Source organism: Budorcas taxicolor, chromosome 9, assembly GCF_023091745.1.
Source record: "Budorcas taxicolor isolate Tak-1 chromosome 9, Takin1.1, whole genome shotgun sequence".
Taxonomy (NCBI): Eukaryota; Metazoa; Chordata; class Mammalia; order Artiodactyla; family Bovidae; genus Budorcas; species Budorcas taxicolor.
This window is the reverse complement of record NC_068918.1, coordinates 94,672,424-94,814,925: the sequence shown is the minus strand read 5'-3', so window position 1 is coordinate 94,814,925 and position 142,502 is coordinate 94,672,424. Positions and strand designations below refer to the sequence as shown.

The window sequence follows — 142,502 nt, the reverse complement described above, 5'->3', positions numbered from 1 at the left end:
GCCCCTCACTGGCCTACAGGCCTGTGTGTCGAGAGAGGTCAGCCCAGTGCAGCCACACACTGAGGCCCCTCAGGTCCCACCTGGTTAAGCCACGAGCTCCTGGCCAAGTGGTCGTGGCCCAGACCTCTGGTCAGCGGGTCACTGGTGCAGTTGCTCAAGTCCTACGGGCATCCTGCCCCCTTGCTGGGCGTCTCCCTTCCTCCCTTCCAGGGGATTGCCGCCAGCTCCCAGGTCTGCAAGCACACTGGAGTGTTCGAGGGGCCCTTATTTCATTCAGAGTAGAAGACAAAGCCCAAGAGGATCGGAGGAGGCATGGAGTGGGAGTCGAGAACCTCCCCAGTCCTGCAGCCCCCGCTGCCCTCGCCTGCCCGACTACACAAACCAGGCCTAATTCCAAGGAGCACCAGAGCCCCAGTGCCTCTGGCACCTTAGAGGAATGAGGTGCTGCCGTGGCTGGAGGAAGCAGGGCAGGCCGGGGTTCCATCCCAGAGTCAGCGGAACGGCCTGGCTGCTCACTCACTCACTCAGGGCCTTCCAGAGAGTGTTTGAGAAAACACCCGTGTGGCCTGGGGCCACCTCTGCTGGGGTATTTGGCATTCTGCACAGGCTCTTCAGCTGCCTTTCTGCATCTCACACAGGCTGATTTTGGAGTAAACTTCCAAAATTATGGCACAGGAAACTCCGGCATGAAGGGGGACGTCCATTTGGACACTACCATCTTCCTGCGCCGTAAAATCTCAGCCCCGAAAACAAGTAAGAGCGGCTGCTGCAGAGCTGCTGGCTTGTCTCAGCTCTGGTTAGATTTGCAAGTTTCCTTTACTCAGTGTTTGAAGCACCCAAGGAAATCAGATGTGTCAGATTTATAATAATGGTTTGAAATGTGACATCTGAAGACATTTAGTCAACCAACTAACAGAATATTTATTTAAATTTAATTTGCAAATTTTATAGCTGAGTATTACACAAAAACCAGACAAAAGGGGTACTATTAACCCTGAAAAAGTGCTACATCCATAAATAAAATGAAATGTATGAGTCACGCTTTTAAGGTTTCAACCCGCACTGTTGACTGGCTAGTGTTTGGCCATTAGCAGAAGGCAGAGCTGCCTGGGCAGGAGGATGAGCAGCTTCCCAGGGAGTCAGGGCCTCTGACAACCCTGCGGCTGTTCATAGTGTGTCCGGGGCAGGGGCCCAGCAACCGGATTGGCTGCAGTCCTGGGTTTGGGGGCCATGGGAACAGTGGCCTTAGCAAACACAGAGGCTGGGCAGCGATGCCCACTGGGAATGCAGGCAGGGGTCCTGGGGGTGAGCAGGGTATGAAGTCCGTGTTCACCCTGGTCCTGTGACTGCCAGTCACACCCAGACTGGGGCTCCTCACTTGCTGCACCCCAACACCAGGCTTCTTTGTCCAACTCCAGCGTTAGGACATGCAGGCCCACAGACCTCACCCAAGACCATCAGCTGTTGGAGGTAGTTAGCTACAAAGGCAGGTCTGGCTCCACTCCAGAATTCCATGCCCCTGCCAGGCTTTTCTCTGAGCCTTAGGTTGGATGTCAGTGGCCTCTACTGACCATCGTCCTCATTATAGACCATCCATCCTCAGTATGGACCATCCGTCCTCACTACAGACCATCCGTCCTCACTATGGACCATCCATCCTCACTATGGACCATCCATCCTCACTATTGACCATCCAGCCTCACTATGGACCATCCATCCTCACTATGGACCATCCAGCCTCACTATGGACCATCCATCCTCACTATGGACCATCCATCCTCAGTACGGACCACCTGTCCTCACTATTGACCATCCGTCCTCACTATTGACCATCCAGCCTCATTACAGACCATCCATCCTCACTATTGACCATCCGTCCTCACTATGGACCATCCATCCTAACTACTGACCATCCGGCCTCACTATTGACCATCCGTCCTCACTATGCACCATCCATCCTCACTATGCACTATCCATCCTCACTATGGACCATCCGTCCTCACTATTGACCATCCATCCTCAATACAGACCATCCATCCTCACTATTGACCATCTGTCCTCACTATGCACCATCCATCCTCAAAATGCACCATCCATCCTCACTATGGACCATCCGTCCTCACTATTGACCATCCAGTCTCACTATGGACCATCCATCCTAACTACTGACCATCCGGCCTCACTATTGACCATCTAGCCTCACTATGGACCATCTGTCCTCACTATGCACCATTGATCCTCACTATGGACCATCCATCCTCACTATTGACCATCTGGCCTCACTACAGACCATCCATCCTCACTATGGACCATCCGTCCTCACTCTTGAACATCCGGCCTCACTATGGGCCATCCAGCCTCACTATTGACCATTTGTCCTCACTGTTGACCATCCGGCCTCACTATGGCCCATCTGTCCTCATTACAGACCATCCGTCCTCACTATGGACCATCCCTCCTCACTATGGACTATCCATCCTCACTATTGACCATCCCTCCTCACTATTGACCATCTGTCCTCACTATGGGCCATCCAGCCTCACTATGGACCATCCATCCTCACTATTGACCATCCAGCCTCACTATGGACCATCCATCCTCACTACGGACCATCCATCCTCACTCTGGACCATCCATCCTCACTACGGACCATCCATCCTCACTATGGACCATCCATCCTCAGTATGGACCATCTGTCCTCACTATTGACCATCCGTCCTCAATACAGACCATCCATCCTCACTATTGACCATCCATCCTCACTATGGACCATCTATCTTTACTATCGACCATCTGGCCTCACTATGCACCATCCATCCTCACTATAGACCATCCGTCCTCACTATTGACCATCTGGCCTCACTATGGGCCATTCATCCTCACCATGGACCATCCAGCCTCGCTATTGACCATTTGTCCTCAGTTTTGTCCATCCGGCCTCACTATGGACCATCCATCCTCATTACAGACCATCCATCCTCACTCTGGACCATCCATCCTCACTCTGGACCATCCATCCTCACTCTGGACCATCCATCCTCAGTACGGACCATCTGTCCTCACTATTGACCATCTGTCCTCAATACAGACTATCCATCCTCACTATTGACCATCTGTCCTAACTACTGACCATCCGTCCTCACTATGCACCATCCATCCTCACTATGCACCATTCATCCTCACTATGGACCATCCGTCCTCACTATTGAACATCCGGCCTCACTATGGGCCATCCAGCCTCACTATTGACCATTTGTCCTCACTGTTGACCGTCCGTCCTCATTACAGACCATCCATCCTCACTATGGACCATCTGTCCTCACTATGGACCATCCATCCTCACTACGGACCATCCGGCCTCACTATGGACCATCCGGCCTCTCTATTGACCATCTGTCCTCACTATTGACCATCCGGCCTCACTATGCACCATCCATCCTCACTATGGACCATCCGTCCTCACTATTGAACATCCGGCCTCACTATGGGCCATCCAGCCTCACTATTGACCATTTGTCCTCACTGTTGACCATCCGTCCTCACTACGGACCATCCGGCCTCTCTATTGACCATCTGTCCTCACTATTGACCATCCGGCCTCACTATGCACCATCCATCCTCACTATGGACCATCCGTCCTCACTATTGAACATCCGGCCTCACTATGGGCCATCCAGCCTCACTATTGACCATTTGTCCTCACTGTTGACCATCCGTCCTCACTACGGACCATCCGGCCTCTCTATTGACCATCTGTCCTCACTATTGACCATCCGGCCTCACTATGCACCATCCATCCTCACTATGGACCATCCGTCCTCACTATTGAACATCCGGCCTCACTATGGGCCATCCAGCCTCACTATTGACCATTTGTCCTCACTGTTGACAGTCCGTCCTCATTACAGACCATCCATCCTCACTATGGACCATCTGTCCTCACAGTGGACCATCTGGCCTCATTATGGACCATCCATCCTCACTATTGACTATCTGTCCTCACTGTTGACCATCCATCCTCACTATGGACCATCCGTCCTCACTACGGACCATCCGGCCTCACTGTTGACCATCCGTCCTCACTACGGGCCAGCCCAGCCCCTGCTTCCTCATGCGAGCCCTCGTATGTGTGCTCTCTCAGTCACCATCACCATCACCACCCATCCCCGAGCTCATCTCTGAGATCAGTAGTGCCAGCCTCCAATGCTCAGTCCCACCCGGGTGTCCTCAGCTCCCTCCTCGGTCAGTCACTCTGGTAGGAGAGGACAGAACTGGACGAGGGCAGAGCCGGGGGACTCTGGGTGGAGAGGGGGCCTCACAGGGCTGAGCGCAGAGCAGGGCAGAGGCAGCAGAGAGAATACGGGTGGGGTCCATGCCAGCACCCCCCGAGGGGCAGGTACCCACACCCAGGGCAGAGCTGACCTCCCCGTGCCCTGCTAGGCACCCTTTCCCCTCTGAACTCTTCACTGCGGCAGGCCTGAACAGGCACGGGCTTGGGGGTGCCTTCCTCCCCTGCAGAGACATTGCTGGCAGGTCCACTCATGACCGCAGCCCACTGGGCAGTCGTCCGATCCTGAGGGTCACTCACGGAGGAGGGTTCAGTGGCCCGGGTTTGCAGGCAGCACTGAGGAGGCACGTGGGAGCCTGGGACTTTCCAGTGCACGTCGCTGCTGCTGGCTGTCACGAATAAACACTGTCACCATCACGGAGACAGCCCAGTAGCGGCACTCATCTCAGTCAAGGCGGCTCTAACCAGAGTGCAAGTTACCGGGGAGCCGGGCACTCAGCCACGCCTGAGACCACAGGGACAGGCCCCGGCGTGTTTGAGATGCCGCCCTGATGCCTGCGACTGCAGCCTCCTCCCTGCCGCACCGCAGTGAGGGCCCGGCGGGCTGGTGCTGCGATGAGCAGGAGTGAAGAACTCCCCCAGAGACGCCCCAGAAGGGGGACCCCCTGCCCTCAGTGCTGACAGCAGATGCAGCTCCGGCCCCACGGCCGGCCCTGGAGCTGCCCTCAATGCCCCGCCTCACCTCTCGTCACTTCCTAATGACGCGTCTTTGAAGCGGGTGTCCTTAGTCCCCATGACAGGCCAAGAGTAAAGGAAACCACGCACACAGGAGATAGGGGCATTTAGATGCGGAGGGAACTGTCCCCTCGGCCCGCTGGCGTCTGGACCCCCAGACTGGGCGCTCACCTCTGACTTGCGTGCGGCCGGTACGATCTGGCAGGAAGGATGAGGGCGACTGCCTGCCACGCCACACGAGCTTGGCCCGCCGTGGAATGTGGCCGCAGAGAAGGGTGTGCGTTTCTCTCGTCCCGTTGCATAAGCCCTGATGTCTGTCCTGCTAAGATGCTCTCTTCTTGGCTGGTTTTGACGAGGAAGCCAAGACCAGAATGCCCAGGGGCAAGGAGCCAAGGGCAGCCGCTGGCCAAAACCAGCCAGGGTCTGTGGCCCTCGAGGATCTGCATCCCGCCAAAGCTCTGCGAGCTGCCAGGCTAGGGCCCAGGTCTGGCTGACCCCGGAGGCAGTCTGTGGGTGACCCATCGGGCCCTTGCAGGTCGCTGGGCAGCGAGCCTGGGAGACAGTGCTGTGGGCGCAGGAAGCCTCGCCGTGGGCCGCTGTGGACAACCCCGCATTCCTTTCCTCGGCCTCCCAGCACTGTGGCACCTTCTCTGGTTTTCTAGCACCTTCAGTCACTGAGAACCAGAGACAGTCAGAGCCACCGCTTTGCGGATGGACACCCAGGCTCTGCGTCCATGAGACCATGAGGCTGACGTGAGACCAGGGCCCTAGAACCAAATCTGCGCGGCGAGGGCAACAGCGGGCACAGGAAGCAGAGGCTCTGGAGACCCCCCGGCAGGGAGAGGCCTGCTGACCGTTTCTGAGCCTCTGACACGTCAGTCAAATCCTGGGCACACTGCCACACTGATCAGAGAGTCTCACCAGGGTTTGACTGCCAATGGACCGAAGAAAGGACTTTCCAAATAGTATTTTGAAAGATGCTTATTTGAATGTTTAACTTTATAAATGCTTATTTAAGATAATCTCCTGATCTTAGTCACTTCAGCTGAACAATGACCTGCGAAACAACTGCAACTTGCCTGGAATTGGGCCTCTGTCTGGGGTTAGGAGAAGGCTAAGAGGAGCTACATTCCTGTTCAGAGAGTGAGTTCTAGGGCAGAGGTGTGCGGGGGTGTGAACACGTGTGCGAGCCTGTCGGCGTGTGCGTGTGCTTCCTGGGTGAGTTTGCACAGGAGTGTGAGCGTGTGCAGGCAGGACCAGGTGGGGTGGGCCTGGGGATGAGGTGCCGACTGGCCTGTGTGGCTGCGTCCGGTTCTGCCAGGCTGCTGGGAGAGGGTCGTGTAGCCACAGGTGGGCAGGAGGATGATGGGTGGAGAGTAAGTCCAGTGTCTGGAGGGCAGTGATTGCAAGGGGCTGAGGGCTCTGCTGTCTTCCCAGCAAATGTCAGGCGGTGGCAGCTGAAGGGTGCGGGAGCAGGGCCCGGTGTGGGGGCCGGGCAGGCACCAGGCATTAGGTCCCAGACAGGCTGCACTCAAGCTTTGCCTCAATGTTTCAGTCTCTTGGTCAGACAGAGGAGACCCACAGGCGTCCTCTGCAGAGTGAGCCAGGACAGTGGCGGTTAGACGCGTCCAGCTCATTTGCTATGGAAGCACAGCCTTATCCTCGACACCTCGCACGGGGAAATTAGAAACCTGGTCCAGACCTGCCTCCTCCCTCCTGTGAGGGGCTTCCACATAGCAGCTGGCTTCTGGAGGGCCCTGCGGTGGTCCCTGCCGGGGGTTGGGTCGCAGAACCAACAGCTGAAACTCAGGTGCTGAAACCAGAGAGCTCCGCTATGGGGTGACTTTCCTCTCTCCTTCCTCATGTCTAGAATTAAAATCTGCCTTCAAGGAGAAGGACATTTGGTGAGTAATAGGTGTCACCATGTGACTACAGAGCCAGGCTCACCGATCCCCGAGGGTGGCTGTCACCAGCACCGCCCCTGCGTCCTCCAGAACCTCGGTGCCACCCCAGTCATTTCCACATCGGGCAGCTCAGGCTCTGACTCTGAGCTGAATCAGAGTCAGGCAGGCGTGAGCTGGGGAGGGGCAGCGCTCACAGGAGCCACTAAGAGGAGGATGGGCTCTCCAGGGGCTCAGGGCTTGAGAATCCCTTCAACTCAGGGAGCCACATGAGCTGGGGGCCAGGTGGAGAGCTAGTGTGTGCTGAGGTCAGACCAGGCTGCCCCCCAGCCCAGCTCCCTCACTGCAGAGCTGGGCAACCAGGCTGGCAAAGTGCCTGGCTTCCTTGATTCAGTCCCTCAAAGCTCACATGTGGCAACAGCACTCAGGAGAGGCTGCACCACACAGGGCCACTCCGCTTCAGTTCCACTCCTCGCCTGCTATGCTTGCTTGTGGGTGGGCTTATCTGAAGTCGACTTTCACCTCTGAAATGGAAGCTATAAGCATGATCTATGCCATAGGGTTAGAGGAGGATTTGAGGAGATAGTTTCTGTAATGTGTTTAAGAAAGAACCTAACATAAATGTTCAACATGTTGATGATGGCAGTGATGGTGATGGTGGTGATGGTGGTGATGGTGCTGATGGTGGTGATGGTGATGGTGGTGGTGGTGGTGGTGGTGGTGATGGTGGTGATGGTAATGGTGATGGTGGTGATGGTGGTGCTGATGGTGATGGTGATGGTGGTGCTGATGGTGCTGATGGTGGTGATGGTGATGGTGATGGTGATGATGTTGGGGTGATGGTGATGATGGTGGTGGTGAGGATGGTGATGATGGTGGTGATGGTGATGGTGGTGATGGTGGTGATGGTGGTGGTGGTGATGGTGGTGATGGTGGTGGTGGTGGTGGTGGTGGTGCTGATGGTGGTGATGGTGGTGATGGTGATGGTGGTGATGGTGGTGGTGGTGGTGCTGATGGTGGTGATGGTGATGATGCTGATGGTGATGGTGATGGTGGTGCTGATGGTGCTGATGGTGGTGATGGTGATGGTGATGGTGATGATGTTGGGGTGATGGTGATGATGGTGGTGATGGTGATGGTGGTGATGGTGGTGCTGATGGTGGTGATGGTGGTGATGGTAATGGTGATGGTGGTGCTGATGGTGGTGATGGTGATGGTGGTGATGGTAATGGTGATGGTGATGGTGATGGTGGTGATGGTAATGGTGATGGTGATGGTGATGGTGGTGATGGTGATGGTGATGGTGGTGATGGTGGTGCTGATGGTGCTGATGGTGCTGATGGTGGTGATGGTGCTGATGGTGGTGATGGTGGTGATGGTAATGGTGATGGTGGTGATGGTGATGGTGGTGATGGTGCTGATGGTGGTGATGGTGGTGATGGTAATGGTGATGGTGGTGATGGTGATGGTGGTGATGGTGCTGATGGTGGTGATGGTGATGATGTTGGGGTGATGGTGATGGTGGTGATGGTGGTGATGGTGGTGGTGGTGGTGCTGATGGTGGTGATGGTGGTGATGGTAATGGTGATGGTGGTGATGGTGGTGCTGATGGTGCTGGTGATGGTGGTGCTGATGGTGCTGATGGTGGTGATGGTGATGGTGATGGTGATGATGTTGGGGTGATGGTGATGATGGTGATGGTGATGGTGGTGATGGTGGTGATGGTGGTGATGGTGATGGTGGTGATGGTGGTGATGGTGATGGTGGTGATGGTGGTGATGGTGCTGATGGTGGTGATGGTGGTGATGGTGATGATGTTGGGGTGATGGTGATGGTGGTGATGGTGATGGTGGTGATGGTGGTGATGGTGATGGTGATGGTGGTGATGGTGGTGATGGTGATGGTGGTGATGGTGGTGATGGTGGTGATGGTGATGATGTTGGGGTGATGGTGATGGTGGTGATGGTGATGGTGCTGATGGTGGTGATGGTGATGGTGATGGTGGTGATGGTGGTGATGGTGATGGTGGTGATGGTGGTGATGGTGGTGGTGATGGTGGTGATGGTGGTGATGGTGATGGTGGTGATGGTGGTGATGGTGGTGGTGATGGTGGTGATGGTGGTGATGGTGATGGTGGTGATGGTGGTGATGGTGATGGTGGTGCTGATGGTGCTGATGGTGGTGATGGTGCTGATGGTGGTGATGGTGATGATGTTGGGGTGATGGTGATGATGGTGATGGTGATGGTGGTGTTGGTGATGGTGATGATGGTGGTGGTGAGGATGGTGATGATGGTGGTGATGGTCACGGTTATGATGACAATGTATAGGTCTTTAACTTTTGTCCCCTAGCTTGCTCCTTTCATGTGTTCTCTCTGACTCCTCTATGAGGTCCAGAACCCCCTGCTGGAGGTCTTCAGGGACCCTCACCTGGACATTCCTCTAGCATCCTGTGTGCCACGTGAAGTTGTATTCACTGAGTTGTGTGTGTTTGTCCATCCGAAGCTAGTCTATGCCTACTGTAACTATGTAAGTTAACCATTATGTGTCAGACAGTTACTAAGTTGCTTCAGTCATGTCTGACTCTTTGCAACCCAGTGGACTGTATCCTGCCAGGCTCCTCTGTCCATAGAATTTTCCAGGCAAGAACACTGGAGGGGCTTGCCATGCCCTTCTCCAGGGGATGTTCCTGATTCAGAGATTAAGCCCTGTTCTGTCTCCTGCATTAGTGAGTGGGTTCTTTACCACTGGCACCACCCGCAGTTCAGTTCAGTTCAGTCGCTCAGTCGTGTCCGACTCTTTGTGACCCCATGAACAGCAGCACACCAGGCCTCCCTGTCCGACACCAACTCCTGGAGTTCACCCAAACTCATGTCCATTGAGTTGGTGATGCCATCCAGCCATCTCATCCTCTGCGGTTGCCTTCTCCTCCCACCTTCGGTCTTTCAAATCCCAAAGATCCACCTTAGGAGGCACTAGATATATTTTTTAATTAAAACAAATTATACAAAATGTTGCTTTACATATTAGTGTAAAAAGAAAAAAGAATTGTTTCTGCAAAAGATAATAGGAATAACCCTTTAAAAGTGAGTATGGGAAAAAAAGTTGCCAAGTCAGATGTGGACGAGACTCCATAAGCCAGGAGCTCCCAGCTCTGGTGGTTTCTGGAGGGGCCACATCCCCCTCATTGAAGAAGACGCCAGGTACCACCCCCATGGCTACGGTGGTTTCTGCATCAAAGAGACTTGGGGCTCCAATAACACCGGGGCTGACCCTCCCTTGAAAAGTTTGGAAATCAGCATTTCGGTTTGGGAAAAATTAAAATGTTACATGATGTGTGTCAAAGTTTTCTTAAACCTTAAACTGACTTTTTCAACTAAGAGGACACCTCTCACCCCTGTCGCACAAACGGCCTTCCCTCCGGTTAACTGACTAGAGTCAAGAGGAGGCGTTGCTGCAGGTGGCAGGGCGCTGCCAGGACCGCTCCGGGGGCCCAGCCGGCCAGTGACGCGGCCGCCGGAGCAGAACCGCCCCGGGGAGAGTCATTTCCTGGCCCCTGACCGCGGGGCGGACGGTGAGCCTGGGAACACCTCCAGCCGTGTGTGCGGCGCTTCCTCCCCACCGAGTCTCTGCAAGTGTCTTCCTCCTCCTTCCCAGGCACCTTCCTGGGAACGGCCGCTGGAGAGGAGCCGCCGCCCGGCCAGTGACCCCTGGTGACAGATTAGACAGATTCGGAGGAATGAGCCGGAAGCGACCTTCCCGGGCCGGGCCCAGCCTCCCACGCCTCCCTTCCCCCGTGCCCAGCGCTCAGCACGCCCCTGTCCATGAGGGCCCGGGAGGACCCACAGCGCTGCTCCCCGCGAGGCCCCGGGCTCCATGCCGCCCTCAGACCTGCCTCCGCCCCGTGGGACGCCCCCAGGAGCTGGGCCCGCTCAGCCTCATCCCCACGTGCTGGCGGGGCTGCGGGCCCTCCCCCCGAGGGACACGGGGCACCAGCCGCTGAGCACGACTCCCTCGGCCACAGCTCGGCCACACCGTCCCGTGTGCACCATCACCAGCTTGGAGACCATGGAGGCCGCGTTCTTCTGTGAAAACCTCCCTGCACCCCCCTTCCTGTACCTCCAAGGTTAACTCTCACAAGTGGCCTCAGAGAGACGCGGCCTCATGGCCCCAGACCAGACAGACGGTGGGTCCAAGGCTGGGGCGCAGGTCCAGCTTCAGGCATCTCTGTAGCCATCAGCAACTGAAGCAAGGGCAGAGGCAAGCCCACCTTTCATTTGTGCTCATGAATTTTCATCTAGCGTAATAGTTTCAACTGTACAGCGTAACGACGGCGTGTACTGGGGAGTAGTCACCACGGTCCATCTCCCAGCGTGAGCCTCCCATCTCTAAGCTCTGGTGAAGCCCCAGCATTCTCGGGGTCCGAGGCCCCCAGGCCCCCGTGGGCTGAGTCAGGCAGGACCCCTAGCTCCTCTGAGGGGCCACCCCACGGACAGTGGGTTGTCCTGCCTGTACTGGCCACCCTGCCCCACAGGGCCTTTCCGGTCAGGCGGGGTGGTCTGTCCCCCGTTCTCTATGCTGAGGGAGCATTCCCAGGAGGGGGAGTGGTCTGCGGGGCTATAAATTTGATGTTGCAACAGAAAGTCCGAGCTGGAGGCCATGACCCATGAAATGAGAGCCTCTTGTCTGAGCGCCCGCTGCCCTGACTTGGCGCTGGGACGGCTCTTCCCAGGGCCTAAGGGGATGCAGCCGCGAGCACCAGGCTTTTCCCTTTGGTTTTCCAGCCAGATGCTCCCCCACCCCCACCCCCTCCCCGTGTGTCGTGGTCGTGACGGATGGCATCAGGTCCCCGGCGTCCATCCCTGAGTCCAGGCCCATGCAGGTCACATGTGCCCTGAACATGCACCCGTGAAACCCCGGAATCTGCAGGCAACATAGAGCTCCTGTGATGGGAACGGCTCCTCACCCCCAGTGAGGTGACCCCAGGCACACCTGATGAGACGCCATGCTCACCCAGCCGCCCCAGGGATGCGCACGGTGGGCGATGCTCACGTGCAGAGCTCACAGGCACGGTGCCTGCCCGGCAGCCACTTAGTATCCTCGATTGTCAACTTCCCCTGCCTGCCGTGTGCAGGTAGCAGCGCGGAGCTGACTCGGCGGGGATTTCTTGTTTCCCTTCTTGTTAGGAGTTTGTGTTTTTGTTTGTGCCATTTGTCTGTGCACATAGTTTGTCTATTTTTTTCTTTTTCTTAAGTTGAAGCACAGCTGATTCACAATAGCACATTAGTTTCACGTGTACAGCGAAGCAATTCAGACGTACATACGTGTATGCACGTATGTATGCCTCTCCAGTTTCTTTTCCAAAACAAGTTATTACAAGATATTGACTGTAGTGCCCTGTGCTGTGCAGTGGGAACTTGTTGTTTATTTATACGGGGTCGTGTGTACACCTACCAAATTCTTCATATACCCCCTTCTTCCTCTTTGGGAATCATAAGCTTGTGTTCTATGTCTGCGAGTCTATCTTGTCAATTCCTATGTGTCACTTTTTTAGGCTGCACATATAAGCTATATCGTATGATATTTATCTTTCTCTGTCTGACTTACCTCGCTTGGTATGACAATCTCCAGGCCCATCCATGTGGCTGCAAACGGCATACTTTTTATGGCTGGGAGTAGTATTCCATTTTATTCTCCTTTTTATCCATTCATCTGTCAATGGACAGTTAGGTTACTTCCGTGTCTTAGCTTTTGACTTGACTTGCTTTTCAGCCAGCCAGGACCTCAGTGCACAGCCCTCAGTGCAGGGACGTGCTCCTTCTTAAAATGCTGGGAAGAGCTGTGTGCCAGAAAAGCACGCAAAGATCGGCTGATTAGCACGCAAAGGTCGGCTGATTCGAGGACATGAGCCGGCAAACCATTGCCAAGAACATCTGTTGTCACGCTCTGCATATATGAGCGTCTGAGTGATGGGCAGAGGCTTGCAGTGTTCACCCAGACATGTGTCTTTCTCTGGACCAGGTCAAAGGTTTTTGATGAAAGCTACCAACTCTGATAACAAAGCTAGAAACCTATGGCAGAAAAAATATGAAAACTTTATCCAACCCATGCAAGTTTATTTCCAGAAGGATCTAACTTCACGTCTGCCCACATATTCTGGCATTCCTGCTTAACCTCATGGGGAATGGCTCCTTTTCGGGATCTGTGTGTGAAGGAAAATGTCGATGACTTTTTTTAAAGTGTTTTGTTGGCATTGTTCTCGTTCTGGTAGTCGGGGAATTCCAACATCGAGCACAAAATGTTTGCCTGTGTTTAATCACCAAAGCTGAACTTACAATTTAAAATCCCAAGTTAATTTCCTTAAACCAGGAGATGATGTCATTCAGTCTAAACAAGAAGTACTCAGCTTGCCCTATCTTCCGGCACTGTGGCGTGGCATGGTGGATAAGAAACGAGCTCTTAAGACACCGAGCTTAGAATTTAACAGGAGGATGGGAACAGGACACTCACGCTCAGAGACACCAGCACACACCTGGAAAGCTGGGACCGACCTCGCGAAAACGGCAGGTGACATCTGCGTGAGGGAGGGATCATAATCCACTGCCTCCCTGCCTCTGGCCCTTCCAAAGAAGAACCATCGGGATGACAGGCGCTGAGCAGAGCAAGAGGAGCATGGCCTTGAGAGGACTCTAGGCTGAGGACGTACCCCCCGAAAGCGTGTGTTGCACAAACACATTCAACCGCCAGGAGAGCCCGAGCACCAGACAGAGGAGACAGACCAGAACATCCTCAGAGGTTCGCTTCCTAAACCGGGTCAAACGTCCAAAGAGTTCCCTTGCAGAACATAGACCTACACACACACGTCCACACAGGCCCAGGCCTCTCTCAGCCATGTGGCTCCCTCCCCTGCTCCCCGGCATCACAGGCAGTCACACTCGGCGTCTCGAGCCTCCTCTGCGCACACCTCCCTGGTGCTAACTCCACTTTCCTGCAGACCCTGTGGGCTCCGACTCAACAGCTCGTGGCGGGCGTGTGGTCCCCACGTGGCTGTGGCCACGCCCGTGTCTCCACCCCTGCCTGCAGCCGCCAGCCCAGTTCAGAGGCTAGGGCTCCATCTGAGCCCACAGCACCAAGCTCGTGCTTGTTCCAACTAAGTGTCCAACGAGGAAATGTGAGCGGCTGGGCCCTTGCCCTGTTACTTACTGGCCAAGTGACAAGGGGTTAGTGACCATCCAGGGTCAGACTCTGACCACAGAATCCTCTGGAATCTGTTCCCAGCCAGCCAGGTAGACCTCACCTCTCAGGTCCAGCGAGTTTAGGCCACCCCCAGATTGGGTCCCCTCCATGTAGCACTCTGTGTCCCCTAAAGACTGAGCCCCATGGAGTCATGTCTGCATCATGGTGACAAGAAGATAAGACGCATGCATGAAATTTCTTTATAAACTACAAACCACAACCACGTGCCCGCTGGTCCGCTGTTCATAGGCACAGAGCGTCTGCTCTGCAGAGTGACCGCCCAGGGCCTGTGTTTGCTGGCTGGCCCTGGGGCTCCTAGCACCCGGGAACCCCGAGTCTGTCCTGGCACATCATCGGGACACAGTGAGCACTGCGGCCACCACCAGCCATTTTCCCTATCCGGTCCCCCAGCAGGACAACCCTTGCTGGCCTGTGCAGAGAGGTGGGAATGCAACGCTCCCCTTCGGCGTGTGTGCACACACGTGCACACGCATGCACACAAGTGTCCACACACCTGTGCCCTCTCTTCCTCCTGACTGGCCTGTTACCGCCTCTCATCAGCTGCTCAGTGTTTTCTCCAGTGTTGGAGTTTAAGACACCATGACTGGCTTGTTGCGACTTGGAGAGCATGTTATGTGGGGGGCCTCCCCAGAGAGCAGTTGTGAAACATGGGCTGTGCCACAGAGGTGGGCACCAGCCACCTCATTCCGTTGCCGTTGCTAAGTCCTGGGTTTCACGCTTTCATTTGTTTTCTGAGAATCTTTTCTTTCCTGTCCATTCTGAAGAGTGGTGAGAAGCGGGTGATTCTCATGGGTTGAGAGTTGGTTCCTATTATAATTTCAAGTGTCCACACCCGGGCTTTGGAAAGCGATAATGAGCAGTGAACAGCCGCCGGTTCCTGGACATCCTCCAGCCGCTCAGGGTCTTGTTGTGATCCATGGACCCCCCCAGTGTCAGGCAGACCCATTCTCCCAGACTGCTATTATCTGCAGCCCTCACTCTGGACAAGGCAGAGGCTTTATCTCAACTTGCAGAGACTGACCTGGCTGACTTCTGCTGGAACAAACTGTGGTTACTTTCCAAACTCAGCATAAATACTCAGATGTGAGGCAAGGAAGGAACCTGTGTCCACGCCAGAACTTCACGACGGCCTGGGCCCTACATGCTGGCACGGAAGGCCCTGGGTTGACCAGCAAGCTCGCATCTGAAGAGGCTGACACCCTCTACAGGCAGCTCACCCTCTGGGCCTCTTTTGTGAGTCAGGGTTGCTGGCAGCTTGCTCAGGCTGATGTCTGGGAGACAAGATTTAGTTGCGATTAACATTTGACCACAGAAAGAAAAAATGAGAAGGCCAGGAAGGAAGGAAGGGCCTCTGACTGAATTCCAGAGTATCCACTTTCCGGACTGTCCACAGTCGTGGATTGAGATGAGCTCAAACCAAAGCTTTTCTGTTGATTAAATGCAAAACTTCTATTTTTTGGAGCCAACCCTGGATGTTTACATGAAAGGGTTTCCACTGACCCAGCTCTGCTCCTTATTAGCCGCGCCCCTCCGGTGTGTCATTCAATCCCCCTGAACCAGGTTGCTGTGTTTAAAGAGTGCAGACGCGCCTCACCTACTTAACCATCAGCCGCTGCGGGCACCAGATGGCCTCACGCCGGGGCGGGCGGCTCCGCCCAATGGGCTCACTGGGAATCGATCAGTGGAATCCTGCACACCACGGGCAACAGATCAGCCAAACCGCGGCTCAGAGGTCGATACTGAGCAGACACCTCCCGCTGGTTAGCATCACTCCTTGTTCGGTTGAGCCCATTGGAAGAAAAAGGAATACAACTGGCATTCTTAATTATCATCTGGGTTAAATAATCCTCAGTTTTGTTAAGTGTTCAATGGTGGTTTTCAACACTAATAAGTTAATAATGTACAGCAAATAGAATTTTAAAAATTTACAACACCTGGAAAGATCTAATAAAACACGGAAGCAGCTTCCCTTTTCACACAAGAAGCATTCACATAACTGTGCTGAGCCAGGGGTATGGGAGTGGCTGAAAGGTCCCCAGGAGCTCCTGAGAGGAGACAGACGGTCTCCACACAAAGGCCGCTCTTCTCGAGCCTGAGAACACGCAAAGCCCCCTCTCGGTGCCTGCCCCTCAGCCAGGTGGGAGAGAAGCAAGAGGGCAGGGAGTGCCCACACAGGAAGAGTGGGCATCCTTGTCCTGTCTTGTGTTTGCTCCAAGATGAGTCAAGAGAAGCTTCCTGCGACATTTCAGGCTCGCCCCGCTGACGGCAAGCTGTGTAGACGCACAAAACCCCTTCCGCCCCTGCCCCACCGCCCAAGGCTGGGTCCTTTCTGGGGCCCACAGCCCCCCCATCCCAGCCCCACCACGAGGCGGGTCAGGGACGGGCTGGGCCAGCCCCTGGCGGGCCTCTCGCTGTGGGTTTCTCTTTCTCCCCACAGCAAAGTAGCCTCACTGCTGTTTTCCTGGTTAGAGATTTTTTAAAAACAGGGCTTCCCTGATGCCTCAGCAGGAAAGAATCCACCTGCAATGCAGGAGACCTGGGTTTGATCCCTGGGTCAGGAAGATCCCCTGGAGAAGGAAATGGCAACCCACTCCAGTGTTCTTGCCTGGAGAACCCCATGGACAGAGGAGCCTGGCGGGATACAGACCATGGGGTTGCAACAGAGTCAGATACTACTTAGCGACTAAACATCACCAGCAACAATGAAAAAAATACTTTCGTATAAAAACTTACAAAGCTGTAAGGTCTTAAAAAGAAGGAAATCACCAGAAGCCTGTAGTCCTGTGGTCACCACAGTCGGCATGTGAGTGAACATCATCCAACCACCTGTACACACGCAGACTTTCACATAAACGGATAGTACCACACGAGAGTTCCCAACTAGCCAGAGTCTTGTTTCAAGAAGCCAGTTTTTGGCTTCTTTCCTTCCTCCTCCAGCCTCCCCACCACCATGCCAGACTGCCAACACGAGCCTGGGGGCGTGTCCTACGCATCTTCCCCTCATCCCAGTGAATCACGTGCAATTACACGTATGCACGTGCATGCAGGCAATTGCGAGCGAATCACTGTTGAGAAGATTGAGTCACGTTATATGATCTTACCTCGTCTTGGTTCTTCTCACTTTAGAACGTGTCCAAGTCAACCAGCACCAACCTCGCTGTTGTCACGACAGCTGTGAGACAGCCCACAGCACGAGCACGGCCCGAGACACCCGCTCTGACTGTCTCCCCTGTGGGGCGCCCACTGCAGAGACCACTGCTGGAAGCGTCCACCTGCTTGGGGTCCGCACTCGTGCGCACCCTTCCCGAGCACTGCTGTGCTCCGTGTGGAACACAGCCCGTGGGTTCCTGGGTGGGGGTGACTGTCCCCCAGCAGCAGATGGTACCGGATTCCTTCCCCAGGGGCTGCAGCTGTTCACACTCCCACCTCCTCCCAGCAGTGACTACCATTTTCTGTTTGTAACTGACTCTGCAGGTTGATGTCGCTGTTCCCTTAATCAGCATTTTCTGAGTTTCATCAGTGTTCCTCTGGACTTGCCTTTCTGTTAATCACTATTCGAATCTCTGTCCATTTTTCTTTCTATTGGGTTATCTTTAGCTAATCAGTTTGTGAAATCTCTCTAGAGAGTGTAGCTTATTAGATGTTAGCTTTCTTCTCTTGTAACTTTGCAAATATCTTCTCATGTTTGTCAAAGAACTTGTCTTAAGGTGTCTTCATCTCTTTACCGTAAGAAGTTTTCATCTGATGCTGAAACTCTCCCAACCCTGGGTGATATCACTGCAGGGGGTCAGCTGACCCTCCGCACGGGTGTGAGCAAACCTGCTCCTGGGCAGGAACCCGTGCGTGAGGCGGTTGAGATAAAGGTGTCCGGAGCCCGCCAACGCCTCGACCTTCCTGCTGTCTCCCGAACATGCCACCGGCCCTTTGAGAGGCTGAGACAACTCATAACCCGGCAGGCGCCCCTCTGGCTGGGGGTTCATTCAGGCCTGCTCCTGGCTCGTTTCCTCAGAGCCCCACTGCAGGTGGCCGCAAGTCACCGCTCTCGGGCCCCGCTTCTCTTTGTCAAGGGAGACGAGTCCGGTCACTAACAAACACTGAATTGTGCATCACGTCCCCAGGCCACTCCCCGAGCCCGGCCAAGAATTTCCCGGCATAGGTTGCTCTGGGTACACTGGGGTCTCATGTGTCTCCCCCGCTGGACTTCACCCTCAGGAAGGAGGGTCTGTCTCTCTGACTACCTTCCCCACACCTGGGAAGTCCTGGCACCTGGCAAGGCCGAGGGTCTGAGTCCGGGGCTGAGTCCAGGAACGCAGGACGGCGGGCGGCCCCTGGTGAGGGGCGGCCCCTGGTGGGGGCGTCCCGGCGGCCGCGCCTCTCTCTGCTTCTGAACGTGGCTTCCCGGGAGCGGGTTTCCCGGGCTGCGGTGGGAAACAAGGCTTCTTTCCCGTCCAATCGCCCCAGACAGTGGGGTCAGCAAAAGGAGAGGGCGCAGATGGAGGGGGCCTCCCTGTGGGTCCCAGGCGCCCCCCACAGGCTTTGGGTTCCCACTTGCTTAGTCTCAGCAGGAAACGCAACATCTCCTCACCGAGAAAAAGTCCCTCAGAGGGGCTCCAGCCCTTGTCCAGGGCAGAGGGACAGGCTCCCAGACGCGGAGTCTCCCGAGATCACAGGTGACAGGGAGGCGGGGGGCACCACCCTCAAGTCCGAGGGCTCCTGGCATCGCTGTGACTTCTCAGTGCCCCTCCTGCCAGCCAGTGTGATATTCTGGATTGAGGGGTGGGCGACCTCCTGATGCTGAATGGCCAGCACAGAGGACCCTTGATGGGCTGCCCAGGCCCTGAGCGGCCAGCATGGACCTCCCCTTGAAGGGCCCTCCTGGGCCCTGGGTGACCAGCACAGACGTCCCCCAGCAGGCTGCTCTGGGCCCCCAGTGACCAACCGGATGTCCCCTGGGCTGCCCTGGACACTGAGCCTGGACAGGGTAGTGGAGACCACTGGTCTCCCTTCAGCTGCAGACACACACTTTCCACTGGCAACTTTTCAAGGCCTCTTTTTGTTTCCTCTCCACAGGAACCATCGTGCAGGGGACCTGAGTCATACGCTGATTACATCAAAGGGCGTTTGTCTTGGCTTGCAGCCCGCTGGGTAAGAACCAAGATAAATCACAAGTTGGCTAAAGGAGCCCACAAACACGCAGGTTTGGGTCGCTTTTGCTGGGGAACGTGTGGTGAGTTCAAGCTGGTGCTCCACCCCACCCTGTCCTTATTCAGCAGATTGCTGAAGGAAAAAACAAACGGTGCGGCGCTGGGCACTGGCCTCCGAGCGTTCTCACGGTGGGCGTCCCCACGCCAGTGAGCTCAGCACGGCCGCAGTGATGGCCATGCAGCCTGTCCACAGCTCTGAGGTGTGCTCCTCCTGGTCAGCGGGGGATCTCAGATCCCCCCACAGCCTCCAGCCATGGGGACTCTGCTCTTGGATGTCTGGGGAGGGATCAGACATGCCCACTAGGGAGGGGTCAGGCGTGCCCACTGGGGAGGGGTCAGGCGTGCCCACTGCGGAGGGGTCAGGTGTGCCCACTGGGGAGGGGTCAGGCGTGCCCATTTCAGGCCCACTGGCTGGGCCCTTAGTCACCTGCAATCCATTCCCAACAGCACCTGAACAGTGCGTGAACCTCAGGCCATCAGAACTCCTCTCACATGTGATTTAAGAAGCATTTTCAGAAGCATATGCACCACTGTGTCCCTAGTAACTTTTGGGGATACAGGAACCACCCACTGGAAGCGTAGGCCCAACAGGGAGAAGTGAGGCATTGAGCACCCCCCACGGGGACAGGATCTGGGGTCACACGTTCCTCCCAGCTCCTCCCACACCCGCGGCCCCATGTCCTGGCTTTTCATTGACACGTGCCCTTCACCTGGCCAGTTGTTACGCAGCAGTAAGTCACGGGGGTCCCTCAGGCCAGGAACTGCTCAGATGTCCTTGCCGGAAGGGCCTGTTTTCTCCAGGGGACTCAGACTTGGGACAAACTGGAGACACGTGTAGCCTGAGGGGGCAAGAGCTGGGGACGTGGAGGAGCCGGAGTGGCAACAGGAACGTGTGGCCTCGACTCTGATGAGATGGGTGCCGTTGACGCCCATCTGAGCTCCCGGCATCAGGAGTTCAGTGCTGGGGCAGCTGGGGCAATCCTGCGGGCTCGGGCACATGGGAGCTGGGACTGTGCAGCCTGCTGGGCGGCAGGAGGTTGGCTTGCATGTAAGGCCCACGGCCACCCGGAGCCAGGTGACCCTGCAGGTGCCTGCGCTCCCCGGTGGGGATGTTCCGAGTGTGTGAAGACTGGAGCTGCTAGGAACAGCTCTAACGGAACGCAGAAGGCGGAGGGTCCGTCAAGTCCAGAGAAGCCCCTGCATCCCCAGCAGCACCCCCACGCACCTCCACCCCAGCAGCGCCGCCACCTCCCGTTCCAAATGCGCCAGAGAGCGGCTCTCCACGCCAGGGAGTGACACGCTCATCCCTGGGGGAGGTTTCCAGGTCAAGTGCCCCTCCCTCCACCAAGGTGTCCACTTTCTGCCTCGACCCCACCGTCCTAAAGAAGATCCCTCCCTCTCTGGAGACTCTGACAGCTCGTGGTTTCTGTCTGCCGATCCTGGTGGAACCTCCTGGAATCATACAAAACAAATAGAATTCCTCTCTCACAGAGGAGCCTTCAAACAGGAGAATCGCTAGTGCTGAACATCACAGATGAGCGAGTATCCACTGAGTTCTTGATTTGTGCAGATGCTGGAGGGTCCAGAATGAGTAGGATGCCACCCCTGCAGTTCCTGAACTCCTTGAGAAGAGCCCGTGGGCTTCAGGTGCATTAACGACTGATGGCTATAACAAGAAGGGCCATGCTGGATAGATAAGTCATTGATAGATGGGCAAACAGATGCATGGGCGATAGATGCGTAAGTAGGTAACTAGTTTGTAGATGATAGAGAGAGAGCTAGCTGCATACAGAGAGCATGGATGGATGGGTGATGGGGAGACAAGTCCACAAGCAGATGGCAGGTGGTGAATGGATAAACGGATGGATAAGCAGAAAACTATGATTGACAGATGGCAGGCAGATATAGACAGATGACGGCTAGATAGAGGGATAACAGATAAAATGTGTGTTTCAAAATAGCCCTTGGGGTTGGGGGAGGTCAGTGTCAGGCTTATAAGGCGCCCGTTTGTGCCTCTGGCAGCAGTGTCGGTAGAGATTCTCTTGGCTCCCTCCAGGCGTCAGGCCTGGGGAACAGGCTCCTTGGATGGGTCCCAGGCATCTCTCCTCCCCTTACATCCCCCCTCCTCATCATCTCCCCTCCCCGTCATCCTCCTCCGCATCATCTCCCCTCCTCCATCCCCCTCCCCCACCATCTCCCCTCCCCATCATCCCCCTCCCCCACCACCCCCCTCCCCCACCATCTCCCCTCCATCACCCCTCCCTCATCACCCCTCTGCATCGTTTCCCCTCCCCATTACCTCCCCTCCACCATCCCCCTCCCCCACCATCTCCCCTCCCCCATCATCCCTCCATCATCCTCCTCCCCCACCATCTCCCCTCCATCATCCCCTCCTCATCATCCCCCTCCCCCCATCTCCCCTCCATCATCCCCTCCCCCATCATCCCCCCCATCTCCCCTCCATCATCCCCTCCCCCATCACCCCCATCCCCCATCATCCCCCTCCCACCACCATCCCCCATCATCCCCCTCCCCCATCTCCCCTCCATCATCCCCTCCCCATCATCCCCCTCCCCCATCTCCCCTCCATCATCCTCTCCCCCATCATCCCCCTCCCCCCATCTCCCCTCCATCATCCCCTCCTCATCATCCCCCTCCCCCATCTCCCCTCCATCATCCCCTCCCCCATCATCCCCCTCCCCCCATCTCCCCTCCATCATCCCCTCCCCCATCACCCCCCTCCCCCATCATCCCCCTCCCACCACCATCCCCCTTCCTGCAAGGTGAGTGTACTGTCCATCTCCAGATCTCCAGTGCACACCTATTCCCCAGGCTCCACCAGCACAGCCCAGGAGGTGCTGGCCTACGATCAGGCCTGTTCGAGGTTGGGGCGAGATAAAGGCGGGGCAGAGGGGTCCTCTGTGCTGAGTATCCACTGTACGCTCATTTCCTGACCCTGCCCTCACCACCAAGTCTTGGTCTTCATGCCAGGCCATAGCAGACATCACTGTCCCCTTCGTGTGGCCCTAAGAGATCAGCGATAATAAGGCAACATGCGACGCGCAGCTGAGCAGCCTCTGGAAACGCCAGGAGGTCGGCTGGCCTGGAGGAGGAAGGCCCTGGGTCTTCGCACCTGCCAGGGACATAGAGACCGGCCAGGGGTAGCAGCTGCTCTGTCTCAGCAACAGTGGCACTGAGGGGACAAAAAACACTTCCAAGAAGGCCAGCAGGCCAGGGGACGGACCAGCAGGCCAGGGGACGGACCAGCAGGCCAGGGGACGGGCCAGCAGTTCAAGGGACAGGCCAGCAGGACAGGGGACGGACCAGCAGGCCAGGGGACGGGCCAGCAGGCCAGGGGACAGGCCAGCAGGACAGGGGACAGACCAGCAGGCCAGGGGACGGGCCAGCAGTTCAAGGGACAGGCCAGCAGGACAGGGGACGGACCAGCAGGCCAGGGGACAGGCCAGCAGGACAAGGGACAGGCCAGCAGTTCAAGGGACAGGCCTGCCGACAGGGGACGGACCAGCAGGCCAGGGGACGGGCCAGCAGTTCAAGGGACAGGCCAACAAGCCAGGGGACAGGCCAGCAGGCCAGGGGACAGGCCAGCAGGACAGGAGATGGACCAGCAGGCCAGGGGACGGCCAGCAGGCCAGGGGACGGACCAGCAGGCCAGGGGACAGACCAGCAGGCCAGGGGACGGATCAGCAGGCCAGGGGACAGGCCAGCAGGACAGGGGATGGACCAGCAGGCCAGGGGACAGCCAGCAGGCCAGGGGACGGATCAGCAGGCCAGGGGACAGACCAGCAGGCCAGGGGACGGATCAGCAGGCCAGGGGACAGGCCAGCAGGACAGGGGATGGACCAGCAGGCCAGGGGACGGATCAGCAGGCCAGGGGACAGGCCAGCAGGACAGGGGATGGACCAGCAGGCCAGGGGACGGGCCAGCAGTTCAAGGGACAGGCCAACAAGCCAGGGGACAGGCCAGCAGGCCATGGGATGGGCCAGCAGGACAGGGGATGGACCAGCAGGCCAGGGGACAGGCCAGCAGGCCAGGGGACAGGCCAGCAGGACAGGGGATGGACCAGCAGGCCAGGGGACGGGCCAGCAGTTCAAGGGACAGGCCAGCAGGACAGGGGACGGACCAGCAGGCCAGGGGACAGGCCAGCAGGACAAGGGACAGGCCAGCAGTTCAAGGGACAGGCCAACAAGCCAGGGGACAGGCCAGCAGGCCATGGGACAGGCCAGCAGGACAGGAGATGGACCAGCAGGCCAGGGGACAGGCCAGCAGGACAAGGGACAGGCCAGCAGTTCAAGGGACAGGCCTGCCGACAGGGGACGGACCAGCAGGCCAGGGGGCGGGCCAGCAGGACGTCCGAATCCTGGCGGTGAGGTCAAGAGGAACTGGCAGAGGGCAGGACCTCCCTGCTTCCTGCAGGCCCTCTGTCCACCCCCCGTGCCCCCGGAAAGGCCATGATTGGCAGGCCCAGCTGGGGTGGCCGCTGCGGGTCTGGCCCTCCAGGCTGTCCTGACAGATGTTTTAATCTACTGTTTGAAGAATGACTTCTGCACAGCTCTGCGGCGCAAACATCTGTTTCTGTTTAGAACGACGGAGGGTTTCAAACAGCGCTGGCTGTGCGGCGGGGACTGCTTACGGGTGACCTCGCTGCTCACTTTGCATCACACCCAGGGGAGGATGTCCTGCTGGCGGCTGGACATTCTCTGAAGCTCCGTGAAATGGATCCTTCATTTCAAAAAGGCGCCAATAGTTCAGCTTCCTAAACACATCTTTTTTGAAAGGCATCCAGGGAGCATGAAGCTTTCAGAACTGTTCACGCCTAACTCTCCCAGCCCTGGTGAAGGAGCCACTCTGGGTTTACCTTGTGGCCCTTTTACCCTTGTCGGCTCCCCACCCCGACTCGAGCTCACCCATCACTCCCCGAGCTCAGAGGGGCTGGTGCACAATGAGCTCACAGCACTGTGGCCTGAGAGGCTGGGGGTGTGGGGGTGTTGGGGAGGGGCCAGGAGGGGAGGGGCCAGGAGGGGGGCCAGGAGGGAAGGGGGGAGGGGGAGGGGCCAGGAGGGGAGGGGCCAGGAGGGGGAGGGGCCAGGAGGGGAGGGGCTAAGAGGGCGAGGGGAGGGACCAGGAGAGGAGGGGAAGGGCCCGGGAGGACTGCATCAGCAAAGGGTCCTGGGGGGCAAGGGCCGAACCCCAGTAATGATCCCCCATTGGGAAATTGGCTGGAGTTTGCAGGGCCTTCCTGCTTGACAAGCACTGAGGGTCCAGGAACCCACGAGTCTCCCCACAATCTGGGGCCTGGCCTGGAGGCAGCTCATGGGGCGGCCAAGCAGTGAGCTGGCAGCATCTCCCCCAGGACCCCTGAGGGGCCATTTGGGTCCAGCTGTATCGGTCAGAGACGTTCAGTGACAAGGACTCCAACGCGTTCAGTTCACATGAGGAAAAAACGAAGCTCTTAGCGACAAAGGGGCTGCCAGTGCCGGCGTGGAATGGGACACACCAAGCTCAGACTGGCTCTGGACACGGCGTGGTGGAGCAGGCACTGATTCTCTACTCCGGCCACTGCGTGAACAACTTCAGATGATTTTATTTTTACAGAACGTTGAGTAAGAGCCAGTTAAGTTTTTTGAAAATTAAAGATGTAAGCTATGTTTGCTCACTCATACATGAACATAATCGACTATTAAACATTAAAGTGTTAGTCACTTAGTCCTGGCCAAATCTTTGTGACCCCATGGACTGTAGCTCACCAGGCTCTTCTGTCCATGGGATTTCCCGGGCAAGAATACTGGAGTGGGGTTCCACTTCCTTCACAGGGAATCTTCCCAACTCAGAGATCAAACTCAGGTCTCCTGCATTGCAGGCAGGTTCTTTACCATTTGAGGCACTAGGAAAGCCCTAAATATTAACTATTATTAATTAATAAATAACATTAATTGGCAATTAAATTGATATTAATTATCAAAAAGATATGACACTGAAAAATGAACACCCCAGGTCAGTAGGTGCACAATAAGGTACCGGAGAAGAGTTGAGAAATAACTCCAGAAGGAATAAAAAGGCTGAGCCAAAATGGAAGCAACGCCCAGTCATGGATGTGACTGGTGCTGGAAGTAAAGTCCAAGACTGTAAAGAACAATGTTGTATAGGAACCTGAAATGTTAGACTCATGAATCAAGTTAAATCCATAGTGGTCAAACAGGAGATGGCAAGAGTGAACATCGACATTTTAGGAATCAGTGAACTAAAATGGACCAGAACGGGCAAATTTAATTCAGATGACCGTTATATCTACTACTGTGGGCAAGAATCCCTTAAAAGAAATAGAATAGCCTTCATAGTCAATAAGAGTCCAAAGTGAAGTACTCAAAAATGACAGAATGATCTCTGTTTGTTTCCAAGGCAAACCTTTCAATATCACGGTGATCCAAATCTACGCCCTGGCCAATAATGCTGAAGAAGCTGAAGCTGAACGGTTCTATGAAGACCTACAAACTCTTCTAGAACTAACACCAAAAAAGATGTCCTTTCATCATAGGGGACTGGAATGCAAAAGTAGGATGTCAAGAGATACCTGGAGTAACAGGCAAATTTGGCCCTGGAGTACAAAATGAAGCAGGGCAAAGGCTAACAGAGTTTTACCAAGAGAACGCACTGGTCAGAGCAAACCCCCTCTTCCAGCAACACAAGAGACAACTCTACACATGGACATCACAAGATGGCCAATATCAAAATCAGACTGACGGTATTCTTTGCAGTCTAAGATGGAGACATTCTCTACAGTCAGCAAAAACAAGACTGGGAGCTGACTGTGGCTCAGATCATGAACTCCTTATTGCCAAATTCAGACTTGAAGAAAGTAGGGAAAACCACTAGACCATTCAGGTATGACTTAAATCAAATCCCTTACAATTACATAGTAGAAGTGACGAACAGATTCAAGGGACTAGATCTGATAGATAGAGTGCCTGAAGAAACATGGATGGAGGTTCATGACATTGTACAGGAGGTGGTGATCAGGACCATCCCCGAGAAAAAGAAACGCAAAAAGGCAAAATGTTTGGCTACGAGAAGCAAAAGGCAAAAGAGAAAAGGAAAGATATAAGCATCTGAATGCAGAGTTCCAAAGAATAGCAAGGAGAGATAAGGAAGCCTTCCTCAGTGATCAATGCAAAGAAACAGAGGAAAACAACAGAATGGGAAAGACGAGAGATCTCTTCAAGAAAATTACAGATACCAAGGGAACATTTCATGCAAGGATGGGCACAATAAAGGACAGAAGTGGCATGGACCTAACAGAAGCAGAAGATATTTAAAAGAAGTGATAATACACAGAAGAACTACATTAAAAAATTCTTCAGTTCAGTTGCTCAGTCATGTCCAACTCTTTGTGACCCCATGAATTGCAGCACGCCAGGCCTCCCTGTCCATCACCAACTCCCGGAGGTCACTCAGACTCACGTCCATCGAATCAGTGATGCCATGCAGCCATCTCATCCTCGGTCATCCCCTTCTCTTCCTGCCCCCAATCCCTCCCAGCATCAGAGTCTTTTCCAATGAGTCAACTCTTCGCATGAGGTGGCCAAAGTACTGGAGCTTCAGCTTTAGCATCATCCCTTCCAAAGAAATCCCAGGGTTGATCTCCTTTAGAATGGACTGGTTGGATCTCCTTGCAGTCCAAGGGACTCTCAGGAGCCTTCTCCAACACCACAGTTCAAAAGCATCAATTCTTCGGTGCTCAGCCTTCTTCACAGTCCAACTCTCACATCCATACATGACCACTGGAAAAACCATAGCCTTGACTAGACGGACCTTTGTTGGCAAAGTAATGTCTCTGCTTCTGAATATGCTATAATGACCCAAGTAACCACGGTGGTGTGGTCACTCACCTAGAGCCAGACATCCCGGAATGGGAAGTCAAGAGGGCCTTCAGAAGTATCACTATGAACAAAGCTAGTGGAGGTGATGGAATTCCAGCTGAGCTATTCCAAATCCTAAAAGATGATGCTGTGAAAGTGCTGCATTCAATATGCCACCAAATTTGGAAAACTCAGCAGTGGCCACAGGACTGGAAAAAGTCCATTTTCATTCCAATCCCAAAGAAAGGCAATGCCAAAGAATGCTCAAACTGCCGCTCAATTGCACTCATCTCACACGCTAGTAAAGTAATGCTCAAAATTCTCCAAGCCAGGCTTCCACAGTACAGGAACCGAGAACTTTCAGATGTTCAAGTTGGATTTAGAAAAGGCAGAGGAACCAGAGATCAAATTGCCAATATCCATTGGATCACAGAAAAAGCAAGAGAGTTCCAGAAAAACACCTATTTCTGCTTTATTAACTATGCTAAAGCCTTTGACTGTGTGGATCACAATAAACTGGAAAATTCTTAAAGAGATGGGAATACCAGACCACCTTCCCTGCCTCCTGAGAAACCTGGAAGCAATACTTAGACCTGGACATGGAACAACAGAATGGTTCCAAATTGGGAAAGAAGTGTGTCCTTGGCAGGGCTGATGCTGAAGCTGAAGCCCCAGTACTGTGGTCACCAGAGGTAAAGAGCTGACTCACTGGAAAAAACCCTGATGCTGGGAAAGACTTGAAGGCAGGAGGAGAAGGGGAGGACAGAGGATGAGATGGTTGGATGGCATCACCGACTCGATGGACATGAGTTTGAACAAGCTCCGGGAGTTGGTGATGGACAGGGAGGCCTGGCATGCTGCAGTGACTGAACAACAACGAAATTATTAATAATACGGTTAATTTTCATTTCTTCTCTTTGTTGCTGTGTCAGTTTGATTTTGAAGCAAAATAATTTTTTAACTATTTTGGTTCTTTATATTTAACTTTTATGTATTCAAATTTGAACATTTAAAATACTATTACATTTTTAATTCTAACGTAGATTATTAATGTCAATAGAACATAAATAACATGAAATCTTGATTTTTCAGCCGCATAGTTTTTGTAAATTATGCAAGTTTGTGAATCTCGTGTGCCTTTGGTTTGTATCACCCAGCGTTACTAGCCCACGGACAGAACTGGAAAATGCACAATAGTCACAGAACTCAGCCGTCTCTGCTAGCTTGCCAGCTTTCGTGGTGTGCGCCGAGTAAATCATTCTCTCTGTGCATCTCCGGTTCTCCGTGTAGGACCGCTTGTTGACCCACTTTATGATCCTCCAGTCCACGTGCCCCTCGCCCCCCACTCTGCTCTGGGCCTGCACGCAGAACACTGGAATAAATAGACTAGAAACTTCGCTTTTCCTTCTGGTATTTTTCAACAGCTTAAGAGTCCAAGGGCCTCTCCATCTCCCCCAGGGGAGCCTGGGGGGCGCCTCATCTGGGGAAAGGCCTTTGGTGGATGGGACACTCTTTCTAAAGCTGGGAGGCTCCCAGCACCGCCCTGCGCTCCCGTCAAGGTCTGTAGAAATCAGGAGGCTGGGGGACCGGGGCCCAGCGGAGGTGTGGCTCCCCCAGAGCCGGGGTGGGGGAGGAAATGAGCCGGCGACAAGCAGCCCAGGGCGTCCCAGCGCCCCCTCCTGGCACGTGCCCATGTCCACGCCAGCAGCGTGTACACGGCGAGGGCAAGGCTCGTTTCTGATTCCTCCGTTCAGTTAGAAACGCCTCACTCTGATGGAGTCTGTAGCTGGAAGCACAGAGGCACATGAACCTCTTTTCTTTGAAAAGACCCAGAGAGAAAAGTCAGGAAACTTCCCGGCTGTGCCGGCGCGGGTGCGACGGCCGTGGGCACGACTGCTGTGGGCACGTGGAGCAGGGCATGGTCACAGAGCCGGGGTCTGCGTGCCGGCGCGGGTGCGACGGCTGTGGGCACACGGAGCAGGGCACGGTCACAGAGCCCTGGTGTCAGGGGTGCTGCGAAGGCCAGGAGCTGGGGGCCGCGTGTGCCTGAGGGGGCGGCCGCTGAGCCCCCGTGGTCAGTGCGGCGACGGCCAGGAGTGGACGCCCGCTCCGGGGGCCCCCGGGTGGCCGCGGGCAACAGCTGACAGAAGCCGCGGCCGCCTCGCCAGAGCCCGGGCCCACGGGCCTCCCGGCTGGCGGGGCCGGGCCCGCCCTCCCGCGAGTCGCGTGTCCGGGGGGCCACAGGCCGTCCGGCCCGGGCTCTGTGTCCGCGCCCCGCTCGCTCGTTCCCCAGGCCTCCCGCGTCCCCTCCTCCGGCCCCACAAGGAAACGCACAGGTCGGGTCTGCCGGAGGCTGAGCCCCGCAGGCGCCGTGCAGCAGGCAGGCCACTTGGGTTGAGCCCCAGACGTTGCGTTTCTGTTTTTCTCTGGGCTTGCTGGGGGTTATTCTTGAGTCCCAGAGATAAAGGGCGTGGAAACGAAACTCGGACTTGAGAAACGTCCCCGATGTTTTAGGCTGGCTCCGTTCGCTTCCTCGCGTTCTTGCAGGAACTCGGAAGGGGAAGCTGTGAAGGCGCAGAGCCGGCAGTGGGAGCGGAGAGGCGGAGAGGACTCCGTCCCGGCCACTCCTCTCCCGTGAGGGTCTGGAGAGTGACCGCGACGTGGGGAGCTGGCCACGGGCTGGGCCCAGGGGGGCCTCGGGCCCCGCGGCGACCCAGCCTTTTGGTGTCAAGGGCGCGCACGAGGCTGAGCCGCCCCGGGAGGCCCTGCAGCCTGAGGCCTGCGCGTCTGTGGCCCCGGGGGGCGCAGAGCAGGGAGTCCTCGGACACGCGGCCGAGCCCGAGGCGCGCTGTGCAGACTGCCCCCAGCCCGCAGGCTGGCCCTGAGTCCCGGCTGTGATCACTAACGTGTCACATGTCACCAAGACAAACGCGCAGAATGGCCCCATGTTTACGAAGCCGATATATGGATGGTAGGGAACTCCTGGGCGTTGTTTGTGTGCCGTGTAAATATTTTAAGATTGCACCAGCAACAGGGGTCTCTGTGTATATTACACAGAGTTCTCTTTTATCCGGTTTGGAGAAGTGGTTCGAAGGAGCGGATGCAAATTGTCCAAACAATCATCTGTTCCCTCCTCCAGCCGGGTGGGCGGACCGCCCTCCCCTCCCCACAAGCTCCCGGGGGCCAGGCCAGAGTGGCGTCTGTTCACAGGTTGGGACTCGCTGGGTTGACGTGGGGGGGTGTGTGTGCTGCGTGTGTGCTGTGCGTGTGGTGTGGTATGTGGTGTGTGGTGTGTGGTGTGGTGTGTGTGTGGTGTGTGGTGTGTGTGTGTGTGGTGTGTGTGTGGTGTGTGTGTGGTGTGTGTGTGGTGTGTGGTGTGGTGTGTGTGGTGTGTGTGTGTGGTGTGTGTGGTGTGTGTGTGTGTGGTGTGTGTGTGGTGTGTGTGTGGTGTGGTGTGTGGTGTGTGTGTGGTGTGTGGTCTGTGTGTGGTGTGTGGTGTGTGTGTGGTGTGTGGTGTGTGTGTGCTGTGTGGTGTGTGTGTGGTGTGTGGTGTGGTGTGTGGTGTGGTGTGTGTGTGCTGTGTGGTGTGTGTGTGCTGTGTGGTGTGGTGTGTGTGTGGTGTGTATGTGTGGTGTGTGGTTATGTGTGTGTGTGTGTGTGTGGTGTGTGTGATGTGTGTATGTGGTATGTGTGTGTGTGGTGTGTGGTGTGTGTGTGTGCTGTGTGTGTGCTGTGTGTGTGCTGTGCGCTGTGTGTGTGCTTTGGTGTGTGGTGTGTGTGTGTGGTGTGTGTGTGTGTGGTGTGTGGTGGGTATGTGTGTGCTGTGTGGTGTGTGTGTGAGGTGTGTGTGCGTGTGGTGTGTGGTATGTGTGTGTGTGTAGTGTGTGTGTGCTGTGTGTGTGTAGTGTGTTTGTGTGGCGTGTGTGGTGTGTGGTGTGTGTCTGCTGTGTGTGTGTGCTGTGTGTGTGGTGTGGTATGTGGTGTGTGGTGTGTGGTATGTGGTGTGTGTAGTGTGTGGTGTGTGGTGTGTGTGCGATGTGTGGTGTGTGGTGTGGTGTGTGTAGTGTGTGTGTGCTGTGTGTGTGTGCTGTGTGTGTGCTGTGCGTGTGCTGTGCGCTGTGTGTGTGGTTTGGTGTGTGGTGTGTGTGTGTGGTGTGTGTGTGTGTGTGTGCTGTGTGTGTGCTGTGTGGTGTGTGTGTGTGGTGTGTGTGCGTGTGGTGCGTGGTATGTGTGTGTGTGTAGTGTGTGTGTGCTGTGTGTGTGCAGTGTGTTTGTGTGGTGTGTGTGGTGTGTGGTGTGTGTGCGATGTGTGGTGTGTGGTGTGGTGTGTGTGTGGTGTGTGTGTGGTGTGTGTGTGGTGTGTGTGTGGTGTGTGGTGTGGTGTGTGTGTGTGGTGTGTGTGGTGTGTGTGTGTGGTGTGTGTGTGGTGTGTGTGTGGTGTGGTGTGTGGTGTGTGTGTGGTGTGTGGTCTGTGTGTGGTGTGTGGTGTGTGTGTGGTGTGTGGTGTGTGTGTGGTGTGTGGTATGTGTGTGGTGTGTGGTGTGTGTGTGGTGTGTGTGTGCTGTGTGGTGTGTGTGTGGTGTGTGGTGTGGTGTGTGGTGTGGTGTGTGTGTGCTGTGTGGTGTGTGTGTGCTGTGTGGTGTGGTGTGTGTGTGGTGTGTATGTGTGGTGTGTGGTTATGTGTGTGTGTGTGTGTGTGTGGTGTGTGTGATGTGTGTATGTGGTATGTGTGTGTGTGGTGTGTGGTGTGTGTGTGTGCTGTGTGTGTGCTGTGTGTGTGCTGTGCGCTGTGTGTGTGCTTTGGTGTGTGGTGTGTGTGTGTGGTGTGTGTGTGTGTGGTGTGTGGTGGGTATGTGTGTGCTGTGTGGTGTGTGTGTGAGGTGTGTGTGCGTGTGGTGTGTGGTATGTGTGTGTGTGTAGTGTGTGTGTGCTGTGTGTGTGTAGTGTGTTTGTGTGGCGTGTGTGGTGTGTGGTGTGTGTCTGCTGTGTGTGTGTGCTGTGTGTGTGGTGTGGTATGTGGTGTGTGGTGTGTGGTATGTGGTGTGTGTAGTGTGTGGTGTGTGGTGTGTGTGCGATGTGTGGTGTGTGGTGTGGTGTGTGTAGTGTGTGTGTGCTGTGTGTGTGTGCTGTGTGTGTGCTGTGCGTGTGCTGTGCGCTGTGTGTGTGGTTTGGTGTGTGGTGTGTGTGTGTGGTGTGTGTGTGTGTGTGCTGTGTGTGTGCTGTGTGGTGTGTGTGTGTGGTGTGTGTGCGTGTGGTGCGTGGTATGTGTGTGTGTGTAGTGTGTGTGTGCTGTGTGTGTGTAGTGTGTTTGTGTGGTGTGTGTGGTGTGTGGTGTGTGTGCGATGTGTGGTGTGTGGTGTGGTGTGTGTGTAGTGTGTGTGTGGTGTGTGTGGTGTGTGTGTGTGCTGTGTGCTGTGTGTGTGTGTGCTGTGTGTGTGCCGTGTGTGTGCTCTGTGTGTGCGGTGTGTGGTGTGTGTGTGCTGTGTGTGGTGTTGTGCACGGAGCTCTCCACTATGCATGGAACCTCTGTGGATGGAATCTCAGTTAACGACAAAAAGCTGAACTCCTTTTGACGGGGCTTCCCTGGTGTCCGGTGGTTGAGTCCACCCCCAGTGCAGGAGACAAGGGTTTGTCCCACAAGCCGGGGGGCCGCTGAGCCCGCGCACAGCAACGAGAGGGAAACCCACGCGCCACCACTAAACCCTGACGCGGCCCAAAGTGCAGAAACCCCTTTTGAAAATAAAACCCGCTCGAGTCCAGCTCCCGGTGACACAGGCTGGTGAAGTCGTCTGTGTGACCTCACCCGCTAAGCGGGGAGCATGAGGCTGACGTCCAGCTTCCCCACCGCGAGGAAGGACGCCCCCGCCAGCGCGTCCTCCTCCAGGGTCGCAGGCCGGCGAGCCCGGCTGAGCGTCAGGCTCCTGAGTGGGACTGGAAGACAGGGCAAGCCCCCAGAGGCTCTGTGGACCCCTCCAGGGCCCTGATCTGAGCGGTGTGGCCAGCGGGGTCCAGCAGCCATGAAGGGCCATTCCTGCTCAGGGCGAGGGGCTGGGGGCTGGGGGACGCGGTCGGGAGGACGGGGTCTGGCCCTCAGGGAGGAGAGGCGTGCGGAGGCCCCAGGGAGGAAAAGAGCTGCCGGGTGGGTCCAGCTGTCCCGCCCCGCAGCCAGTGCCTGGCGGACAGGCCCTCGGAGTCCCTGGGAAAGCGGAGGTGGGCGGGCAGCCCCGGCTCGTGACGACAGCCCCACGCTGGCCTGCGGTCGTGGACGGCGCCGCGGCCAAGCGAGCGTCCGCCTGGGAGGCCTCAGGGGCTCGCTGCCCCAGGAGGGGTTGGGGAGGGACGTCTCCACCCCATGTGGCCCAAGGAGCCTGGAGCTGTTCCCGCAGCCTCAGAGGCAGCCAGCCTCCACCCTGTCAGAGCAGGTGTGGCTGGGGCACAAGAGCTGCCTGGGGCCCAGCAAACGAGCGGGGCGCCAGCGTCCACACACAGGCAGCGTTTGGAGCCCTGGGCCCCCCAGCCCACAGGTCGGAAAAAGCCCCTGCAAGCCTGTGCCGAGCCCCCTCCCCGGATGAACGCCGAGCCCCCTCGCACGCACTGGGCCCCTGAAGTCCAGGCGTGTTTCTCCAGCCTCATCTCAGATGCCCATTCCTGCTCCAGCGCATCGACTGCATGGAAATGGGCTGAAGAGCAGGGTCCCCTGAGGCAGCTGAACCCAGGTGGCAAACGCTGGGCCCTCTGCCCACAGAAGTTTCCCTGGAGGCTCAGAGGTAAAGAATCCACCTGCAACGCAGGAGGCCTGGGCTTGATCCCTGGGTCGGGAAGATCCCCTGGAGAAGGGAACGGCTACGCAGTCCAGGAGTCTTGCCTGGAGAATCCTGTGGACAGAGGAGCCTGGCGGGCTGCGGTCCGTGTGTTGCAGAGTCAGAGAGGCTGAGCGACCGACACTCTCACTCCCCCGCAGGGGCCCACGGGCACCGTCCCCGCGGGCTGCGTCCCCTCATGGGGGAGCAGAACTGGGGACAGGAGCTCACGTGTTCTCCCTGAAGGAGAAGCAGATGAGGCAGGTCACCCGGGGTCTGTCTTCACGGGCAGGGGTCCCTCGTGGGCAGTGGGCTGGTGTTCTCTCCAGAACAGGGCCTGTCACCCCTGGCACCATGAACAAGCTTGTGGGCCCCCTGGCCTGGCCACAGAGCCTGGCCTATTGACTGTCTGGACGTCCACACGAAACGTGCTCAGCTGCGTGCTCCTGCGCTTTGCGGGGGCCTCAAGTGCCAGGACTCGGCCAGGCCTGTGCCGTCTTCCAGGCCCATCCCGGCCCCACCCAGGGCGGAGAAGGCGTGTGCAGGCGGAGGCCCCGAGGGCATGTTCTCCGGGGCGGGCAGGATTTCTGTTCCGTAGGTGTTGTCTGTCCGTCCTCTCTGGGCGCCTCCACGGGGCAAAGGGACCCACAAGCCTTTTCCTGACACTCAGCCGTCCCGGCGAGCTCTGGTGGTCAGCTCGTCTGTCATAACTTGGGCCCCGCTCTCCGTCTGTGACTGGGTGGCGTCTGCTGTTCGGGGTGGGCAGGAGCTGGAAAGGCAGAGAGGTGCTGAACAGCGGTGAAGCACGCTGTCCACTTGCACACAGCAGGCACTTAATAAATGCCCAGGGCTCAAAGAGCCCCTTCTCCGGCCTCTGCCGTGGGCAGAGTGTGCTCCCGCAGAGACCAACCCTGGCTCGTGGCCCCAGGCTCACACAGCCAGGAGGCCCCAGGCTGGAAGGCTCAGACCCAGAGCACCTGCTGGGTTTCTCAGGGAAAACCAGCTGAGCGCTGGCGTGAGCACACCCAGACCGGCTTCCCCTCAGGGCCTCCTTCCGTCGAGCTGCCAATGCCAGCTCCCAGGTGCCCTGCCTCCGCTGGAAAGACCGCCCTTGGGGTCGGCATCTTGGATGCCACCCTCCTGCTCCTGGTCGACCACCTGGGCCCTCCCAGGAAGACCCTGCCTCTCCAGCAGGAGGGTGGCAGCAGGAAGCAAAGCCTGGGGCTGGGCGTCTGTGAGCCGTTCACTCTGCGGGGCCGTGAAGGTGGGGGCCTGGCCCCGGCGGGACCTGCCCACGGCTCCACTTGTGCAAGCCTGCGTGTGCACGTGTGCCCGTGTGGCGTTTGTGCCCAGCGCGTGCACACGTGGTGCACATGTGCTTGTGTGTGCTGGTGCACGTGTGCACGCGTGTGCATTTGTGTCGGTGCCGCCCGTGCAGATGGCCTCACAAAGCTCCTGGAGCCAATTTAGAGACAAGAAAGGGAGGCCAGGTGAGGGGCAAGGCTGCGGTCTGCAGGGTGGCTGATTACAGCCCAGCCCCCAGCGGCCTTGGGAGGGAGCCTGGGCGCCCTGGGCCTGGGGAGGGGCAGCGGCTGTGCAGACTATGTCCGCGGGGCGAGGCCGTGGGCAGGAGGACTGCCTGCAGCTCAAAGACGAGCGGGCGGGACTCTCTCCCGGCAGCCCACCCCAGGGCCTCGCAGGGCAGCACTGGGAGGGTCGACGCTGGCTCCGCCCCACAGCCGGGGTGCGAGCAGGGGTGGCGGGTGGTCTTCCCCGGTGGAGGGGCAGGGGGACAGCTGGGTTGGGGGGTCTCCCCCGGTGTGGGGGGGGCGCGTGGGAGGGTGCCGTGGGGCCAGGTGGGTGGTTGGGGGGTCTTCCCCAGTGGGGTGGCTGGGAGGGGTCTCTGGCCTCGAGGCCTCTCAGCTCCGCAGCCTCTGGCGACCCTGGCGGAGGCCTGTGCAGCCTTTCCTTTCCGGGGTCTCTGCAAGGACAAGCCGAGTCACCCAGAGAGGGGCAGGTGCCCGCACGCTGGTCCAGGACCAGCCCCCAGCCTCCTCCTCACTGCCTACACTCCCGTGCTCACTTGCTGACCCCAATCACGCACACCTGCTCGAATCTTCCTGCTCACACACTCACACTCACAGAAGCCAGACGCCCAGTGTCCGGAAGGAAAGCAGGCCGCGCAGGCCCGTGGCCACATGGGCCTGGAGAGCAGGCCCCACAGCTGTTTCCAGGTTTTCGAGCGGCAGGGGCACAGCCAGCCATGCAGATGAGGACCCAAGCTTGGGGCTGCCGGACCCGCCGCTGGTCCTTCCAGCATCTGGAGCTGTCTGCACTGCGGCCTTCAGATCAGCCGGCTGGACCGGATCTGGTGCTGCCCGTCTGGAGGTTCTGAGCAATGCGGTTGCTAACCTCCATGAGGATGGTCAGCTGGGGGAAGGACCAGATGTGAGACTCCTGCATCTCGGGAGGATGCTAAGACACCTGATGTCGTAGGGCCTTCCGAGACTCTGACAGAAACTGTAGACGCCATCATCGGGATCATGGGACTACTCCTCGACCAGAATGCTCAAACACTAATTTATATTTTAAAATGCATCATTCATTGCTGATGTGGTTATGTATATGCTGATGTACTTCCCAGATGGCGCAGGTGGTAAAGAACACTCCCGCCAGTGCAGGAGATGTAAGAGACATGGGTTCGATCCCTGGGTCGGGAAGATCCCCTGGAAGAGGGCATGGCAATCCACTCCAGTGTTCCTGCCTGGAGAATCCCAGGGACAGAGGAGCCTGGCGGGCTGCAGTCCCACAAAGAGTCGGACAGGACTGAGCGACTAGCACTTTCACTTCACTTTAGAGGAACCACCAAGCTCACAGATTGGATGTTCATGTCACAGGGGAGGGGAGAGACTGATTCTAACTTAAGCTCTGGGTTTATGTTTCAAGTCACCCAGAAAAGTAGGCTCTTAAAGATTACACTTAGGAAAAACCTACTGGGGTTGTGTTGGAAAAGCCTGTCTCTCTGAGGCTGTTTGAACAGGTGGGTGAGAGGTGGTGTGACCGTGTTCTCACCTCCCTTCCCTCCCACTAGAGTCTTTGCGGGATCCCCGCACAGGCAGCTCGTGGGCAGTCCTTGTAGGGTCAGGGGTGGACAAGGAGGGGAGATGCAGCCTCACTTCTGGTATGAGGCATGGTTAAGGCGCTGAGCAGCCATGGGCCCCACCTGCCCAGCCTCTAGGGCTCCCGGCTTCCCATCCAGCACATGGAGGCCCACCTGGAGCCTCACCTGGAGACTCACCTGGAGGCCCACCTGGAACCTCCACTGGAGGCCCACCTGAAGGATTACCTGGAAGATCAACTGGAGGCCCACCTGGAGTCTCACCTGAAGGATCACCTGGAAGATCACCTGGAGGCCCACCTGGAGCCTCACCTGCTGGCTCACCTGAAGGATCACCTGGAGGCTCACCTGAAGGATCATCTGGAGCCTCACCAGCAGACTCACCTGGAGGCCCACCTAGAACCTCAGCTGGAGGCTCACCTGAAGGATCACCTGGAGGGTCACCTGAAGGATTACCTGGAGGCCCACCTGGAGCCTCACCTGAAGCCTCACCTACAGGCTCACCTGAAGGATCACCTGGAGCCTCACCTGCAGACTCACCTGGAGGCCCACCTGGAGGAAGCCTCTTATGCCCCAGTCTCCTCTCCCTGCACCTCCCTCCCTCCATCCGCACAGCAGCAGCAAGAGGAGGGAAATGGGGCAGACAACCCTGACCTGGACAGATGGCCCCTACAAGGCTCACAGCCACGTGGCTCACACCCACCAGCTGGCCCACGGCCGCACCTGCCGGCCCAGGAGGACATGCCCAGGGCAGATGCAGTGGTGGCGCAGAAGGTGCAAGGACTCACGGGGCCCTGCCTCCTGTTCCCACGTCCAGCCCTCACGCAGCCACTGGTCGTCTACCGGGCCTCACCGGAGCTGCACGTCTACTCGGCATAGCCCCTGGCATGGCCCTTGCTCCGGGGACACTGCAGGTCAAGCAGATGAGGTTTGTGAACTCCGGGAGCCACAGGTGGAAGGGCCGTGAGGAGGCAGTGCGTGACCCCTGGCCGCAGACGGGAGCTGCAAGGCTCTCTCTAGAACCGCCAGCCCCAGGGCGGGGCCGGGCGAGCGCAGGGAGGCCGGCAGCACTGTCGGAGCAGGGCCGCGGTCGCAGGCCCCCGGCTACAGCGTCACGTGAGTGGAAAGGCGGCTCAGACCCCGCAGGGCACTGGCACCGCCATCCTCTCGCAGGACCGTCTTCAGAGCAGGGGGCAGACAGCCCAGCCATAAACCAAGCATGCCCGCACGATGGCAGGAGGGCTCGGCAGCAAACATGACCACGAAGCGGCCTCCTGCTCCCAAAGACCAGACTTTGGGTTTTGTTATGATGTATGGACTGATGGAAGGACTGATGCTGAAGCTGAAACTCCAATACTGTGGCCACCTGACATGAAGAACTGACTCACTGGAAAAGACCCTGATGCTGGGAAAGATTGAAGGCAGGAGGAGAAGGGGACGACAGAGGATGAGATGGTTGGATGGCATCACCGGCTCAACGGACATGAGTTTGAGCAAGCTCCGGGAGATGGTGAAGGGCAGGGAAGCCTGGCGGGCTGCAGGCCACGGGGTCGCAGAGTCAGACGTGACTGAGTGACTGAACAACAACGTGGCCTATCTTTTGGGTGGAGACCCAGGTGACCACTGCTGAGGACACACCTGTGATGCACGGCAACTCCTGCACACAGAGACGGTCACAGGCTGTCTCCACCCAGCTTGGCCAGTTTCTGCACGCACATGCCCACATACCTGCGTGCACATACGTGTGTACAATGTGCACATGCACATGACCGGTGTGCGTGGCAGGAACACACATGCCCACATACCTGTGCACACATACATGTGTACAATGTGCACACGCACATGACCGGTGTGCATGGCAGGAACATGTGTGCCCACATGCATGCGTGCACATACATGCATGCACACACAAGTGTACACTGTGCGCATACACATGACCAGGTGTGCATGGCAGGAACCGTTTCCATAGGTAGTCCCCCCAACCCAGGGCCACCGCCTGAGGGCCTCATCCGGGCAGCACCCGACAGTCAGTCCTGGAAGCAGCAGGTGAGCTGGGAAGGTTCTGCCCCTCCCTGGGGAGCGAGGGCAGCACGTGGTGACCCTCTTTCCTCGGCATCTGGGGAGGGTGGGGCACTCAGGCTTACTCCCACGATTCTCCCCTCTCAGCTGCAGGAACTTGGCGCGACATGTCCTGGGGTCCACATGACAGGAGAGAGGCTCCGAGTCCACCTGGAGGAGAGGCCAGTGCGGGGTGGGGGGCACAGGGCAGAGGAGTCAAGGCTCCTTCAGTGGGGAGGTGTGTGCACAGGGCGGGAGGCCAGGGCCCCAGGGTGCTGAGAACCCACAGACAGCAGACTCCCGGCTCGAGGGGAAGACAGCTCTGCTGCAGAGAAAGTGGTGACGAGGAGCCCGGGGCAGGCGGCAGTCGGCCGTGCCAGGGACCCACCGTACCTGAGACGTGCCATCGTGAAGGCCGCCTCTGTTCTGTTGCTAACTGGGCGGGCTGTGTGACAGCCTCTGCCCCTGGTTCCACGTCCTAAGCCCAGAGCCCTCGTCACTGACGTGGGAAAGGGGCCTTTGCCGTGGACACAGGAAGAATTGGAGCTGGGAGATGGTCCCAGGGTAGCAGGGGAGCCAGGCTCTCCTCGGAGAGGGCAGCAAGGGGCCCCGAGCACCGTGGCCCTTGGGAGCTGGGGCAGAGCGCAAGGCCCTCTCTTCCCTCCAGCTTCCACAGGAGCCAGCCCGCCCCGGGACATCTGCCCAGAGAGTCTGGTTTTGGACATCTGACGTCTCGACGGTAAGAATAAATTTGTGCTGTTTTAAGACATCAAGTTTGCGATTTTCTGCCACAGCTTCAGGAAGAAACTAACACAGACACCTTAGTGCTTGATTTTAATGAATAGGAAAAACAGATTTTAAAAATCTGTAGTAACTTTCACAGGCTCACGCTCAACGTTTAGAGCCCTAGCCCTTTTTCCCCTAAGGCTTTATGTCTTTAAACCACAGCCTTTCAGGAGGGCTCACAGGAACCTGACTCCCAGACTCAGGGAGGAATTACTTTGCTGATTATTCTCCAGTCTCTTATCCAAGTGATAAATCTGTTTCCACAGGTCCCAGTCCTTCCCCACCAAGGGGAATGTTGTTAGCGAAATAAAGCCTTAGCGGTACTGTGGGCAAACAGACGGCTTAGTTCATTTACCCTCTACTCGGGGCTGTCTCGGAGCAGAGAGCCCTGCAGCAGAATCGCACACACGCTCCTTGCCTGCCTCTCAGCTGGCGTGTTCTCTCCCGCAGGATGGAGGTGGGGTGCCACTGAGGTCTGCTCTTTGCTAGTCCGTCCTGACCTTCCCGTTACCCTTAGCACAGGGCAGGGGCAGAGCTGGGATACTTATAAACAACCCAAGTGGTGAGCTGCCCGTGGAGTACCCAGCCCCCTCGCTGGGCCCATCTGCCCGCCCCCAACCCCCCCCCCCGCTCCCGGAGCATGGATCCTGGAGGACAGCCCGCACGGTGAGCCTGCCGGGTAACGGTCACTACGCACCTGATGTTTGCCTCCCGTGGCAAGGCCGGCTGTGCGGTCAACAGCGGTACACGATGCATCCTCACTCCAGGTGGGACTGGCTCAGATGGTGGTTCCAGAAAGGACACTGAGTGTGTGATGACTTGTGGTACCTAAGCAGAGACATCAGATACCTTTAATAACCCGGATCTCAAGACAGATCTGGGGCAGAAATGCAGATTTGAGGCCATTGGCGTACGGCTCTCCATCACAGCTACAAGAATGAGCGTGGCAACCCCAGAGAACTGCAGCTTGGAGGGAAGGTGGTCAGTGATGGGAGAGGCAGGGGGTAGGGGTTTCCAACATCAGGACACGTGCCGAAAAGAGCATCAGGACCACAGGGAGGGTGGCGTCAGGAAACGAGCCAAGGACTCTGGGAACCCAGGAGGTAGATGGAGACCCAGGCCCCGCTGCAGTCGCAACGAAAGAGCATCACAGTGGCCTGCGCAGCGTGACGACGGGTGCTGCTGACGGAGGAGGGCCCCAGGGAGCTTGGAGGGAGGAGCCTTTGGCGTCCCCGGGGAAGGGCAGTGGGGGAGGCGGAACATCACTCCTCCTGTGATTACAAGAGGGGAGGGGATGGGTTCTGATGGCCCCCTGTGCAGACAGAGGGACCCTAGCAACCTGCCCCGCATCTTAGAAAGTGTCTTTCCACCTCAGCCCTCCTGTCGCGCCTTCTTCAGAACCACCTCTGGGGACTTCTGAGCTGGAGGCCATGGGCTCCCGTCTGCACAGCAGGGTCATCTAGCGCCTCCGCCCCCGAGGACTCTGACCAAAGGAGGCCAAGTCACATCGAGTCCCAGGAGATAAAATACCACTAAGAACGGAGGGAAACACACGGGCCTGCAGAGTCCAGGATGTAGACGCAGCGAGAGAGAAATGGCCCAGCGTCCTCAAAAAGCACTTGCCAAAGGGTGGGAAGCCGCCAAGAGAAATGGGGCCCAAACGCACTCATGGAAGGGTTTAGACCCACGAGAGGGGACCTGCTAGACAGCAGGGAGCAGGCACAGCCGGGGTCATGTGACGCCAGGTGGATACTGTTAGTTTTAGGTGAGGCAATGACCCTGCGGTGATTTGTTAGCAAATAAAGGGGCATATATGTTGTGTGGGTTCCGTTTTAAAATGTGCCCACCAAGAACGGAAACTGGTACAGCCATTCTGGAGAACGGTATGGAGTTTCCTTAATAAACCAAAAGTAGAGTACCATGTGACCCTGCAACCTCACTCCTGGGCACATATCTGGAGGAAAATGTAGCTTGAAAAGATACATGCACCGTGTTCACATCAGCACTGTTCACAGGAACCAAGACACGGAAGCAACCGAGAAGACCCCCTAGTGACCGAGATGAGTGGGCAAGTCAGACGCGGCACACGCATACAAGGGAATACTCGGCTCAGTCCAGTTGCTCAGTCGTGTCCGACTCTTGGCGACCCCATGAATCGCAGCACGCCAGGCCTCCCTGTCCATCACCATCTCCCGGAGTTCACTCAGACTCACGTCCATCGAATCAGTGATGCCATGCAGCCATCTCATCCTCTGTCGTCCGCTTCTCCTCCTGCCCCCAATCCCTCCCAGCATCAGAGTCTTTTCCAATGAGTCAGCTCTTCGAATGAGGTGGCCCAAGCACTGGAGCTTCAGCTTTAGCATCATATTACTCAGCCATAAAAAAGGAAATAATACCATTTGCAGCAACGTGGGCCAAAGCCTTTGACTGTGTGGATCACAACAGACTTGAAGAGATGGGACTACCAGGTCACCTTACCTGCCTCCTGAGAAATCTGTATGCAGGTCAAGAAGCAAGAGTTAGAACCGGACATGAAACAATGGACTGGTTCCAAATTGGGAAAGGAGTACATCAAGGCTGCATATTGTCACCCTGCTTATGAACTTATATGCAGAGTACATCATGTGAAATGCCAGGCTGGTTAAAGCACAAGCTGGAATCAAGATTGCCTGGAGAAACATCAATAACCTCAGATATGCAGCTGACACCACCCTTATGGCAGAAAGTGAAGAGGAACTAAAAAGCCTCTTGATGATAGTGAAAGAGGAGAGCAAAAAAGTTGGCTTAAAGCTCAACATTCAGAACACTAAGATCATCTGGTCCCATCACTTCATGGCAAACAGATGGGGAAACAAAGGAAACAGTGGGAAACTTTATTCTAGGGGCTCCAAAATCACTGCAGAGGGTGACTGCAGCCATGAAATTAAAAGATGCTTTCTCCTTGGAAGAAAAGTTATGACCAACCTAGACAGCATATTAAAAAGCAGAGACATTACTTTGCCAACAAATGTCCATCTAGGCAAAGCTATGGTTTTTCCAGTGGTCATGTATGAATGTGAGTTAGACCATAAAGAAAGCTGAGCGCCAAAGAATTAATGCTTTTGAACTGTGGTGCTGGAGAAGACTCTTGAGTCCCTTGGACTACAAAGAGATCCAACCAGTCAGTCCTAAAAGAAATCAGTCCTGAATATTCATTGAAAGGACTGATACTGTAGCTGAAACTCCAATATTCTGGCCACCTCATGCAAAGAACTGACTTATTTGAAAAGACCCTGGTGCTTGGAAAGATTGAAGGCAGGAGGAGAAGGGGATGACAGAGGATGAGATGTTTGGATGGCATCAAGGATTCAATGGATGTGAGTTTGAGCAAGCTCCAGGAGTTGGTGATGGACAGGGAGGCCTGGCGTGCTGCAGTCCACGGGGTCACAAAGAGTCGGAGACGACCGAGTGCCTGAACTGAACTGAAGTGAACTGGATAGACTTGGGGGTGATCAAACTAAGTAAAGAAAGACAGAGAAAGATGTCATATGATATGGCTTGTGGGCAGAATCTTTAAAAAAAATGATACAAATGAACTTATTTACAAAACAGAAATTGACTCACAGAAAACAAGCTTTGGGAATGCGGGAGGATAAATTAGGAGTTTGGGATTAACATACAGACAATACTATATGGAAAATAAACAAAGAGAACCTCCTGAATACATAGGGAACTATGTTCAGTATCTTGTAATAACCTATAATGGACAAGAAGATAAAAAAGAAGGTATATATATTTATATGCACGTATAACAATCATTTGCTGTACAGCTGAAACTAACATTTTAAATCAACTGTATTTTCAATAAAACCTTTTTAAATTAAAAAAAATGTTTTTAATGTGCCCACCAAAAGCTCTGTGGGGGACACAGCTGGCTCAGAGAGCACTGCAGAGTTCACCAACTTCTCGCTTTACTTTGAAGTGTGCAAATTTTTAAGATAAAGCTTCAAAGAGAAATGGGCTTGTCGTCCCCAGATTTAAATCAGCTCTTTTAATTTCCAAACTGTGCTGTTATTGATTTTTAAAAAGCAAACAAAACAGCCCTCCAAAGCACACTGCAAACTGGGGGTCTTTCCCACGGATTTGGTCACAAACAATCTGGAACCCACAGACGGCTGTCACAAATGCACTTCTTTTCTTCCTGAGTCTCAGGCCTGAAGAGCAGGCATGTGCTGACCAAGGGAGCAGGAGGGGTCTGGCCAGAGGCCCCGCGAGAGCCTGCCCGTGTGCACCCATCAAAGACCCCGAAATAACTTTATTTGAAGAATCCATATGGGCCTTGAACTTGTCACATAAACAGAAGGCAGGAATTTTCCGTCTCTTAGCCGTGTGCACCAGGAATGTCTGCGTTAATCACTAGCCTGCGCCGCTCACAGCAGAGCAGAGCCCGAAGAGAGCTCAGGAAGAGACGCGTCTACCTCCCTCCAGAGCCCTGAGCTGAAAGCCAGAGCTTCCGAGAACTGGTCAAACCCCTCACTGTGGCCGGACCGGCAGTGCCGACAGGGCTCCTGATCCCCAGACGCCACAAGGCCCCCTCACCGCAGACGCGGACACGGTGACCCAGAGGTACCAGTGAAGCCCCTCGTCTCACAAGAAGACCCTTGAAGGGCTGCCTCTGATCCTCTCCAGGCTCGTCTCAAATAGGAAGTGAATTGATTCCTGATCACTCAGTCACGCCGCACCCCCAGAAAACCCCCTGAATGATACCCAGAGCCGGAGGTGCTCAGCGGGGCCAAGTGAACCACACGGAACCCCGCTCCACATGATGCTCCGAGGGCACAGGCTGGGCGAGACCGAAGGCGCTTCGAGGCCCAAACCCGACCGTGTCCTCAGACAGGATGGTCCAGATCTGACCGTGTCCTCAGACAGCACGGCCCAGACCCGGCCCTGTCGTCAGGATGGCCCAGGCCCGGCCGTGTCTTCAGGATGGCCCAGGCCCGGCCGTGTCCTCAGGATGGCCCAGGCCCGGCTGTGTCCTCAGACAGCAGGGCTCAGGAGACGTCCCTGCACACTTGCCTTCGGGGGAGCCGGCTGGGACCTGCTGCACGTCTCCTGTGCACACCGTTGCTGGCAGGCCGCGGATGATCCGTGTCACCTCGGCCGGTGTCTCTCATCCAGCGGGGCCCAGCCCCTCATGGGGACCCTCTGTCCAGTGGACAGAGGCCACAGGAGCTGCAGGGCCCCACCTTTATGACCTGGAGCCACAGGGGGCTGCCCTGGCCCTGCCCTGGGGCCTCAGGACAGGATCGGATGGGTGGCACCAGCGCCTCTCGCCGTGGTGGACCGGGCTCCTGCTGACTGACCCGAGAGCCGCAGAGCTGGGAAGTGCAGCCGGGCCTGGAAGAGAGGGCGCGGGGATGGGGGCTCACAGCCCCCTGGGCCACTGGTGGGGTGCGGCCCCCAGCCTGACTCCTCTTGGTCGTCACACGCCTGGCGCATCTGACCTCACACACGTCACTGGGCTCTTGCTTCCCCAGGTCCCCCTCCCTGAACTGCATCTGCTGAGCGCGTGCCGAGCCCCGAGCTCGCAGGACGGCGTGCGCTTCCGGCAGCTTCTCGGGCAGGGCAGCCGCTCCGCCTGTCAGACCCGCGTCAGACCCGTCGCGTCACACCCGGCCCTGCGCTCCGTCAGCAGCGGAGCCGGGGGAAGCGGAGGCTCCTCCCTCCACACAAGCCTCTGAGGACGTGGCCCAAAGCCTTCCGGCCGTCACGACACGGTCGCCTGTGCCCACGGTGCAGCAGCGGCACTCTGGTCCTCACCGGCCACTCGGGCCCGGCCCGTCGTGGGCGCCGCCTCCTCCAAGCAGCACAGCCCGGTCACCGTCAGCGCTGGCAGGGCTTCTGTGGAGTCCACGTGCTGGTCGTCCAGGAGCCCACAGACCCCTGCAGGGGCCCAAGTCCTCGTTCAAACAGCATCTGTGACCCAGCCCCTCCCCGGGAATGTCGGGGTAGGGGCAAGTGCTCAGTTCCCCTTCAGGCACTTGAGTCCATCTTATCTCAGTAAGATTCCTAGGTGATTTGCCGCCCATTAAAGCCAAGAGATGCTGCTCCAGGGAAGAGCTCACACACGTTAACACAAAGGAAAGGTGTGATGAGGCCTTGGCTGGAGCCACCTCAGGGGACAGGCCACCTCGGGGGACAAGCCACCTGGGGGGATGAGACACCTCGGGGGGCGAGACACCTTGGGGGACAAAACACCTCGGGGGACGAGCCACCTCAGGGGATGAGACACCTGGGGGGACGAGACACCTCAGGGGACAAAACACCTCGGGGGATGAGCCACCTCGGGGGATGAGACACCTGAGGGGATGAGCCACCTTGGGGGATGAGCCACCTCGGGGGACGAGACACCTCGCTGAGCCACCTCGGGGGACAAGACACCTGAGGGGACGAGAGACCTCGCTGAGACGCCTCCGGGACCCAGGGGTCACTCCGGCCACAGTGATGATGTGATTCCAGGTCCTTGGTGAGCAGCCCCACAGAAGCTAGGCTGGGAGGCGAAGGGCCAGACGAGAGCGGCCTGTGGAGGTGCCGCTGGCCCTTTTCGGCAGAGAGCGGCTGGGTGCTCTAATGTACGAGTGTTTCCTCCATGTGCAAGGGTGCGCCACGTGTGTCTGATGGCTGTCCCACCCAGGAAGGCCGGTGAATTTTTTTCTGAACAAAGAACAGAATTAGCTCACGTCAAGCATGTGGTCTTCTGTGATTTATGTAAACACTGGGCCTCACTGACATATCTCACTTTAACATTCATTGAATATAAAAATCTTATATTAACAGGAATTAAAGACCAACCAGTCCCGAGTGGGTCATCTTCTTATGCCTTCACTGTCCTAATTTAAACACCAACGAGAAAAAACACAAATGGGGCATTGGAAGAGCCGTCCAACTACAGCAGAAATAGAGACACTGGCCCGCGTCCACGCGACAATCCGGCTGGTGCCAGGCTGGAAGCGTGATCCCCTTGAGCTGTAGGCTGCAGCAGCTCTCTGCCTGGTGGGCCAGCAAAGTGGGGGCAACTCCCACACTTTGGGGGCGTGGAGTGAGAGAAGGGCCTGCCCCCAACCCAGTCGGCGGGGTCTGTTCCTGCGTGGGCAGGTGCTGCTGGAGAAGAGCCTCACTCGGCGACAAAGGGACGTGCCGCACCCAGGGGGACAAACTGACCCTCTGGGGTCCCCTGTTTCGGCAGAGCCTCTCCCAGGACCACCCCTCCCCTGCAGGACGTGGCATAGACGGGGCTGTCTGGGGCGGGGCCGCGCAGCAGAAACTCCCGACCAGCATCGTCGCGCTCAGCGGCACGACTGCCGGAACCGTCAGCCCGCGCGAGCAGGCGTCCTGGTCTGTCTCCCCATCACCACACCCTGAGTCTCCGGGCTGGTTCACACGCACGCATTTTCTATGAAACTAGCGTTTTTATCTGCGTGTTGAAGACGCGCCTGGTGCTTTGTCTCCAAGCCCCACACCACACGTTCGCGTAGCGTGCTATCCCTCGTGTTTCCTCGTTCGCTTACACACACCTGCTTCCACCTGAAGCAGAAGTCCGCGGCTCAGCGGCACTTGTCTTCCCTTGCTTTTATTGTTCCGTTTCAGCTGATTTGTTTGTAGTAATAAATATCAATATCATTCAACTCCTGCTTGACATAATCTTTAAAGAGTAAAACTCATTCCTCTTGATGGAAAACGTCAGCCCGAAGGGGAAGCCAGACCACAAGTATTTCCCTTTTCACAGCAGTGGGCTTTTCTTGCAGCAGCTGAGAAAGAATGGTCTGAATGGTCCTAGACTCTGCCAGGAAGGGGCAGGGGCCTCGGTGATGGGGGACACCTGTGTGGGTCCCTGAAAGGCTCTGGCCACAGAGTCTCCCAGGACAGTCAGTTCCCGGTGCCTTCAAACAACCCCACTTACAATAACCCAATCACACTCAACTTTAGCTACAGGTGGGCTGAGTAAATTGGGGGCAAGAGAAATGGCAAATGTGGAATTAACAACTTCTCAGAGGGAAAAGCCTTGTAGCGACACGTCCTCTTCATCCCGTCACGCAGTCCAAACCTGCAGCTAACACACGAAGTCAAGGCACGCTAAAGCACTGCTGTAGACTCCTGAGTGCTCAGCAGAACTAAACCTCTGTGTTCTTGCCTGGAGAAGCCCAGGGACGGGGAGCCTGGTGGGCTGCCGTCTAAGGGTCGCACAGAGTCGGACACGACTGAAGCGACTTAGCAGCAGCAGCAGCAGCAGCTAGACAAGGTCTGCTCTCGGTTCCAGGACACGATTTCTGCTTTCGTGTTGCAGAAATTTCTGTTTTCATATTCATGCAGGTTACCCCCTGCATGTCAGGCAATTCATGGGCTAAAAGCTAGACTTCTTTCACAACCAGTCTTCTTCTCGGAAAAAAGTCTGAAAGGTTGGAAACTGAGTAGTCATTACTGTTAATTTATCCCCATTGGGTAACAGCTGTAACTGAGACTGAGGGCAGGAGAAGGGGGCAACAGAGGATGAGATGGTTGGATGGCGTCATCAACTCAATGGACGTGAGTTTGAGCAACTTAGGGCGCTGGTGACGGACAGGGAAGCCTGCCGTGCTTCAGTCCACGGGGTCGTGACACGCCAGACACATCTGAGAGACTGAATGATGACAGCTATAGAGGCAGACAGTGAGGTGAGCCCTGGAGAGAGGACTGCGCAGACAGTGAGGTGAGCCCTGGAGAGAGGACTGCGTAACTATAGGGCCAGACAGTGAGGTGAGCCCTGGAGAGAGGACTGCGTAACTATAGGGACAGACAGTGAGGTGACCCCTGGAGAGAGGACTGCGTCCCTGGCTCAGAGGTCAGCAGCTGCTTCACAGGGACACGGACCTGGGCAGCGGGCCTGGGTGCAGCGGTGGTGGCTGGTGAGCAGAGGAGTTGTGGCCGCAGAGGGGCAGCAGGAAGGGCGTCCACGTCCAGGAGGGGCGTGTGGACACCGGCCAGCCTGGGGCAGGTGAGAACACAGCCTTTCCCGCAAACGCGTGAAGGGGTCTGAGGAGCTCGCGACATGGGGCTTTCCTCCGCAGCCTCTGTGCCCTCACTTGCTGCCACCCATGCCCCCCGGAGCCCCCATCACCTCCCCCACGCCAGTCACGGCCACCCCCCTGAGGAGGCCAGGCCTCCACTCTGGCCTCTCTGGCCTCTCCTTATCACAGCAGAGGACTTAGACACAAACCCCCAGGGATGCATCTTGAGCCCCAACGGACCTTCCCAGGAACAGGTGGCCCAGGCGGCGGGAGCGTCCACAGCTCCCCTGAACCCAGCAGCCCCCCACGGCTCTTCTGGCAGCCCCGTGTTTATTATCTAATGACAGCAGCTGACAGGGGCCCCGGAGTGTGCTGCAGGGCAGATTTTCCTTCCAGCTCCCTTATCACAGCCCCCCACACTGACGTGCCCCCAGGGATGAGGTGGTAATTGGTTTTCCTGTCTGCCAGAGGGCTCTGAACCACCCTGCACCCCACAGTTTGAGCTCAGAAGAGGGACAGGGGGGCAGGGAGGGCTGGACCCTCAGCAGCCTCGAGCTTCGCCCAGAGGCACCCCAGCAGTCATCAGAGGCAGGTGAGTTTGATGATGACCCAGAAGGGTGTCTCCTGCACAGGTTCAACCAACGTGTCTTAACACACTGGTGGGTCCTGGGCTCCGCATTCCAGCCAACAGGCAGATGGGGTGTTGGGGTGACCTCGGCCTGTGGCCTGGCCCCGGCCAGAGGCTGCTTGTCTGATCTTCATGTGGGGAGGCTGCCCTGGGTCGTCAGTCTCTGACCCCCAAGGGACTGGCCTGGAAAGCCCCCGGGTCTGCCGGAGGGGCAGCGCCAGTTCCCCGGGGTCTCGGGTCAGTGCCCCCCTCGGTGGGACAGAAACCTCTAGAAGCCAGTGGCTGGACCCCAGATCGTGACTCTGACCTGGAGGTCTGGACAGGGCGAGGGATCTGAGTGCTGGGACCTAACAAACGCCACGATAGGCTTCAGGGACTAAGGGAGGACTCACGGGAAAGGCTGAGGCATTGCCCAGTGAGGTCATCCCCGCGGATGCCAGGACTTGTCTAATCAGCATACTCCCCGTAACCTGGTTTGAGTTTATCAGGACGTAAGAGACATCCCCCTGCAGCCAATAGCCAATTAGTAAATACCAGGAAAGCCCTGCTGCCAATAAAGATTAGCCAATTAGTAAACACTAGGAAACTCCTGCAGGCAATCAGCCCTTGCCAACTCTCTGCTCTAAAACCTATAGACACTGCTGTAACCCTGGGCTCAGGCTCCTCGCTCCACTCCACTGCGCTGGATGTGGCCGGAGCCCTAGCTTGAGCTAGAAATAAAACCCCTTCGTGCTTTTGCATTGCTGCGGACGCCTTATTCTCTCAGTTCTGGGGACTCGGACTCTGGGCATAACAGGCATAACACTGAGCTTCCTGTCATACCTGAGGGATGAAAGCAGGCGGCTGGAGGCCACACTGGAAGCACTCAAACCGCAAGACCGCGTGTTAGCTGCTTGGTTCTGTGACAAGTAGCACCAACCTACTGGCTTAAAACAACATAAACCCCACATCTAAGACCCGCAGTGGAGAGTCTTAAATTGGTCTCACAAGGCTGGAAACACGGTCAGTAGCAGAGCTCCTTCTAGAAGCTCCACGGCAGAACCCTCTGCCACAGCTCCATCTTTTCCGGCTTCTGACGGACCACAGGTCACGGCTCACAGACGCTCCTCCGTCGCCCTCCAGTCTCAGCCCTCTGACCTCTCCTGCCTCTGCTTCCATATTAAGGACCTTGGGATGATGTCGGGCCCACCAGGTAATTCAGGATCAGCCCCCTGCTTTAAGGTTAGCTAACTGGTGATATTCATACCATCCACACACTTTGCCATATAAACAAACACGATATCAGGATCTGGGGATTAAAACATGAATATTTTGGGGGCCACTTTCCTTCCCAACACACACCAAGAGAGAATCGTAAACTGGAATCTTTTTCAATTCAAAGGAGAAGCTCGGTCAGTGGCTGAAATGACTGGCTGAACTTCCCTACACAACAAAGTCAAGAAATGTGTGCCTCACACACAGGTACTTATGAGCTGGAAAAGTTCCAACCATCTACGATGAGGGTTAACACATGGGGACATACATTTATAGCTTTCAAAAAGTGGATTCTTCCCAATATGTGTGCTTGTAAAAATTTTATGTACAATAAAATACTCTTTTTGTGGTGTAGTTTTGTGAGCTTTATGACTTTTGTAAATTCAGGTGCCCACCCCCCACCACGGCAGTCGGTCACTCCTGGGACGCACCGTCAGGGAGTCCTGCAGGCGCACCCCCAACCCTGACCTTGATGTGTTCTCTGTCCCTACAGCCCTCCTTCTCTGGAGGCCACACAGCGATCCAGATGGTGTCAGACGAGCTCCTTTGCGCTACAGGATGGCTGCGGGTCCCACTCAAGGCGCGGCTGTCCCCACCTGCAGCTTTCACTGCCAAGTCATATTTCTGTCACATGGAAGGGACATGTCACAAGGAAGGGAAGGACATGGGGCTTAGATCCTGTTTTTGAAGCTTATGACTATACCAGCTACAAACATTAGTTTACAGATTTATAGAGTTGTGTGAGCTTATCATTCTCTAGGGTTTATAGCTGAATCTTTAAAAAAATCCAATCTAATAATGTCTGTTTTTAATTAATGTGTTTAAGCTATTTATCAATTCAAGCCAAAACAAGCCAAAAACAAGACCAGGAGCTGACTGTTGCTCAGATCATGAACTCCTTATTGCCAAATTCAGACTCAAATTGAAGAAAGTAGGGAAAACCACTAGACCATTCAGGTGTGACCTAAATTTAATCCCTTACAGTTATACAATGGAAGTGAGAAACATTCAAGATGTTGAATCTGGTAGAGTGCCTGAAGAACTATGGATGGAGGTTCGTGACATTGTACAGGAGGCGGTGATCAAGACTATCCCCCAAACAAAGAAATGCAAAAAGGCAAAATGTTTGTCTGAGGAGGCCTTACAAATAGTTGAGAAAAGAAGGGAAGCAAAAGGCAAAGGAGAAAAGGGAATGATACATCCATTTGAATGCAGAGTTCCAAAGAATAGCAGAGATGAGAAAGCCTTCTTCAGCGATCACTGCAAAGAAATAGAGGAAAACAACAGAATGGGAAAGACTAGAGATCTCTTCAAAAAAATTAGAGATACCAAGGGAACATTTCACACAAAGATGGGCTCAATAAAGGACAGAAATGGTATAGACCTAACAGAAACAGAAGATATTAAGAAGAGGTGGCAAGAATATACAGAAGAACTGTACAAAAAAGACCTTCATGACCCAGATAATCATGATGGTGTGATCACTCACCTAGAGCCAGATATCCTGGAATGTGAAGTCAAGTGGGCCTTAGAAAGCATCACTACGAACAAAGCTAGTGGAGGTGATGGAATTCCAGCTGAGCTGTTTCAAATCCTGAAAGACGATGCTGTGAAAGTGCTGCACTCAACATGCCACCATATTTGGAAAACTCAGCAGTGGCCACAGGACCGGAAAAGGTCAGTTTTCATTCCAATCCCAAAGAAAGGCAATCAAAGAATGTTCAAACTACTGCACAATTGCACTAATCTCACATACTAGCAAAGTAATGCTCAAAATTCTCCAGGCTAGGCTTCCATAGTATGTGAACCATGAACTTCCAGATGTTCAAGCTGGTTTTAGAAAAGGCAGAGAAATCAGAGATTAAATTGTCAACATCTGTTGGATCATTGAAAAAACAAGAGAATTCCAGAAAAACATCTGTTTCTGTTTCAGTGACTATGCTAAAGCCTTTGACTGTGTGGATCACAACAAACTGTGGAAAATTCTTCAAGAGATGGGAATACCAGACCACCTGACCTGCCTCCTGAGAAATCTGTATGCAGGTCAAGAGACAACAGTTAGAACTGGACATGGAACAACAGACTGGTTCCAAATTGGGAAAGGAGTATGCAAGGCTGCATATTGTCACCCTGCTTATTTAACTTCTATGCAGAGTACATTGTGATAAATACCAGGCTGCATGAAGCACAAGCTGGACTCAAGATTGCCGGGAGAAATATCAATAACCTCAGATATGCAGATGACACCACCCTTATGGCAGAAAGTGAAGAGGAGCTAAAGAGCCTCTTGATGAAAGTGAAAGAGGAGGGTGAAAAAGTTGGCTTAAAACTCAACATTCAAAAAACAAAGATTATTGCATCCAATCCCATCACTTCATGGCAAATAGATGGGGAAACAATGGAAACAGTGAAAGACTCTATTTTCTTGGACTCCAAAATCACGGCAGATGGTGACTGCAGCCATGAAATCAAAAGACGCTTACTCCTTGGAAGAAAAGCTATGACCAACCTAGACAGCATATCAGAAAGCAGATATATTACTTTGCCTAACAAAGGTCTGTACAGTCAAAGCTATGGTTTTCCAGTAGTCATGTATGGATGTGAGTTGAACCATAGACAGCTGAGCACCAAAGAACTGATGCTTCTGATATGTGGGGTTGGAGAGGACTCTTTGAGAGTCCAAGGGGCTCTCAAGTAGACCCAACCAGTCCATCCTAAAGGAAATCATTCTTGAATATTCATTGGAAGGAGTGATGCTGAAGCAGAAACTCCAATACTTTTGCCACCTGATGTGAAGAGCTGACTCATTGGAAAAGACCCTGATGCTGGGAAAGATTGAAGGGAGGAGAAAGAGGGAACGACAGAGGATAAGATGGTTGGATGGCATCACCGACTCGATGGATATGAGTTTGAGCAAGCTCCGGGAGTTGGTGATGGACTGGGAGGCCTGGTGTGCTGCAGTCCATGGGATCACAAGGAGTCGGACACGACCGAGCGGCTGAGCTGAAGCCATGTTTAACACGATTCCTGACCTGTCTGGATTTAAGTCTGTGACTTTATTGTTTGTGTTTCTGTGTGTCCCCATTTTCTCAGGGCTCTATTTCCCCTTTCCTAGCTTTCTTAGAACTGCTAGAATGTTTCTTAATATTGTGTGTTAATTTCTCAGCGGGGGGGGGGGGGGGGGGGGGGGCGGGGGGGGGGGTCTGGTCTACATTCTTCCTACTGCTGTGTGGGTGTGTTGCTGCTGAAGTCATCGCAAGTTTAACTTCTCATGGTCTTGGGGTTAGTATCTCATCACTGAATATAGAATAAAGAAACTTTCCCCGCCCCCTTATATGAAATCATACCCGCACAGATCGCAGACACCACAGACAATGCTGCAGACTGCTTCCATTCATCAGACACATTTCTAAGAAATTAAGTGAGGAAAGCACCTGCTTTCATCTACCAGATATTTACCAGTTCTGCGCTCTTCCTTCATTCCTGAAGTTCCAGGTTCTCTCCAGCATCATTTCCTCCAGAAGACCCTCCTTCGGCGTTCCTTCTAGCACAGGGCAGCTGGCCAGGGGTCATCAGCCATCCTAGCCGTCCTTTTCTGAGGATGTCTGCGCTTCACCTTCACTGTCTCTGACTGGATGTAAATTCTGGGCGGACAGCTCTTCTCCTTTTCCGTCTCCCTGGTCTCTGAACCCACAGTCACCTGGATTGTTTTTCCTGCAGATAATACGTTGTTTTCTCCGGCTGCTTTCAAGACTTTTTCTTTACCTTTGGGTTTTAGCTGTTTGATTCATCTGTGTCTGTGTAGGAATTTCTTTGACTTTATCATGTTGAGGATGGCTTTATAAATTTCACAAGCAACTTATCTATTATAATTTTTAAAATGGCTCACAGTGATTTTTAATTGGCTGAAGGAAACTCTAGAGTCTCACAAGGAGCTACTATTTTCCTCAAAAAGCAACTGACAAGAAACTGAAAGTAATGTACCATTCTTATACACACACAGGTGTTTTAGGAATAAACTAGACGTGGAAGCAACCTGTGTCCATCCACTGGCGATGGATAAAGTATACATGGATAACGGATAATGGACATATGTGGTACATACATACAAAGAAATATTACTCAGCCATTAAAAATTGAAATAATGCCTTTTACAGCAATGTGGATGGACCTAAATCAAGAAAGTCAGAGAAAGACTTCCCCTTGGCTTGTGCTCGTGGTGAAGAACCCGCCTGCCACTGCAGGAGACTAGATTTGGGAAGATCCCCCGGAGAAGGAAATAGCAACGCACTCCAGTATCCTCCCCTGGGAAATCCCGTGGACAGAGGAGCCTGGCGGCCTACAGTCCTTGGGGTTGCAGAGTCAGGCGCATCGGGAATGCATACAGGGAAAAGCAAGCAGCATGGTGGCACTTGTAGGTGGAATCTCGCAACTGATACAAATGAGCTTCTTTACAGAACAGAAGTAGGCCCACAGACACGGAAAACAAATGTATAGTTACCTAACAGAAGTGCGGCTGAGGGAAGATAAAGTAGGAGCTTGGGATTAACATATACACAGCACTATGTGTGAAACAATCAACCAGGGCCTACTGCATCGCACAGAGAACAATCTTCAGTAACTTGTTAATAACATCAAATGGGAAAGACTCTGAAAAGAGCATACGTGTTTCTGTCATATATTCTTCTCAGAGTCTGTATACACTATATATGTATTTATAACAACCACTTTGCTGTTTACAGGAAACTAGTCCATGGGGTCGCTACCAGTCAGACATGACTGAGCGACTTCACTTTCACTTTTCACTTTCATGCATTGGAGAAGGCAATGGCAACCCCCTCCAGTGTTCTTGCCTGGAGAATCCCAGGGACGGGGGAGTCTGGTGGGCTGCCGTCTGTGGGGTCGCACAGAGTCGGACACGACTGAAGCGGCTTAGCAGCAGCAGCAGCAGCAGCAGCACATTGCATTCAACTATACTTGAATAAAAAAAGAAATAAACAGGAAGAAGAATGTTACTCTTTATGCTTAGAATGGTGACCCTAGGCTGGTCTCGGGTCTTGTATACCACTTCCATGTTATTAAACAGGGTTTGTGTCAGAGCGCAAGGCCCGTGTGACCACCGGGTGTGAGGTGCCCCCAGAAGGCCCAAGGACGCAGGCAGTGGGACCCGTGGCGTCCTTGCTGGCCACAGTCACAGCTCAGGGTCCCTGCGAGGGCTCACGTGCCCGGTGCTGAACTAGACGGAGGAGGCTGTGAGTCAAGCAGCGTCAGCCCAGCTTGCAGGGGGAGAAACTGAGGCACGGCGACCTCCCGCAAGGGCACACAAGCAGTGAGCTCGGGAAGTGCCGCTTTCTGGACCCTGATGCGAGTGCTGCCCCAGCCTGAAGGAGCTCCGTGCCCAGCGAGCTAACAGAGCGCCTCTCTCACCCACACATCAGCCCTGGACGCTGCATGTCCTATTTCAGGGTGTATTTTTCTTTTTGGAAAAACGAGGCATGTTCAAGCCAATATCTCTTAAAAGACACTCTTCAGAAGAGCAGACCTTGCCTATTTTTTCATACATCTAAGCATGCTTATAAAACCAACACAGAATCAGAGTTGGTTCCCTGATTCTGTGCTGCTCCAGGAAACAGCTCCCATCTGGTTTTCTGTCCTGAACTAACCTCACTTGAGGTCCAGGACCACCATAAGCCGTCAGTGTGCATCCAATACAGCCTCACTGCTCCTCTTGAGGGAAGTCCCCATTTGTGAGAGACACAAACCAAGGTATTTACCTGGAATGAGGCAGTGTTTGGGCGGCTTTGAAACACTCCAACCAAGGCGGGGGGGGGGGGGGGGGTGGTGAGCAAGAGAGAAGCAAGAGAGAGCAGAGGAGGCGTGTGTGCAGGGAGGGGGCGGGGCTGCCCCGAGGAGGCAGGGGTGTGTGCAGCGGGGAGAGGCAGGGGTGCCCAGAGGAGGCAGGGGGGAGGCAGGGAGGGGGCAGGGAGGGGGCAGGGGGGAGGCAGGGAGGGGGCAGGGGTGTGTGCAGCGGGGAGAGGCAGGGGTGCCCAGAGGAGGCAGGGGGGAGGCAGGGAGGGGGCAGGGAGGGGGCAGGGAGGGGGCAGGGAGGGGGCAGGGAGGGGGCGGGGCTGCCCCGAGGAGGCAGGGGTGTGTGCAGCGGGGAGAGGCAGGGCTGCCCCGAGGAGGCAGGGGGGAGGCAGGGGTGCCCAGAGGAGGCAGGGGGGAGGCAGGGAGGGGGCAGGGGTGCAGAGAGGAAGCAGGTGTGCCCCGAGGAGGCAGGGGTGGAGAGAGGAGGCAGGGAGGAGGCAGGGGTGGAGAGAGGAGGCAGGGAGGGGGCAGGGAGGGGGCAGGGAGGGGGCAGGGAGGAGGCAGGTGTGCCCAGAGGAGGCAGGGGTGGAGAGAGAAGGCAGGGAGGAGGAAGGGGTGCAGAGAGGAGGCAGGGGGGAGGCAGGGAGGGGGCAGGGGTGCAGAGAGGAAGCAGGTGTGCCCCGAGGAGGCAGGGGTGGAGAGAGGAGGCAGGGAGGGGGCAGGGAGAGGGCAGGTGTGCCCAGAGGAGGCAGGGGTGGAGAGAGGAGGCAGGGAGGGGGCAGGGAGGGGGCAGGGAGGGGGCAGGGGTGCCCCGAGGAGGTAGGGGTGTGTGCAGTGGGAAGAGGCAGGGGTGCCCAGAGGAGGCAGGGGTGCCCAGAGGAGGCAGGGGTGCCTAGAGGAGGCAGGTGTAGCCACAGGAGGCAGGGGTGTCCGCTTGCTCTCTCACTGGGCTGCTGTCTTCTCTGCTCGTGAGGTGCTTCCAGCTCATTGCAGACTCTCGGGTCGCCCCTTCACAGCCTGGGATGAGGTCAGGGTGCAGGGGGGAGGTGGAAGAAGCACCAGCTGTTGGAGCAGAAGAATCTGGAAGGAAGAGCTGCTGGTGTGAAGGGTTGTTCGGTAGAAGGCCCTTAGCTCCTCAGAGAGGAGATTCCTGGAACAAAGGGAAGAGTTGGAATTGTTCCAGTTTAGGCAGGGAGCAAGGGCCAGGGCCTGGCCGGGAGGGGGACGCCAGCTGCGGTCAGCATTGCAGAAGGGAGGGGGCACGCGAGGGGCTGGTGCTGCAGGAGCGAACTGCAAACGGGGGTGAAGGAGCTGCCGCGGCCGCAGAGTCCAAGGAGCGGCAGCAGGGCTGCAGGCTGGCGGGGGCGTTACCAGGGCGACGTGTTACCAGGGCGACGAGTTACCAGGGCGATGCCTGGTGGGCGATGCAGCCTGGCCGTCGCATGCTGGATGGGCACCACCGGGTGAGGCGCGCAGGCAGGGCAGCCACCGGCCCCGCCCCCTCCAGCCTCCAGGCTGCCCTCCTGCCAGGGCCCAGCAGAGCGGCTGAGACAGACATGTGGTCTACAGGCCGCAACCCCGATGGCTGGTACTCGCTGTCCTATTTGGGGCTGGATCTGAGCTTTTGATCAGCCCCAAGCTACACAGGCGAGAGCTGTGGCGATTACAGCCGACTGGGCTTGGTTCTGCCTGTGTGAGGATAGCTGAAATAGGGCAGGGGACTCAGGCCAGACCCGGGGGCCCCAGACCAAGGGGACCCCCACGCCGGGTCCGTGCTCAGCCATCCACTCTCAGGCCAGGCCGTGCTCAGGGGGCCCCCGTCTTGGATCAGTGCCCCCGATACAGCCATGGCTTCTGGACAGAATCTTTTTCTCTTTGAACAGGTCCTACAAATTATGTCACCAGTCCTGAATGTGGTGAAATCTCCAGACAATTATTTTTTAACGTGTTTACATATAAACATATATGTAAACATATAGACATATAATACATATTCATTTAATATCAATTCAGTTCAGTCGCTCAGTGGTGTCCAACTCTTTGCGACCCCATGGACTGCGGCACACCAGGCTGTGCATCGCCAACTCCCAGAGCCTGCTCAAACTCAGGTCCATCGAGTCCATGATGCCATCCCCCACTCATCCTCTGTCGTCCCCTTCTCATCCCACCTTCAATCTTTCCCAGCATCAGGGTCTTTTCAAATGAGTCAGTTCTTCATATCAGGTGGCCAGAGTATTGGAGTTTTAGCTTCAGCATCAGTCCTTCCAATGAATATTCAGGACTGATTTCCTGTAGGATGGACTGGTTGGATCTCCTTGCAGTCCAAGGGACTCTCAAGAGTCTTCTCTAACAGCACAGTTCAAAAGCACCAATTCTTCAGTGCTCAGCTTTATTTATGGTCCAACTCTCACATCCATACCCGACCACTGGAAAACCCATAGCCTTGACTAGGTGGATCTTTGTCGGCAAAGTAATGTCTCTGCTTTTTAATATGCTGTCATAGCTTTTGTTCCAAGGAGCAAGCATCTTCTAACGTCACGGCTGCAGGCACCATCTGCAGTGATTTTGGAGCTCAAGAAAATAAACTCTCTCACTGTTTCCATTGTTTTCCCATCTATTTGCCATGAAGTGGTGGGACCGGATGCCATGATCTATATTTTTTGAATGTTGAGTTTTAAGCCAACTTTTTCACTCTCCTCTTTCACTTTCATCAAGAGGCTCTTTAGCTCCTCTTCACTTTCTGCCATAAGGGTGGTGTCATCTGCATATCTGAGGTTATTGATATTTCTTCCGGCAATCTTGAGTCCAGCTTGTGCTTCATCCAGCCTGGCATTTTGCATGTTGTACTCTGTATAGAAGTTAAATAAGCAGAGTGACAATATACAGCCTTGACTTACTCCTTTCCCTATCTGGAACCAGTACGTTGTTCCATGTCTGGTTTTAACTGTTGCCTCTTGACCTGCATACAGATTTCTCAGGAAGCAGGTAAGGTGTTCTGGTATTCCCATCTCTCTAAGAATTTTCCACAGTTTATTGTGATCCACACAGTTAAAGGCTTTGGCATAGTCAATAAAGCAGAAGCAATAAAGCAAAAGATGTTTTTCTGGAACTCTCTTGTGTTTTCAATGATCCAACAGATGTTGGCAATTTGATTTCTGGTTCCTCTGCCTTTTCTAAAACCAGCTTGAACATCTGGAAATTCTTGGTTCACATACTGTTGAAGTCTGGCTTGGAGAAATTTGAGCATTACTTTGCTAGCTAGTGAGATGAGTACAATTGTGCGGTAGTTTAAACATTCTCTGGCATTGCCTTTCTTTAGGATTGGAATGAAAACTGACCTTTTCCAGTCCTGTGGCCACTGCTGAGTTTTCCAAACATGGTGGCATGTTGAGTGCAGCACTTTCACAGCATCATCTTCCAGGAGTTGAAACAGCTCAGCTGGAATTCCATCACCTCCACTAGCTTTGTTCATAGTGATGCTTCCTAAGGCCCACTTGACTTCACATTCCAGGATGTCTGGCTCTAGGTGAGTGATCACACCATCGTGATTATCTGGGTCATGAAGATTTTTTTGTACAGTTCTTCTGTGTATTCTTGCCACCTCTTCTTAATACCTTCTGCTTCTGTTAGGTTCATACCATTTCTGTCCTTTATTGAGCCCATCTTTGCATGAAATGTTCCCTTGGTACCTCTAATTTTCTTGAAGAGATCTCTAGTCTTTCCCATTCTGTTGTTTTCCTCTATTTCTTTGCACTGATTGCTGAGGAAGGCTTTCTCATCTCTCCTTGCTATTCTTTGGAACTCTGCATTCAGATGCTTATATCTTTCCTTTTCTCCTTTGCCTTTCACTTGTTTTCTCTTCTCAGATATTTGTAAGGCCTCCTCAGACAAGCATTTTGCTTTTTTGCATTTCTTTTTCTTGGGAATTGTCTTGATCACTGCCTTCTGTACAATGTCATGAACCTCCATCCATAGTTCTTCAGGCACTCTGTCTATCAGATCTAGTCCCTTAAATCTGTTCCTCACTTCCACTGTATAATCATAAGGGATTTGATTTAGGTCATACCTGAATGGTCTAGCGGTTTTCCCTACTTTCTTCAATTTGAGTCTGAATTTGGCAATAAGGAGTTCATGATCTGAGCCACAGTCAGCTCCTGGTCTTGTTTTTGTTGACTGTATAAGCTTCTCCATCTTTGGCTGCAAAGACTATAATCAGTCTGATTTCAGTGTTGACCACCTGGTGATGTCCATGTGTAGTCTTCTCTTGTGTTGTTGGAAGAGGGTGTTTTCTATGACCAGTGTGTTCTCTTGGCAAAACTCTGTTAGCCTTTGTCCTGCTTCATTCGGTACTCCAAGGCCAATTGCCTGTTACTCCAGGTGTTCTTGACTTCCTACTTTTGCATTCCAGTCCCCTATGATGAAAAGGACATCTTTTTTTTATTTTAATCTAGCACATTTTATCTCTTATGTTACTTCAGCAAGAAAAAATATCACATCTGGGACTAGTTTATCATGAAAACTCACTATTCCTTAGCATTTCTCCTGACACTTGGTTGGAATTCTTTCCCAATTCTCTGTCAGAAGCAGGTCAGTCAGGTGTGCCCCAGGACCTGTGCCCAGTGTTCTGTGAAATAAGTAAATGTTCTGTAGAAAAGCCTTGCCTCTTTTTTTTTTTTTTGGCCTTGCCTTTGAGGAGCTTGTAGCCCGATGAGAAAACTGACGTGCACATATGGGGTACTATATATGGGGTACATATAGTACCTATAGTACATATGACGGACTGTATATGGGGTCTTGCCCCAGGGCTGCAGCAGACCCTGGCCATGTCTAGATTTCACACAGAGAGTTCTGGTTTCCACCGACAGGACTCGAGGAGTAGGTGGTGCGTAGTCTGTCTGGTCCATAGCCTGCTCCTTGCGCCTGTCTCCCACCCTCCGGCCTCCAGTGTCCCCATCTCAGCAGCTTCAGTGTCCATCGCACGAGTCTAAACTCCCACGTAAAAGTGTACATCGTCCTTATAATGGAGATGCGTTAGAACAGTTGCTTATGGATATAATTCATAAACACATAAGCATATGTTATCAGCACAAGGTTGAAATATTTACTGTTATTAAAAAAAAAATCCCAACCAACAAAAGTTCAGGTCCTGACAGTTTTACAGGGGAACTGTACCAAATGTTTAATTCCTATTCTTCTCAAACTATTTCAAAAAATTGCAAAGAAAGAAATACTTCCAAAATGATTCTACAAGGCCAGCATCACCCAATGCCAAAGCCAGGCAGACACCACCCAAAAAAAAAAAGAAAATTATAAGCCAATATCCCTAATGAACATAGAGGCAGAAATCCTTAACAGCATATTAGCAAAATAAATTCAGTAATACATTACAAGGAGCATCGGCATGGTCAAGTAGGACTTGTCCCGGCACAAGGATGGTTCAATGTCTACAAATCAATCAGTGTGATACGCCACATTAACAAACTGAAGAATAAAAATGATACGACTATCTCAATAGATGCAGATAAGACCTTTGACAAAATTCAATATCCATCTATGATTTTAAAAAACACCTCTCAACAAAGTGGGTATAGAGGGAACATAACTTAACATAATAAAGGTCATTTAGGACAAGCCCACAGCTGCCATTGTACCAGTAAAAAGCTGAAAGCTTCTCCTCTAAGATCCCAAACAGGATGAGGATGCCCACTCTTGCCACTTTTATTCAATACAGTTTTGTAAGTCCTAGCCACAGCAGTCACAGAAAAAAAAGAAATAAAAGCATCCAAATGGGCGAAGAAGAAGTGAGCCTGCCGCTATATGCAGATACCTTGATACTATGTATAGAAAATTCCGGGCTCCACCAAAAAAGTTTAGAACTAATACATTCAGTAAAGCTGCAGTATACAAAGTTAATAAACAGTCATCTGTTGCGTTTCTGTACAGTAACAAACCGCCAGAAACAGAAATTAAGAAAACAATCCCATTTACAATTGTATCAGAAAGAATTAAATACCTAGGAATAAATCTAACCTAGGTGGTAAAACCCTGTCCTTGGATAACTGTAAGACACTGATGAAAAAACAGAAGACAGTACAAATCAACGGAAAGATATCCTGTGTTCATTGATGATCTGATCTCCTTGCAGTCCAACGGGGTCCACGCTATGGAAGAATTAACATCATTAAAATGAGCATAATTTCCAAGGTAATCTATAGATTCAGTGTAATCCAATCAAAATACCAATGACATTTTTCACAGAACTGGAACAAATAATTCTAAAGTTTGAATGGTGCCGCAAAAGACCCCAAATCACCAAAACCACGTAAGAAAGAAGGGCCAAAGTGGAGGCATCGTGCTCTCTAGTTTCAAACTGAACCGCAGAACTGCAGTCGTCAGATCGGTGGGGCAGAAGAGAAGTCTGGAGATCAAGCCGCACGCCTGGGGTCAGTTAACCAGCAACAAGAGAGACCAGAAAGTGTGGTGAAGACAGTTCCTTCAACAAATGCAGCTGGGGAAACTGAGCAGCTACACGCAAAAGAATCCGACTGGACCACCTTCTCACACATACACAAAGATAAACTCAAAATAGACTGGGGCCTTAAGTGTAGAGCTGAAATCGTCGGACTAGAAGGACGCACAGGCTGCGTGCTCTTCAGCAGGGAGCGCGGGAGTTTTTTGGCTACGTCTCCTCGGGCGAGGGGAAAAAGCAAAACTTTTAAAATGGGACTACAGCAAACTAAGAAGCTTCAGCACAGCCAAGGAAGCTACCAACAAAACGAAAAGGCAGGCAACTAAATGGGAGAAGATGCTTGCAGACGATGTGGCCAAGAACAGGTCGGTTTCGTGGTTTAGTCGCTAAGTTGTGTCCGACTCTTGCAACCCCACGGACTGTAGGCTGCCAGGTTCCTCTGTCCATGGGATTCTCCAGGCACGAATACTGGAGTGGGTTGCCATTTCCTTCTCCAAATAAGGGGTTAATATCCACAATATACAAGAAGCTCACACAACTCATCAAAAAACAAACAACCCAATTAAAAATTGGGCAGAGGACCTAAATAGACATTTCTCCAAAGACAAGCAGATGGCCAATAGACACGTGAAAAGATGCTCGACATCCCTAATCACCAGGGAAATGCCAATTAAAACCGAAATGAGATACCACAGCACACCTATCAGAAAGGTTATCATCTAACAGGCAACAAACAGCAAATGCTGCTGAGGATGCGGGGAAAGAGGTCCTCGCACACCGTTGGTGGGAACGCACACTGGTGCAGCTGCTGTGGAGAGCAGTGTGGAGGCTCCTCAAAGGAAAACTAAACACGGAAATACCGCATGATCCAGCGATCCCACTTCTGGGCATTTTTCCAAAGGAAACAAAAACTGATTTGAAAAGACATCGGTATCCCCTGTGGTCATTGCAGCATTATTCACAATAGCCAAGACAGGGAAGCAGCCTCCTGACCATTAACAGCTGAATGGAGAAAGCAGGCGTGGCACATATGCATGCTGGAAGATTATTCAACCTTGAAGAGAGTGAAGTCTTGCCATTTCTGACAACGTGGATGAATCTGGAGGGCACTATGCTCCGTGAAATAAGTCAGGCTGAGAAAAGACAAAAAATAAAGCAGAAGGACAACCAGAACAGAACAGAAGCAGAGTCGCAGATGCAGGGGGCGCACGGGTGATGGCCAGAGGGAGCGAAGGGATGGAGAGAACAGCGAGGGAGGGGACGGAGAACAGACTTGCAGCTGCAGAATGAATCAGCCCCAGGGACGAGGTGCGCAGCGTTAGGAATACAGCCCATAACAGTGCTATGAGGTTACACCGTGACACACAGTCACCAGACTTCCACGGTGATCATCTTGAAATGTGTAAAAATATCAAATCACTATGTTACACACCTGAAAATAACATGCTACCAAGTCAATTCTATTTCAATAAAATAATTTTTATACGTTTAGTGTTGGGGTAAACCATCAAAAAGGTCGGGAGACCAAACAATTCCTCCAGTTAGTCCTGGGGGGCAATAAATTGGGGGATTGGTCAAAGTCTCAGGGCATATCCCTGGCAAGCCTCATAGATGCACGCTAAATAAGTAAGCGCGTTTCCAAAATAGACAGAACGATATCCGGCACAGACACCCACAGGCACCCGGATAAGCAGACCGGATCACAGCTCCCGCTGGGAAGGAAGGCAGAGTTCCCACAGCCTGAGGACGGATATTCCCTGGGGAGGCACTGGAGGGAGTCGAGCGCGGGGCTAGCGGTGGAATGCCGTTCCCCGGGGGACCCCGTCAGCCTCCACACTGCCGGACATGCCGCTCTGGCCCCAGGGAGCTCCCCGGGGCACAGAGGACAGGGCGGCTATTTCTGCTTTGACACAGTCGCCCCCGGGCAGAGCTCCGGCCCCGGGGCCTGCTGCCATGTGAGGACACGTGCTCCTGCTCAGACACACCAAGGCAGCCGGCGATCTGGACAAACTTAGCAAGAATTGCTCAATTGGAAAATCTAGGGGAATTTTTAAAAATTTCATCACAGTTCAAAGTTTGTTTTGTTCAAGAATGCTTTTTGTATTTGCATTATATGTGGGTGGGAGCCTCGCGTTCTTCTCAGGGTTGGGGCCCTAAGACCTCCACAGGGCCCTGCCCATGAGGAACCAGCCAGGAAACAGGCCTTGCCTGTGAAGCCGGCGGTCAGTGCCCAGCAGCACCCAGTTCCAGCCTCACCCTGAGGAGCTGGAGGTCAGCACCCAGCAGTGCCCAGCTCCAGCCTCTGCAGGATGCCTCCCACCTGGTCCCCAGATTGCAGGGCCCTGTACCTCTTGGGTGTGGCTGCTCACTCCTCGCTGGTTCCTCCCCCACCAGGTCACTTCCACAGCCCCAGCCCCAGCCCAGGCAGCTGGCTGTGCTTTCTGTGGACAGACGCCTCCTCCGTCTTCCTTATCCCCACCCCAGATTCCACCACCTTACCGCCCAAGCACACATCCCACTTGTGTTCCCTGCGACTGGATGCCGAGCTGCTGCAGATCCGGCCTCTGTTCTCAGTGGACCAAGCTCTTCAAACACCATCGGAGTGGCCGTGCTCCCACACCCCTCTGGGCACCCCCTGGATGGCCAGGAAGCCTCCCTCTCATCCCCAGAAAGGCCACTCACCTCCGGGTCCTCTGCACTTGCTGCCCCTCTCTTTGGACTAACCTGAGGATCCTCTCCACAGAGACGCCCTCCCACATGGTACCCATGGGCCAGAGCCCAGCGCCCAGCACCTAGAGCCCAGAGCCCAGCGCCCAGCGCCCAGCGCCCAGAGCCCAGCGCCCAGCACCCAGAGCCCAGAGCCCAGCATCCAGCACCTAGAGCCCAGAGCCCAGAGCCCAGAGCCCAGGGCCCAGAACCCAGCATCCAGCACCCAGAGCCCAGGACTCAGCACCCAGTGCCCAGCACCCAGCGCCCAGCGCCCAGAGCCCAGAGCCCAGTGCCCAGCACCTAAAGCCCAGAGTGCAGAGTCCAGCACCCAGGGCCCAGTACCCAGCATCCAGCACCCAGAGCCCAGTGCCCAGCATCCAGCGCCCAGTGCCCAGAACCCAGCACCCAGAGCCCAGCACCCAGCGCCCAGCATCCAGCACCCAGAGCCCAGCGCCCAGCACCTAGAGCCCAGAGCCCAGTGCCCAGCACCCAGCGCCCAGCGCCAAGTGCCCAGCGCCCAGAGCCCAGTGCCCAGCATCCAGCACCTAGAGCCCAGAGCCCAGAGCCCAGAGCCCAGGGCCCAGAACCCAGCATCCAGCACCCAGAGCCCAGGACTCAGCACCCAGTGCCCAGTGCCCAGCACCCAGCGCCCAGCGCCCAGAGCCCAGAGCCCAGTGCCCAGCGCCCAGCGCCCAGAGCCCAGCGCCCAGTGCCCAGCGCCCAGAGCCCAGCACTCAGGGCCCAGAACCCAGCATCCAGCACCCAGTGCCAGAACCCAGCGCCCAGCACCCAGAGCCCAGAGCCCAGCACCCAGCACCCAGCATCCAGCACCCAGAGCCCAGCACCCAGCGTCCAGCGCCCAGCGCCCAGAGCCCAGCACTCAGGGCCCAGAACCCAGCATCCAGCACCCAGTGCCAGAACCCAGCGCCCAGCACCCAGAGCCCAGAGCCCAGCCTCCAGCACCCAGAGCCCAGCACCCAGCACCCAGCACCCAGAGCCCAGAGCCCAGCCTCCAGCACCCAGAACCCAGCACCCAGCGCCCAGCACCTAGAGCCCAGAGCCCAGCGTCCAGCACCCAGGGCCCAGTACCCAGCATCCAGCACCCAGAGCCCAGTGCCCAGCATCCAGCGCCCAGTGCCAGAACCCAGCGCCCAGCACCCAGAGCCCAGCGCCCAGCGCCCAGCGCCCAGAGCCCAGCACTCAGGGCCCAGAACCCAGCATCCAGCACCCAGAGCCCAGAGCCCAGCATCCAGCACCCAGTGCCAGAACCCAGCGCCCAGCACCCAGCGCCCAGGGCCCAGCACCCAGTGCCCAGTGCCCAGAGCCCAGAGCCCAGCATCCAGCACCCAGAGCCCAGAGCCCAGAACCCAGTGCCCAGCACCTAGAGCCCAGAGCCCAGAGCCCAGAACCCAGCGCCCAGGGCCCAGCACCCAGTGCCCAGTGCCCAGAGCCCAGAACCCAGCATCCAGCACCCAAAGCCTAGAGCCCAGAGCCCAGCGCCCAGCACCCAGAGCCCAGCACCCAGCATCCAGCACCCAGAGCCCAGAGCCCAGAACCCAGCACCCGTCACCTAGAGCCCAGAGCCCAGAGCCCAGAACCCAGAGCCCAGAGCCCAGAGCCCAGCACCTAGAGCCCAGAGCCCAGCCTCCAGCATCCAGAGCCCAGAGACCAGAGCCCAGCACCCAGTGCCCAGCGCCCAGCACCCAGGGCCCAGCGCCCAGCGCCCAGCGCCCAGCACCCAGAGCCCAGCACCCAGCATCCAGCACCCAGAGCCCAGAGCCAAGCACTCAGCGCCCAGTGCCCAACACCCAGTGCCCAGCGCCCAGCGCCCAGAGCCCAACACCCAGCATCCAGCGCCCAGAGCCCAGAGCCCAGCACCCAGTACCCAGCGCCCAGCATCCAGCACCCAGCGCCCAGCGTCCAGCACTCAGTGCCCAGAGCCCAGTGCCCAGCATCCAGCACCTAGAGCCCAGAGCCCAGCGCCCAGCACCCAGAGCCCAGAACCCAGCATCCAGCACCCAGAGCCTAGAGCCCCGAGCCCAGAGCCCAGCACCCAGAGCCCGGAACCCAGCATCCAGCACCCAGAGCCTAGAGCCCAGCACCCAGTGCCCAGAGCCCAGCGCCCAGCATCCAGCATCCAGCACCCAGCGTCCAGCGCCCAGTGCCCAAAGCCCAGTGCCCAGCATCCAGCACCTAGAGCCCCGAGCCCAGCGCCCAGCACCCAGAGCCCAGAACCCAGCATCCAGCACCCAGAGCCTAGAGCCCAGAGCCCAGCACCCAGCACCCAGAGCCCAGCACCCAGCATCCAGCACCCAGAGCCCAGAGCCCAGAGCACAGAGCCCAGAGCCCAGAGCACAGGACCCAGCACCCAGCGCCCAGAGCCCAGCGCCCAGCACTTAGAGCCCAGCACCCAGCATCCAGCACCCAGGGCCCAGAACCCAGCATCCAGCACCCAGCATCCAGCACCCAGCACCCAGAGCCCAGCGCCCAGCGCTCAGTGCTGCCCTGCCAGCCTCCTCAGGAGCCGGGAGCGCGTGGCTTTCACACCCTGCAGGCCCCCTGTAACCATGAGATCCACCCTGTTTCCATCTTCACTCCAGGAGCCCAGAGTGATACGTGTAACAGTGTTGAATTCACAAAACGAGGGGTCTTGCCGGGAGCACGTGCACACTCGGCCAGTGATCCCTACCCGACCTGCAGACAGGCTCTGCTTGGCCTCTGAGTGTTTAAGAAACGTTCCTGTTAAAGATCAGGAGGTTTCGAGGTGAAACTCAGATTTCCGGGTACTCCTTCCCGGCGCCCTGCCCTCCGAATGGGTGCCTGGTCTTTCGGCCCTCCCGCCCTCCCCACCGCCTTCCCTCTTCCAGACGCGGGCTGGTTGGTGCACGAGGACACCGGGTTTCAGAGGCGCCTTCCCTCTGGAGGGAATCTCATCAGGGGGGCGTGTCCGGGCTGCTGCCAGGGCCGCCGGCAGGGGGTGACCTTAGGGCCAGGGCAGGACTGGATGGACCCCCCTCCCAGCCAAGACCCCGGGGCGGGAGTCAGGCAGCTCCCGCAGCCCCTCCCGCAAGGCTTGGGGCTCAGCTGGGAGGAGCCAGGCTCCCCTGCAGCCCTGAGAGCCAGGCCGCGGACCCCACACCAGAGTCACCGACAGGCTGCCCTCAGTCACCTGCGAGCTTTCAAAAATCACAGCTGCCCCAAAGCAACAAGCGGCACCAGACCCCAGCGTCGGGTCCCGGTGAAGGCGGGTCAGGTCACAGTTCCCGGAGGCGCGGTCGGGATGTCGGTTCACAGGACTGCCCAGGACTCTGGCTCAAGTCCATGACTGAAAACCTGGGCCGCGATGCCAGGCCAGGTGCATTAGAAGACGGTCGCCAAGCAAAGCGCAAGGAGGGGACCACAAGGAGGCCGAGGAGGGGAGGGCGGCAGAGCCCCAGGCCTTGCAGGCCCCGCCCCCACGCCCGCCCAGGCTCCGCCCCCACGCCCGCCCAGGCTCCGCCCCCACACCCCCTGCGCCCATGCCCACCCAGGCCCCGCCCCTAGGCCGTCCAGGCCCCACCCGCTTCTGTCCAGGCTCCGCCCCCATGCCTGTCCAGGTCCCGCCCCCATGCCTGCCCAGGCCCCGCCCCATGCCGCCCAGGCCCCGCCCCCACGCCAGTCCAGGCCCAGCCACACCCCCTGCGCCCCAGGGTTCAGTCCCAGGAAGAGCCCCGTGATGTGGGGCTGGCCCCGCCCCCTCCGGCGGGGGACCCTCCGTCTGTCTATCTGCTGCGCTCGCTGTTGTCCCCAGGGCGCCGGGCAGTCCTGCACCTTCAACGACACGTTTAGCGGTTCATACTGGGGCTGAGCCAAGGGCCTCGAGGCTGGACCCTGAAAGTCTCACGAAGTTCAGCTCCCACCCAATCTCTGCCTTCCCCTGCCATCTCCACGACTGACTCCGTCTAATCACAGCTGTAGTCAGCTGAGGCTCAGCCTCCGGGGTCCCTGTGGGTCCCAGGGGGCTCCTCAGCCAGGCTCTGGTCGCCCCCTGGGGCCTCTGGGCGAGCGTCTTGCAGGAAAGACGCTCCTCCTCTCTCAGGGCTGCTGGCCCCTGAGTGGCCTTGCAAGCTCACCACAGAACCGGGGTTCACAGGACATGCTGGCCCGCTCCTTCACCCCACCCCTCCCCGACCCACCGAGTTCCGTCTTCACCCCGTCTTTGTCTGCCCCTCCTCCCTTCCACCCCGACTCCCGCTGCACAACAGACACCACTCTGCTCCCAGAAAATTCTCTCATTTAGAGCATCTCTCTTGCTTCTCATTTTGAGCCACATGAGAGCCGGGCCTGCACTTAGGGACCCTTGCTGAGCTGCCTGGGGTGAGCAGACTTCGGCTTGAATTCAGCCCAGATCAAGAAAAACAAACTCTCCTTCCTGGAGACACAGCACAGGGTCTTCCTTCTTGGGGACCATGAATCTGGGGGCTACAGGCTGGCCCTTTACCCGAACCGATGTCACTGTGCCGACTTTGAAGAAGCGCTGCCCCTGTGAGGGTTGGTGCTAAGGACCTGAGGACAGTCCAGCCGGCAGGACTCCTGCACCCAGGCCTGGGGGGTGCCCGCTCTGGGAGGAGCAGCTGTGAACCCAGGACTCCTCCTCCAGCTTGGAGCTAAAGCGTCTGGTCTTCCTCCCATTTGCAGGATGGAACCAGGGACATTCCTTATAGCCTCCCTGGTGGCTCAGACGGTAAAGAATCTGCCTGCAATGCGAGAGAGCTGGGTTCGATCCCTGGGTTGGGAAGATCTCCTGTAGAAGGGCATGGCAACGCACTCTAGTATTCTTGTCTGGAGAATCCCATGGACAGGGGAGCCTGGAGAGCTACATTCCATGGCATTGCAAAGAGTCAGACATGACTGACCGCCTAAGACTTCCGTCGGGACAGACACATAAGCCCAGGTGTCCTCCAGTGTTGGAGTCGAGACGACCCGGCATCTCAGCGCCTCGTGCTGAAGGCTCTCACCATGACTTGGTGTAGTTAGGCCAGGGTCTGCTCCACGGGGCCGCCCAGGGACCTGTTCCTTCCCCTGGCCCACGGGGTGCCTTTGGGACCCCCTCCCCGCATTCCGTGCATGCTGGGCGGCAGAGGCAAGTGGGCTGGCTGAGTGTTGCCCCACCGCATCCGCAAGGCTGGCTCGGTGACGCAGACATCCAGCAGGGACCACCATGAAGCTGGTCCTCCCCTCAGTGCAGGAGGGGTGGAGGGGGGACAGCAAGGCCACTCCTGCTCCGGGTCCCTCCGCCTCTCAGGTGCTGACCGTCCTACCCCTAGGGCCACAGCCACGGGTGGCGGGGGGCACACTGTCTGTGGAGACACAGAGTGGAAACAGGAGTTTGGCCATCAAGGGAGGCCGCCCAGGCGAGTTCTGCTCTCCAGCCCGGATTCGGGGTTGCTGGACAGGACTGAGCGCCTTAGGCTCCAGCACATGGCCCAGCTAATGGGTCACAGCCGGGGCAGGCGCAAGGCTCAGCCCAGGACACGGGGCGGCTGGGCATGGATTTCACAGGATGCGCGTTCTCTGGTAAGTGATGACTAGACAGAAAGGATGAGACCGTCCTGACCTGGTGTAGCCGTCACCGGAGCCCACTGAAAATGGGGTGCTTCTCTCTCTCTTCACAAAGGCTTGGGAGCGCCCCCTCCAGGCCGCGGCTGTAAGCCCTTTACCTTCCTGAACAGCTTCTCAGCGATGAACCACCATCCTGTGCAGGACACGGGCTTCCTGGGCAGCTGCCCAGAGGGAGGGATCAGAGTGCATCTGCAGGCACGGCCAGAGGGAACCCCGTCTCCACCAACCACGGGCCCCACCGGCCGGGGAGCACTCGCAGGGACCCCCTTCTGCCTCCCGGGGTCCACAGGCCACCCGGAGCGGAAGCGCATCTCGCCGGGCTGCGCCTGCAGCAGGTGCCGCTGGAAAAGGCAATTTCCGTCCAGTGCGGTCACCCTCCTGGGGACCCTGATCTCAGGCGGAGGTGGGAGGGCAGGGGTCTCGGCCAGCCCCTGGAGCACGAGCCCCACCTCCATGTCCCAACAGGTGAGCCCGAGAGTTCGTTTGCTTGGCTGTTGACCAGCCCCATTGTCCCACTAAATCAGTGCGTAAAGCCCGTGAGCCAGCCCCAGCCAGGCAAAGGGTCCTGTCCAGAGGCCCGGAGCTGGCCTCACCCATGGGCCACATGCCAGGGTCAGCCCGAGACAGTTCCACCCGCCCAGTGTCGCAGACCCTAACCTCAGGCTTTGCTCAAGATTAAGGCACTAATCCACGTTCATCTCCGGTCATTTGAAGCCATTTTTCAAGGTAATTCGGGGCCAGGACAGCTGAGACAGACACGAAACCCAGGGCAGGAATGACCTTTGACTCCCGTTGGAGGCGTCGCTAAGGCGTCAACAGGTGAAGCGTTTCTGCCCTGTCCTGACAACACTGATTGATAACAGGGAGCTAATCTCCTGCCTTTGTTCCCGGGGGCAAAGGTTTGCCCTGGGCCTTTGAATCCGGCCTTTCAACTCTGAGCGGAGTAAATCATAGCAGGACCCAGACCGGGATTAATGCCGGCAGGAAACGCCTTCTGCAGCCGGCACCGCCCACCCCCTCCCTCACCTGGGAGCCGGGAACCAGCGAAGAGGGCGGTGAGGACGAGAGTTCCACCCTCTGCGAAGGTCCAGCCCCTGATCTGAACAGAAGCGGGAGCTGGGGAACCAGCGTGCAAGGAGGGGCCCACGGGGCTCAGATGCCAACCAGGGTGACTGCGGGCGCTCGGCCGGCGGGGAGGACTGGACGCGTCAGCGGTGCGGGCGGAATGCGCGCTCCCTCGGGCCGAGCCCTTTGGCCCTTCCGCACCCCTGGCGGTCGTGGGCCTCCGGTCCAGGGCTGTCCTCTCGACCCCCTGCAGGCCAGCTGCCCTGGGGGAGTCCACGCTGGAGCAGCACGGCCGGCAGGTGCCGCCAGAGCCTCACCAAAACGTCTCACGGAGCGGAGAGGTCGGCCTTCACAACGCATTTCCTTAAACCGACGCCCAGAAAGGGACACACGCACCCCAGGGCCCGCAGCAGCACTGCTCACGAAAGCCAAGACGTGGGAGCCACCTAAGTGTCCAGCCACGGGTGAGTGGACAAAGAAACTGTGGCATACGCGTAAGGAAAGACTATATTATGCACATACAGTGAGATATTGTCATAAGAATATGAAATGCTGCCATGTATAGCAACGTGAATGAATCTTGAGGGCATTGTCCTAAGTTAAAGAAGTCAGACAGAGGAAAGCAGATACCCTGTAATCTCACTTGTATGTGGAATCTAAAAAACAAACAAAAACTCCAAGTCCTTGGCTGTGAAGACCACATTGAAGGGGTTCGGGAGGAGTGGCGTGGGCGGAGGGAGCCCCACTCTGCTGGGGGGCAGTGACCAGGCCTGGGGGTCCACCCTGCAGTGTACACAGATACCAAATTACAATGCTGAGCACTTGAAACTTATATTTTCAAAAATTCAATAACTAACTTCATGTTTAAATCTTGGTACTTAAAACTGCTAAAATCTTTTTCCTGATTGGAGGAATAGAAATATTGACAATTTGGGATGTTTTTAAATACAGTAAATATACATATGTATATATTACTGTAGGAGGGAAGTGAAAAGCTGACTTAAAACTCAACAGTCAAAAAGCAAGATCATGGCATCCAATCCCATCATGTCATGGCAAATAGATGGGGAAACAATGGTAACAGTGACACGCTTTCTTTTCTTGGGCTCCAAAATCACTGCAGATGGTGACTGCAGCCATGAAATTAAAAGAATGCTTGCTCCTTGGAACAAAAGCTATGACAAACCCAGACAGCATATTAAAAAGCAGAGACGTTACTTTGCCGACAAAGTTCCATCTAGTCGAAGCTATTGATTTCCAGTAGTCATGTATGGATGAAAGAGTTGGACTATAAAGAAAGTTGAGTGCCAAAGAATTGATGCTTTTGAACTGTGGTGTTAGAGAAGACTCTTGAGAGTCCCTTGGACTGAAAGGAGATCAAACCTGTCCATCCTTAAGGAAATCAGTCCTGAATATTCATTGGAAGGACTGATGCTGAAGCTGAAGCTCCAATTCCCTGACTACCTGATGCGAAGAGCTAACTCATTAGCAAAGACCCTGATGCTGGGGAAGTTTGAAGGCAGAAGGAGAAGGGGACGACAGAGGATGAGATGGTTGGACGGCATCACGTATTTGATGGACATGAGTGTGAGCACGCCCCAGGAGATGGTGAAGGACAGGGAGGCCTGGCATGCTGCAGGCCGCGGCGTCGCAAAGAGTCGAACATTACTGAGCAACAGAACAGCGGCAGCAAGGTCTATGCATTCGAACCTTGGGGTAAATTTTAAAAGAGAAATTAAAAATGTAAAAAGGAAAAGAAGAGGAAGCCATTCAGGTCTATCTACCAAAACCAGTTGTTGGTATTGTTTGGTAAACAATGGCACAAAAGCTATTTTTAAAATATCATTATAATGATATGTCTAAAAACGTTTTCCTCAGTCTTTGGTGGGGAAATATTAAAATATTGAGGAACATTAGAAGATGTGAACAAATGGGAATACACAGTGTTCAGGGATGTTCCAGGCTAATATTGTGACCATGTTGATCCCGCCCCTTAAAAGCTGTGAGTTAAACGCCGTTCCAGTCAGAATGCCTGCCATAGGCATCACGGAATGAATAAGCGGACGGTAAAGTGCATTGGAGCAAGGAGCTCGGAACAGCGAGGACCGCCTCAGAGGAGGAGGAGCAGCAGGGAGGAGGTGGTGGCGGCTGCCCCGCCGGGTGCTGAGACTGACTCGAAGTCTGTGATGAGGCCGCGGTGCTGGGAGCAGCTGCCGGGCCGGACGGAGACCCAGAAACATTACACAAGTGTCGGGAATTCAGACATTTGACCGAGGTGTGAGTGTGCAGAGGAAGAATGAACTGTCAACACATAAGGCTGACGTGGCACCGAAGGCAAGGCAGCAATCGGAAAGACAGGCGAATCAGACTGCACCGAAACCAGCAATTCTGTGCCTAGAGGACACGGCCTAGAAAGCAAAAAGAAGCCTTCAGAGAGGGAGAAAATATTTGCAAATCCTCTCTCTGACAGGGTGTTAATATCCGGAGTACATGCATAATCCCTACAGCTAAAGAAAACAAAACAAACTAAGACCATGGGCCGTTGAACCGTCATTTCTCCAGAGACAGATGATGAGGAAATGGCCAGTGAGCACGTGAGAAGACTCTGCACATCGTCAGTCAGTAGGTGGCATGGGGCAAAGGCACTCCTGAGACGCCACCTCACACCCAGCAGGACGGCATAGTAACGGCTGAAAGGGCGCCTGTCGGTGCAGACATGGGGAGCCTGGAGCCTCACGCACACGTGGTGGGTGGGCGTGTCTGGTGGAGAACACTTCAGTGCCCCTCCAAAATTTAAACATAGAATTATGGGGCGCCCGGCAGTGTCCCTCCCGGGTGTATACTAAAAAGAATCCGAAGCAAGAACTCGAAAAAATGTTTGCACGGTTATGTTCACAACAACCAGAAGATAGAAGCAACTCTGGTGTGCACCAGCAGATGAAGGATAGAGATGATGTCACACACACTCAAGGGAATGCTATTCAGCCTTTGTTGTTCTGTTGCTAAGGAGCGTCTGACTTTTGGCAACCTCATGGACTGTGGCACGCCAGGCTTCCCTGTCCTTCACTATTCCCAGAGTTTGCTCAAACTCGTGTCCACTGAGTCAGTGATGCCATCCAACCATCTCATCCTTTGTCATCCCTTTTTCCTGCCCTCAGTCTTTCCCAGCATCAGGGTCTTTTCCAATGAGTCAGTTCTTCACATCAGGTGGCCGAAGGATTGGAGCTTCAGCTTCAGCATCAGTCCTTCCAGTGAATATTCAGGGTTGATTTCCTTTAGGATTGACTCGTTTGATCTCCTCAAAGTCCAAGAGACTCTCAAGAGTCTTCTCCAACACCACAGTTTGAATCAACTGCTCAGTGCTCAGACTTCTTTATGGTCCAACTCTCACATTCTTAAAAGAAAGGAAAATTTGATTCCTCACCAAAAACTGAGGCCAGGATCTGGGAGCAGAGCTGGCTGGCAGTCACCCCCTCACACACCTGCTCTGTGGCTCTGGCCCCTGCCCCCTGCACCTGGGAGGGGCAGGGACGTGAAAGAGAGGACATGCCACCTCCGGGCAGGGAGAGCAGGCCTGCCCTCCACCCCCAGCCCCGTCCCTGTCCCGGGCCGGCTAGCAACCCTGCCCATGCCTTGGAAGGTTCTGGAGTGGCTGTCCGCCTCCCTGCTGCCAGCAGAGGGTAGCTAGGACAAGGCTGCCCCACTCGCTGAGCCGGCCCCTGCCCCAGAGTGGGGTGGAGTGTGGGACCGCAGCCTGGGTCCCTGGTTGCCCGTGGCCATGGGACCCACAGGGCCTGAGGGAGGGACAAGCCCTGAGCGTGGCGGTCCCACCCGCGGCCACACCTGCCCTGGGCAGCACTGATGCCCACCAGGCTGTGCACCCCACGGAGTCCACCTGGGACCACCAGGGCTGGCGTGGGCTCAGCTCCTCCGCTGAGGACCATCCCCTCCTGGGGCCGCCGTGCCGTGTCCGAGGGACGGTGGGCCCAGAGCTACAGGGGCCACACAGGAACGTCCCACACGCCCCGCAGGGCAGCCACGGGAAGGAGACGGGCTGTGACGGGCAGTGGACGATGGCCGGACGGGGCCAGGCAGCTCCAGCTGCTGGTGGTGACGGGTCATCACTGACGACAGCAAGCTGGCCAGGGCAGGACCCAGGGAGGGTCTGCCTGTTCCTCAGGAGAGTGGATGGCACTTAACTGAAGGCCGTGATCTCCAGGGACTCTGGCTCACCCGGCGTTTAGAATTCCACCGGCAGAAGCGCAGGCCTCCCAGCGCATCTCGGGGCATCTCGGGGCTCCTGCACGTCTTGGGGCATCTCGGGGTCCCTGTGCATCTCGGGGTCCCAGCGCGTCTCGGGGCATCTTGGGGTCCCTGTGCATCTCGGGGTCCCTGCGCATCTCGGGGCTCCTGCGCATCTCGGGGCTCCTGCACATCTTGGGGTCCCTGCGTGTCTCGGGGTCCCTGCGCATCTCAGGATCTCTGCGCGTCTCGGGGTCCCTGTGCATCTCGGGGTCCCTGCGCGTCTCGGGGTCCCTGCGCATCTCGGGGTCCCTGCACGTCTCAGGGTCCCTGCGCATCTCGGGGTCCCTGTGCATCTCGGGGTCCCAGCGCGTCTCGGGGCATCTTGGGGTCCCTGTGCATCTCGGGGTCCCTGCGCATCTCGGGGTTCCAGCCCAGGGTCCCCAGGCCATGGCCCCCCTCAAGGTGTGGTCAGCGGCCCATGGCCCTCCTTGGGCAGCCGACCAGGAAGCCACAGGAAGTGTCCTCCAGGGGACGGCAGGCTGTCTCTGAGAAGCTGCTCAGGAAGTGAAGGGCTTACGGCCTCGAGGGGGCCCCTTTGAGAGCAGGGAGACAATCTCTTCTGAGGGCTCTGGCCGCTGGCTTGAGATCATTTGTGTTTGTAGAGGTGAAATCGGCCCAGAGTCTCCCCAAGCCAGAGCGACGCCCCCCACAGGGCCTGTGACAACGGCTTTTCTGTCTGAGAGCTTCCTGCCACAATCGGTGGGCAGGGGCCGGGCAGGGGCCAGCCTGTGAGCAGCACCCCTGCGGACAAGTTGAGCCGGGAACCTGGGCCCGGGGTCCTTTGTGGAAAGGCTGTCTGGGATGGAGGAGCCAGCCCCAGGACCCAGCCCCTTGACCTGGCCACAGGGCCATTCCTCGTGGACCCCGGCGTCCCACCCCAGGACATCCAGCAGGGCCTCCTATTCACACCATTTCTTGCCCCCCAAAGCCCAAGGAGCTTACCTTTGTTTCTCTATTGGTCTCACAGAGACAGAGACATGGAGCTGGGTAAGCAGAGTTTCAGTCCCCAAAGTGGGGAGGGAGCCGCGAGAAGACCCCGTTCCTGCGGGATGCAAGACCCCACTCTCCTGGCCTTGAGGCTGCTGCGAACGTGAACACAGAGGCCCAGGCCACCGGCTGGACGCACATCCCACAGGCCCAGGCCACCGGCTGGACGCACGTCCCACTGCCAGAGCCACGGCCAGCGGTCCTGGCAGGAGCCAGTGTCCCCAGAAGCTGGAGGGAAAATGAACTGAGCGCCGCAGAGGAGCCCAAGTCAGCTTCAGGGCTCAGGCATCAGTGGTGGGGAGGCGGAGGGAAGGGGTGAGGGGTGAGGGGGAGAGAGAGGGGGTGTGAGGGCAGAGGGAGCGAGAGGTTGGGGGTGGGGGCTTGGTGGTACCCTTTTCTGGGCTGTGAGCACAGATCTTGCTCTGGCAGCTGAGGCAGGGAAGGGCGGAGGTGGTAAGGGCGGAGGCAGGGAAGGGCTGAGGCAGTAAGGGCTGAGGGATAAGGGCTGAGGCAGTAAGGGCTGAGGCAATAAGGTCTGAAGCAAGGCCCACAGCACAGACTGATGGTATGAAACCAGAGGCGGCCCCCGCTAGGGCTGCAAGTGAAGGAGGGACCAGGGCACGGGAGGCCATCCACTTGGCACTCATCCTGTGACCACCCCACCCACCCACCCCCGCCGCCACGGGCAAGCCTGGGAGAGGAAACATGAACCAAATCATGGAGTCGGACCCTTGGTCTGATTGTTGCTTTGGGGATCGTTTACCTTCAAACCGGCCCACCTGTTCTCGGTAGCACTTTATTTGGGCTGTTGGGGGCATGTTATCTTGCTCAAACATTCCTTTGCTGAGCTGGACAGCGGCTGAAGGGAGAGCTGGCTGTCTGAGGACCTGCCCCCACCTCATCCCCCTCCCCGACCCCTGTGTGGCATCCCTGGGGGACTGGGCCGACTTGAGTAGGCAGGACCCCCTGGTTGGGTGTCTCTGTCAGGAGCTTCTAATTTGCACAAACGTTTTCACACTCCTTCCTGGTACAGGAACATGTCGCCACCTCGTCTCAGCCTCTGCCAAACTGAATGGCACGTGTGTGTGCAGAGTGTTTTCTGTTTTCTGGGAAAGATAAATAAACAACGCTCCCTTTGCATAATGTCTTGGCCCTCGCTAGGGAGCTTGCTAGGGGAGGTACCTCTGGCTAACGAGGGGCTCCTCTCCATGTGAATGCTCTGGTCGGGATTATCATAAGGAAATCCAGGCCAAGGAAGGATTTAGCTTTTTGACAGAGATTTTATATTGTGACCCTGGAAGCGGAGTCCTCAGGGTGGACCTAGCTGACGAAATAAGCCTTCCTGCTCATCTGAGGCCCCGTCACATGTAAAAACACGCCTCTCACCAGTCCCTCCGTCCAGGGCGCGCCTGCCCCCAGCGCTGCCTGGGCACAGGGCCTGGGCCGTGTTATTCTGCACGTGGATGGCGGGTCCTCCTGATGGAAGGAGAGGCTCTCCAAGCACAGGAGCCCTGGGCAGAGCTGAGCACACAGACAGCGGCTGGTCACACCAGTAGTCAGCAGATTCGCACAGACTGCACCTGCGTTCGCAGCGGCCTCTTCATGAAGCAGCCTTTACAACACGGAGGAGACCGGTCTGCTCTGCCCAGCCCTCAGCCCCGGATCGCCCCCTCCCCGCAGCTCACCCACCGCCCAGGCCCCTCCGCACACATGCCTCAGCGGGCCGAGGTCCATCTGGCTGGTGGCCTGTTCTGAGTGGGTCCTGCCCGGTGCCTCTGGTTCCGGTCGCGCTCTCGAGCGGCTCCTACCCCGCGCAGGCTGGAGGCAGCAGTGCAGACCGTGCCTGGAGAAGCCCTGGTTCAGCCCCCAGGGCTGCCGCCATGGGGCCGGCCCTGTCAGCGTCAGCAGTGCTTTGCCCCTTTGGAAAAATGGCAGCATTGGAGCTTTAAAGCTCACATCCTCATCAGAAAGCACTGTTGAGTTTAAACAAAAGTGTTTCAGGAGTCTCGGACGGGACTGCACACAGGTGCTGGGCTCCACCCACCCACGCTTGCTGCCCCGTCAAATCCATCAGCCACCCTTACGGCTGACAGAGAGGCGATGCAATCTTGCCCAGCTGTTTGCGGAGGAGGTTCGGGGGAGGAAACGCCATCAGATCAGCAGCTCTCAACTGGCGGATGCTCTCCCACCGCCCCCACCTCAAGGTGATGTGTCTATCGCCAGCTTCACTGCACTGCACAGGAGACACATAACCTGGAAGTCAGTGTCTATAGCCCGCTCACACCACCTCCACGACACACAAAATATTAAAAACGGGGTCCTGAGTGTAGTGATGGGAGTTCATGCATCCAGACCCGGGGCTTGGGCTCCCCGCACCCAATCCAGGTCCCAGGGGAGGGTATTCTGTAAAAAGCAAGATGGCTCCCCTTAGTGGTGAGTGCCTGCTCCATCCTAAGAGGCAGGACTCTCTTCTCCCCTTGGTTTCCAGTCACCGCAAAATCGTAATGTGATTCTGCAGAACGGAAAGGCAGCAAGCAAGCTTCGGGAATGAAGGGATCAATGGACTTACTGTGGCGGCTGCTCCGGTCCCTCACTCCGCTGTTGCCATGGAGACCGGCAGCAGGCAGGTTGCCTGACAGTAGGCGTCTGTGAACTTAGATTTCCTACTTGTTTGTTTTCTAGCTATTTCTTAGGTTACTCTTTAATGGGTTTTAAAAGTATGCATCCCGTCTGCTTAAATTTATGGCAGTGTTTATCCAGTCTTCTCGCTTCCTACATAGCAACCTCTCCCTGCGCACTGCCGCTTTGTTTAAGAGGAGCCCACTGCACGTCACTTCCTTCATTAAGCTGTACATCTATCACTTCTCAAGCTCAGAGAGCAGGTGTCCACTTTTAAATAATTGCATGTCTTCACATCTCTGGGTTTTTGCCATGAGGCTTTGTTAAATGAATTCAAGATGCCGTTGAACTTCAAACGCTTGAAAAAACGTTGTCCTTATGGAAAATTGGGTTCTCAATAATACATGCTACAGAGCTCAAACAAACTAATTACGTATCAAAATAAAATTCAAAATCTTTTAAAAAGCTGGTTTCAAAAGTAGGTGTTTGCTTTACCTGTTAACAGATACAGAGATTTTTAAAAAAAATAGTAATCTTCAGTGAAGCTGAAACAGTATTTGATAAAATTTGGTATTAAAAACGTTAATAAAATAGGATTGTATAAATATTTTCTTAACATGGCAAAATATATCTATCTCAGCCCAAAGACATTATGAAGAGAAAATAATAATAATGGTAAAGAGACAACATGGGACCTCTAATCATTAAGAAAGAAAGAAACTTAAATACTGCAAACCGACTTTTAGCGATGTTATCTGTTGGACTGGGATAACTATCACTCCTGTCTAACTCACCTCCCCTGGGTCTAGATATTGCAAACTGCAAGTTTCATAGTCGTGGCATTCAGCTTTCTTGAAACACTGTGGGACATATTTGTTTTTTAAAAAAGGAGAAAATAATGACCAACTAAACTAAAAAAAAAAAAGAGCATTTAATAAGATATCACAGTCTAAAATTAAAAGAGAAGCTAATAGCTGTAAAAGATACAATCAAAGAAGTTAACCTCCCATTTAATTATCCAAAGTTTCTCAGAATAAACCTAAGAAGTTAAGAAATGAGAAACCCTTTTAAATGCCCTAAAGAATTCATACAAGAAAACATGACAAGTGGAGAGGCTTCCCATCCTCCTCCCAGGAGGACTCGGCCACACAGGCTGTAGTCTCCACACCTGTTCTATAAATTAATGCCCTAGCCACAAAAAAAAGGAGGGATTCAGGTTTTTCTGAATATTTGATTTTGAGTTTTTTATCACGAGAAGCCGACTCAGTTCAGTTCGCTTCAGTTGCGTCCAAATCTTTGCAACCCCATGGACTGCAGCACACCAGGCCTCCCTGTCCACCACCAACTCAGAGTTTGCTCAAACTCATGTCCATTGGGTTGGTGATGCCATCCAACCATCTCATCCTCTGTCGCCCCCTTCTCCTGCCTTCAATCTTTCCCAGCATCAGGGTCTTTTCTAAGGACTCAGTTCTTCTCATCAGGTGGCCAAAGTACTGGAGATTCAGCTACAGCATCAGTCCTTGCAGTGAATATTCAGGACTGATTTCCTTTAGGATTGACTGCTTTGACCTCCTTGCAGTCCAAAGGACTCTCAAGAGTCTTCTCCAACACCACAGTTCAAAAGCATCAATTGATCAGCGATCAGCCTTCTTTATGGTCCAACTCTCACATCCATACCTGACAACTGGAAAAACCATAGCTTTGACTATGCAGACCTTTGTTGGCAAAGTAATGTCTCTGCTTTTTAATACGCTGTCTAGATTGGTCATAGCTTTTGTTCCAAAGGGAAAGCATCTTTTAATTTCATGGCTGCAGTCACCATCTGCAGTGATTTTGGAGTCAAAGAAAATAAAATCTGTCACTGTCTCCATTGCTTCCCTATCTATTTGCCATGAAGTGATGGGACCAGATGCCATGATTTTGATTTCTTGAACGTTGAGTTTTAAAGCCAGCTTTTTCACTTTCCTCTTTCACCTTCATCAAGAGGCGCTTTAGTTCCTCTTCACTTTCTGCGTAAGGGTGGTGTCATCTGCATACCTGAGGTTATTGATATTTCTCCTGGCAATCTTGATTCCAGCTTGTGCTTCATCCAGCCCAGCGTTTCTCATGATGTACCCTGCATAGAAGTTAAATAAGCAGGGTGACAATATACAGCCTTGCATACTCCTTTTCCTATTTGGAACCAGTCTGTTATTCCATGTCCAGTTCTAACTGTTGCTTCCTGACCTGCATACAGGTTTCTCAGGAGGCAGGTCAGGTGGTCTGGTATTCCCATCTCTTTCAGAATTTTCCATACTTTATTGTGATCCACACAGTCAAAGGCTTTGGCATAGTCAATAAAGCAGAAATAGATGTTTTTCTGGAACTCTCTTGCTTTTTCAATGATCCAGTGCATGTTGGTAATTTGATCTCTGGTTCCTCTTTCTTTTCTAAATCCAGCTTGAACATTTGGAAGTTCTTGGTTCACATACCGTGGAAGCGAGAATTTTGAGCATTACTTTGCTAGCATATGAGATGAGTGCAATTGTGTGGCAGTTTGAACATTCTTTGGCATTGCCTTTCTTTAGGATTGGAATGAAAACTGACCTTTCGAGTCCTGTGGCCACTGCTGAGCTTTCCAAATATGGTGGCATATTGTGTGCAGTACTTTCATAGCATCATCTTTTAGGATTTGAAAGAGTTCAACTGGAATTCCATCATCTCCACTAGCTTTGTTTGTAGTGATGCTTCCTAAGGCCCACTTGATTTCGCACTCCAGGGTGTCTGGCTCTAGGTAAGTGATCACACCGTCATAGTTATCTGGGTCATTAAGATCTTTTTTACATAGTTCTGTGTATTCTTGCCTCCTCTTCTTGATATCTTCTGCTTTTGTTAGGTCCATATTGTTTCTGTCCTTTATTGTGTCCATCTTTGCATGAAATGTTCTCCTTGGTATCTCTAATTTTCTTGAAGAGATCTCTGCTGCTGCTGCTGCTGCTAAGTCACCTGAGTCGTGTCTGACTCTGCGACCCCATAGACGGCAGCCCACCAGGCCCCTCTGTCCCTGGATTCTCCAGGCAAGAATACTGGAGTGGGTTGCCTTTGCCTTCTCCAGAAGAGATCTCTAGTCTTTCCCATTCTATTGTTTTCCTCTATTTCTTTGCATTGATCACTGAGGAAGGCTTTCTTATCTATCCTTGCTATTCTTTGGAACTCTGCATTCAGATGGATATATCTTTCCTTTTCTCCTTTGCCTTTTGCTTCTCGTCTTTTCTCAGCTATTTGTAAGTCCTCCTCAGGCAACCATTTTGCCTTTTTGCTTTTCTTTTTCTTAGAGATGGTTTTGATCACTGTCTCCTGTACAGTGTTACGAACCTCCATCCATAGTTCTTCAGGCACTCTATCAGATCTAATCCCTTGAATCTGTTTGTCACTAACACTGTATTATCATAAAGGATTTGATTTAGGTCATACCTGAATGGTCTAGTGGTTTTCCCTACTTTCTTCAATTTAAACCTGAATTTGGTAATAAGGAGTTCATGATCTGAGCCACAGTCAGCTCCTGGTCTTGTTTTTGCTGTCTGTATAGAGCTTCTCCATCTTTGGCTGCAAAGAACATAATCAATCTGATTTCAGTTTTGACCATCTGGTGATGTCCATGTGCAGAGTCTTCTCTTGTGTTGTTGGAAGGGGGTGTTTGCTATGACCAGTGTGTTCTCTTGGCAAAACTCTGTTAGCCTTTGCCCTGCTTTATTCTGTACTCCAAGACCAAATTTGCCTGTTACTCCAGGTATCTCTTGACTCCTTACTTTTGCACTCCAGTCCCCTAGGATGAAAAGGACATCTTTTTTTGCTGTTAGTTCTGGAAGGTCTTGTAGTCTTCAAAGAACCGTTCTGCTTCAGCTTCTTGGGGATCAGTGGTTGGGACATTGACTTGGATTACTCTGATACTGAATGGTTTGCCTTGCAAACAAACGAAGATCTTTCTGTCATTTGAGCTGCACCCAAGTGCTGCATCTCCGACTCTTTTGTTGACTATGGGGGCTTCTCATTTCTTCTAAGAGATTCTTGCCCACAGTATAGATGTAATGGTCATCTGAATTAAATTCACCCATTCCTGTCTATTTTAGTTCAGTGATTCCTAAAATGTCGATGTTCAGTCTTGCCATCTCCTGTTTGACCACTTCAAATATACCTTGATTCATCAACCTAACATTCCAGGTTTCTATGCAATATTGTTCTTTACAGCATCAGACTTTACTTCCATCACCAGCCACATCCGCAGCTGGGTGCTGTTTTTGCTTTGGCTCAGCCCTCATTCTCTTTTTTTGATTAATTATTTTAACTGGCGGCTAATTACATTACAATATCTGGTGGTTTTCGCCGTACATCGACATGAGTCGCCCATGGGTGCGCGTGTGTCCCCATCCTGAATCCCCCTCCCACCTGCCTCCCCACCCCACCCCTCTGGGGTGTCCCAGAGCACCCGCTTTGCGTGTCCCGCTTCACGGATTGAACTTGCACTGGCGATCTCTTTCACCCGTGCTAATATGCGTGTTTCAACGCCGTTCTCTCAGGTTGCCGCACCCTCACCTCCTCCCGCAGAGCCCAGAAGCCTGTTCTTTAGTCTGTGCTCTTCGCTGTCTTGCATATAGTGCCATCGTTTCCATCTTTCTAAATTCCACACACACGTGTTAATATCCTGCATTTCCGTCTCTTCGTTTCTTTCTGGAGCTATTTCTCTGCTCTTCTCCAGCAGCATACTGGAGAATATGGCTAGACAATTGGATTCTAAAGTTCAAATAGAAAAGTAACAAGTAGAGGTAGGAAAAGAGTGGTAGTTATTAGACCATTGCTGTGCTGAAAACGTGGTGAATTAGTATGGAGTTATGGAGACATCTCAGATCAGTAGTGGAAAAGGGACTGGGGTAAATGGCTTTAGAATAGCTGGGCGGCTCTCCAACAAAGTGAATAATAAAAGATAAAATCCACACCCACGCTCACACTGCACATCAAAACTGATTCCAAATGAGTCAGATATTCAAACGCAAAATCATAGACGTACTAACAGAAATCATGGGCAAATTCCTATACAATCTTGTAGTCAAAGAAAGACTCTTCTAATTAAAACTGAAAATCCAAATGAAACAAAAGAAGGATTTATAAATTCAATACAGAAAGATAAAAACCTCTGCATAAAATCTACCATCAGCAGATTAAGAAGTAAGAAAGACACTGAGAAAATGTGTGTGTGTGTGTAAATATATATGTATATATTCTCCTCCTATCACAAGCTACCTCCTTAGTATATAAAGAGCATCTAGAAATCAATAAGAAAGGCAAAGATCTATAACCCAATAGGTAAGTGGGCAAAAACCTTTAACTAGATAGGGAAAAAATGTAAACAGAAGCTCCTCCGGGTTATAATAGGAAACCTATCTGAGTGGCAAAAGCCCTTTCCTGAAATCAACCAGAGGCAAGATCAGAGCTGTCAATCAAGCCGAGTAGACACGGGAAATTTGTGCTGATTCTATGGGGGCCAACCCCCAGACCCTGCAGCCTGGCCACGCTCAGCTCCTCTATCTGGAGCCTTGTGCGCTTGGTGCCCCCAACGCAGGGGAGCTGCAGGTTTTGCCCTGCTCCCTCCACCTCAGTGTCCACCGGGACCCAACGATGTGATGGGCCCAAAGGTGGTCGCAGGTGAGCGGGGGAGTCAGGGAGACGCTGCCTCTCCAGCAGCCAGTTGGTCTGAAAACCATGCCCCCCACTACATCCTCAGGAAACAGACCTCCTGTCACGAATGTCCTAGAAGAGAGGGGCTGGCAGGGACAAGTTGACCGCTTCCTCTCAGACCCATGGGGCCCGTCCTGGTGGTCACAGCAGAGCTGTCACTCGTGACCCACGTGAAGGGACTGTGAGAAGGTGGGGGCCTCAGAGGTGACAAACACTGCGGAGCGGGGTGCTGGCGTGGGCCTCCTGCGAGGGTGGGCGTCCTCTTCAGGGTGGAGATGCCCTGAGGCCTTGGCCCTCAGGTGCCCACAGAAGGTGGAGGAACCCTGGGGATGCAGCCGACAGGGCCGGGAACATGGGACCTCGGGGGTCCCCGGGCGGCCAGAGGGGTGGGGGTGCAGAGAGGAGGGCCTGCCCAGGGTGTGTGACAAGCACAGCAACAGGGCTGGACGCGCAGCGGGCACCTGGGCATAGTGGGCATCTGGGCGCAGCAGCCATCTGGGCGCAGCGGGCATCTGGGCACCGCGGCCATCTGGGCATAGTGGGCATCTGGGCGCAGCAGCCATCTGGGTGCAGCGGGCATCTGGGCACCGCGGCCATCTGGGCATAGTGGGCATCTGGGCGCAGCAGCCATCTGGGCGCAGCGGGCATCTGGGCACCGCGGCCATCTGGGCGCAGCGGGCATCTGGGCGTAGTGGGCATCTGGGCGCAGCAGCCATCTGGGCGCAGCGGGCATCTGGGCACCGCGGCCATCTGGGCGCAGCGGGCATCTGGGCATAGTGGGCATCTGGGCGCAGCAGCCATCTGGGCGCAGCGGGCATCTGGGCACCGCGGCCATCTGGGTGCAGCGGTCATCTGGGCACCGCAGCCTGCACGAGCTGCACAGGCAGCAGTGTGCCCCGCGTCTGTCCTGCCAGGCGTCTACTCACCCCTCCTTGCGTTCCTGCCGCGTTGCATCAAACAGCACGAAGCAAACGGGCCTCCCACTGTCCCAGGTGCTCCCAGCAGCTGTCCCGAGTTCCCGCCCCGGACGCGATGGTCAGACTCAGACTTGGGTCCCTCATTACAGGTAAGCGAGGCCGACCCTCCCCAGAGGAAGAAGGGAGGGCGGAGCCAGCTGGCGCCTCACCCTGAGGGCGTGCCCCCAAGGCGTCCCCACCCCGAGGCTCCCGGCAGTGCCGTCCTCTGCCAGCCATGGCCCTCACGGCCCCCCAGCCCCACCCAGACGTCCCCACGCTTGGCCTGCACTCTGATCTCTCTCCGTTCCCTTCATGCTGCGTCCGCTGTGCTCAGCGGCTTTGCAGCCGCGTCGCCAGCCTTCTTCCTCCCGGGAACCCTCTGCACCGTGTCCCCTCTCCTCTGAGGTCAGGAGGCTTGCCTGGGGCTCTGCACCCCTGTCCGTCTCACCTGCTCCGGCACCTCCTCCTACTCTGCAGCTCCTCCCGCAGACACGCTGATCCCCGAGTCCCAGCGGTGCCCCTGGCCCCCCGGAGCTCTCTCCAGAGCCCCTCCAACCCCTCCCCTTCTCCACTGAACCCCCGGGACACAGTCTGTGCTTCCTGCCTCCTGTACCCTCCCACCCACCTGACCTTGACTGCCAGAGCCGCGGATGCACCCAGGCCACTTCAAGGGACCCTCCTGGGTCGTGTCACCCTCTGGGCCCCGGCCTCCCCGCTGCCTCCGCTGGGCCTCCTCAGCCTTCCCAGGTCTGCAAGGGACACTCCTGGGTCGTGTCGTCCTCTGGGCCCCGGCCTCCCCGCTGCCTCCGCTGGGCCTCCTCGGCCTTCCCGGCTCTGCGCCGCTGTGCCTGCCACTCCTCCCGGGGCCTGACCTCACCCCCTCCTCACCCAGCCGCCCCCGGGGGGCCAATGACTCCAGCCCAGACTACAGCTGGCGGCGAGGGAGACAGCGGGGGCTTAGGAAATCCAGGGCCCCCTGCTCATCCCAGACTCAGTGTCTTTCAGAAGGCGCTTCCTGCCTCTGTCTCTGTGGCCTTTCGGGACGCTTCAGTCTTCATGGCAGAATGTCTGGCCCATAGTGGAATAATATACTATTTTTTTAATTAGCTGCGTCATCTCAGTATGTAACTTTCATCTAGGCGGCTTCCCCGATAGCTCAGTTCGTAAAGAATCCGCCTGCAATGCAGGAAGCTCCGGTTTGATTCCTGGGTTGGGAAGGTCTCCTGGAGAAGGGATAAGCTACCCACTCCAGTATTCTTGGGCTTCCCTAGTAGTTCAGCCGGTAAAGAATCCGCCTGCAATGCGGGAGACCTGGGTTCAATCCCTGGGTTGGAAAGATCCCCTGGAGGAGGGAAAGGCTACCCACTCCAGGATTCTGGCCTGGAAAATCCCTTAGAGTTGCAAAGAGTCGGACACGACTGAGCGACTTTCACTTTCATCTAAGCCAGGGAAATCAGAATTATCAAATACTACAAGGAAGAGAAAAAACAAGAGGGTTCCAGGAAGACATCTGCTTTTGCTTTATTTACTATGCCAAAGCCTTTGACCGTGTGGGTCACAACAAGCTGTGGAGAATTCTTCAAGAGATGGGAATACCAGGCCACCTGACCTGCCTCCTGAGAAATCTGTATGCAGGTCATGAAGCAACAGTTAGAACTGGACATGGAAAAACAGACTGGTTCCAAATAGGAAAAGGAGTATGCAAGGCTGTATATTGTCACCCTGCTTATTTAACTTATAGGCAGAGTACATCGTGAGAAATGCCAGGCTGGATGAAGCACAAGCTGGAATCAAGATTGCCGGGAGAAATATCCCTAACCTCAGATATGCAGATGACACCACCCTAACGGCAGAAGGCGAAGAAAGAAAGTGAAATTGAAAGAAGAGAGTGAAAAAATTGACTCAACATTCAGAAAATGAAGATCATGGCATCTGGTCCCATCACTTCATGGCAAATAGATGGGGAAACAGTGGAAACAGTGAAAGACTTTCTTTTCCTGGGCTCCCAAATCACTGCAGATGGTGACTGCAGCCATGAAATTAAAAGACACTTACCCCTTGGAAGGAAAGTTATGACCAACCTAGATAGCATATTGAAAAGCAGAGATATTACTTTGCCAACAAAGGTCCGTCTAGTCAAGGCTATGGTTTTTCCTGTGGTCATGTATGGAGGTGAGAGTTGGACTGTGAAGAAGGCTGAGCACCGAAGAATTGATGCTTTTGAACTGTGGTGTTGGCGAAGACTCTTGAGAGTCCCTTGGACTGCAAGGAGATCCAACCAGTCCATCCTAAAGGAGAGATCAGCCCTGGGATTTCTTTGGAAGGAATGATGCTAAAGCTGAAACTCCAGCACTTTGGCCACCTCATGCGAAGAGTTGACTCATTGGAAAACACTCTGATGCTGGGAGGGATTGGGGGCAGGAGGAGAAGGGGACGACCGAGGATGAGATGGCTGGATGGCATCACCGACTCGATGGACATGAGTTTGAGCCAACTCCAGGAGATGGTGATGGACAGGGAGGCCTGGCATGCTGCAATTCATGGGGTTGCAAAGAGTTGGACACGACTGAGTGACTGAACTCAACTGAACAAGGAGACCTCTCCCACAGTAAATCTTGAACGCTGTCCTCTGTAGGAAGTCAACCCGTCTGCACACAAAGAGCTTCTCCGGGGCAGTCTGTTCTCAGCTTCCCCGGGGCAGTCTGTTCTCAGCTTCGCGGATCAGCCTGCCGGGCTGTCCTCCCAGGGATGGAGCTCCTGTCTCCACTGGAACGTGCCTGGCTGATGGAAACTCACGCCCGGGGACTGGCCCCGCCATACTTGCCGACACGCTGGCGTGCCGCTCTTCACCCTCCCGGGAAGCCGAGCTCTGCCCACTGCAGGCAAGGCAGGAGGAGCGGACAGGCCGGCCCCCTCCCTCCGGGAGGCTTTCGCGGCCTCCAGCAGTCGCCTCGGCCTGGCTTTGCTAAAGAGCGCCACCCCGCGTCCCGACAGAGGAAGCACAACCCCACGAAATAGGCCCAGCAAGTCACCAGCCGCGTTAACAGAGCTCAGAGCATCTCTGATCTGAGAAACCCAGGGTTTATTCACAGGAGCAGGTTCCCCACGGAATCCCTGGGAAAGTGTCCCCACCGACCCCCTGCACCCCGCGCCGCACGCTGAGGGCCGGCACAGGCAGGGCCTGCTCGCAGTCGGCTCCGGCTCTGTTGGCACATCGTCCCGAGGGCACCACCCAGGCCCGGACAGGGCTATTCTTAGCTCAGCGGGAGGCGAGGACTTAGGAGGCGGCAGCTGTGTCCCGTGCTCCGTGTGCACAGAAATGCCTGCAGAGACTCTGGGGGTGGGGTGGGGGCCCTCTCCGCTGGCGCGGGGCGTGACTGCCTCGGAGTCTCCTCCGCACCGTCCTTCCTCCGGGCCTCGCGGAGGGCCGGCAGGACTGGCGGACGGCCGCCCTGGTCAGGAGGGGCTGGCGCGCCCCGCACGTGCTCATCACGGCACCCTAACCGGGAGGGGTGCTCCTCTCCACAAAGGACGAAGGGCCGAGCCCGTGTGTGATAGACGGAACCAGGCTCTAGTCTGGGCGTGACCGCATCGGGCCTGGGGCCTCCACCGATGCGGCCGGGCCTCCGCACAGCACGAGCCGCTCCCTCCAGGCCTCACTCTGAACAGCTCGGAGAGCTTGCTGCCTTGCAGGGTGACCAGATCTAGCCAACCTTCACCTCCTTCCCTTCCCCAGCAATTCCGTCAGCTGGACGTGCTGGGCCGGCAGAGGATGTGGAGGGTCCCTGGAGCCTGGCGCAGACCCCAGGCATCAGGAGCCTCTGGCTGCTTCTCAGCGTGACAGTGTCACAGCAAGGCCCCTCAGAGCCAGCCCCAGCTTCACCGCGACTCCTGCGTGCGGACTGCGGACTGGCCGGCCCCCTCCTCCTGCCCCCACCCCCCGCCCGAGGGTCAGAGCCCACATGGGACCTCGCCTGAGGACAACGCCCTTCGCCCCCTTGGCTGTGCCTGCCGCCCGGGGGCAGGGCGGGGGACGCAGGGATGCGTCTGGCAGAGGCAGGAGCAGGTGGTCGGCAGGACACAGGCTGCAGCGAGGGGCGGACTCCGTGGACAGTGCCCGGCCCGGCCTCAGGCAGGAGCCACGTGGCCTCCCAAGGGCGGGCTGGTGGGCAGCAGCCACGTGCCCAGTGCCTGGACCCCCCCCCAGCACAGTGCTCGTCACGGGTGCTGTGTGGCTGCCGTCCGCTGCGCAGGACCCGCGGGAAAGCCCTGCAGGCATGGTGACACCCAGGACCCACGCCGTTCCCTGCGGGAGGCCCAGGCTGGGATCCCAGGACACGAGGACAGCGCCCCCTGGAGGGGGACGTCTGGCCACACTCTCCCGTGGGAACTCAGCCCACCTGGAAGGCCAGGCGGGACACGCGAGGGGGGTGGGCAGGACAGGAGACCACCTCGGGGGAACAGTCGGAAGACGGACTCTGAGGGGCTGGGCTGGACATCTGAGGGTTTTGGTGAGTGGACACAGCCGGGTGGTGCTGGTGCTGAGCCGTCCAGGGGGCCAGGGTCTGGGCACCGTCAGCGTAAAAGCGAGAGAGGAGCGGCCCACAGCTCAGAGCAGAGCCCGCTGCACCCTCCGCCTCTCGTGCGGGCTGCTCGCCTCCCGGGCCCAGAGCACGCCCCTCAAGGGGAGCCATCTGGCCGACACCTAGGGCGATGGGGCTTCCCTGGCGGCCCCCCGGGGAACCTGCCTGCAGTGCAGGAGACCAGGCTTGATTCCTGGCTCAGGAAGATCCCCAGAGAAGGAAATGGCCACCCACGCCAGTACTCCTGCCGGGAGAATCCCATGGACAGAGGAGCCTGCCGGGCTACAGTCCATGGGGTCGCAGTCAGGCACGACTGAGTGACTAACAATTTTACTTTCTAGGTTGACAGAAATGAGACTCCCGGAGCAGTTCATATGGGAGAAATTACTTGGTTTAATAAAATAAAAGAAACGTTGAGTCTCCTTGAACAGTCAGGGGACAGTGTGTGAGAAGCTGAATCAGGGAGAAAGCAGCCCACGGAGGAAGCGCACCGGCATCAGAATCCCCATCAGCCCACGAGGAAGCCCCGAGACAGGAGCGGCTGGTCTGCTCTGGGAAGCGACGCTGACGCCCAAAGCCTGGGGCGTCTCTCCGGGCCTGCTCGCCCGCCCGGTCCTATGACGGCTGCAGGCAGAGCCGGCCAGAGAGACGCAGCCAAGAGGCCTCTGGGCTACCTCGCCCCTTAGCCAGGCAGGCGGGCGCGCCGCTGAGGCCGCCCTCGATCCACGGAAGGGCTGGGGGGCTGGCTGCGAGCGGACAGGCAGCAGAGCGCCCCGGCCCCCCTGTGGCCCCGGCCCCGGCTCAGACCCAGACCCCGCCGTGAGGGACGGTGGCTCCCCGGGCTCTCGGCCGTGGCGGGAAGGGCAGAGTAGAAGCAGGCAGAATGAACTCTGCCCATGACCCTGAAGCCGGTAGCGCGCTGAGAGCCACCGGGGTCTCGCGGCCCGCAGCCCGTGGCCTGCGGAGCAGAGGGGCCGCTGCAGGGAGGCGCGGACGGGGGCCACGTGATCAGACGCAACCCCGACCGCGACGCCGCTCCGGGACAGATCGCCACAGCCCTGGCCCCCAGTCCGCACCCCCGGGCGGGCACCCCGCCACACGCCCGCGGCTGAGCCCACAGCAGCGCTCCGGTTCCGTCTCCGCGGCCTCATGAGGGCTCTGCCAAGTCTCCAGGGGTCAGCAGAGCCTGGAACCCGCGGCCCCCCGTCCACGCGGCACCGTCGATGGCATGACACGGGCAGCAAACACGGCGGCCGAGATGGCCTGATGGAGTGTAGACGGCCACAGGCTGCAGCGTAAACCCAGCACCATGCAGGCCTGGACGCCCTCCTGGGGAACAGACAAGTGGGCACCTCACCTGCCACCAAGGCAGTGGAGACGCCCAGGGTCCTCGGCATCCTGGGAGCAACGTCTACAGGGCTGACGCCTGCCGAGTGGCTGCTAACCGGTTCCCCTGCCAAGTGGCCGGTTTTGCAGGAGACCCAGAGTAAGACCTGCAGGCGGACGTGAAGGCGGCTCTCACCCTGTGGTCTGGGCCACCAGGCCTGGTGGACACGCATCCGTGTCGACACGGGAGCCACACACAGGCCCATAGCACAGACCAAGGCCCCCGGACAAAGCCTGGCAGTTCCTCTCCTTGTGAAAGCCAGCTTCCTGCAGCTCTCGGACCCCACACAGACCAGGACCCGCCCCCCACCTCCAGGACTCCGGGACCCCGCACAGACCAGGAACCACCCCCAAGGACCTGGGGACCCCGCACAGACCAGAAGTGTCCCCCCTCAGGACCTGGGGACCCCGCACAGACCAGGATCCCCCCAGGACCTGGGAACCCCGCACAGACCAGGACCCACCCCCCCCCAGGATCTGGAGACCCCACACAGACCAGGACCCGCCCTCCCCCCCCACCCCCAGGACCTGGGGACCCTGCACAGACCAGGACCCTGCCTCTGCCCGGGCTCCAAGTTTCCTCCTGACGGAGCCAGTCACAGGCACGTCTGAGCCTTCGGGCATCAGGTGGCCCCCCTTGAGTACCCTCTTCTCCACCTGCCGACGTCCCCATCGCGCAGCAGCTGGCTCCGGTCGCTCCAAGGTGGGGGTCACAGTGACAAGCTCACTCCTCCTCACGTGTACCTACCTGTGTACCTACCGTGATGGCTGCCCAAAGCGTGAAAGAAAGTGAAGTCACTTAGTTGTGTCCGACTCTTTGTGACCCCATGGACTGTAGCCTACCAGGCTCCTCTGTCCATGGGATTTTCCAGGCAATAGTCCTGGAGTGGACTGCCATTTTCTTCTCCAGGGATCGTCCCAACCCAGCAATCAAACCTGGGTCTCCCGCATTGTAGACAGACGCTTTACTGTCTGACCATCAGGGAAGTCCAAAGCGTGAAGAGTTCCGTGATTTCTGCAGTCTGCAGACACCACCTGTAGGGCAAAGCAGCAGTGCCCAGCCACAGGGTGGCCCCAGGACAGCGGGGGCAGGGACCGCTCAGGGCCGAGCGCCAGGAAGGACCATGCAGTGAGGGGAAACCCATGGGAAGAGCGCACTGGGTCAGGGAGGTCAGCAGTCAGGGGCCCAGGGGAACGAGCCTAGGGGTCGACACGAGGGGGTCAGAGGGGCGTAAGGAAGAGGTAAGGGCCCGCCCCTGGCATCAGGTGATGCAGGGACCCCCCACCCCGTCATATCAGCCACCGGTGCTCAGCGAGGAGGGCGGCAGCCACACCAACATCAACCCCGAGCAGCCCCCGGAGGATGTGGTGGGGAGGGCAGTGCCCACAGCTGTGTCCCCGCTGAGAGGTCCACAGTCACAGTAGCAGATGCGGGGAGCAATCCCCGGCCCCACTGGAACCATGGCTGGGGGGCGGCGCACTGGGCTCCCGCTGGCCTGGTTGCTTCTGTTCTCAAGAAAACGCTGCCACAGATGGGCTGAGGGCCCAGCAGCCTTGCCAGGGACACAAAGGACAAAGGGCTGTGACTTGGTGGGGGGGCTGCTCCCCACGGCCCTAGGGACAGCTGCAGCCCAGGCGGGGGCCTTGGGAAAGCTCCCAGCATCCCCACCTCCAGGGGTAAAAGGCAATGGGCATCCCCATCTCCAGGGGTGGACGTCCACCCAGCCTGACCCATGAGCACAGGGCAGGGTCCTGGTCACAGCCATCGTTTCAAGATTTCTAGTGGGAAAGCTCTTTGAGGAGTGAGGTTTGGGTCGACATGCCAGGTGAGGGCCCGCGACCAGAGGTGAGCAGCTGAGGGAGGAGGTGGCGATGAGAGAGGAAGGGCTCCTCAGCCCAGGGGCCCGGCCCTCAGGTCCCGTGGTCACCGTGCAGCTCGGCCGCTTCTTCCCTCCCCGCCAGCCCCATTCCAGCGCCAACACCAGCGGGGTTACGAGCGGTTATCCTCTAAATCATAATTTTGAGTCCAGCCTGGAGGCTGTGACCGACCACAGCCTCTGAGCGGGGGCAATGACATGGGGGGGATTGCATCACAGTAGACAGAAGCGGGAGGCGTCCCTGTCTTTACCCACAAGTTCAGTTACAAGGGGGTGGCCGCCGCTGAGCTGGAGAAGCGACGGCGGGACCAGGAAAGTCTGTGGTCACATGTGGCCTCCCTGCCGGCCTCTGATGGCAGAGAAGCCAGAGCGCGTGGCAGGATGCCCTTCCTGGGAGGCCGACCCGCCAGCAAGGCCAGGAGGAGGCTGTGCGGCCAGCAGGGGAGGGGCACAGCCGAGTGGATACAGACTCGGGGTCCAGGGCAGCCCTGCAGAGGCTCCTGGAGACCCTCCGGCCTTGCTGCTGCGGACGAGGAGCTTCCCAGAGTGGCTGCGCAGGGCCTCCCGCGAGCCTGAGCTGGGGGGTCTGCGGCCCGTCTCACTCTGTCCTCCCAGGGCCTGCACTAAGCCTGCCAGACTAGACTCCCGGGGACACGCTGACCGGCAGGCTTGCTGTCCAGGGCCCTCCAGGAGCTGTTCTGCCCCACCTCTCTCCAGCGAGTTCCACGTCCCATCCACTTCACCCTCTGCTCCAAGGACAGGGTGGCTGGTCCAGGGGTGGACGTCCACCCAGCCTGGCCCGTGAGCACAGGGCAGGGTCCTGGTCACAGCCATCGTTTCAAGATTAGCACTGTGGCCAGTGAGATGTAGCCGCCCACGCCTGGGTGACAGCTGACTGAGAAGACTCTCTTCTGCACAGGACGCAGCTTGGGAGACGAGGCCCCAAACTGCTGCAGCCACTGCTTCCCAGGGATCCACCTGCAGCTCACACCAGCAGCTGGAAAGCGACTGGACAACTGCAGGGCAGGAAGCCTGGGGCCCGCTGGAGCAGAGTCCCGAAACCACCTGCCCTCGGAAACACACCCTGCCCGTGGGTCTTCAATTCACAAGCTATGAAGTCCACGCGGTCAGTCGGGTTTCTGATAGAGCCTGAGGCATCCTGACTTATCAGACGACTTTACTCGTGGATTTCTCAGCTAAATGCATTAACATCTGCTTCTTCTCAATAAAAGTCCAAATCTTCAACAAGGCCGCGTGTGTGAGGCGGACAGCGTCGTCCCACTTGTTCCTGTCTTGCCTGGTGCAAGCTGCCACATTCTCTGTGTACTGCAAGATGCACTTCAAGAACCTGTTTCAAACAAGGAAAGTAATTTATCTATCCCACTGTAGAATCCAACAGGAATTTACGCGTATCCACTTCATTTTGGAATCACAACTGAAGTACTCTAGCTAATTTTCACCTGAAGATTCAAGAAAAGGAAATACATACAACATGGAAATGAGAGAACGCTAACTGGATGAAGGCGAGAACGCCAGCGTCAGTGTGCAGCGTGGATGTCCACGTGCCACACAGCACGCCCGCTCCCAGGCCCGCGCAGGACGCCCCGCTCACAGGACCTTAGGGGCTGCCTGGACCACACTCACATAGCAGACCCTCAACACACTGGACCCTCGGGGGCTGCGCCTCCTGTTTCCACCCCACTAGCCTCAACCCCTGCCAGAGGGGCCACCTCCCTCCACAGTAGACGCGCGCTGCTGGGAGCAGCCGTCACTGCCGAAAGGCTTCTGCTGGAAGACGACTCACCAGGGAGCCCACAGGGAGCTCCCCCTGACTGGCGGGCAGAAGGGCCACACCCACATTCCCCAAGTTCTCCTTACAGGTCCCCAAGTAGCCCTGAGTTCCCTCCACCTATGGGCTTTGCAATTTTCACACTTAGGGGGAAGTTAAAAGAAGACAGTGAACATCCACAGCTCCCTGTCTAGACTGTGGCTTTCAGTTGAGGTGACTGTGCCCCCAAAGGACACTGGGGGCATCTGAGCCCTTTGTGGCTGTCACAGCTGGGGGCTGCTGGCATCCAGTGGGCGGGGGGCACTGCCCGACAGTGCCTACAAGGCCCTGCAGCAGACGGTCTGCGACTGGCGCCTGACCAGGCTCCGGGCGTCCGCGCAGCTGAGGGCGGTGCAGCTTCACCAGCCTCCTCCCAGTATCGCTGTCTGGACAGAGTTCCCGTGGCCCTGAGGGAGGGATTCCAAAATCATCCGCACGCAGTTCACTCAGCTTTCTGAACTGTGTCCCCTCTAAAGGCTCACCGACTTGCACTGACACCCACAGAGAAGAGCGGTTCAGGGCCAGGCAGGAGGGAACACGGATCAAAATCACTGACACACTGACCCAGACACCGCTGGTGTTCTGAAGTGTGCACACTGACCCAGACACCGCTGGTGTTCTGAAGTGTGCACACGACCTCAGGTACCGCTGGTGTTCTGAAGTGTGCACACTGACCCAGATACCGCTGGTGTTCTGAAGTGTGCACACGACCTCAGGTACCGCTGGTGTTCTGAAGTGTGCACACTGACCTCAGGTACCGCTGGTGTTCTGAAGTGTGCACATTGACCCAGATACTGCTGGTGTTCTGAAGTGTGCACACGACCTCAGGTACCACTGGTGTTCTGAAGTGTGCACACTGACCTCAGGTACCGCTGGTGTTCTGAAGTGTGCACACTGACCCAGATACCGCTGGTGTTCTGAAGTGTGCACACGACCTCAGGTACCGCTGGTGTTCTGAAGTGTGCACACTGACCCAGATACCGCTGGTGTTCTGAAGTGTGCACATGACCTCAGGTACCGCTGGTGTTCTGAAGTGTGCACACTGACCCAGATACCGCTGGTGTTTGGAAGAGTGCACACGACCTTAGGTACCACTGGTGTTCTGAAGTGTGCACATGACCTCAGGTACCACTGGTGTTCTGAAGTGTGCACACTGACCTCAGGTACCGCTGGTGTTCTGAAGTGTGCACACTGACCCAGATACCGCTGGTGTTCTGAAGTGTGCACACGACCTCAGGTACCGCTGGTGTTCTGAAGTGTGCACACGACCTCAGGTACCGCTGGTGTTCTGAAGTGTGCACATGACCTCAGGTACCGCTGGTGTTCTGAAGTGTGCACACTGACCCAGATACCGCTGGTGTTTGGAAGAGTGCACACGACCTCAGGTACCACTGGTGTTCTGAAGTGTGCACATGACCTCAGGTACCATGGGTGTTCTGAAGTGTGCACATGACCTCAGGTACCACTGGTGTTCTGAACTGTTACACACTGACCTCAGATACCATGGGTGTTCTGAATTGTTACACACTGACCTCACATACTGCTGGTGTTCTGAAGTGTGCACACGACCTCAGGTACCGCTGGTGTTCTGAAGTGTGCACACGACCTCAGGTACCGCTGGTGTTCTGAAGTGTGCACATGACCTCAGATACCGCTGGTGTTCTGAACTGTTACACACTGACCTCAGATACTGCTGGTGTTCTGAAGTGTGCACACTGACCCAGATACCGCTGGTGTTCTGAAGTGTGCACACTGACCCAGATACCGCTGGTGTTCTGAAGTGTTACACACTGACCTCAGGTACCATGGGTGTTCTGAAGTGTGTACACTGACCTCAGGTACTGCTGGTATTCTGAAGCATTCTTCCCAAGAACCATGTGAATGTTGATCAATTCCAGCGCAATCAGCAATAAAATCAGGTAAAGCATCGGAGACAGAAGCTTCATACTAAAAACATAAAATCAGTTAAAATTTAGTAAGTGTAAGTATTTATCACCTTTATAAGGTGCCTCCGTGAGGATACAGTGCATTCCAGATACACAGTGCCGGCACTGCTGGTAAATCTGTGTTACCTTTAAAATCCAAAAATTTGCTGGGTCTGTAGAACCCATATTCTGAAGTTACAGGCGGTATTTACAGTGACACTTCTTGCAATTTTTCTCAAAAATAAGCATTCTCTGAAGTGGGAGCAGGGCAAAGACTAACAGTTTTGCCAAGAAAATGCACTGGTCATAGAAAACACCCTCTTCCAACAACACAAGAGAAGACTCTACACATGGACATCACCAGATGGTCAACACCAAAATCAGATTGATTATAGTCTTTGCAGCCAAAGATGGAGAAGCTCTATACAGTCAACAAAAACAAGACCAGGAGCTCACTGTGGCTCAGATCATGAACTCCCTATTACCAAATTTAGACTGAAATTGAAGAAAGTAGGGAAAACCGCTAGACCATTCAGGTATGACCTAAATCAAATCCCTTATGATTATACAGTGGAAGTGAGAAATAGATTTAAGGGCCTAGATCTGATAGAGAGAGTGCCTGATGAACTATGGAATGAGGTTCGTGACATTGTACAGGAGACAGGGATCAAGACCATCCCCATGGAAAAGAAATGCAAGAAAGCAAAATGGCTGTCTGAGGAGGCCTTACAAATAGCTGTGAACAGAAGAGAGGCGAAAAGCAAAGGAGAAAAGGAAAGATATAAGCATCTGAATAAAGAGTTCCAAAAAATAGCAAGAAGAGATAAGAAAGACTTCTTCAGTGATCAATGCAAAGAAATAGAGGAAAAGAACAGAATGGGAAAGACTAGAGATCTCTTCAAGAAAATTAGAGATACCAAGGGAACATTTCATGCAAAGATGGGCTCGATAAAGGACAGAAATGGTCTGGACCTAACAGAAGCAGAAGAGATTAAGAAGAGGTGGCAAGAATACATGGAAGAACTGTACAAAAAAAGATCTTCATGACCCAGATAATCACGATGGTGTGATCACTCATCTAGAGCCGGACATCCTGGAATGTGAAGTCAAGTGGGCCTTAGAAAGCATCACTATGAACAAAGCTAGTGGAGGTGATGGAATTCCAGTGGAGCTGTTTCAAATCCTGAAAGATGATGCTGTGAAAGTGCTGCACTCAATATGCCAGCAAATTTGGAAAATTCAGCAGTGGCCACAGGACTGGAAAAGGTCAGTTTTCATTCCAATCCCAAAGAAAGGCAATGCCAAAGAATGCTCAAACTACCGCACAATTGCACTCATCTCACACGCTAGTAAAGTAATGCTCAAAATTCTCCAAGCCAGGCTTCAGCAATATGTGAACCATGAACTTCCAGATGTTCAAGCTGGTTTTAGAAAAGGCAGAAGAACCAGAGATCAAATTGCCAACATCCGCTGGATCATGGAAAAAGCAAGGGAGTTCCAGAAAAACATCTATTTCTGCTTTACTGACTATGCCAAAGCCTTTGACTGTGTGGATCACAATAAACTGTGGAAAATTCTGAAAGAGATGGGAATACCAGACCACCTGACCTGCCTCTTGAGAAATCTGTGTGCAGGTCAGGAAGCAACAGTTAGAACTGGACATGGAACAACAGACTGGTTCCAAATAGGAAAAGGACTACGTCAAGGCTGTATATTGTCACCCTGCTTATTTAACTTCTATGCAGAGTACATCATGAGAATCGCTGGGCTGGAAGAAACACAAGCTGGAATCAAGATTGCCAGGAGAAATATCAATAACCTCAGATATGCAGATGACACCACCCTTATGGCAGAAAGTGAAGAGGAACTCAAAAGCCTCTTGATGAAAGTGAAAGAGGAGAGTGAAAAGGTTGGCTTAAAGCTCAACATTCAGAAAATGAAGATCATGGCATCCGGTCCCATCACTTCATGAGAAATAGATGGGGAAACAGTGGAAACAGTGTCAGACTTTATTTTTTGGACTCCAAAATCACTGCAGATCGTGACTGCAGCCATGAAATTAAAAGACGCTTACTCCTTGGAAGGAAGGTGATGACCAACCTAGATAGTATATTCAAAAGCAGAGACATTACTTTGCTGACTAAGGTGTGTCTAGTCAAAGCTATGGTTTTTCCGTGGTCATGTATGGATGTGAGAGCTGGACTGTGAAGAAGGCTAAGCGCCGAAGAATTGATGCTTTTAAACTGTGGTGTTGGAGAAGACTCTTGAGAGTCCCTTGGACTGCAAGGAGATCCAACCAGTCCATTCTGAAGCAGATCAGCCCTGGGATTTCTTTGGAAGGAATGACGCTAAAGCTGAAGCTCCAGTACTTTGGCCACCTCATGCGAAGAGTTGACTCATTGGAAAACACTCTGATGCTGGGAGGGATTGGGGGCAGGAGGAGAAGGGGACGACAGAGGATGAGATGGCTGGATGGCATCACGGACTCGATGGACGCGAGTCTGAGTGAACTCCGGGAGATGGTGATGGCCAGGGAGGCCTGGCGTGCTGCGATTCATGGGGTCGCAAAGAGTCGGACACGACTGAGCGACTGAACTGAACTGAAGCGGGTGCAGAAGCCCATCAGCTGAGAGCCGCCCAGCAGGGCTCCGCCCACCGTAGCTCCGCCCACCAGAGTGCGCAGCGCGCACCTGCGCGCCAGACGCAGGTAATTCCGCCTCTGCCGCGAGCGCAGGCTTCGGTCCTCCCACTGCCGGCGCCTCAGCTCCACGCACGCAGCTACCTGGCCACCAACGAGGCGGCAGTGGGCGGCGACCCTCCGGAGCACCGCCAGCACCTCCAGGACAGCTCGGGGGCAGAAGAGGGTCCGCACGGGGGTGCTGCAGAGCGCATGGAGCAGCCGGGGCCACCTGCGGGGCGGAGAGCGGGTCCTGAGGGCCTGTCCGCCCCCGGGCCGGCGGCCTGCATACCTGCCGCGGCCGCGTCACAGGCGTCAGACTCGGCAGATCCCGTGTGAGAACGTCTGTCGCCAAACGCACCATCAGGGCGTATCTAACAGCTCCTCCGCGAAGTCTGCAACCCAACACACCTCCCCCAGGCCCACGCACCCAGGGCGCCCCAGACTCACTGCTCAGGAGGAAGGGGCCCTGAGAGGTGGGCAGCGCGGTGTGTCTCAGGTGCACGGCAACACAGCTCGGCCACGATCTCTGTGATTAAAGAGCTGCAGGCATCTGTCTCAGAATCACCTTCTGGTCTGAAGACAGGAAACATTTAAGGGCCTGTGACAAGGAGCAGTTGCCCAACTAGGGCCAGTGCAAACTGATGTTTATCTCAGTGGTTCACTGGGCAAAGCATTTCATCTGCAACTTGTTTTCCCCAAAATAAAATGAAAAAGCCACGTAGGAGGCCCAGGTAAAGGTGAACGACAGAGGCGCCACCGACTGACTGTTCTGCCGGATGCCACCCACCTCCCCAGGAGGCCTGCCTTCATGCTGGAGCCCTAGGTCTCTGCAAACGCTTCCCCCACGACTGGGCCCTGAGACCCCCCGTCTCGGCCCTCCAGCACCTAGCCCTAGTAACTCCTCCTTGGGACCTGTCTCCTGACAGTCTTGCCAGAGAAGACACTGTTTGGAGCTGAGGTCACAGACTTGCGAGGCTTCTGTGAGGACTCACCGCACAGGCTCCCTTTCGGCTTCTTCGGGCAAAGGCAGCAGAGGCCAAGCTCCAATGCTCCCCTCACAGCTCAGCACCTAACACGACATATTTGTAAAACTGTTACAGAGGCTGCATTTGAAAACTTGGTGGGCATCTGTTATTCAGTCACCGCAGGTAAAGAAGGCAGGTGAAAACGAGACCCTTAGGAGGTGCCGACAGCCCCTCCCGCCCGACGCTCCTGGGGACACCTCTGCAAATCTCCCCAGCCCTCCTGCACTGACTCTACAGCTCCCTTTCCGAATTTCTATTAGCAGCTCTCCTGACGATTATATCCTTGGACATGACCCCACCTGGCCCCCTGGTACTGCCTGCCATATGTAAAATAAAGTTTCTGAGCCACCCTCCAATCACAATATCTGGGTAGAGATGCTCACAATCTTATTTCTTGTTTAATCTACGGGTTAACAAAAGCTGGTCAGACGAAGCTGACATCCCTCACCACTGCCAAGCAGCACCTGTGACAGGTCCTGGGTTAACGGCACGCAGTCACCCACGAAGTACCTAAAACACGGAGGACGCAAACCCACCATCACCTCGACCGCTGGACCCCAAGAAGGCCACGCATCTGGGAGGCACACAGGCCACAGGGCCAGGTCTGGGGACCCGAAGCCAGGCTGGAGGCGGCGGCCTGCACCCTTCAAATCCCTACAGCTGTGGACCTGCACACCTCTCCCCACATACCTGCTTTTTAAGCTGAGAAGCTGGGTGGCAGCGAGAAACGTAGGCTGCTGCAAGGTTAATCAGCGACCTCACCGCTGCTTTTTCCTGGTTTAGAGAAAACAGACCATTGTTACTACAACTTTGGTCAGGCTTCTGCTTCTCTGCTATTGCATCTGAGGTCACATAAGAGTCCTGACTTCTTGTTAACTCCCTACACATAATTTTCTCAGCTAAAAGAAGGAAAACTCTTCATTAAAATGGCTTTGACACAGTAGTCAAGCCATAACCAACAAAATTATCTTAAATAAGGCTGATTAATAGTGATCAATTACAAATGCCACTCTGTCCACAATGCAACGAAACCAGAAATAAATGAGAAAAAGTGTCCAAACAACTGGAAAATTTAAGAGGTTCTCCTGAAAAACTAGGACACAAGAATTTAAACATTAAAAATGAATATAGGTAGATATATTCCTAAGTATTTTATTCTTTTCGTTGCAATGGTGAATGGAATTGTTTCCTTAACTTCTTTTTCTACTTTCTCATTATTAGTGTATAGGAATGCAAGGGATTTCTGTGTGTTGATTTTATATCCTGCAACTTTACTATATCCATTGATTAGCTCTAGTAATTTTCTGGTGGAGTCTTTAGGGTTTTCTATGTAGAGGGATCATGTCATCTGCAAACAGTGAGAGTTTTACTTCTTTTCCAATTTGGATTCCTTTTATTTCTTTTTCTGCTCTGACTGCTGTGGCCAAAACTTCCAGAACTATGTTGAATAGTAGTGGTGAAAGGGGCACCCTTGTCTTGTTCCTGACTTTAGGGGAAATGCTTTCAATTTTTCACCATTGAGGATAATGTTTGCTGTGGGTTTGTCATATATAGCTTTTATTATGTTGAGGTATGTTCCTTCTATTCCTGCTTTCTGGAGAGTTTTTATCATAAATGGATGTTGCATTTTGTCAAAGGCCTTCTCTGCATCTATTGAGATAATCATATGGCTTTTATTTTTCAATCTGTTAATGTGGTGAATTACATTGACTGATTTGCGGATATTGAAGAATCCTTGCATCCCTGGGATAAAGCCCGCTTGGTCATGGTGTATGATCTTTCAAATGTGTTGTTGGATTCTGATTGCTAGAATTTTGTTAAGAACTTTTGCATCTATGTTCATCAGTGATATTGGCCTGTAGTTTTAAAGACCTATATATAGAAAACTATAAAACACTGGTGAAGGAAATCAAAGAGGAAACTAATAGATGGAGAAATATACCATGTTCATGGATCAGAAGAATCAGTACAGTGAAAATGAGTATACTACCCAAAGCAATCTATAGATTCAGTGAAATCCCTATCAAGCTACCAGCGGTATTTTTCACAGAACTAGAACAAATAATTTCACGATTTGTATGGAAATACAAAAAACCTTGAATAGCCAAAGCAATCTTGAGAAAGAAGAATGGAACTGGAGGAATCAACTTGCCTGACTTCAGGCTCTACTACAAAGCCACAGTCATCAAGACAGTATGGTACTGGCACAAAGACAGAAATATAGATCAATGGAATGAAATAGAAAGCCCAGAGATAAATCCACGCACCTATGGACACCTTATCTTTGACAAAGGAGGCAAGAATATACAATGGATTAAAGACAATCTCTTTAACAAGTGGTGCTGGGAAAACTGGTCAACCACTTGTAAAAGAATGAAACTAGATCACTTTCTAACACCACAGACAAAAATAAACTCAAAATGGATTAAAGATCTAAACGTAAGACCAGAAACTATAAAACTCCTAGAGGAGAACATAGGCAAAACACTCTCCGACAAAAATCACAGCAGGATCCTCTATGATCCACCCCCCAGTATTCTGGAAATAAAAGCAAAAATAAACAAATGGGATCTAATTAAAATTAAGAGCTTCTGCACAACAAAGGAAACTATAAGCAAGGTGAAAAGACAGCCTTCGGGATGGGAGAAAATAATAGCAAATGAAGTAACTGGCAAACAACTAATCTCAAAAATATATAAGCAACTCCTGCAGCTCAACTCCAGAAAAATAAACGACCCAATCAAAAAATGGGCCAAAGAACTAAACAGACATTTCCCCAAAGAAGACATACAGATGGCTAACAAACACATGAAAAGATGCTCAACATCACTCATTATCAGAGAAATGCACAATGAGGTACCATTTCTCGCCAGTGTGAATGGCTGCAATCCAAAGGTCTACAAGCAATAAATGCTGGAGAGGGTGTGGAGAAAAGGGAATCCTCTTACACTGTTGGTGGGAATGCAAACTAGCATAGCCACTATGGAGAACAGTGTGGAGATTCCTTAAAAAACTGGAAATAGAACTGCCTTAGGACCCAGCAATCCCCCTGCTGGGCATACACACCGAGGAAACCAGAACTGAAAGAGACACGTGTACCTCAATGTTCATCGCCACACTGTTTATAATAGCTAGGACATGGAAGCAACCTAGATGTCCATCAGCAGACGAATGGATAAGAAAGCTGTGGTATATATACACAATGGAGTATTACTCAGCCATTAAAAAGAATACATTTGAATCAGTTCTAATGAGGTGGATGAAACTGGAGCCAATTATACAGAGTGAAGTAAGCCAGAAAGAAAAACATCAATACAGTATACTAACACATATATATGGAATTTAGAAAGATGGTAACGATAACCCTGTATGCAAGACAGCAAAAGAGACACAGATGTATAGAACAGTCTTTTGGACTCTGTGGGAGAGGGAGAGGGTGGGATGATTTGGGAGAATGGCACTGAAACATGTATAATATCATATAAGAGACGAATTGCCAGTCTAGGTTTGATGCAGGATACAGGATGCTTGGGGCTGGTGCACTGGGATGACCCAGAGGGATGGTACGGGGAGGGAGGGGAGAGGGGGGTTCAGGATTGGGAACATGTGTACACCCGTGGCAGATTCATGTTGATGTATGGCAAAACCAATACAATATTGTAATTAGCCTCGAATTAAAATAAATAATTTTTAAAAAATAAATAAAAATGAATATAACTAGAAGAGGATTACATACTATAAACACTCAACTGCCAGACATATAAGTATTTTTAAAAGAGTAAAAAAATTACATTATTTACAGCTGACACACCTGTATAACTGGCAAACTTGAGTCTGTGGACTATTACAAAATGTGGTCAGCTGAGGAAGGGAATGGCAAACGACTCCAGCAGTCTTGCCTTGAGAACCCACGAACAGGATGAAGGGGAAAGATACGACACTGGAAGACGAACCCACAGTGCAGTAGGCGTCCAATTTGCTACTGAGGAGGAGCAGATAAACAGCTCCAGAAAGAATGAAGAGACTAGGCCAAAGCAGAACAGATGCCCAGCTGTGGATGCGTCTGGTGGTGAAAGTAAAGCCCAAGGCTGTAGAGAACATCACTGCGTAGGAACCTGGAACGCCAGGTCCATGAATCAAGGCGAATCGGAAGTGGTCAAACTGGAGATGGCCAGAGTGAACGTCAACATTTTAGCAATTGGTGAACTAAAATGGACAGGAATGGGTGAATTTAATTCAGATGACCATTATACCTACTACTGTGGGCTAGATCCCTTAGAAGAAATGAAGTAGTCCTCAGAATCAACAACGGAGTCTGAAATGCAGTACTTGGGTGCAATCTCAAAAACAACAGAATGATCTCAATTTGATTCCAAAGCAAACCATTCAACATCACAGTAATCCAAATCTATGCCCCAATCACTAGTGCTGAAGAAGCTGAAGCTGAACGGTTCTATGAAGATCTAGAAAACGTTCTAGAACTAACACCAAAAATGATGTCCTTTTCATCCTAGGGGACTGGAATGCAAAAGTAAGAAATCAAGAGATGCCTGGAGTAACAGGCAAGTTTGGTCTTGGAGTACAGAATGAAGCAGGGCAAAGGCTAACAGAGTTTTGCCAAGAGAACACACTGGTCATAGCAAATACCCTCTTCCAACGACACAAGAGAAGACTCTACACATGGACATCACCAGATGGTCAATACTGAAATAAGCTTGATTATATCCTTGCAGCCAAAGATAGAGAAGCTCTATACAGTTAGCAAAAACAAGACCTGGAGCTGACTGTAGCTCAGATCATAATCTCCTTATTGCCAAATTCAGACTTATATTGAAGAAAGTAGGAGAAGCAACTGGGCCATTTGCAGTTGACCTAATCAAATCCCTTATGATTATACAGGGAGGTGACAAACAGATTCAAGGGATTAGATCTGGCAGACAGAGTGCCTGACCAACTATGGGTGGAAGTTCATAGCACCACACAGAGGCAGTGACCAAACCATCCCCAAGAAAAGGAACGGAATAAGGCAGACTGGTTGCTGAGGAGGCTTTACAAATAGCTGAGCAAAGAAGAGAGGTGAAAGGCAAAGGAGAAAAGGTAATATATATCCATCTGAATGCAGCATTCCAAAGAATAGCGAAGAGAGATAAGAAAGCCTTCAGTGAACAATGCAAAGAAACAGAGGAAAACAATAGAATGGGAAAGACTAGAGATCTCTTCAAGAAAATTAGAGATACCAAGGGAACATTTCATGCAAAGATGGCCACAAAAGGACAGAAATGGTATGGAAGCAGAAGAGATTAAGAAGAGGTGGCAAGAATACACAGAAGAACTATACAAAAAGATCTAAATGACCCAGATAACCACAATGGTGTGACCACTAACCCAGAGCCAGGCATTCTGGAGTGTGAAGTCAAGTGGGCCTCAGGAAGCATCACTGCAAACAAAGCTAGTGGAGGTGGTGGAATCCTGGCTGAGCTGTTTCAAACCCTGAAAGATGATGCTGTTAAAATGCTGCACTCAATATGCCAGCAAAGTTGGAAAACTCAGCAGTGGCCACAGGACTGGTCAGTCTTCATTCTAATCCTGAAAGGCAGTGCCAAAGAAAGTTCAGATTACTGCACAACGGCACTCATTTTCACATGCCAGCAAGGTAATGCCCAAAGTCATTCAAGCTACCCTTGAATACCACGTGAACTGAGAACTTCCAGATGTTCAAGCTGAATTTAGAAAAGGCAGAGGAACCAGAGATCAAATTGCCAACATCCTTTGGATCATAGAAAAAGCAAGAGAGTTCCAGAAAAACATCTACTTCTGCTTCATTGACAACACTAAAGCCTTTGACTGTGTGGATCACAACAAACTGTGGAAAATTCTTCAAGAGACGGGAATACCAGACCACCTGACCTGCCTCCTGAGAAACCTGTATGCAGGTCAAGAAGCAACAGTTAGAACCAGACACAGGACAATGGACTGGTTCAAAATCAGGAAAGGAGGACGTCAAGGCTGCATACTGTCACCTTGCTTATTTAATTTCTACGCAGAGTACATCATATGAAATGCCGGGCTGGATGAAGCACAAGATGGAATCAAGATTCCGGGAGAAATAGCAGCAACCTCAGATACGCAGATAACACCACTCTAATGAAACAAAGTGAAGAGGAACTAAAGAGCCTGTTGATGAAAGTGAAAGAGGAGAGTGAAAAAGCTGGCTTAAAACTCAGCATTTGAAAAACTAAGATCATGGCATCTGGTCCCATCACGTCATGGCAAATAGATGGGGAAACAGTGGAAAGAGTGAGACTTTCTTTTCGTGGGCTCCAAAATCACTGCAAATGGTGACTATAGCCATGAAATTGAGAGACGCTTGCTTCTCAGAAGAAAAACTATGACCAACCTAGACAGCATATTAAAAAGCACATGCATCACTTTGCTGACAAATGTCCATCTAGTCAAAGCTATAGTTTTTCTAGTGATCATGTACAGATGTTAGAGCTGGACCATAAAGAAGGCTGATGCCAAAGAACTGATGCTTTCAAACTGCTGGGGAAGACTCTTGAGAGTCCCTTGAACAGCAAGGATATCAAACCAATCAACCCTAAAGGAAATCAGTCCTGAATATTCGTTGGAAGGACTGATGCTGAAGCTGAAGCTCCAATCCTTTGGCCACCTCATGCAAAGAGCCGACTCACTGGTAAAGGGCCTATGCTGGGCAAGACTGAGGGCAGGAGGAGAAGGGAGTGATTGAGGATGAGCTGGTCGGAAGGTATCACTGAATCAATGGACACGAGTCTGAGCAAATTCCAGGAGGCAGTGAAGAACAGGGAAGCCTGGCATGCTGCAGGCCCTGAAGCTGCCGAGTCGGACATGGCTTGCCACTGAAGAACAGCAAAGTCAGTGAGTTGATAGCTGAGAAATTTAGTGCACGGAGGTCAAAAGCTTCCCTATGCATAAGCAGTAACTACCTAGACCTCTCAGCAGCACAGAACGACTCAAATGGCTGGCTGTTACTTGGAGAAGAAATGCGGTGAACTTCCACTCACTCTGACCCCACAGATCAGAGGCCACCGGGCTCATGGGGCGGCTGGGACCTGGCAGGGTTGCCAGGACTCACACCTGGAGGGATGAGCCCATGGCCACCAGAGCACACACGGCTTCCCCGCGACAGGAGCCGTGGGAGGGCCTCTGAGCCCTGGGGACGCGTGGGGGCTCGTGCGGGGCGGCAGGGGAGGGGCCGCGGCTCTGGGGCTGTCTTGAGGGAGAGCAGGGAAACTGGAGAGTGCAGCGGGGGACTGGCCTCGGGGCCTGAGCAGCGCCTTGGTGGGCAACAGTGTTCAGTCTTGCGAAAGTATCCGTTATCCCCACATTAATCCACCAGCGCATCCCTGTGGGCTTCCTGTTTAACTGCACAGGTTCACTGGGACACTAGCAACGAGAGGAGAGGCAGCACATTCTGAAGGAGAGAAACAGGACCATAGTGTCAGACACCACGTTAGTGTTAGTGTCAACACCAACGCATCTGTGGTGAGACCCAGTAGAGACAGGAAAGGGGAGTCCAGGTCTGGAGTCCAGGGCACCCTGCATAGAGATATTTATTCTCTAAGTGGGGTTGGCCAACTTGCAAGCAATTTGTTAAAGAAAAAAAAAGCTAGATTCCCAGGTGAAATAAATTCCTGCTGGATCAAAAGATGTAAATGAAAAAAAAGCTACAGAACTATAATGGAAAGATATGAATACTTCTATAATTTCGGAAAACAAAGGGTCTTTTAAGAAGAACTCCAGATGCGTAAGCCAGAGCGGAAAAGCCTAAAGATAGGGAACAGCGATGCAGACAGAGAGACTGTCATACTGAGAGAAGGGCAAGCGTCATATGACATCGCTTGCGTGGAATACAAAAAGTGGTACAAATGACGTATCTGCAACACAGACACAGCGTCACAGCGGTAGAAGGCCATCTTACGGCTCTCAGGGGATAGGGGGGGCGGGGGGGGACCTGGGGACTGGACTGGCACACACACACTGCTGTACATACAACAGGTGACTCTCAAGGACCCACTGACAGCACAGGGGCTCTGTGCAGTGACCTGCAGTGGCCTGTATGGGAACGGAAGCTCAGACAGCGGATACATGTCTGTGTGTGACTCATTCACTTTGCTCTATGCCTGAAACTGTCACACTGTGAATCAACTAGACTCCATTAAAACTTGTTAGCTAAATAAACACAGATTTAGAGTAGAAAAAAAAAGGATGAATTATTTTAGGTGACATCAAGTAATATTAATTTATTTGTTATAGAGAATACATGTCCACAAGTAATCTGTCAGATGGAGGCACACCGTAACTCAAACAAAAGATAATTAAAATATAACTAATTACATTTGAAAACAACCCCATTCCCGCTCAACTGAAGGAGGGACTCTACCGAGACGTCTTCCTCCCCACACATTACCTTACACACTGCTAACAGATCTCCATCAATAAACCTGAGTAAAAGGACAAAGGAAAACGCAAGCAGCTGACCGGCTGCTTCTTTCGGAAATTCAGGTAAACTGACTTCCCCGTGGCTTAGCCGATCTCTTAGACGGGGACCCTCCTGATGGTTTAGGAAATCCCAGAGAAATTCCTACCAAAAAAAGGACACAAAAAATGTGTGGTTAGTGTTCTCAGCAGAAAGAAGGGAGTCTGAAGGCCCAGAAAGGGCAAGCCGAAGCAGCAGTGTTCATTACGGAAAAGTGAGCCTGGAAGCGAGAGTCAGTCAAGGTCAAGGAGCAGGTAAGCACCGAGTCACCCGGGACCCCTCGGCTTCTCACTACACCCGCCGCCTCTGCTGCATTCTCCTGCGGGACCTCCCTTCTGTGTGTCGGCACCCTGCTACCCGAGGCCTGGACGCTCCTGGGGAGCCCTGTCCTCTGGAACTGCACCCCACGACCTCAGGCAGGAGCCCTGCTGCTCAGGCTGGATCTCCTGGGGAGCTGTGTTTCTGCACCTGTTCCTTGGCAGACTGACAAGAACCTGGCAAGTCAGGAGGACTGTGCAACTGGGGCTGCAGAGCTGCCTGCACGGCTCCAGTGCTTGGTAGCAGCACCATTCCCAGCCTCACCCCCTGAAGGAGGACTGTGTTGAGCACACCTGGAACCCACAGCTGTGCTCACGACAACACCGGTTTTCTTTCCCCTCATCCCTCTTTCTCACATGTCCTTTCTCAGATCACCCTTTTATTTTTGAAGCCCTGTGAAGACACGGCTGTTTTCTTAATGGCAAATGTTCAAGGACTCTTCCACAGGCAGAGGAAAAAGAGTCAGAAAACCAAATTTTCTGATTCAGGCAAACTGCCACTGGACAGAGGAGTCACAGAGATTCAAGATGAAAAAGAGCTTCAGGTAAACGAGCTCAATCACCCTAACTTCCTGGTAGCAGAAAGGAGTGACCGACGTCACACAGAGGGGACTGGAGCCCAGGACGCTGACTCCCAGTTAAAAAATACAGGAATTCTACTTGCAGTCCAAAGAAGTCACTGCAATATCCTCATAAAATACAAAAGTTTGGCAAATGGAAAACAGTTCTAAAAAATTATCTTCTCATCCAACTCTATCTTACTAGCCACATCTGACTTTGTTTTTGTTCATAAAGCAAATGCAGTCCCTGCTACCGGCACATACGGGCTTCCCTGGAGGCTCAGATGGTCAAGAATCTGCCTGCAACACAGGAGACCTGGGTTCTATCTCTGAGTCAGGAAGATCCTCTGGAGAAGGGAATGGCTACCCACTCCAGTATTCTTGCCTGGAGAATCCCATGGACAGAGCAGCGTGGTGGGCTACATACATACAGTCCATGGGCTCACAAAGAGACGGACGTGGCTAAACGACCAACACTCTCACACATTTCATCAATAAATTCACATGACCCACAAATTCAAACACTCTTAGGACCCGGGTGACTTAAGTCCTCAGGTCCTAGGGAAAGGACGTCTGAATAACCAGCACAAAGCACAGGACCTGAGCTTGCTCAGAGCTCAGCCAACGTCAGCTGCAAAGACAGTGGAGTTCACACATGTGAATGCTTTGGAAGCACTTCTGGGCGGGAAACAAGACAAAATTAATGTCATTTTTGAGAAGAGCTAGTCATATTGGTAAGTAGCAGGGTATTAAACTATAGATGCCTGACACTTTACCATTGCAGGTTCTCCCAGGAAAAGAGGAAGTTGGTTGATTTTACCATCATTCAAGTGTTTTGCCAATATCTAAAACAGCAAAAAGAAGTAAGCTGATTAACTGGTATACAAGTATACACACACAGGACTTTCAGTATCAAAAGATCCTGTACATGCGATATGACATGTGTTAGGTCCAAAGCAGGTTAAATTAGGGCAGTCTTAAGAAAGTAGCAACCACCTATTTAGGAAAGGTCTTCTTAACCAATATAATGAGCTTAAGAAGCTATATACATGCATTCTTAATTGTGTGAATGGATGTTTCCATGTGTTTCCATGTGTTTAGGTGTATACATGTGTTATATATGTTCATGTACATGTATGTGCATATACGGGCTTCCCTGGTGGCTCAGATGGTAAAGAGTCCACCTGCAATGCAGAGACCCAGGTTCCATCCCTGGGTCAGGAAGATCCCCTGGAGAAGGGAATGCCAGCCCACTCCAGTGTTCTTGCCTGGAGAACCCCATGGAGCCTGGGGCCTGGTGGGCTGCAGTCCATGGGGCCACAAAGAGGGGGACACAACCGAGCAACTCACACACACTCACATGTGCATAAACAGATGTGTGTGTTTATGGGTAGTTTGTGTATATGTGTATACACGTGTTTATGTACATCTTCAAACACTGTACATGGTGTGTGTACACATACATACAAGAGAGTACATGTATTTTATGGCCTTTCCATAATTAATAATTAGCCTGAAAGCTATACTCAACACTATCATCAGCTTTTTCCTTTTTTCTGCTTATGCGAATAAGCTGCTGCTGCTGCTGCTAAGTCGCTTCAGTCATGTCCGACTCTGTGCGACCCCATAGACGGCAGCCCACCAGGCTCCCCCGTCCCTGGGATTCTCCAGGCAAGAACACTGGAGGGGGCTGCCATCGCCTTCTCCATGTGAATAAGCATAAGCATATTATTTTTCTGCAAGCATATGATTTATGGTTTTTAATTTGATTGATTTAATTTTATTTAATTAAAACTAATCAAATTAATTTAATTTGATTTTTAATTTTGTATTTTGATTTTTTTTTAAGCAAATACAATGTTCTGTTTGTCTCAAGATATCTTGGAGGTTTACTTACTTCATCGAAGGTAGTATAAAGAGCTGTTGACTTCAGAAAAGGAAAGAAAATAAACAATTAAAGCAAGATACAAGTAGTGTGACATTATTCAAAGCAGGAAAAAATTCTAGCACGGCACCACAAGTATGAAGCCTTCATTTGTAAATAAAACTTTATCTAGCAACACTTTGGGAAGGATGTCGCTGACAACATGAACACGATACGCAAGGCAGGAAGATACAGTGATCCTGGCGAACAAGCCCCGTGAGACTATCGCCCTCACACACACAGCAGTTCAGGTGCGTCTGACACTCAGGATCCCACAGCTTCACAAATCAGTACTCACACACACAGAGCACCTCTACTGATGGCTTACCAACAGATTTTCATTTTAATATTACCAAACATTCTTCAACATGTATTACCGTGCAGATGGCTCTGAAGCCCCTATACTCCCAAACCTGTTCTGCTGATGCTAAAATCTCTCCTGAGCTCTACTGTAAGTATTCAACTGCCTACTAAACATCCCCACCTCTTCCTCAAAAAGACTGAACTTCTCACTCATCTCCATAAATGATGGAAATTAACTTCTATCTTGTTTCACAGAATTGGTATAAATATCGTCTCTTGCACCCCTAATACACATAAGCTTCTAAAAAGTCACAAAGTCTCACCCATCTTCACAACCTCCATTGACTCTGAAGAGATCTTATGCCATAAAATAATGATAGAATTTGCAGAAGCAATTTATAGTTTTACAAAGTATTTTCATTTGTATATCACCTTATAAGTAAACGGTATGAACATTATTTTTCGTATAAAGTTAAAAGCACATTGTCTTTCCTTCCTGACCACTTGCCCAGTCCCCATGTCTCTGAGAGAGAAGCTTCATCTAACTTATTTCATCTGTCTGATGACTGTCATTTATAACTTTATTGCTACTTCTGTCTCGGTTATTTGGAAAAGGTATATGGATTCATTACATATTCTAATGTACTGTCTACAGATTATAAGATAAAGTCAATCACGTATTTGCTGATACTTTTAAGCTGACTTGTTTTTATACTTAGAAATGTCTCTTAAAAGTAGCTTTCCCTGGTGGCTCAGACGGTTAAGAAACTGCCTGCAATGCAGGAGACCTGCGTTCAATCCCTGGGATGGGAAGATCCCCTGGAGGAGGAAATGGCAACCCACTCCAGTGTTCTTGCCTGGAGAATTCCATGGACAAGCCTGCAGGCTATAGCCCATGGGGTCGTGAACAGTCAGATACGACTGAGTGACTGTCACTCACTCATCAGCAAACTGATGTTAGGTTTGTTCTGGATAAAAGTCTGGGCTAAAATTTAAGGCATTATTCGATAAACTGTATCCTCTGCAGAAACAGCCACAGAACATACTTGTGCAGTGAAATCACAACTAAATAACCAAATTCACGAACCAGAGTCGTGCACTGAATGGCCAGGACACCACGCCATCAATTCTAAGACACGCGGACGAGAGCGGACGCTGGGACTCCGGCTCTTTGCACCGGAGGCCAGGCTTCGCTCCCCAGCACTGGGCTGGGCGGAGCCAGTGAGAGGCACTGGGTGTGGGCAGCGGCCCCGAGGGCGGGGCCAGAGGCGCCCCAGCAGTGCAGAGCAGAGCCGCCTCCACATGAGGCAGACAGAGGGCAGGGGAGCAGTGTTAGGGCTGAGCAGGCCAGGCGCTGGGAGGTCACCCCTGTGGCCGCAACGGGACAGTGGGCAAGGAAGAGGAGCGGTGTGCGTGCCCAGGAATGGGCAAGGGGTCTAAAGGATGCTGGAGAAATCAGGTAGACAGCAAGGTGCAGAAAGGCTGGGGCCAGACTCTGAGATCCTTTACACCATGCAGAAACGCGAGCGGTGCAATCAGGCGCTGGAAGGCATGAAAGGCGTTTAAGCAGATGGGGTCACAGAAGACACAGGAATTACCATAAACTTAGCAAATAATCAGTGGCAGTGTGAGAACAGATTAGAGGAGGAGGGGAAGCACGAAGACCTGTGAGACAGGCTCAGGTGAGCGAGATGTGAGCCAGCGAGGCCGAGCACGGATGGACCACGGGGTAAGTCGGGGGCAGGACCAATCCGCAGGGTGATGCACAGGAGGACGGAGGGCAGGCAGAGCACAGACGGCGCTGAAGCTGATGGGGGGCCACGACGAGGACAGAGCCGTGTCCGACTGCTCACGACCCTGTGGACCGCAGCGCGCCAGGCCCCCCTGTCCTTCACCAACTCCCGGAGCTTTCTCAGACTCATGTCCATCGAGTCAGTGATGCCATCCAACGATCTCATCCTCTGTCATGCCCTTCTCCTCCCGCCTTCAATCTTTCCCAGCATCAGGGTCTTTTCCAATGAGTCAGTTCTTCACATCGGGTGGCCAAAGTACTGGAGTTTTAGCTTCAACATCAGTCCTTCCAATGAACACTCAGGACTGATCTCCTTTAGGATGGACTGGTTGGATCTCCTTGCAGTCCAAGGGACTCTCAAGAATCTTCTCCAACACTACAGTTCAAAAGCATCAATTCTTCAGGGCTCAGCCTTTTTTATGGGTCAACTCTGACATCCATACATGACTACTGGAAAAACCGTAATTTTGACTAGACGGACCTTTGTCAGCAAAGTAATGTCTCTGCTTTTTAATATGCTATCTAGGTTGGTCATAGCTTTTGTTCCAAGGAGTAAGCGTCTTTTAATTTCATGGCTGCAGTCACCATCTGCAGTAATTTTGGAGCCGAAGAAAATAAAGTCTGTCACTGTTTCCATTGTTTCCCCATCTATTTGCCATGAAGTGATAGGACCAGATGCCAAGATCTTAGTTCTTTGCACGTCGGCAGATGGCGGAGTAGAAAGATGTGCGCTCATCTTCTCCTGCGAGAACTCCAAAATTGTAGCTCACTGCTGAACCACCAGCAACAGGAGAATGCTGGATCCCACCGAAAAAAGATACCCACGTCCAAGGACAAAGGAGAAGCCCCAACAAGACGGTAGGAGGGGCAAAATCATGTTTAGAATAAGGATAGTAAGGAATATCAGAGAACAAATTTGTGGAAGAAAAAAAATGCCTTTTTTGAAGTAAAGTAAATCTGGGTGCTGGGGAAAGCTCCTATAAACATATTCAACACAGGGGTAAATGTAACACAGGAGATCAAAGAACTGTGAGTTAGAAAGAATGCCTTGAAGACGGCTGGAACGTAACGCTCTCAACCACCCTCTTAGTACTGCTTTAGCGGCATCAACAACTTGTGTCACGTGGGGCTTCCGTTTTCATCAGTTTCGGAGTATTTTCTGACTGGCGCTGCTCCCACACAGGTAACAGCTTCAGACACTGGACATGTGAGCTCTCCCAGGGCACGCAGATAAAGACGACTAGCAGGGTGAGGGCAGGACTTTTTGAGGGACGCCTATTTACGGGGCAAAAAGAGGAAGATGAACTAGGGAAAGAAGCAGAAACACCAGGTACGGCAGATGCTTGCGCTCGTCCGATAATATGCATTCTCCCTTTCCCGTAGCTGGTGGGTTCTCCCATGGCCCACTGGGACATGGCCCCTCAGAGGCCTGTCCAAGCACCACCGACAGCTCTGGCCGAAAGGAAGCAGTGTCTTTAGAGAAGGCAAGCTGCAGACCACCCATGCCCACCAGTAACTATGGCTACAGAGGAAGCATGAGCATCAACCGCTTTTATGACATCGTTAAGTTTAAAAAATGACTGAGAATTTTTTTCCCCATTTTTATCCTGCCCAGTCGTGTCTGACTCTTTACAACCTCACGGACTATGGAATTCACAGTCCGTGGAATTCTCCAGGCCAGAATACTGGAGTGGGTAGCCTTTCCCTTCTCCAGGGATCTTCCCAACCCAGGCCTCCCACACTGCAGTCAGATTCTTTATGAGCTGAGCCACAAGGGAAGAATCACAGATAAATATAAATCATACAAAATCAAAATAGGAAACCACAAAAAATGACAGTCAAGCCTTCCAAAGAAAGTTCTTGCGAGAAAATTCATTTAACGATAAACAAAAACAAGATAGTAAAACCTTTAATTAGGGACAGAAAGCTGTCAATACAGCCGCAACGACTAGCACCAACCGCCAGAGCAGGCGCACCTCAGCAGTGAGAAGCCTCTTTGGACACCCGTTAACTTCAGCAAACGCCTTCCTGAGTCCAGTCTCCAGCTGCACCAACAGTAAAATGGCACAGTCGGCAAACCTGTGAGATGGAGGGAAATCAGTAAAACTCCATGAATTAAAGGTAAACTCTGGCACTAACGCCACAATAAGGCTGCTGCTTTCCAGAGGGCACCAGCGGGCGTCAAAGCAGCGAGGGGTGATATTACTCACTAACGTAAGAAACAGAAGCAGAATCAAGGTCTCACGAGACGAGTGACAATGAAACTGTTTTCCGGTGTTTTAATGCATGATGAGACATTTTCAGTAGCTGCAGCAGAATAAAACGTCACCAAATACCTGCCAAGCTTGCTTCATCTAAAAGGTACTCAGACACCAGGGAGCCGGTGGGCTCTCATGGTTTCCAATCGAGTGTCTGCATCAGGACAGAGTAACGGGGAGGGAAGTGGAGCCCGCTGACCTCCCAGGGCAACATCCGGGGCCTGCTCCCCGGGGAACAGAGGCAACTGACAACCTCCATCTCTCCTGATTCTCTAACACTGCACATCGTGTTTCAGTCACAGTAAGAGCTTGAAAAATACTAATAAGTCGATTCAAAAAAGTAACTATTGGGGCGCTCCTTGGTGGCCGAGCGGTTAGGACCCTGGGTTTCCACAGCCGTGGCCCGGGCTCAATCCCTGATCAGGGAACTGGGGTCCTGCGAGGTGTGCAGAGCAGCCAAAATGATTTCTTAAAATAAAAATTTAATTAAAATAATTTTCATCATTAACTATATTAAACTGTACCATAAAACAAACAAAAAAATGTTTAAGACACAATTACAAGATGCCTCTTAATTAATTACAGGAAGATAATTCATGCTCGGTTGACTCCTGTTTGCTTTTACTCCAACAGCAACACAGCACGGGGGGCAGAGGCTTCTAGAAGGCCTGGCCTCCAGACCACCAGTGCCCACTCTGTAAAGCCACCCTTCAGGTACCTGTGAGACTTTAACTTGGTTAATGCAACTTCCCAATATGGCAACATGATTTTCAGTATAAAAGTGGACTTCTTCATCACTTCTTCTAATACGGAAAGCACCTCCGAAGTGACATCTGTAAAACAGCAAATGTTTTTAAGCACAATCACACTGATCAACTGGAAAAAGGTGTGAACACGCTTGGGGAGTGACGCCACTGGGCCGACCTCTTTAAGAAGATGGACCGTGGGCACTGTGTGCCGTCTAAGAGTGAGGCTACCTGAATGAGGCCAGGGCTGTAGGTGGCCACGGGCACCCTGTGGGGGCCCAGGCCCCCACACGTAGGCTGCAACTGTGTGAGCAGAAGAGTTCAGGGGCAGCTGGCTGACTACACTGACCAAGAAAATACATCTTCCAAAGATACGGGAGCAAGAGTGAACCCAAAGGTAAACTCTGGCCTTAAGGCGGCCGTGCCGGGTCCATGTAGGCTCATCCATCCGTGGCAACCGATGTCCCAGCTGGTGAGAGATGCTGACAAGGGGGACGGGTGGGCGAACCTCTGCACCTCCTTCCTGATTCTGTTGTAAACTTAAAACTCCTCTACACACGTAAGGTCTTAAAAAATATATGCTATTGGCAGTCACCAGGCTACCGAAAGATCCCATGATACCAAAAGGCTAAGACCACTGGGGCCAAGACGCTGTGTACTCTTCCCAGGGTTTTCATCAGCAAATACAGACTCGGCATGTCTACCGCCAAACAGGAAAAGGAACGGGCCTGGAGCAGACGCAGCGTTTATCTGTTCTCTTGAAGTCCTGTGTCCTCAACCTCATTAATCTGGTAAGACTTCGACATGAGAAAACAAACCAAAAGGTGCTATTTGTTGCTGTTTAGTTGCTCGGTTGGGCCCAGCTCTTGGTGGCCCCGTGGACTGTGGCCCCGGGCTCCTCTGACCGTGGGGTTTCCCAGGCAAGAATACTGGAGTGGGTTGCCATTTCCTTCTCCAGGGGATCTTCCCAACCCAGGGATGGAACCCTCGTCTCCTGGGTTGGCAGAGGGGTTCTCTTCCACTGAGCCTCCAGGGAAGCCAAGGACGACACAGGAGAACTTACGAGCGGCACGTCTGGCCACACCATCAAGAGAGCAGAGCAAGAGGGCCGAGAGGAGAAGGGGCGCACGCCACAGACGGGCCCAAGCTGCACATCTGCACGAGAGGCTACTTTAGCATTAACACTGGCTCACGTCAATTAGCATTAGTAACACTGATCAACATTGTTAATGGTATTCAATAATATCAACACTGATTCACATAGCTGTGACTGTCAGACTCCCGGTGCCAAACCTGGGGGCACCATGCGAAGAGGGGAGGATTTATGTGGCAAAGTTTAAGAGGGTCTTCATGAAACTTTCAAAGGCATGTTGCCCCTGGAGAGTAACTGTTCCTCCCACAGAGCTCGAGCCTCAGTGCTGCTTAATAACACTATAAATATCTTTACAAAGACGGAGTCAAAGAAAAACGCGAAATCGGTACTTGCCAGGAAAAACGATCAAATCCTCTACGCTCGTGAGAGTCACGAAAGGCCGATGCGCCAACGTGAAGCCCGTCTGTTGAAGGAAGCCCTTCAGTAGCTGACCCAAGCCTGCCGCCAACACCACCATCATCGAGCAGTATCTAGCGGGAAACAGCACAGAGCGCTGTCAGAGACACGAACCAGGCACACGCGTAAAAAGCTCTACTTTAAAAAAAGTTTAAAATTAAGAAAGCAAAACAGTTTAAACTGCAGAAACTCCCACTGGCTGTGGGGATGAAGCTGTGCAGTGGTCCAGAGGACCAGTGACCTCTCAGGAACCAGTGAGCTGAGACCTAGGACCCCACCCACCGGAAGCTGGGCATGGCACCATTCCACCGCTGAGCACAAGTCAGTGAAATCGCAACCAGATCACCACAGCAGCCATTCGGCCACTGACGTCCAGTTTTGTCTTCAATATCCTGAACCCAAACTCTCTTATGTATCTCAAAAATACATCTTCCCTTGATGGCAAATTCAAAATAAAACAAACTTCTCAGCATATGAAGAAAGTGCGCGCACGCCTCCCCGAGCACCTACTTGGGCGGAACCTCCTGAGGGGCCGCGAAGCCGTGCCACAGGACGTTGCGGAGGTTGAGCCCACGCGGAGAGCCCACGAAGACCTTGAGCACGTCCATCTGGGGGGGGGCAGGGCACGGGGTTACTGAGGAGCCAACCCAGCTGGGACCACGTGAGCTTTCCTCCCCGGAACCGAGGGGGCCACGAGTGCAGAGCACAGGGGACACAGGAACGAACCCGTGCGTGCCGAGCACGCGTGTCAGACGCCTTCTGCACGTTTCCTTACTCCTCACCCTGGGGACGGCCTCTGAGGGACATGCTGTACTCGCACTACGCATGTGAGAAGCATGCAGGCGGGGAGGGGTGAGACCAAGGGTGCAGAGGCCCCAAGGCCGCAAGTGGAGGGACCCCAGGCCACGCTGCTTCCTTGCCACACGCCGAGAGGCCCCGACTGTCGATAAAGCAACTCCACGGCAAACAGCAGGCTAGACTGCACAGCAGGCCGCCGAGCAACGAGGCTCGGCCTCCTGTCTGACTCGAAGCCCTCCGTTCACCTGCTCCACCCTCCTACCCATCAGCACGAAGTGAAGGCCCTCCAGTACAAGGATCCTGCTCATCCCGCTGCAGCACCGACGCCTTCCCTGGGCATTCTCTGGGTGAGCGGCGCCACGTGTTACAGGAGATTCAGAACACATGGAAGCTGCTCAGAGACCAAGAGGACTCAAGGCCGTGTCATAGGAAAGAGGAGCTGAGCCTCCCAGAGACTCAGGAAAGGGCTGAAGCTGCTTCCTTCACCTGCAGGCTCGGGGGGAAGGGGAGGCGGCTGCTCTGGATGCCCTCGCGGCAGGAACTCACACAAGGGGTTTCAACTCAGCACCAGAACGTCTGACAGCCAGTCCTTCCAGGCTACTCCAAGTAGCCCTGGCTCTCTAACTTAAAACACTTTAATATGAACTTAATTAAATATCAAGAACTATAACAACATTAATAATTAAATATTACTCGCTTCAAATTTACTATTATTTTAAATTAATTATTCATACCATCTGGGAAATTACAAGTATATATGCCAAGGACCTAGGAAAATTACCCGGGAGCTGAAAGGGCTGTGGGTGACAGCAGGCTCACCGCACAACATGGGCAGAAGCAGAGGACAGAGCAAGACAAGGGGCTTAAGAGTCCAGGGTGACGGCGAGCAGCCCGTGCTGCACTCCACACGCTCCACCAAAGGGGATGGCCCCCAGCCGACATGCAGCAATGGACCACCAGGACGCCTGGGAAAGCTTCACTGACAACAGTTTCTCAGGGAGTCCCGTCTGCAAGCGTCCTCCTGGTGGGCACCACCCTGGCTTTCTTCTTCACCTTGACCTGACTTATTCAGTTGCCTGAAGGTTACTCACTGGTCTTAAAAAATCATGATCATGTGGCCTCGAGAAGACTTTGAGAAAGTGCCCATTTCTAAACTGGCATCTAATTTTTTTTTCAACTTAACTTTCAGTAGCTGCAAGAGGTGTACATTCTCACATGTTAAAAATATTGATTTTTTAAATAATAAAATTGTAATAAAAGATGCTTACTCCTTGGAAGGAAAGTTATGACCAACCTAGACAGCATATTCAAAAGCAGAGACATCACTTTGCCAACAAAGGTCCGTCTAGTCAAGGCTATGGTTTTTCCAGTGGTCATGTATGGATGTGAGAATTGGACTGTGAAGAGAATTGAGCGCCGAAGAATTGATGCCTTTGAACTGTGGTGTTGAAGAAGACTCTTGAGAATCCCTTGGACTGCCAGGAGATCACTCCTGGGTGTTCATTGGAAGGACTGAAGCTGAAGCTGAAACTCCAATACTTTGGCCACCTCATGCGAAGAGTTGACTCATTGGAAAAGACCCTGATGCTGGGAGGGACTGGGGGCAGGAGGATAAGGGGACGACCGAGGATGAGATGGCTGGATGGCATCACCGACTCGATGAATACGAGGAGTTGGTGATGGACAGGGAGGCCTGACATGCTGCAGTTCATGGGGTCGCAGAGAGTCGGACATGACTGAGTGCCGGAACTAAACTGAACTGAACTGAATATCACTTTTTAAAGGATTAAAATTTTACTCTTGAATACATTAGCATTATATCTTCTAGAATTACTATTATAATACACAATGAGATCAACAGACTTCAAATTTCTCATTTGCCTGGCCCCCAGAGGTTACTATATCAGAGGCTATTCCTCCAGCGTCATCACACCAGAGGCTCCACACACGAGGTCATCAAATGTGTTCATCACACCAGAGGCTCCTACACCTGAGGCTATCACACCTGCTCATCACACCAGAAGCTCTTACACCAGAGGCTCCTACACCTGAGGCTATCACACCTGCTCATCACACCAGAAGCTCTTACACCAGGGCCCCACACCTGAGGCTATCACACCTGCTCATCACACCAGAAGCTCTTACACCTGAGGCCCCACACCTGAGGCCACCACACCAGAGGCTCTCATCGAAGCACAGCAGCAGGACGAGAGAGAGGTGTGTCTTTGGCTGGAAACATGGCAATTTTGGTAGAAGGGTCTGTGGGAAAGGAAAGTAAGCTTGAATCCCTGAAATAATTATTTTTTTCCTAACATAGCATCAATTTTTGAGAAACAAAAATAGAGTTAACATTGATTGTTTTGGGCCCTTTTTCCTCCATCAGTTTTAACTGGACAAGCTTACCACAGGCTGCCCGAAGACTTGAGCAAGTTCCTCAGATGCGAGCAGATCTCTTAAAAGAAAGGGGCAGTCCTTCCCAATCAGTAAATATACCTGAAATTCAAACAAACTTGTGTAACAACTGTATTACAATGAGCCAAATCACATTAACCAAAATATCACCCACAAAGCAAGTGTCTGTACACAGGAGGGGAAGAAAGAACTGGAGACACTGATGTTTCCGATCTCACAACCATTCAAAAAGAAAAATATTTCAAAAATCTGTGCCAAGTGATTATACAGGAAAATAGTAATTAAAATCTATAAATCTCAGTGAAACTGCAAAACAGTTTACTGTTCATTCAGACACTTTACAGGGCCAACAGTGAAAGAGTCCTCACACTTACGTCACCCAGGGCTCGCTCCAGACAGGACGTGAGCTTCATGAGGCTGAGAGAAATACTGGGAGATTCAAGACTTCTCAAGGCATCAAGTATTTCAGGAAATAACTGTTTAGAATAAGACACATGTCAGAATTTGTGTTCAATAAGCATTATTTCTCAAAGTCACAATTCTATTAATGAAATTCAAACCTCTAAAGATTTAATTAGCATATTTTAATGACTGTTTTGGTGTAGGTAAATATTTTTTATATAAATATAACAAAACACAAAGAATCAAGGAAAACATTTGAATACCTAAAGGAGGTTTTGGGAAGCAATGAATTTGGCATGACTCTAAACTGGAAAGTCAAATGCTTGGACCTAAATCTTGTATCTCAGTTTGATCACGTCTTAAAACGTAGATAAGGCAGCTGCTGCGCAGAGAGGTGGGACGGCCCTGCCACTCTGAATGAGGAAGCCAAGCACTTGAGAGTCACATTTTCATAGTTACTGCTCTTCTGTGACCATTTAATGCACCAAGGGAAACGGCTGGTTTGAACCTTGAACTACCCTACCTCCCTTCTGCCGCCCTCAACAAGCCAAGTGTCCCCGCCTCGAGTCCCCCCGTCCCAGTGCCTCAAGAATAGCTTTCGATCAGTCTGGAAGGTCTTTCTTTTTCTTTTGGAGCTGCCCAGTCTTTCTGTCCTGGGACCAGCAGCACCCATGCACCAAACCACCTCCCAGAACCCGGATCCTGGCACCGCATCCAGAAACGTCGTCTGGGCAAAGGGTGTCTCCCAGCTCAGGCCTGGAGACAGCTCCAGCTTTCCCTCGCAGCACTCAAGCCTTCTCATAGCCCAGGGCCCAGAGGACAGAGGAGACCCCTGTAAAACCAGCAGGGAGCAAAAGCCTCTACGCGGGGTCTGCAATCTTTCTTTTCTAAAACTTTGTTGCTGTTCAAAAGCCAAACCTCTGGAACACCTGTCCACTGGAGCGCCGGTGTGTACTGCACTTCAAACTGCCCCTTGGGCAGAGACGACAGATACAGGTGGACGGCCTGGCACACGGGGCCCAGCAGCCGCACACTTTCCCGGTGGTCCAGACCCTGGGCTGCAAGGGTGAGAAAGCAAGTGAGCTCCGCATCGTGTGACGAAAATGCCTACATTGCCAAAGTGCTTCAGTGATGAAATTTCCACAAAATTGAGAACCAGTTTAAACTGAACTTAAAACAAAGATACTCATGTTGTGGAAAATAAGTTACATATGTGTTTACCTGATCATAAAAGAAAAACCACCAGAGAGTTTGAAAAATACAGAAAGGTTCAAATAAGACAAAAAATATTTTTAAAATTTCTTTACCTGTATGTAAGTTTGTATATATAATACTTTAACCTGACTTTTTAATGTAACATTATTAGACTAAGAGATTTCCAATGACATTAATTTATAATAATTATTATTATTTTGGAACATATTTATAATACAAATTTTCGGTTTGAGGGTTTTTTCCGTAAGTTTTGGCTGAACATTTACAAGGTTCACAGCCAAAAATATAAAAGGATGGAAGTCTCTCTCCTGGCACCAGTTCTCCTTCCTACAGCATCTTTCATATTTCAAGAAATGTTATCCACTTCTTGAGTGTATGTAGAAATGTTCACCCTACACAAGCAAATGTTACATGTCCCTCCTATTGTCTCTCTGCCACATAGCTCAGAGATTTCTGCGCCAGAAAGATGGGCCCCCTGACTCTCTCTCACCCCGCACAATGTTCCCTTGCACGCATTCGTCACAGTTGGAGCAATCCCATCATGCTGACGTCTGGCTGTCTCCAGCGCTCTTCCCTGCTCTCTTCTCCGTCACAGAATGCTGCAAGGAGCAGCCTGCGACAGGCACACGCTCACACCTGTGGCTGGACCTGTCCTGTGTGCTCCTGGATGGAACTGCCGGGCTACAGCATGTTTGCTTACAATTTTTACAACTATTTTAAAATGTTCCAGTCCACATCCCTACTTAAAAAAAGGTACAAGAATGCCCAGAAGACAAGAATAATAGCCGTATGTACCACTGGTCGTCCCCATACCCTTACCTCGTGACTCTGTCTGCTTCCCTTTCCCACCTGGACTGCAGGCCGAGAGCCCTCAGCCCGCACAGCCTCCGACCCCCCTCCTCACCCACGGCTTTCCCCTCACTCCCCTGCACCTCTCTGGTTTCACTCCCTCTCTTTCCACACCGATTCTTTTTCTCTTTCAGTTAAGCCTGTACTATTAATATAACATCTTCTCACCCAAAAAGCAGTGGTCAGAAAGGGACAGTTTATAGGTTAAGACATTTTAAAGAGAACAGTATTGACGGGCATTTGGGCTGCAGGCCAAGTACAAACCTGATTCTGTATAAACCATGCAGTCGGTAATTTTCTTCCAGCATACTTCACCGTTTTGAGTTACAATACTACTGATGTCGCAATTTTCTCTGACTTCAAACCCAAGTTTACAGATCATGTCATACACTGAAGGAGAAAGACAGGTGGCAATTGGCTCCCCAATTAATATCTGAAATATAAAACATAAAACACACTCTTTAACAGAAAATATTAACTTTATAATATATTTAAGTCACAGGAAAACTCCATTATGTCTTATAGAATACACTCAGGAATAGTTACTGTGTTAACACACTTTCTGGATGTCAGAAGAACTATATGATTAAGACATTGTGATTAAATGTTAACTAAAAATTACTTATGCAAATATTTTCAAGTAAATGTTTAAAGGTTTTAAGTTATTTTATTAAACATAATATTTTTAACATAAGAATTTACAGAAGCTCAGAATATTTTATGGATAGTGCATTTCCTTTCAGCATTCACAAATTATCCCAAAGTTATCAACATAAGCATTTTTAAATGAGGGCTGAGAAAACTAGAAAATTAAGCCACTAAATGAATTAAACACTAAATAATGCTAAAGTGAAGCAAAATGCATAATTCTGACACATGCTGCTTTTTCATAAAAAGGTAAATAAAACCAATTCTTCATAATTCTCCTGACATTACGCTAAGATCGCCCAGTAACTCTGCAGAGAGGTCATGCTCTAGGTCTGAAAAGGACCTGGTGTCTTTGTGAGGCGCGCTAGTGAGTCTCGGCAGGTCCCTGCCTCGGAAGCCAGTTGGCTGCAGCTCCCCTATCCCCATCAGCGTCACCCATCATCCTGCCCACTCTTCCTGTCCCCAGAAGCTTCATTCCCGCTCTCAGCCTTGAAGTCAACCAATGCTTTCAGGCCCCACAACTGAGGCGCTCCCTGAGAGATCTGTGGGGCACATCCGGCAATCCTCTGGCTGACACCCGCTCAGCCAGTCAGCACACTTTCCTTGGAACACTGCGCGACAGAACGGGGGCGGGGGCATTTGCCCCTCCTGCCTGCAGCCCGGCAACCTCCTGCGCCTTTCTGGTGACCCCACTCCTGTTAGCCCTGCCCTGTGAGGCAGTGCCTCCTGCTGCAGCAGCTGACTCCAGTCTGCAATCGTCCCAACACTTGCAGGACCAGCTTCGCCCGAGAACGCCCACCAGAAACACACACCACGCTCCCGGGGACTTCCCTTCAGAACTCTGCATCCCCCTTGCCAGGCTCTTCCATGCAGCTCTGTAGCACAGTTTCCTCCTCGGAGACCTGAGTTTCAGCCATGCAGGGACTCTCCTCTAAGCGTCTAAGCTTTGAAACGCCAGCCGCTTCCCTCAGCTCCTTCAGTCCTCTGGAGCGACTGCTCCTGCAGCTGCCGTCTCCACCGCACTCTCAGAGACCTCACTGTACCCTTCACGTAACTAGTTAACAATTTTATTCCTAGTTAACACTTTATATCAAATGGTCATAGTGTGAAAACTCCTGTGGTCTGTCTCTGGACAAATACACAAATACAACTCAAAAAGGTTACATCCACATCAAAAGGGACTCCTTGCATTTTTAAAAAGCACTTGAACTCTAAAGGAACAAACTGAAGTTCCAGAGTGACAGGAGACAGGCAGAAATGATATTTCTGCACAAAAGCTCATCTATTCCACTAGTGAAGTGGGCCCTGAATCTCACAGCTGAGGTTGTGAGTAAAGTCTCTTTCGGTTGTAGACACCAGATCAACACAGTTGTCCCTCAGACTCAACCAAACAGTAAGATCCTGGAGCAGAGAGACCAGGTCTTACACAACACTGTATGCCCGGGACACAGCAGATGCTGGAACATGATAAATGAAAAACAAAAGTTAAATGAATGATTGGCTCCTCCTATCCCTAGCTGATGGCTCAGAGGGTAAAGAATCTGCTTGCAATGCAGGAGACGGGTTCAGTCCCTGGGTTGGGAAGATCCCCTGGAGAAGGGAATGGCAACCCACTCCGGTACTCTTGCCTGGAGAATCCCATGGACAGAGCATCCTGGTGGGCTACAGTCCATGCGGTCGCAGAGAGTTCTGTACAACTAGGCAATTAACACTTTCACCCTGAGTTGAAATGGACCTCTCTAAGGCTCCAAGACCTTCAGATTTGGGGAATGGCTACATTCTACTCCTACAAATAGACATGCAATTCTAGAAGTTGGCTTCTAGGTTAACTTTTTAAGCTCATACTCTCTTAGACAAGAGGAGACCCTGCTGTTAATCAAGAAATAAAATCCAACCTCAAATCAACAAATAATAAATGCTGCAATGCTTTAACTGCCACTCAAGACAATAAATCTCCCTTCTGCGTGTTACACTCAGGGACGTGCCTGTCCTCCCACTAGAAGCCCCAAAGCCTGCATTCGTGTGTGTGTGCACCCCTCCGTGTCATCTTTGGTACTTCAGTGTCCTGCCCAGAGCAGCATGGGATAGTGCGAATGAGTTTTGCTTGAGAGCTAGAATGATCTGAATTTGAATTCTTCCTCAGACTCTTTTCCACTTCTTGCCTTGGAAACGTTAACATACCTGAGACTTTTAAGTGTGAAACGGGGCAAAACATGACCACCTTCTACAGCTGCAGTAATCAGTGATAATACTTGAAAAGCACCCGGCACACAGTAGTCAGCACTCAACAAGCAGCAGCTAGTGCTAAAAACTGCTCACAGATGATCGATTAACACTGAAATCCCTGAGAGAGGAGAGTAAAATCTTTATTGTGAGGCAACCCCACTGAGGCAGCCAGTTAATGAGACCCTTTGATTCAGTTTTACGTTATCAAAGTGGCCTAAAGATGTCAACGACAATTCTAATTTGCAAGAGTGAACCAGAGGCCAGATCACCACACATACTTCCCACATCGCTAAGGAACCACCTAGAGGACACTTCCTTTGGGGCGAAGGCCAGTCAGAACAAAGGCGAAAAGCCACGGCGCGCCGCGCGTGCCCGCCCGCGGTCCCGGGAACAGCTCCTGCACTTCGCGGTGGCGGCCGCAGAGCTTCCCCTCGCGCGCAGGGCGCAGGCTCGGTCCCCACGCCACGTCCTCGCAGACTTCAGCCGGGACCTGAGCCACCGAACGCGGGGTCGGCGACACCAGGGAGCACGAGGGCGGAAGGGGGGTCCAGCAGGCGCCCACTCGGGCGGACACGGCCCGCCCTCCTCCGCCGCCGCACCGGCTGCAGCCGCGACGGGGCTTCCCGCGTCGCAGCCTGATGGACGAACGCAGGTGCGCCCAGCGACAGCCGCTCCCCGGACGCTGCCTCCACGACTTCCGGCTCCCGGCCGCGACGCCGAGGGATGACGCGCGCACGCCGCGCCCCCTCCCTGAGGCGCATTTCCGGCTGGCGCGACGCGCGCGCGAGACGGGCGCTGGCGCAGAAAGCGGAGGCGGCGTTAGGGCGGCGGTGGAGGCGGCCCGGCGTGCGGGCGCGATGGAGAAGCGGGGTCGGGGCGCGAAGGCGCCCGCAGTGCAGGCCCCTCAGCAGCCGTCGGTGATGCCTCGCAAAGAGAGGAGGCCTAGCATGTTCGAGAAGGAGGCAGTGAGTGCGAAGACGGGGCACGGGCCGCCCTCTGGGCGGCGGGACTCTCCCGCCTTTGTGGTGTAGACCCTCGAGCACTGCGGGGACCAGAACAGCTGCTTCAGTTCCCTTCAGATTTACTCAGCTCAGGCTTCCCGAGAGGAGCTTTTTCCAGAAATGCGTAATTTTCGTGTGTTTGATGTCATTACTCAAACCAGGGGGCAGATACTAACCAGAAGCCAGTGTATGTGTGCCTTAAAACAAGAGTGTTTGGACATACCAAGCAGACCAATGAGAGGTTTTGAGTTTTTGTTAACAGCAGCAGTCTCAGTATTTGAAGAACATAAAAAAGAGAACGTTAAATTGAAAGTAATTCTGCCCATTAACTTACTATCTGAAATTAATGGATAATGTCATTCCGTTTTATTGGTGGTATAGCACCAGATTTCCATGTGACCATAATCTGGAAACCATTAGTGATCGATACTCCATATTTTATTGAGACTTTTAAGAGAGAAAATAATTTGTCCAAGGGTACAGAATTGTAGTAATACAGCTGGGACTTCTGGTCCACTTGTCTGTAACTGTTTTCATACCTACTTAATGAAACAGGATGGAGGAGAGAGAATTTTTGAAGATCTTGATTCCCTCCCCACCACCACCCCCAAAAAAGTCTTGGTAACATTTCAGGTTCTAATGACTGCTCTTTGCTGTCTACGTTTTAGAGGAAAGGGAAACACAAGGAGAAAAACTAAGAAGGGCACGTTCACAGAACTGTGAGCACAGCAAGGCTGACTGCTTAATGTGTTGGACTTAAAACTGATGCTCCCAGAAACCATATTGTATATAAGTCTGAGTAACCATAGGTCACCTACAGTAATGGAAAATATTTCTATTTTGAGCTGCCCTTTATAAACTTACTGTCTACTAAAGATCTGAAGTCTTAAAAAGTAAGTTTGAATCCAAAAGGAGGGGACGACAGACAGGTACATTTGGGGTACATGCCAGAATCTGGGGAAAAGGGGACATGGACAAGGCAGTTCTTATTTGATAATGAATGTGATTAATTATAGCTGTCTCTAAAGTCTGAGCTTTTACAGGTCAGAAATTTGAAATGAGGGATAAATGGAAAGAGACTCAGAAAAGACTTCGCAAATGCTCATTAAGTGTGCCTGAGGACAATGAGTTACTAATTGTCATTCCCAACTTTTAGGTAGCTGATAACTCTCATGATCCTGAGCATAAGAAAAATTAGGACACACAATTTAATCATTATAAGTATCTTTTGATTTTCTCTCTCCTGTGCCCATTTATTTTCTTTCATAGTAGCACCTCAGTTTTCCTTTGGAGAATGAACTCATTCCCCATTAGAGTTTTGGTGGGACTGTCAATCACCCTCCTTAACTTTATCCTTAGGATGAGACCAAAACTAGGCTGATTAGATGAATTCTCCCTGGAATAATTCAGGAAAATGATCGAGATTAATTTAAAGTGGCATAGTGAAGTGCCTGAAGTGCCTAGTTCTTTAGCCTTCTCTTCCATTCTATGAGCTATGTCATGTCTTTCCAATTAGTTATGTATGTGGTTAACAAGAATCAGTTCCTGTTGCTTGCAACCAACAATAACAAAATCTTAAATTACTGATAATTGAAAACTTGATTAGTCTCACTTGTCTATATACATTTGAAAATCTTAATATAGTGTTAAAAATGTAAAATAAACTGAGTGGAATCAACAGCAGATTTGACACTGTAGAACAGTATTAGTGAATTAGAGATGGCAGTAGAAAACCAAAAAAAAAAAAATTAGACATCAGTGATCTATGGGAAAATTTGAGGCAAAACTTTTATTATCTTTGTAGTCCCTGGTGAGGAGAGGGGACTAATTGACCAAGACTTCAGAGAAAAGTCAATAAAATTAGAAATTAAAGAGAACAAAGTAAAATTGATATAACAGAAATACAAAAGATTGTAAGAAATCACTGTCCCAATTATTCGGGCAGCCTAGAAGAAATGGATAAATTCCTAGTAACATACAACTTCCAAGACTGAATCATGAAGAAAAAGAAAATCTGAATTCACAGATTGATTACTAGTGAGGAGATGGAATCAGTAATCTAAAACCTCCCTTAAACAAAACACTAGGACCAGATGGCCTCACTGGTGGGGTCTACCAAATATTAAAAGAATTAATTCCAGTCCTTATCAAACTCTTCCAAAAAATAGAAAGAAATACTTCCAAACTAATTTTCAAGGCCAGCATTACCCTAATACAAAACCAGCCAAGTTTACCATAAGAAAATGATAGGCCAGTGTTCCTGACGAACATAGATAGAAAAATCCCCAATAAAATATTTGCAAACTGAATTCAACAGTACTTTAAAAAAATAATATATGAGTATTTTTATGAGTATGCTGTTAGCCATAGGCTTTTGATGTAGAGATAGAGCATTTATTATGTTGAGGTATAGTCCCTATTTAACCACTTTGTTCAGAGTTGTGGTTTTTTTTTTCTTTAATCATAAGTGGGCATTAATTTTTGTCAAAGCTTTTTCTGCATCACTTTGCTTTGCAGATGTTGAGCCATCCTTCAGTCAGTTCAGTCGCTCAGTCCTGTCCGACTCTTTACAACCCCGTGGACTGCAGCACCCCAGGCTTCTTGTCCATCACCAGCTCCTGGAGCTTGCTCAAACTCATGTCCATCAAGTGGGTAATGCCATCCAACCATCTCATCCTCTGTCATCCCCTTCTCCTGCCTTCAGTCTTTCCCAGCATCAGGGTCTTTCCCAGTGAGTCAGTTCTTTGCCTCAGGTGGCCAAAGTATTAGAGCTTTTCAGTTCAGTTCAGTTGCTCAGTTGTGTCCGACTCTTTGCAACCCCATGAACTGCAGCACGCCAGGCCGCTCTGTCCATCACCAACTCCCGGAGTCCACCCAAACCCATGTCCATTGAGTCCGTGATGCCATCTAACCATTTCATCCTCTGTCGTCCCCTTTTCCTCCCGCCCTCAATCTTTCCCAGCATCAGGGTCTTTTCAAATGAGTCAGTTCTTTGCATCAGGTGGCCAAAGTATTGTAGTTTCAGCTTCAACATCAGTCCTTCAAATGAACACCCAGAACCGATCTCCTTTAGGATGGACTGGTTGGATCTCCTTTAGGATGGACTGGTTGGATCTCCTTTAGGATGGACTGGTTGGATCTCCTTTAGGATGGACTGGTTGGATCTCCTTGCAGTCCAAGGGACTCTCAAGAGTCTTCTCCAGCAGCACAGGTCAGAAGCATCAGTTCTTCGGTGCTCAGCTCTCTGTACGGTCCAACTCTCACACCCATACACGACCACTGGGAAAACCATAGCCTTGACTAGATGGACCTTTGTTGGCAAAGTAATGTCTCTGCTTTTGAATATGCTGTCTAGGTTGGTCATAGCTTTCCTTCCAAGGAGTGTCTTTTAATTCGACCTTTAGCTTCAGCATCAGTTCTAAAGATTCAGGACTGATTTTCTTTAGGATTGACTGGTTTGAACTCCTTGCAGTCCAAGGGACTCGAGTCTTCTCCAACAACACAGTTTAAAAGCATTACTTCTTCACTGCCCAGCTTTCTTTATGGTCCGGTTCTTACATCCATACATGACTACTGGGAAAACCATAGCTTTGACTAGATGGACCTTTGTCAGCAAAGTAATGTCTTTGCTTTTTAATATATCTAGGTTTGTTTTCTGGCAAGGAGCAAGCATCTTTTAATTACATGGCTGCAGTCCCCGTCTGCAATGATTTTGGAGCCAAAGAAAATAAACTCTGTCACTGTTTCCATTGTTTACCTGTCTGTTTGCTGTGAAGTGATGAGACCGGGTGCCGTGATCTTAGTTTTTTCAGTGTCGAGTTTTAAGCCAGCTTTTCACTCTCCTCTTTCACTTTAATCAAGAGGCTCTTTAATTCCTCTTAGCTTTCTGCCAAAAGGGTGATGTCATCTGCATATCTGAGGTTATTGCTGTTTCTCCCGGCAATCTTGATTCCAGCGTGTGCTTCATGCAGCCCAGTATTTTGTATGATGTGCTCTGCATGTAAGTTAAATAAGCAGGATGACAGTGTGCAGCCTTAACATAATCCTTTCCTAGTTTTGAGCCAGTCTGTTGTTCTGTGTCTGGTTCTAACTTGCTTCTTGACCTGCATACAAATTTCTTAGGAGGTAGGTAAGGTGGTCTGATATTCCCATCTCTTGAAAAATTTTGTAGTTTGTTGTGATTCACACATTCAAAGGCTTTAACATAGTCAGTGAAGCCGAAGTAGATGTTTGTCTTGAATTCTCTTGCTTTTTCAATGATCGAGAGGATGTTGGCAATTTGATCTCTGGTTCCTCTGCCTTTTCTAAATCCAGCTTGACCATCTGAAGTTCTTGGTTCACATACTGTTGAAGCCTAGCTTGGAGAATTTTGAGTGTTACTTGGCTCAAAGTCACAATGAGTGCAGTTGTGCAGTAGTTTGAACATTCTTTGGCATTGCCTTTTTTGGGATTGGGATGAAAACTGACCTTTTCCAATTCTGTGGCACTGCTGAGTTTCCCAGATGTGCTGGTATATCTAGTGCAGCACTTGAACAGCATCATCTTTGAGGATCTGAAAGAGCTCAGCTGGAATTGCATCACCTCCACTAGCTTTGTCCATAGTCATGCTCCCTAAGGCCCACTTTGCACTCTAGGATGTCTGGCACCAGGTGCGCCATCACATCATCGAGGTCATCTGAGCCGTCCTGCACTCCTGGAATAAACAGGCATCCCTGGAACAGATTCCATTCGCCTGTTCAGATCCTTCAGTGGTTCCTCAGTGTTCTAGGAGTGAGTTTCAACTTCCCTTTCAAATTCTACTTAGTCCTACATGATGCCTTTTAAACTTTGTTCTATTACTACTGTTTTCCCCACTCTAAATAATTCATACATGCCAAACACATGTTGATTCTCAAAACATATTAAGTACTTTGTCCTGCCTATTTCCCATTGCTTTTAGACATCAGCCCAAACTTTATTTCAGAAGAGACTTCTCCAATTATTCAGTCTAAATTAGACCCTCATGGTGAATTTTATCAAGTCATACGATTTTATTTGTGTAGCAGTTACCACTATTTTGGAGAAGGAAATGGCAACCCACTCCAGTATCTTGCCTGGAAAATCTCAAGGACGGAGGAGCCTAGCAGGCTACAGTCCATGATGTCGCAAAGAGTCGGACACAACGGAATGACTTCACTTCCTTTTGCACTAGAAGGATAACTCCATGTACACAGACTCTTTTTATTATGAGTTAATACAAGTAAAACAGTTCTGGTTGTTACAATGAAGTTCACCCCTGTAACTTCAGAGCATAGAGTACTTAACTGTGTGTGCATGCTAAGTCACTTCAGTTGTGTCTGACTCTTCCCAACCCAGGGATCGAACCCACATCTCTTATATTTCCCACATCTGCAGGCAGGTTCTTTACCACTAGCACCACCTGGGAAGCCCCTATTCTTAACTGAAGTAAAAGTGTTATTTGCTCAGTCGTGTCCAACTCTTTGTGACCCCATGGACTGTAGCCCACCAGACTCCTCTGTCCATGGGATTTCCCAGGCAAGAATATTGGAGTTGGTAGCCATTCCAGTAGATCTTCGCCAGGAGATCTTCCCCTCCCAGGGATAGAACCTGTCTTTCTTACATCTCCTGCATTGGCAGGCAGGTTCTTTACCATCAGTGCCACCTGGGAACCCCATACTTAACCATAGTAGCCACTAAATAAATAGTTCTTTAAGGCAGGTTGAATGTTATCAAATAAATGTTGAATGTCAAAAGCATGGAATGACATATATACCAAATATACCACTTTTGTTATCTTTTCAATTAAAACTTATGAGTTAACAAATAATTGTATTATTTATTCAAAAATAAAATAATTAAAATTCTAAGAAGGCAGTAAAGGATAATATTTTCATAATGTCAGAGTGAAAAGTGAAAGTGAAGTCGCTCAATCATGTCCAACTCTTTGGGACCCCATGGACTGTAGCCTACCAGGCTCCTCTGTCCATGGGATTTCCCAGCAAGGGTACTAGAGTGGGATGCCGTTTCCTTCTCCAGGGGATCTTCGCAGCCCAGGCATTGAACCCGGGTCTCCCACATTGCGGGCAGATGCTTTACCCGCTGAGCCACCAGGGCAGCCCCAGTGTCGGAGTAGCGAGCGTGAAAGGTTTTCCTCTCATACCCCTCTTTTAGCCACTCGGTTGCCCTCTCAAAGGCCACTCTTGTTTCTAGTTCTGCGTCTTCCATGGATGTTCTGAATCTGTGCCTTCAGATTTGTGATTGTGTGTGTTTGTGTCTATAGATAGATGACACCTACATTTTTTTCTCGTTGTCCAAGTTGATAGGATTGACTCTAGGATTGAGCAACCACGTAATCATAGAAGCCTGTGACAATGGGTTTCCGAGCTTTGTGTCAGCCCTGCCCCACTGCCCCAGGGTCCTGAGAGCTGAAACTTCATTATGGAATTTAAATGGCAACCTCTCTCTGTCTCTCTCCTCCTTTCAGTACGCACAGATTTTAAGAGATAGACTGAGAGAATCGATTCATGACGTCCAGTACGTAGAGCCGCCATTCGATGACTCAATTGCTGATCTAGGTAAAGAATGGAAGAGTGCCCTGGCAAAACTAAAGTTTGCTAATTCATATAGAATGGAGCCCTTGAAAAAATTCCAGGCTCATTCAGTAGAAACAAAAGTCCAGCAGATACTAACGGTAGGTTGATAGGTATATATGATAGCAATGTCTTAATTTGGGAGATTTAATAAACCATGTTAAGATTTACGGCAGTATAGTTACACTGACTGATTTTTTTGTAGCATTTGTCTCTGAAAGTACTTTGTAGTCATTCTGAATAATCTACATGTTGATGCTATGATTAAAGCTAAATCAAAAAAATATTTTTGTATTTCATTTAACAATTATCCGTAAATTATTTATCCTGCAGGTTCTGTGTTTCTCCCATATTTGAAGGAATGAGTAAAAAATAAAACCCATATTGAATATGTGGGAAAAACTGATTCATGACTATACTGAACATCCTAAGAACAGGCAATCCCCAACTTATGTGTAGATTTTCTTCTTCATTAATCAAGCTGGAATCTGAAGTTCATTTAAGACAGTTGTTTGAAACTCAGGCACATGTTTTCAGCTAGTCCAACAAAGCTTCTTCAATTTTACAGAGTTAATAGTGTAATACCAATATTAATTACACTAGTGTTTGTGTCTGAAGGCTACATTGTTCATATGGAAAGAATCCCCTTCACCATCTTTCCTAATAAAGGGCCAAATTAAAAACTTTCAAATTACAGAATGTTTGTTTAAGGGGACACCTTTGCTGAATCCCCTTTTCACCTTTGGGCATCAGGCACCCAGGAGATTTCTGACGACCAGGTTCCCTCTGTGGGATTCTACACTGCCCGAATCCCCCTCCAAGAGTACTCCTTGTTTAACATTACCTCCTCCGCCTCAAATTTGCAAATGCATTCCTTTAGTAACAACTGATGTAAGCTAGCTGTTGGGAAGAAAGCATACATTTAATTTCTTTTGTATAAATTGCGCTAGTGTGCTTAGTTGCTTAGTCATGTCCAACTGTTTGCAACCCCATGGACTATAGCTCGCCAGGCTTCTCTGTCTGTGGGATTCTCCAGGCAAGAATACTGCAGTGGGTTGCCATTTCCTTGATTTACATCCCTTGGGCCTTAGGAAGCATCACTACAGACAAAGCTAGTGGAGGTGATGGCATTCCAATTGAGCTCTTTCAAATCCTGAAAGATGATGCTGTGAAAGTGCTGCACTCAATATGCCAGCAAATTTGGAAAACTCAGCAGTGGCCACAGGACTGGAAAAGGTCAGTTTTCATTCCAATTCCAAAGAAAGGCAATGCCAAAGAATGCTCAAACTACCGCACAATTGCACTCAACTCAAACGCTAGTAAAGTAACGCTCAAAATTCTCCAAGCCAGACTTAAGCAATACATGAACCGTGAACTCCCTGATGTTCAAGCTGGTTTTAGAAAAGGCAGAGGAACCAGAGATCAAATCGGCAACATCTGCTGGATCATTGAAAAAGCGAGAGAATTCCAGAAAAACATCTATTTCTGCTTTATTGACTATGCCAAAGTCTTTGTGTGGATCACAATAAACTGTGGAAAATTCTGAAAGAGATGGGCATACCAGACCACCTGACCTGCCTCTTGAGAAACCTGTATGCAGGTCAGGAAGCAACAGTTAGAACTGGACATGGAACAACAGACTGGTTCCAAATAGGAAAAGGAGTACGTCAAGGCTGTATGTTGTCACCCTGCTTATTTAACTTATACGCAGAGTACATCATGAGAAACGCTGGACTGGAAGAAACACAAGCTGGAATCAAGATTGCCAGGAGAAATATCAATAACCTCAGATATGCAGATGACACCACCCTTATGGCAGAAAGTGAAGAGGAGCTAAAAAGCCTCTTGATGAAAGTGAAAGAGGAGAGTGAAAAAGTTGGCTTGAAGCTCAACATTCAGAAAACGAAGATCATGGCATCTGGTCCCATCGCTTCATGGGAAATAGATGTGGAAACAGTGTCAGACTTTTATCTTTTTGGGCTCCCAAATCACTGCAGATGGTGATTGCAGCCATGAAATTGAAAGACGCTTACTCCTTGGAAGAAAACTTATGACCAACCTAGATAGCATATTCAAAAGCAGAGACGTTACTTTGCCAACAAAGGTCCGTCTAGTCAAGGCTATGGTTTTTCCTGTGGTCATGTGTGGATGTGAGAGTTGGACTGTGAAGAAGGCTGAGCGCTGAAGAATTGATGCTTTTGAATTGTGGTGTTGGAGAAGACTCTTGAGAGTCCCTAGGACTGCAAGGAGATCCAACCAGTCCATTCTGAAGGAGATCAGCCCTGGGATTTCTTTGGAAGGAATGATGCGAAAGCTGAAACTCCAGTACTTTGGCCACCTCATGCGAAGAGTTGACTCATTGGAGAAGACCCTGATGCTGGGAGGAATTGGGGGCCGGAGGAGAAGGGGACGACCGAGGATGAGATGGCTGGATGGCATCATGGACTCGATGGACGTGAGTCTGAGTGAACTCCGGGAGTTGGTGATGGACAGGGAGGCCTGGCGTGCTGCGATTCATGGGGTCGCAAAGAGTCGGACAGGACTGAGCGACTGAACTGAACTGAACTGTATCAGAGTTAATTCTTAAATGAATATGTTAATAGAGAAGAATATTTAGGAAACCCATTTCCCCTACCTCCCTCCACCACCATAGACATAGATACATTTCTAAACTGAAGTAATAATAACCAAATAATATTCAGAAACTGTATTATGGCTCATAGCTTGGAAATAAATTCAAGTCAACACAATAATTATTAACCCTGTGGCCTAACAGCAAGCATTTGGGTGTGTCTCTCCCTTGGCCCAACGACATTGAGTTCAAGTTTATTGAGTATAGCAGAATTTCAAGTTGTATTTTTATGTTGATCATTTATAGAATTGCATTGAGCATAAGGGGCTTGGAACAGCTTATTGGATATGTAGGAGGAAGGCTGGGGTCACAGTGAGGCTAGGGATTTTCCTTTGTGTTTAAGGAACATTATCACCATTCTAGACACAGAAATAATATACACACTGCTGGAGCTTGTAGGTATCTCCCTATAGCAACTATTCATTAATTGTTAAAATGGAACATGTATGTATTAATAGATGAAGCCTGGGATCTCTTAGGCAAACTGAGAAGAGAGAATGGATGTTGCTAAGTGTCCAAAAGATTGAGCTAAATGCCTGAGGGAACTAAATGCTTCTAGACCCAGTTCAGATCCAAAAGCCTTCTAGAAGGGAAGCACAGCCAAAAAAATGGGTGATTTATCTGGTTTTATTTGCCTGTAAAATTAGCAGGTCGGCATCCATTTGTTACCATTAGAACCTGGAACGTTGGTTAGTTTGTCGTTGGTCTGAGTCAGTTCATCAAAGGCAGGCGCCACCTGCCTGCCAGCTGGCCCACGTCCACTGTGGTCTGTAGAGAAACGCAGTGTTCCACGGCCCACACCTGTCTCCCCGCGCCCAGCCGTACACTCATTCAGGCTCAAACACGTGGAGCAGTCTTTGACTTCCGGATCACTCTTCTGGAGGCACAGAGAAAAACAGTGGAGTGAGTAGCCACAGGGACAGGGTCAGAAAGAAGCGGCCTTTACGTGAGGGAGACAAGAAGACAGGGATAGGGACTTCCGTGGAGGTCCAGTGGTTTAGACTCCGTGCTGCCAGTGCAGGGCGTGTGAGTTTAGTTCCTGGTCAGGGAGCTAAGATTCCACAGGCCGAGCAGCAAAAAAAAAAAAAAAAAAAAAATCTTGTGTCTCCCTAATAAATGTTTGGCAGAGTAATCTAGTAAAGGAAAACTTAAGCTTAAGGATTGCTAATGAAGAGCAATTGAACATAATTTTAAAACCAAATTTTTTTCAAAATTGTTATTGAAATAAATTGGTAAGCATATCAACAATTTACTATAATTTGGTTAGAGATATGTGTGTGTTTCCAAAAGCTTCATATATTAATTAGACACATTTTCTATTTCAATGTTTATTTAAAATTTGAAAATTAAAATATCTTTCTTTTTTTAAAGGAAACTCTTCAAGATTTCAAATATGACGACAAAGTCTTTTCTCATTTGTCACTTGAGTTAGCAGACCGAATACTGTCATCAGTCAAAGAATTTGGGTACCACCGTTATAAGTTCATTATAAAAGTATTATTTATTCAAAAGACGGGTCAGGCAATCAATGTAAGTACCTCCACGTGGGAGCATGGTGGGAGGACTTGGTCCCAGGGAAGGCTGCTGCCCACAGGACAGTCGCCAGGCTCCCAGGGAGGAGAGGTCTGCCACACCCACCTGCACACTTAGGGGATGGGGAGCTTCCCGGCGGACAGGCGGCCCCTTGGGGTGGTCTCGAGAAGGGGAGGTCATCCTCTGATGCCTGAACAAGAAAAAGGAACCAGAGGTGCTAAAGATCAGGCAGAAAGTCCCAGCAGAGAAAACATGGGGTGCAAAGACAACACGGGCTCGACTGATAGCCAGAGAGACTGGGGTGTGTTTAGGCAGCCCCACCCCAGAAGCGAGCAGCTCTCAACACCAGTCATGTGCTTGCCTATTGTCCTGTGGGTCCGCTCAGTCTGGATGGGCTGGGTGGACTTTCTTCTGGCCTCACCAGAAGAAAGTGGTACAGTTTTGGCCATCTGTGATGCAGCTGGCCCAGAGGTCCCAGACAGCCTTGCTCACAGTCGTGACCATTGGTTCCCCTGCACAGAAGCCATCATCCTCCAGAGGAGGAGTGGTGTCCTTACATAGGGCTCCTCGCAGCATTCCAGAGGTGAGAGCAGGCTCCTCGGGCCTCTCGGAAGCTGTGCAGTGAGTCCCAAGGTCAGTTCATATCCATGGGGTGGAAAAGCAGACTCAACGTCCTGATGGGGGACGCTCACCACAGAAAAGTCAGACTTTGTGTGGCTTTATACATGAAGCAAAGGAGTTAGGATTTCTCTAACAGCCTGCTTATAGGATCGGTACCATTTCTTCATTTCAAGACAAGACCCTAACAAACTTTTGGTTGCAAACCTATGGTGGGAAGGATAAAGCCTTGCTATGCAGTGTGACAGCAGAGGAGCACTGTGTGCGCCTCCTATTCCGCCCCGGGACATGCCCTGCTCAGGTCGGTCTCTGTGTTAGACAACTTACCCTCTCCAGTAAAGAGATGGCCCCAGGAAGCATCACTGTGGAGTCTTCAGCAGAGGGAGAATTGGACAAATTACTTTTAAAATAAAACCTCCCAAGACAGTGAGTGATGCAACTTCTAAGAAACCAAACTTGTATAGATTAAAGAATTACTTTGTAACCTGTTTGATCCGAAGTGGGCCTTCTGAACATTTCTGTCCTAGATTGCCAGCAGATGGATCTGGGATGTGGCGTGGGACAGCTGGGTTTCCGCGAAGCATGAGGCTGAAACTTACGTGGCGTTGGTCTTAGTATTTGCTCTCTACTGTGAATAGCTTGTTCCATGGGCCAAAGAGTGTTCACTTCTAAACTTTTCTAAAATACGTGGGAATTCATAGACTTGTGAACTTCATGGTAGTTTTGATTATATTCCTATATCTCCAACTGAAGCTTCTTAATTGTATTCTTTTAACAACAAACAAGTAAAAGCTGGATTTTTACCTTTATACTTACTAGTTATCATATTTATTAACACTGTATTACCCCAAAGTGGAGAAGGCAATGGCAGCCCACTCCAGTGTTCTTGCCTGGAGAATCCCAGGGACGGGGGAGCCTGGTGGGCTGCCATCTGTGGGGTCGCACAGAGTCAGACACAACTGAAGCGACTTAGCAGCAGCAGCAGCCCCAAAGTATAAGGAGCATACGTATCTGCCTTTGCCGTATGTGTGGAGGCGGACAGTGGATTATGGAGAGATTATCGCTCTTGTTTCATTGTTCAGTCAGTCAGTCAGCCGTGTCGGGCTCTTGGCGACCCCATGGGCTGCGCGCGCCAGGCCTCCTGTCTCTTC

At 52.7% G+C, this 142,502-nt stretch overlaps 2 protein-coding genes across 10 annotated transcripts; one reads left to right on the top strand and one right to left on the bottom strand.

Annotated features, from left to right (window-relative positions):
• Nucleotides 1-96,071: 96,071 nt before the first annotated feature.
• Nucleotides 96,072-129,591, bottom strand: ERMARD (ER membrane associated RNA degradation). Of its 9 annotated transcripts, XM_052645636.1 has the most exons (20): nt 129,256-129,591; nt 128,933-129,095; nt 126,368-126,536; nt 124,958-125,097; nt 124,012-124,113; nt 123,629-123,718; nt 120,938-121,035; nt 120,365-120,501; nt 118,851-118,965; nt 117,851-117,953; nt 113,753-113,782; nt 112,632-112,700; nt 110,910-111,083; nt 103,151-103,234; nt 102,428-102,504; nt 101,883-102,008; nt 101,446-101,664; nt 98,664-98,777; nt 97,151-97,237; nt 96,072-96,350 (listed from the first exon to the last, which is right to left on the bottom strand). In XM_052645636.1, the coding sequence occupies exons 3-20, from the start codon at nt 126,483-126,485 to the stop codon at nt 96,170-96,172; spliced, it is 2,064 nt and encodes a 687-aa protein (XP_052501596.1). In that variant the 5' UTR covers nt 126,486-126,536; nt 128,933-129,095; nt 129,256-129,591; the 3' UTR covers nt 96,072-96,169. The 9 variants fall into 9 exon arrangements, with proteins under 9 accessions (XP_052501596.1, XP_052501594.1, XP_052501597.1 ...); XM_052645634.1 differs by lacking the exon at nt 128,933-129,095; XM_052645637.1 differs by lacking the exon at nt 128,933-129,095 and having other exon boundaries at nt 129,279-129,591.
• A 243-nt stretch (nt 129,592-129,834) lies between these two features.
• Nucleotides 129,835-141,989, top strand: DYNLT2 (dynein light chain Tctex-type 2). The gene is made up of 4 exons (XM_052646081.1): nt 129,835-129,942; nt 136,463-136,669; nt 140,572-140,730; nt 141,879-141,989. The coding sequence occupies exons 1-4, from the start codon at nt 129,835-129,837 to the stop codon at nt 141,987-141,989; spliced, it is 585 nt and encodes a 194-aa protein (XP_052502041.1).
• Nucleotides 141,990-142,502: the final 513 nt, after the last annotated feature.

Excerpts from the sequence above, each read along its gene's own strand:
- ERMARD (XM_052645634.1), bottom strand. Across the intron at positions 111,084-112,631 it reads TCCTGGGAGAACCTGCAATG|GAATTTCTCTGGGATTTCCT; the intron begins GTAAAGTGTCAG and ends TTTTTTTGGTAG. Across the intron at positions 98,778-101,445 it reads TACCTGCGTCTGGCGCGCAG|TATGAAGCTTCTGTCTCCGA; the intron begins GTGCGCGCTGCG and ends TTATGTTTTTAG.
- DYNLT2 (XM_052646081.1), top strand. The coding sequence starts at position 129,835 with ATGGAGAAGCGGGGTCGGGGCGCGAAGGCGCCCGCAGTGCAGGCCCCT. Across the intron at positions 129,943-136,462 it reads GCATGTTCGAGAAGGAGGCA|TACGCACAGATTTTAAGAGA; the intron begins GTGAGTGCGAAG and ends TCCTCCTTTCAG. Across the intron at positions 136,670-140,571 it reads AAGTCCAGCAGATACTAACG|GAAACTCTTCAAGATTTCAA; the intron begins GTAGGTTGATAG and ends CTTTTTTTAAAG.